General features: G+C 42.2%; 2 protein-coding genes across 5 annotated transcripts; one reads left to right on the forward strand and one right to left on the reverse strand.

Moving 5' to 3' along the window:
- Window positions 1–9,484: 9,484 nt before the first annotated feature.
- LOC133960374 (protein 4.1-like) lies at window positions 9,485–85,555 on the forward strand. Of its 4 annotated transcripts, none has more exons than XM_062394920.1 (24): window positions 9,485–9,666; window positions 52,547–52,690; window positions 53,828–53,995; window positions 57,434–57,538; window positions 63,027–63,069; window positions 63,266–63,341; window positions 63,686–63,904; window positions 64,298–64,385; window positions 64,510–64,662; window positions 66,677–66,774; window positions 67,596–67,771; window positions 68,387–68,610; window positions 69,010–69,045; window positions 70,762–70,911; window positions 72,064–72,150; window positions 72,320–73,729; window positions 75,528–75,578; window positions 76,607–76,966; window positions 77,445–77,573; window positions 80,304–80,363; window positions 81,303–81,398; window positions 81,803–81,883; window positions 82,000–82,116; window positions 82,413–85,555. In XM_062394920.1, exons 2-24 carry the CDS (start codon window positions 52,649–52,651, stop codon window positions 82,416–82,418), a joined length of 3,975 nt encoding a protein of 1,324 aa, XP_062250904.1. In that variant the 5' UTR covers window positions 9,485–9,666; window positions 52,547–52,648; the 3' UTR covers window positions 82,419–85,555. The 4 variants fall into 4 exon arrangements, with proteins under 4 accessions (XP_062250904.1, XP_062250913.1, XP_062250922.1 ...); XM_062394929.1 differs by having other exon boundaries at window positions 68,390–68,610; XM_062394938.1 differs by lacking the exon at window positions 69,010–69,045 and having other exon boundaries at window positions 9,486–9,666.
- Window positions 85,556–85,916: 361 nt separating this feature from the next.
- LOC133960395 (contactin-4-like) lies at window positions 85,917–94,350 on the reverse strand. The gene is made up of 10 exons (XM_062394959.1): window positions 94,238–94,350; window positions 93,612–93,770; window positions 92,651–92,794; window positions 91,722–91,792; window positions 90,400–90,634; window positions 90,017–90,132; window positions 88,944–89,130; window positions 88,744–88,856; window positions 88,478–88,646; window positions 85,917–88,067 (listed from the first exon to the last, which is right to left on the reverse strand). Exons 1-10 carry the CDS (start codon window positions 94,335–94,337, stop codon window positions 87,976–87,978), a joined length of 1,386 nt encoding a protein of 461 aa, XP_062250943.1. The 5' UTR covers window positions 94,338–94,350; the 3' UTR covers window positions 85,917–87,975.
- Window positions 94,351–118,623: the final 24,273 nt, after the last annotated feature.

Raw genomic sequence — 118,623 nt, forward strand, 5'->3', positions numbered from 1 at the left:
TACATTCCAGGTAAAATATTGTATTTTCATCCTACAACACAATAAAAGATAAGTTAAGTGAGTAGTGTTAATAATAAATAATTCAGTCTTAAATTTGCGACTATTTAGATGTAGATATTGTTGGCACCTTATCAGATCCAGCAGTGACCATATGTGGTATTCCACAGGGATAACCTTTTATGAACCTTACCTTTCCTACTACGTGAATGAAATCAAAATTGCAGTTTGTGTTGTTTTGTATGCTGACCATTCAACTGTGTTTGTGAGAACACAAAGTGCCAGAAAACCAGCTTAGTCAAGAAATATTGAAATTAGGCAGTGTGCAATACAGTCTGGCTACATCTGAGTAACTGGATCAAACAATTCAAAGACAAAAGAAAGAGTTAGGCCTTTCTTCCTTAGCCTGTAATTGGGAAACATGAGCACATTCCATTTGGTTGATTAACCTGAACAATCCTATATGTTCAAAAGTAAAAAATGCAGCACACCAAAAAGTAGCTGTAAAACGTTTTATTTTATTAATCATTAAGTTTTTTTCAGAGCATGACAGTTGTTAGCAATGTGGCACGCACCCAAGACAATCAAGGGAAGAAGTCTTCCAACCGAGGTATGTAGCAGATTAAGATCAAAATATCGTTATAAGAAAAGGTTATGAATAAAACCATCATTAAGGCCGGTGTGAATCATAGCATCGAGCCTATTATTCCAAGACATCTGGCTTTGGGAAATGCAAGTTGGAATATCACCTCCTCTGATGAGGTCTCCTGTTTCAAAGGGAGTGAAACGAAGGGCAGATGGTAAAATGTCTGCACCTCATGGTCCTAATGTCTTCTGATTGCTCTTCTGTGCTCAGAGACAGAAACAGGCCTTCGTGGCTCTTATTGGTTTGTGCCAAATGTAGACTCACTGCAAGGGCAGACCCCATGTTTATCTGTAGAGCTGCAATTTTTGAAATGGCCATTTGAAGTCTGTTGTTTAAATGGATGTGTAAAGCTCTTGCACTTGTAGGATTGATTTCATTGATTACATCGCTATGTCCACATGTGAAGTTATAGTTTGAAGAAATGACGCAACATGAAAGTTAAGGCTTCCGGAAATATTAAACCGATGGTCTCAGAGGGAGAGGGGTCTTCTGTAAGAGAACACACAAGGATATTTACAAATCTCTTGGAGCAAATTCTCCACAATGTGACAATTCTTCAGTAACCTCATTAGGAGGGAACTGCATAGTTATAATACTGTCCACACGTATAACGCCATAACTAAAACACTTGTTAATTGTGTAGTTATCTTTATAAATGGACAGATGTTTGATGATATAGAGACCAGGACCAGACCTAAACAATACTGACCTGTTTGAAAACCTTTAATATTTATATACTATTAACCTAATGCTTATACTATACACTATAACTTCTTGCAATGTAACTTAATTCAATTGACATATAGAAGACATATGGCTGATTGCATTAGGTATTGTAGTTCAAATATAATATGCTTATATATTGATTTTTTTGGTATCTACATTAAAAACAAATACATATACATAAATATATAAATATAAATATAAATAGAAATAGAAATATACATATACATAAACAGTATATATATAGGTGGGTATATATATATATATATATATATTTTACATGATGTTGATTATGGTCCCATGCTTTTTTTCATGCAATCTTCTGTCGGTGATGAATATGAAATATTTGTTTTCTTTTGATGCCCCTTGATAGTGAAGATGTTGTGTGAGTTCATGTCAGGGAGCTGTTTTTGTTATTGTTGTGATAACCAGATGTGGGCAGGGGATCTGAAGCTCTGGATGACACGGCTGGTTTCCTGTGCAGCTGTAAGGGAGCCGTGCTGCCGTCTGCAATCATTGAAGCTGTCTGGGCAGCACATGCATGGTGGAGCTTGACAGGTGGGTTCCCGTCTGACCCCTAGCATGTAGGATAGGGCTACAGATGGCAGAGGAATACAAATGCTGATAATTTGACTCTCCCAAATAAATAGATAATATCAGCACTTGGGCATCTCTAAGACGTCTGGTTGACAGTACAATATGAAAGATGCTCCAGTGGTTACAAACCTTGACAAGATTAATGTTAATCTTTTTAATATGACCATGAATTTAAAAACATTTGTGACCTGTAAAGAGTCAAGAGTGTAATTTTATATAAAACACACAGGAAGTACCGTGATCTTTATTCTTATCAGTCAAGGGCTTCCTTTGAAGGATTAAGATTTTATTTTTTTCATATTGTGTCATCAATCATTTTGATTGAGCCCCACCTTCTTTCTTTGTTTAAAACCCTTAAACCCTCAACAATTAAGTTCCATTTATAGCTTTTGGGGTTTTACTCCATTTTGATTCTGCAGGGGTTGCAGTTGAAATTTTAGACCTAGCACCTTCCACTGGCACAAAAAAGGTCATGTGGTGTTGGAACAAATGAAGAGAAGGAAATGGCCATGTCCTGGCCAATAGAAAAAAAAAAGGGGGGGGGGGGGATCAGACAGCGAAGAGACAGGATGCTGCAGCTCTCCTCTGAGTCTTTTCAAAAACAGTGTAAATCACTTGGACAGGCCCACTTTATCATTTTAAGGCAGACTTTGTCACAGAGGGAGGAAAAACTGGTTTGAATGGGACTGTTTTTCATAAACAGATGGACTAAGCGCTAAATGGTGGTAGCGAAAATAATAGAAAAAAATGGGATATTTTCCCAGGTGCTGCTGAACAACACAGCTCTTTTATGGGTTATTTTGCATGAATAAATACTCAAGGGGAGTTAATACACTGTCGAGATGAAGCTATTCAAGGGGGGCAAGGTGGCTCAGTGAAGCTGCAGCAGATTTAATTCCTGGCCTGCGCAGACACCTGATAAAAAGCAAAACAAATTTGCCTTCAGGGAGAAAAAACTGGCGGATATGGGAATTCAAACTCAAAACTTTATCGATTTTATTTAACTTTATTTCTATTAGGCATTCAACATATAGTCCAAACAACAGAGCAGAAAGACTGAAGAGAGAGAAATACTCAACAATCTTCCCAGCAGCCTTCACCATGTACTCCAGATGTGTATGGAAGCTCAAATAGTTTTTTACTAAATATATAATGAAATAAATATTTGCATGAGTATATTGTGTAAAATGTATGAATAAACCAGAAATTAGTTTTTTAAATATTAAGGAAATCTTCCTATTCTTCATCAGTTATTAAATCAGTTAAGGAAAAGTTCATTTCAATGTTTCATGCATCTTCCACAGGAACGCCTTTTTTCCCATCAGCTTTATTCATTGTTGACTTGCATAACATATGTAGTGACACAGGAACAAATAATGAACCGACAACCCAATGTTCCAACTGCAGCTAAGCCATATTCAAGTCTGTAGTTTGTAGCTTGTGAGTCTGCCGTGTTTATATGCAGTGCCCTGAATTGTTTTAATCATCATATGGTTTATTTATGTATTTACTGTCCATCAATGTTTAATGTTAATGAGATATCCTTGTAACCTACTCAGATGGGCTTTGTTTCAGCCTTCTGGCTGCTTTCAGACAGATTGTGTTGTCAGGAAAGTGAAGAATTAATTCACTGCGCGCTTAAAAAAAAATGTAATAATGAAATTGAAAATGTTTAGTCTCGGAGGATATCAAATAGTACCACCTGAAAACAGTTTGAACAGCTGGATAGGAAAACACCAATCAATAACAAATGGCTGTTAAATCTGGTTTCTGTGGCACGACGTAGCCGCATCTCCATCCACACGCGACATGAAGGGCTCACAAATTAAAAAGTGTCTCAGCAGATTGCAGGTGGTTGGGTTCATCCTTCATCAATATGCACCATGCATGGGCTACTACAGTTTGGAGATTTTCCCCGACTCTATTAGACTGGCAGTATAATGGCAAATCTCCTTTTTTTTAAGAAAGGGATGTGTGATTCACACATCTGCAGCTAATATTTTCTCTTTATACTTGTATAAATCATTTAATATTCTTCTCATGCAGCACGGTTGTCAATCCCAGCCCCTCCCTTATACTGGGTGTTGCTCGAGGACTTCAAATCACCTGTAAGCTAGAGATGCTGTTTTTACTTCACTGGTTGCTCAACCAATAATTCTTCTGCAGTGGAAAGAAAAAAAACATCTCATGAGTGCTGGCTGGAGGATGTAATGGCTCATCAGTTAAAGTAAACCATTCAAGGCTGAGCCAAAAACTTTTATAAGATCAATAAGAAATATTTTCTTTCCCAACAAAGTACCTGTTTCCATATTTTAGATAGAAATAAAAGTAAAATCATTGTCCAGTTTGCCAGTCAAATCTGGAATCATACTATATGGATGTAAGTTTCCTATTCCCTCAAAGTAAATATCATGTTCGGTTCAGAATTTCTCAAATAGGACTAAAGACTCTGCAGTGTCCTTCAGTATGACTGTGTGCATCTGTCTCTTTGTGTTTGCTGTGTGGCGCACCACCCACTTGTGCTTCCCTGCCTTCCACCCACTGCCTGCTGGGAAAGAAACCATGTGCAGGTGAGGAGGGAGATGAGGTGGATGAAATAATTATGATATTCGATCCTGTTTAAAAACATCACCGTAAGCAGCACATCACCGACAACATACAGTGGTCATGCTGTCCTTGATTAGCAGCCTGCAGGTAATAGCAAATGCCAGCAGAACGACAAAAAGTCCACAGCATCCCTCATAGATTATCCTTCAGCTCTGATATTTAGGAAACATTGAAACAAGCTGTCCTGAAGCTGAGTGAAAGATGGATTAAATGTGTAATAAAACAGTAGACGATGCGTGACTGGTATTGATGTGGTTTCAGCGGTTTCTATTGTCCGCAGTGCGTCCACTGTCCTGCCAAGGGAGTGTTTGCCTGGAGCCAAAGAAATCCTGCTTCATCCTGAGTCATAAACAGACAATTAGTTCCAAATACAGCATCATTGAAACGGATGCTATAGTTTTGTGGCATAACATTTTACCACAAATTAGTGTTGAACCTTATTGGAGAACATGACAGCTCTCCAAAAGTGAAGCCAAGACATCTTGATCGGCCCCTGGCTGGCTGCTATAGTGGATCAGACATGGATCCAAGTACACATTAATTAAATGTTTCTTTAAAGACAGTGACTGTTATTTTTGCAGTTTCCTATCCCACTGTTGTGTGTTCAGTAGTTCTTTTTTTCCAGTTAGTTTGGTTTCCATGGTTGACAGTTGAGACTGACTTGTGTTTGGTGGAGTGCAAGTATCAGTGGGACCTCGATTCCACGGCTCTACACCATGATTCCTAGTGTGCAGACTCCAGCTCCTAATTACTGCAAGATGGTGGAAGCCAGGATATTCTAGCTTCATTTGTGTTGGGGAAGTGAAGATGCGCCGTCCATCTTGATATACAATCTATGGGTTAAATGTTTCAAGCCTCTGGGTGTGGTGATGTATGGCCAGAGTTGTGCTTCACCCATAATCAGACCTAACGATTACAGTTTAAAACAAGTGAGTGGGTGAAATATGTTAATACTTATAAACTCAAGACTTTAAAGCCCCAATAATAATAGAATGTATGTTCCACCTTGACGCCACCTTTTGGTATAATCCCAAATGTTAACTGTGGCAGGCACAACTGACCTGACCTTAAGATGTTGTAATATGGGGAAATACTTCAAATATTTATATTTTGTTGGCTTAAATAGCATTGAGCATTTTGAATATTGTCCAGAGAAAACAAGAATAATTCTACTTCAATTCACGAAGTTAAAGTGCGATAAATGACCTCTGACAACCACAAAGCACAAACCTGCTGTATATTTTCAGTTCAATAAGCCCTTTAAAGTGATAAGAATAATGTGATGAAATTATACAAATTAAATATATTTCTTATTATAACTTGTCTGGGGGGGAAAGAATCACACATGGAAAGGTCAGTGCAGATTGCAGGTTAAAAAATCATAGAAAAACCCAGAATAAATGCGTGAACAGGGATGAGCAAAGTACATACACCATATGTATTTTGAAATAAACTACCATATGCTGAAATTATAAGTGTATCAAAAATATATATATAGTTTATATATATAGATAGATTATATATATATATATAAATATGTTTGTAATGTTTCAGAAGTGCAGCATACATACTTACACCAGCTCAACTCCCTAACCTCTTCTCATCTTCCTCTCTCTTACTCATGTCTCTCCACTTAGGCTACTGCCTATCGATGCTCCAATCTCGCTCTGACTAGCAAAAGAGGGAGAAGGACCTTGAAGCGTGCACCCACGCAGTCTTGTTCAACAGCAGGGAGTTATAAAACAGCCCCCACTAAGTTACACACTTAGAAGTTGTGAGCTACAACAAACACCAGTGCTGGATGGAATAACAACATGTTGTTTCATGGCTTTGCAGCACAACTTTATTATGCCAATAAGGCACAGAACATGTGTGTGTTTCCAAACCATCTCATGGCATAATAAAGAAATGTTGTACAACAATTCTGAAACAGTTAACAGTTCTTTTCCGTGCACAACGGACGAAAGCTTAACACAGGTTGAAATTAGCAAGCTAGCATTAACTGTGAGGTGTGCTAACGTAACTAGTTAGCTAGAACACTCCTATGATACTAAAACAAACACAAAAATCTAACAGGAACTGTTAAGAAATGTAGCAATTTATGCAAAAAATGTATGGAGAGCTGGGAAGCAACACATTTCTCACTTTGTGTTTCTTCTTCTTTGGGTCTCGTTTTGTTCTGGATCTTCAATTTTCAGAACCTCAATGTTCTGATCTCAATAAGCCTGGGAAAATTACTGAGGAGACACCAATTTATTTTTATGTACACATCTCAAAGAAAGTATTTTATAGCATTTTTAAATTACAAAAATACCAAACACTTTTGACCCAAAATATGTCATGAATACTTCCCATCCCTGTGCAATGCAGATGCTTCAGCACAGTGCAGCAGAGGTCACTGAATGGATGTGCAGTTGGGTTGACTGGGCCCCAGGATGTTAGTTTTCCCTTCATTTTGTCATCCATGTGTAGATTAGGTACGTTCCTTCCACCTCCTTTGGAGTGAGAACAGTTTTCCCTCACTTGGATATGACCTGACCCTGGTTTTACTGAGTTGTATTCAGTGTTGAGAAAGTTGATTTAACATTTTATCAATTTACGGATTACTTGTCGATGGAGCTTCCTCAAAGGTGCTTTAAAACACCTCCACAACCACATATCACATATTCATTATTTTATACAGGCAGAAACAGAAAAATCATAAACCTTAGATTTCAACAGGCTGCTGCTTGGAGTATTTATTGATCATTAACAGCAAGCTTTGCCACAGGCCCATAAACTGGTCCGCATTGACCTCTGAACAAAACTACCTGATTCCTGAATGTATCCTGTAGCTCAAGTTCCTAATAAATAAAAAAAATGATCAGGGGCCATATTTCTACTGGTTTGATAGAGGCTAACTGCCTGCACCTTCAGACAAACTTTGTGCAAACAGTTTAAACAAAGTATTATGGGGAGTTGTATTCCTTTACTCTACTCATGAATGGAAAAGTAATCACATTACAGTGACAATAGCCTTGTACATTGCCCAGCACTGGTGGTATGTTTGTTAAACTTGCAATTACTGACTTTCTAGACAATATATAGCTTATGAATACAACATTTGACCAAACATTAATGAAGGAAGGAGGGCTTTAGCCTCCTCAACAAGCTTTTTGTTTTACCATGAAGACCTGTAATGCTGGCTTAAATGAAACCTTAAAGATCCACTGTGTAAGATTTAGGTGAATGGAATCTATTCGCGGAAATTGAATATAAAATAATCCTAGAGATGTTCTAACCAAAGTTGTTTCATTTAAATTGCACTAATGTTGTTTTCTTTACCTAGAACAAGCACCATTACATTGAAATACCTTATATTTACTTCGGCCCACACTGGACAAACTAAACACCTTTTGAGTTTTTATGACAACTGAAGGGTACCACAAGTTCTCTCTCATGTTTGGAGGCAAGCAGAGGGTGAGATGAGTTTTTTTTTTTGCTGAAACATGCAACTTCCCTACTATGTCTTAAACGTTAAATATTTAAATCTATTGTGAATGTAAAAACAACACAGCCATTATTAACAAAGTATATGCTTGTGAGATCAATACAAATATTATTGATGACATATCAAATAACAACACAGTACAAGCAGAGCAGAGTAGTGAGGAGAAGGTCAATAGAGTTTTGTGTTAAGTACGGACTTCACACCCACATGTCTCTGGACCAAATATCAGCGTTAGTTAAATGCATGCAATTTGATGACAGTGGATGCTAACAGTTGCTAGCTATGTTCAGAGCACAAGCAGCTCAGGCTGTTACAGCAACAACCAAATCACCACGGTAATTATGGTCATTAAATGGTATAACTAACCATCAGGGAAAGCAGCATGGTACACTGTGAAACTAGTGACGTTTGATTCCATTTTAGCAAAAAACACAAATTGGCTGACTCACAATAAGCCTCTGAGGCCCCTGGAGTTCTGGTTATCCATTCATTGGACATATAGGACTGCCATACTATTGGAATGACATTGTCTTATCATGCAGTGCTAACAGTGTTGTGTGACCTTCTGTGTTTTGTATAGAGGCTTTGGGTAATTACTGTACAGCTTTATCACACATAAAGCCCCCGCTTTTGTGAGGCACTGACACGTTTTAACACAATCAACAACAGAAACCCCTGATCAGTGAATTAATTATATCAAACCCAGCGTGCCTTTCAAAATAATAGGCCACCTTGTCTATCTCACAGGCACAATGGGGAACTGATACCTCCCCATTATTGCTCTCCACGCAGGAGTTCCCGTCATTTGTGCTTGCAGCCGTGCTGCGGCACAGGCCGCGCTGGCCTTTGTGCCAGTAAATCCCATCAACTCTGTATGCTGAGGTGAGGGGGGCTAGGGCCGTGTGTTGTTAGAAGACCGGACTTGAAGTGATGAAATCAAAGGGATTGTGCCACCCTGACGACCCTGGAGGAAATAACAGGCTCTCTGATGTAGTTGCAGGGCTCTTTAAATATTGCATTAAAAAAGCAGGAGCGAGGGAAGCTGGCCTTCAAGATAGCGTGTGTTCACTCTGCTCACCAACAATGTGAAATGAATGGGGGTGACGGTGTTATCTCATGTTGTTGCCTTATTTCATGACAACAATCCCTGACACATGGGCCCAATGCAGCTGCTGTGGAAACACTGAAGGATTGTGTCACCTTGTCGGCATTTCCCCTGCATGTGTATTTATGTTGACAACTTGTTGACTGACAGGGACATTTTTGCAGGACTGACACCAGCTTTTGTGTTTTGTTGTCTGGCTTTACGCATTCATCCCTCCCGGAACACGCTGACTGTACGCGTGCATGTGCGTCTTCCTCCTCCTGCCTCCCTGCATCTGACAGCGTCCCTCCCTCTTTCTCTCTCTCTCTCTCCCTCTCTCTCTCTCTCTCTCTCTCACCTCCTCCCTCTGTCATTAGGCTTTTCGCCGGCTATACACACCGACACACTCCCTTCCCCTTAAACACGGAGAATAAACACGGAGCGGCGGCCGGAGCAGGACTAACCTCCCCCCTCGGTGCGCACCATCCATGGTCCTCCCCTGCGAGCCTGTCTGACAGGAGGGTATGTTGAAATATTCCTATTTTCTTCCTCCCCTGTCAGTTTGCTGCTGTCAGAACAAGCGCAGCATCGACTGTACAGCGATTTGTTGAATGTGGGGTTTTAATTGTCGAGGTATTTCTCTTTTGTACGCGTAATAATTCGTCCCTGATTGCGGCGCGTTGATATTATTCCCTCTGTGCGTTTGGCTGCTGCAGTGAGCGGAGCTTGTACGTGTGCAGCACACCATCATTTTATATTGCGCACGGACTTTGCCCACTTGCTTGCCGACCTCTACCGGGGGAGGACTCACATTGTGGGACTGGAGCAGGCGCGAGTTGTGGCGTGGTTGTGTGGCCCAGTCGCTCCAGTGGCTCCAGTCAGGGTTTGACAGCAGGGATCTGTAGACCTGCAGCCAGGCGGTCAGCGCTCCTCCTGCTCCCTCTCTGCCCCTGGCACTTACAAACAGGATCTCATCTCTACACAAGCAACACTTTCATCTGGGAATTCCCAGGTGCCTCAAAGTTGTGATTTTAGATATATCATCTGTTTGGTGTCTATGTGTGTGTGTGGGTATGTGTGTTTGGGTGTGGGTGTGGGTGTGTGTCAGACTGCTGTCAGGGCAAACTGGATGCCATTAGAATAGTCACTGTATTCACACACACCCATCACTGTAATTATAAAACGGCCCCACTGACTGATACACACCAACATGAGAACTTGCACAATGCTGCCATCGTCACACCCTCTCCCCAGCAACACCTCTGGCACAAAGTGGTCGAGCTTTGCTTTTGTCCCAAACACAAGTTGATTGTGGGTTATGTTTTTTTTGTAAACTCACCGTGACTCAGGCTGTCGGTGTAAAGGTTGTAAAAATGCAGACTTCAGCTGAGGACTGTGGAGTTATTTAGCTGCAGAGGTGAAGCAGCACTGTTGTCGTTTTTTCTCCTGCATGCTCAGACAGGTTCATGTATGGAAATGACTTCACCTATGCTCCCCTCCCTGCTTTCCACTAGTTTTGTGGAATTACATATGGTACTGAAGAGCAATGTATCAGTCAACTTCAGGATGCTTTGCTACGACTGTTCTCTGTGGCTTCGCATCAGGTTTGCCCCAATTTTATTTCAACCTTAAATGTCTCTATATCTTCTGTCAGCCATGCATTGAATTTCAAATATTCCCTGTCATTCTGTGGAGGGGCTGTATGTGAAAACGCAAAGCTTCAAGTCAGTTGTTAAGGAAATTCTCCGGAGTTTCTCCAGCAAGTCCCCTAATAATGTCCAAATGAACTCATGTGAGAATATATCCTATATTTTTTCGCCTGCATGCTCAGAAAGGTCCATCTATGGAAATGGTTTCACCTTTGCTCCCCTCCTGGCTCCAGCCAGGATACATCCTCTGGAGGCCGCAAGTGAGTGGGCGCGTTGATTACATTTCTAACACACGGCAGATGCAATACGGTCAAAACACAAAAAGGAGACAAATCTCAGGATGAAGAAGTGAAGCCATTCAAAGAGACAAAACAGACAAAGATGTCAATTTGGATAAACAACACGATTTAGTAGTGTTTTGGTTATAAATACAGACACCAATGCAATGTGTTGCTAACAAGAACCATCTCTGCAGCGGAATGTACACGTCAGTTATGTCCTGCTTCCTGCATGCTGCATCACAGTCCGGAAATTTCTCTCGTGTCTTCTCCTGAGGATATGAAAGGCAAACTTAGGAAAAAGTCCAGACGAAACATTCTCCGGAGTTTGTGCTGTTGAGTCCTACAAAGAGTTATCCTTAAAATGTCCTCTGACATGTCTGACTCTTAAAACAGCCGACCATGACACATTTGTATTTGTTTGTTAAGGTGCTAGCATCGGCTCAGCACCTCTGCAACGTACTGGCCTTCGATCTGTGGGCTCGCGATATTTGGTCACACTCTTCGTCCAGGGGACACACGTTGTCAGCCTCAGCTGCCAGACCTGCTGTCACGCTGCATCAGTGTCGTCAGCATAGGACACACTCCTGAGCCTGCTGTGTCAGCGAGCGTCCCCGCTGAGTATGACCTGATGCTTCTTCCCCCTCCTAACAGCCAGGAAGCCATTACATCATCACAGCACGAGCATCAGTTTTCCCCCCCACTGTTTGCTCATCAGTGCTTCGGCACAAATTTGCGATCCCCCAGAGTTCAGACAAACTGAAGTGAATCAGAGTTAAAGATTCTGTACGGCTTCATTCATTGTAGTCTAGCGTATGCTCTATGAACACCAAGTCTCGCTGCTGTAGAGTGTATATGTTAGTGTTTGTGCGTGAGTTCCGATGCCCCAGGGTGCTGCTGGGATTTCAGAGCCCAGCATGTTGCCTACCACCATTTGCAATTCAAATCAGCATGCATGAGGCTTCTATTGAAGCTGAGCAGCCCTCCTCTCCTCTGTGTCTCATTGGAGCCAATCACTCCCTGTACTTGCAAGTTGACTCACCGTTTTTTATTGACTTTTCCGCCGAAAAATCCGAGCAGTTGTTGCTTTCACCTCATGACACAGGACCAGAGGAGAAGCATATTTTCAAGTGGCCATCTTAGGCTAATTTTTATATATTGCTACAGTATCTTGTCATTGGCCTGGAATAATGCAAATATGTGTTGGGTGACCCTGATGTTGCAGAGGCATGCTACAGGCACTGTGTTTTTGTGTGTGTGTGTGTGTGTGTGTGTGAGGTGTATGTGTGTCTGCGTGCGCGTCTGCATACGCTGCTGTCAGAGCTGAATGTTCTTTGACCCGACATGTTTTCGTAGCTTGGTGACCGTGGTCACATCTCTTCCTGTCTGCTGAACTCCACTCGAGTCACCAAAAAATGACGCACACAAAGAAACACACGCACACACAAACACACGTACTTCTTTACTAATGTGGACTTTCACTGATACATTCCCTCCCTCCTTACCCCAGGCATTACGCTTTTTTAAACAAAATTATGTTTGCCTTTATTTCACAGTCAGTTGTTTTTTCCTCTTTTAAATCGTTCTTGGGATATTCTCCAGGTTGTGCTATGTCCTAGAATGGGAAAGTATGTAGTTAAAAGACGCGGATAGGTAATGATGTCTGATCTACTGAGCGGGCCACAAGGCTTTGATCGTACTGCCATACAAGCCAGTAGCCATTCAGATTTACCTTTAGCCTCAGGGTCGGCCTGTATCATTTATTACAAGGGGGAAACACATGATGATGCTATTGTGCAAAACTGAGGTTCAATCCTCTGATGCCATGAACCTGTTTTACTGTATAAGAACACAAATACTCTTACCACCAGCAACCACGGGTCTTGCTGGATGCAAGACTAGAATCTTTGAGGGCTTGATTTGCTGTTGCACCACAGAGAGCAAACTACAATGGCTAACATATCCTGACTGTTAACTGCTATTATAAGGACAGCTTCAGATATGCTGGATCTTACATTTACTATAATGAAACTGAGTTGTTCTTTTTTTGAGATCTTTCCTGGTGAATGCCTTCATCTCAATCCACGATTCCACCATGTGGTGACAGGGCTTTTTTAGGTGCCTCTCCTTCTCCACCATGGCTCGAGGGATGTTCTCCTCATTGCTGTCGTCCGGGCTGATTGCCTGGCTGTATCCAGGGGAGGTGGTGCTGTACGTGGAGCCTTTCGGACTGGCTCTGAAGTACATGGGAGATGTGGCTGGATGGAAGCTTGAATGAGGCTGGGGAGCAAGTTGGGAAAGGACATCTTAAACCCTTAAACCAGCACCAAGTACAAGTAGAGAAGGACATCCCGAGGGTTTGCCATGGACCACACATGTATCATTTTAAATATTCATTTTGACACAGACTAATTTTCTATTTTCAACTTTCCATAACCAAATGGATTGTTTACACACCATACCTCATACCTGAAAGCTGATCACTTGCGAGCAGCCCTGTGATATTGATTGTTGGCTGATACAGCTGTAATCGCCGCTCTCCAGTGGCCCAGTGCACTGCAGCTTTATGTTTGTTTACCCGATGAACAGAGACCTAAGCTTCTTCTGTTTTACACGCTCTCTTTTCATGAGCTTTGTTTAGAATGACCAAAAGAGGATCACACAACATTACAGCAGCTCAGTCCAGCGACAGTACTCATTGTCGCCGAATGTGCTTTTGTTTTGTGTGAATTGTGCTGAGCCTCATAGGGATGCTGCAGCCACTGCAGTCCTGTCAAAATCTTGTTACGGTGCGGGCTCAAACATCATATTGCTTCTCTGCTTCAATAATGAGTGGGGCCACTGCCAGCGGCAATGTCCACAGTTATCTGGTCCACCTCCCTCCTTCCATTGAGGATCTCTTCCCAAACCAGTTGCAATCCTGTTGCCGTCTGTCTGATCAGGGCTTTATTTTTAGCTTTGGTTTTTACTCACACAGCTTTGGGCGATTTGTTGCCTTCCTCACATTGCATCATTCAGTCTGCTCTCAGTTGTGAGAGGAGAGAAAGAGAAGCCATTTGTTTGCCACGAGACGGTTTTATTACACTGTTCTGTTTTCCACTTTCAGTCGTAAAGCTTTCACATGATGGGAAGCATCACTTTGTCCTCTCCGAAGGGGAGGCACAGAGCTTTTTCCACGGGTAGCGGCTCAGCTTGCCTCAGCCTCATGATAACAGTGAGTCAGCAGGTTCTCTCTTTCTTCCTCCCTCCTTTGCATACCTACACTGGTCTCCCTCGCTCCCGCTTGCTTTCTGCCTTCTTTGAACAAATCCCCTGACTCTCACGGATGAGACCCATCATGTTGTTGTCTGGCTTTGATCTGGTGCAGGGATACCCATAGTGCCACTCTTCTTTCTTTTCATTTTTTTTGCTCCCGACAGAAAAGCAGAATCTATATTTCAGGCAAAGTTGGTTCATGTGGGGAAAGAGAACACTTCTTTTCAGGCTGTTGTCGAAATACTTCACTCCAGCTATTCTGCTGCAGTCTTCCAAAAAACCAAGCCAGCAGCTATTGTTTTCTTTTGGCCACTTAGCATTGAGCAGCATTAATTAGAGCCTCTGCGATCAACAGTTGTGGAGGAGGCTAATTCCATTGTTGATCTGTGCCCATTTCCCCGTCGATTACAGTGCCCAATTGGCCGAGTCTCTCAAATTGGAACAAGCTGGTGGATTGAGGAAATATTCGTGTGTAAGGTTGATCTTAGTGCAGATTGTTAATAATTACAACAAATAAGACACAAAAATGGGATTTGGAGAGATTAGAAAAGCAAAAAAACAACAACAGTAATATGCCTCCTTCTGCAGGAGAAATTGAGTTGCTCAAAATGATTTTTACTGCATGTTGCAGGTAAAGTGAAACTGACTCTGGCCTTTCAGGGTGATGCTGCATTTTGAGCGATGACATTTGCTGCTGCTGCTGTGTGGTTAGTATGAAAATGTGTTTTTGGCAATGGTCTGATGAGAACATGCACAAAGTACTCCCAATCCCCTTGGGCCTGTCGTTTGGCTTCTAAACTGGTCAGACAGGTTGGAAGGCAGATCCACACACAGCCGCAGTCATTGGTCCACACTTTGTGCACTCACTCTAGGTGTGTGTGTGTTTGCTGTTCTCAGTTATGATCTGTGGAAGCACGTGACACACGTCTTGTTTGTTTACTGTGTGGCTCATGCTTATCAGTTGTTGCACCAACTCGTTTGTTGCTTTGTCTTGCCACACACACACACACACACACACACACACACAGTCTCCATGACATTACATTGACTTCAGCTGTGTTTCCACTGCAGGAACTTTCCCAAGGAACTAGGAACCTATGCAGGAACTCTCTTTTCCACCACATGGAACAGAGTCTGAATTAATTCCCCTCAAAAAGGGGCTCAGTCAACTCACAGTCAATCTCATCAATAGCCCCTAAAATCTGTTTCCTTACTCTATGTTTAGCATTTTGGGTGTTTTGAATTCCCTTTTGTCCCTAGTGGAAATAATAAATCTCTGAAGACTTTCTTTTAGCTCCTTGGAAAAAGTTCCTTTGTCTAAAAGTTGCTGGGACATTTGTTCGAAACACAGCTTTACATAAATTTCCTCCAACCTTAACCATAAAAAAAACATTGTTTACCTTTACCTACAAACATTTTCACCTTTAGATCTAAAATGTGCTCCTTTTTCATGAATAGTAAATAAAATCAGGTTATAAAGACTAAAACCTTGTTTCTATAGATAATCAGTTAGAGGGATGGTTCAGGTATGGTTTCATCATGATATTTGCTGGGATTAAGGGATCATGTAAGTGCATTAAATGCTGAAAGTGCTGTCGGGCGAATGGGAGACAAAGCAGCTACTTGAAGAGTTGAGTCAGAGAGGCTGGGGCACTGAAGAATAACAGTGCACATCCAGATCCACTGACAAGGGCCAAACCACAATGGCACGTGTCAAATCCCTAGAAGTGTATGGTTACACATAAAAAAACATAGGTGTGGGTGTTTTGATGGGTGCCCTATGCCACTGTGGTTGACTTGCCCTTTATCAAAATCTTCTATGGTGCATTCACTTCTTGTTCAGAGCACTAGATACTTTTCCGAAAGTGGTGCAAGCCACTTGTTTGTAAGGTTTGTGGTGCAATCCCTGAAACCTCCAGTCTGCATACCGAAGTGTTCTTGGGCAAAAGGTTTCAAACCATTTCAAACCAGCATCCCTAATGGTTGCATTGTCGGTGTTTGAGTGAGTGTGTGTGTATGGATGAGTGCCATGAAGTGTAAAGCGGAATTATCGATTAGACTAAAGGCCTAATAAAGATAGATAAGTGCAGTCCATTAACCATATAAAAATCTGTTGACGAGGCCCATACCTCAAAACAGCATTGCTTATTAGTTCAGTTCATTCAGCATTTGACTCTCAGTGCAGATATTGAGGTTTGTTAGTACGAATATACACTTTCATCTGCACTTTCATGCAATCATAACAGCGCCTAAAAAATCCTTTCATTCAAAAAAGTATAAAACTTGAGGGTACAGATATAAACATCATGCATTATCTACACTGCTTATCCAGTGAGGGTGGATGGGGAGCTGAAGCCGATCCAAGCTGACGTTGGGGTGAGAGGCGGGGCACACCCTGGACAGTCTAGCAGTGTATCACTGCACAGTCATACCTATAGGTCTTCAATTAGACTATCCTCTATCTACATATAGATACAAACTCCACACAGAAAGACCCCAGTCCTACGGGTTTTCAAACCGGGAACCTTCCTGTTGCATTTGTGTTGGTCTTAGCTGAATCAGCTGCTGCTCCTGTGTTCCTCTCACTGCCGTGTTTCTCAGTGAGCTAATCTGTGTCCTCACCTCATTAATAAGGCAGTTGATTTATAATCCGAGCAGGTGCTCTCCTCTGCAGCAGGTCTCTTTGAAGCCACACACTGGTGTTGTTACAGCAATGTAACAGTGTGCACCCTGCTCCAGTTTGTGTCAATAGTAAAACTTCTACAAATCCCAGTCCTGCTGTTCAGCACAGCAGCAGCGGTTTGTAACAGAAATGTATCGCTGTTGCATTATTTTTTTTTTTGGGGGGGGGGTGGTCCACTGGTGACTGATACCTTAGTGTGTTTGCGGTTGATCACTCATGCGTGTGTGTGTGTGTGTGTGTGTGTGCGGTGTCACGTCCCAGCACACTCTCACTTCTCTCCCTCACCTGCACTCAGAGAAGTTGGAAGGATGTATGGCAACTCTTCAGTAACGGACTCGTTCTCTTGCCGTCGGCAGGTCCCCCTGTGATTGTCAGATGTTTGTGCCGCTGGCTTTTTCTCTAATTGTTTCGCAGTTTATTAAGAGCTTTTCTCTCGGTTCGCTCGGCACGTTCTGATCATTCACGGCCTCTCTGTCACGCATTGATTACTTTTTCTCTCTTTTGTTTTGAGGCTGGCAGCGATAATGCGCAGCTCCTTTATAATTCATGCTGTGATTGAAGTCCCTCTGGTTGCAGTTTTCATGCTGAAATCTCAACAGACACTTTTACTCCAGCAGCACTCAGCGCTGCCAAACACCACAGTCCACAGATTAAGATGCTTGGTGTCGGCTTCCGGGCTGCCATTCAAAAAGCCACACACTGTTGTCCGCAGCAGTAGCGGCGGTGCCTGGCAAGTGACCGATTCCGCTTAGAAATGTTGAAAAGACAAGCTGCTGGGCGGCATTGAAAACCTTTACAGCCTCCTTCTTTCTCTGTGCCTGTCGCTGTCTATACCTAAACAAATACTCAGCTCCTTCTTTAGCATCTTTACAAATCCTCTGACACTGACACCAATAACACAGAGAGCTCCAATAGCTTCCTTTCAGCCCCAACACTGATCCTAATAAGGAGATGAATGGCTCTGTACAAACAGTGGAGTTGAGCTGGGGACTGGATGTATGCCCACGGCCTCCCTCTCTCTCTCTCTCTGCGTGATGTGTGTGAAATCCTGTTTCAGTCTCCTCCCGTCTGCCTTGGGTCCTCTGCTGAGTTCCGTCAGTGGCGAGTTCAGGTGTGGACGGACGCGACAGCTCCCACCCGTTCTGGATTGGCCAAAGTTAGGAGTTCACTACACATGAAAGCCTGAAAATAACACAAGCTTGCTTTGTTTAAGAATAGAGTGGACGTAGGGATGCACCGATTTGACAGGGATATCCGATATTGGTCCGTTACTGACTGAAATATCTGGATTGGGTATTGCTTTGTGTTGGTTACAGAAAGTAGTCCAATTTGCCTTAGCAATCGAAATCCTCTCTCCATTGCCAGCCGTCGTTTTGTGGTTTTTGAAAGGAGAAAAGTGTCAGTTCTGGCAACGGAATCGCTTTAAAAGTATCTATTTGGCACCTGTATCTGATAAATCCCAAACAATATCCAACCGAGTATTGTTGACAATAGGGCAGGTGATATATATGATTCAGTTCTATGTTATACTATGTTTCCATTCCATGTGCATGTGCTACATCATGCGTGGCTGTTCTGCTACTGCTATGTTCTGTATTCTTGAGAAATATCACAGGTTAGACTGTGAACAGGGAGATTTGTCTGTTCGGCATTCTACTCCCCAAACAGTGAAAACACTTCTCATTGGTCACGATCACTGAGACGTGTGCTCAGTGTGCGTACGCCTGACAGAGGTGTGAGATTTGGAAAACTGGCAACATACCTACATGCACAGTCTGCCAGACAAAGGGGGGGCTGAGGTGAGCTGCTGACAGCACTAATAACACACATACCTGAGGACCTACTCACCATCTGTGTGTGTTCTATTCATGTGTTGAGATCTGGATACTTGCCAACATAAAATATATGTTCCTCTCAAATTGATATAACAATATGAGAGGAAATTTGTGAATTCCAATTTGGAAAAAAAAGATCACATAGAAGTTTGTTCCATATGCTTGTGTATGTGGGTCTAAGATAAAGGTCTGCAACATTGTCACATGAATAATTTATGTGGAATAATTAGATGGAAAAAGTCACCTCTACTGTAAGTTATGTAAATGCAAAAAAGCTTTAATGCAAAAATAGATAACAGAACTTTTCATAACTCCTTTGCAAGTTTTTAAATTTTACAACAGCATTGTGGAGGTGAAACAAAAGTAGTGACATTCCTTAATGTGTCGATGTAGAACATGCTTTATTGTTTAATTTAAATGCATATAGGATTAGATCTTATTATGTCATTACCTTAGTATGATGGTGTATAATAAAAAAAGGGATTGATTTGATCCAATTGTCCAGATTAAATCAGCAGGGAGTGTGAAAAGCGAAAGAAAAAGCCTAATTGAATTCTCCAAAAGTCGGAGTGTAGTAATGATACAGATTTATTGACTGTATAGAAATCATGCCACATCCTCAGCTATTTGTTTTTCATACACAGAGAAAACCTAAACTCGAATCAAAGCACTGGATGCTGAAAAAGTTCTGTAAAGTTGAACTGTGCTGGAAAGGAGATTTTGTACAAACATACTTCAGGAGACGAGGCCATTGTTGGAACTAATTTCTGTGCACGAATTGGAAATTGGTGTGCAATAGAAAGCGTCAAAATTCTTTAAGCCTCTGTCTCAGCTCTTGTTTATTCCTCAGCAGCGAGTGGGAGGCTCTCACCATAAACATTTACCTTTTACATTTGCACATGTTGTGTAACAGATAGGAAAATGTGGGCGTGAAATGGAGCACCGTCCCAACATTTCTGAGATTATATGTATTTTTGTTGTTCCTTGCTAGCAGACAGAAGTGCATTTTATTTTTTTTAACCAGCTTATCTTCACACTCTACCCTTTAATTTGACACAAAGACTATAAATTAGCTGTGAAATGTAACCAAAGAAATACAAGAAGTCTCTGCCACAGGGCCGGGTTAACACAGAATGACTTCTTAGGGCTGTAAAACGTGTAACTGTTTCATTGAATTTGGCATTTTCCTATAATGTGTTTGTCTTTCACACATTACAAAGGCAGCCCAGGCAAATGTGTGTCTGCAGATAATTTACTGCAAGGATGGAGAAGGGCTTGTGGTCACTCACTGTTTAGCCTGAGACCAGAATGGAATTTTTCCTCTACACCTGAGTCATAACCGCTCACCATTACTCAGGAATTTGCTTATGAACCGTGTCATAACAGCAGCCTTATTTTAGTCTCTGGCTGTTTCACGGATTATTTTCATGGCCAGACTGGCCTGCAGCTAAACCGTCTTTTCACAACAACGCAGCCACAATTATTTCTCCCTGCTTTCGCTCAATTGCAGAGACAAGAAATTACAGCAGGCAATCCGAAGGATGCAGCCCCTGAATTGACACAGAGTTATAGCTGTGCTGTCTTTTGCAATGGTTAATGCCTAACTGTAGATAATTGTACCACCAACTGCTTATCTTGATGGGCTCTACTTGTTTTATCCACATAAATAGAACTGGATGGAAATGAACATTAATAAAAAACAATTTTGGCAAATTTGGCTGAAATTTTTGATACAACGACCTGTCCAGGCTGCTGTATAGATACTGGACGTATGGATGGATATGCATCAATGATAAGCAGATTTTGTTACCTTTGGACAGAACCAGGCTTTTTATGGCTACATTAATTGGCTGAACAGCATTGCAGCAATCTGCCTTAAATGTGAGGTTCAATATCTCATCTAATGACACTTGGACAACCTGCTCTATACTGGCCGAGCCCCAGCCCCCCCTTGTATGTGACTGACATGTTACTTGAATGTTCCTTGTCGTTAGTGATTCTGGTAAAAGGAGGATTTGTGTAGTTGCTCTTCCAAATGCCTCCACACAGTCTCGGCCAAGATGAGCTGCAACGCTGCCATCTGAATTCCCAAACAGGTAAACAACAAAGCAAATAAGATAACTCCAACACTGTCTCAATGACACATTGGACATTTCAGTGTGATTGATATGCCCTTGCTGTGACTACAGTCGCATGAGCTTATTAACCAATGTAGCCCTCGTTGATGGGTGGTGCAGGGCGGAACCAAAATCAGTCACTTCCCTGTGCTGCCTTGTCTCATCACTTCACACCTCAGACTCTACCTTAAATCCACATTTATTACATCCAGGTTTTTAAATATTTCATGTTCAGGGGACCATTTCTCACTTATTGTGACAATCCCTCTTAATTTGAAGTGTTGGCATTTGACTTCTCTGCTTTAAGAGAAATATTCTCATGATTCTGGGTGAAACACAGATGGATTTCATCAGGAAGACCCACTGTTTAGAGATCAGTGTTTGAATAACCCCAATTAATATTCACATTCAGTCGTCAGACTGGACTGTTGCCTGGAAATAGACACTACTCCAGAGAATGAGCATCAAGCTGACCATCAGTAGCACATTCAGGCTACTTCCACACTGCTATGTTTTCAAGGCTATTTCTTCTGTATCCGTTTTAATCCCCGTCCAACTGTAAAAACAGTTGTGTCATTGTAAAATGCAGAATTTAACTTTACAGCAGCTGTTAGCAATGACAGCATAGTCAGCAACACTTAAAATTGATTATACATTTTAGCGGTTCAAAAAGACTAGAGTAGTATGGACGCCAGGCGTATCCGCAGCACAGTTGCCTCAGTCCAGCCACAAACATCTTGAATTGGGTGCTTTACTTCCCCTCCCACCAACCCCATATCCTACTAGTGCTGCCTGCTGCCTGTGGCGATGGCGTAAGGATTAATAAAGCTACTCCCCTGTAAGTCTAGTCCAGCTATGAGCTCCCTTCCCTCCAGGAAACTGTTCCACCTGCTACTGACCAGTCTCCACACATGATCCCCTTTCACGGACCCTCACAACTGCAGTCAGCGTGAAGTGCTCCATTTTGTCATAGATTTAATACATCTCATTCAACAGTTCCACTTTAGGTCAGATAGACTAACGTAAAAGGACATGCAAATTTGCTGTACGCATTTCATTCAATTTACAACACTGCAACCTGTGTCCATTTAGCTCTTAATTTACTGAGGCAGCAGCTCATTACGCAGTCAAGGCCTGGGACTGTGCTCCGGGCCCGATCTCCGTATGAGGGAGAGAACAGTAGTTGGGAAATGGGATTTGTCCCAGATTACCAAACTCAGGGAAAAATAATTGATAACGTGAGGTAGAGATACTAATGAACTAGCAAAAGATCCAAGAAAGAGACGCTGGAGCTGAGAGCAGAGCAGGTGGAGGGTGGAGATGGTGTTGATACAGTTGATGTCTCACCAGATGACTCAGGGAGATATACAGCCACAGTTCACCGAACGTCACGCTCAAGTTCAAAATTGAAAAACAACGAAACAACTTGCAGCCCCGCTGTCCCTTGTTTGTGTTGGGCTATGACAATCTTAATCATTCTTTGTCTTTTTGATGCAGTTTTAGTTTGCTTCCTCTACTCTAGAGCCGTTTTTGCGAAAATTGGCCTCAAAATGTTTCTTTGAGCCTAAGTGCAAAATCCATTATTTCTAATCATTTGGAGTGATCATTCCTCCAATGCATCAGCAGCAGGAAGAGATGTGTGACTCACTGCTGACATACAGACACACAGTAGGCGGTGCCAGAGCTTTTTCCTCACTGGGACAACATTGGGGCTAAATCATTTATTGGCAACACCAGAGGATCTACTGCAGCATGCCATCGCTGGTCTCCTGTTGTCATACTTCTCTTCCTCCACTTTCTTGTAGTTTCTGGTCGATCTTGACAAGTTGGTGACAATGCATTTTCATCACTCTGCTGTAACACCAAAACAAGTGTGTTTGTATGTGTCTTACAGTTGTGTATCTTAGCTTATTTTCTGTTTCTAAACATGTGACAAATGGACGGTTTATGAGATATTTTTTTACTGAAACAGCAGCCCGCCTTCTCAGAGGGAAGCTGGAAAGCTCTGTAGAGCTGAAGGGGAAGTGGAGTCTGGTGATAATCGTCAGTTGGTTCTTCTACTATGGGCTACCCTTTCCACTCGACAAATAGTAGAGTGATCCATTAATGATATGAAAAATATTGATTGTAGGGACTTAAAGTAAACATGAGCAATGTGAGCTCGCCTTAAGTGACTCAAGTGCAAAGAACGGGGCGTTACTGGATTGAGTTAACCGGGGAATAAGAGGAGCAGCAGCAGAGTTAAAGTAATTGAGACTTTGTTTTGTTTGTCAAGCGTCTAATTTCCTTGTTTGGCTTCAATAGAGCTGTGTAATTCTTGGTAAAGCTACAGCCGCGCCCGCCCCGCCCCAGTGCTGCCTGTTCATGCAGATTGAGCCTCAAATATTCAATGGACTGAAATATTCTTCTGTTGCAAATCTGTTTTTTCCCCCAGTATCTGTGAGTTTTGTTTTTGCTTTCTGTGTCAGTGGAAATATTTGCAGCTCTGTTTCAAAGGCCTTACTGTAGCCTTTGGCTGGTTATCACAATTGCCACATAGTCCTGGTCTCAGCCAACAGGGCAACATCATTTCATTTGAATTCTTCAACTGGTAAACAAGTGGAATATGAAACATTGTGGTTGGGACACATCACTGGCCAGCACCGTGCACTGCAGGATCGTGGAAGACGAATGAGTTCCGCTGGGCATCCACCTCTCTGTGTAGACTTTATGTACATAATTTGTTCCCAACATTCATAATTCATGCTTACTACACTTTCGGCCTGTGCATATTTTATGGTTCAGGGTGATTATCCATTTTTCAACGACTCCTGTCCAGTGTGGGTTTGTTGCCTGTGTGAATATTTAATATGTGGGGATGGAGAGTACACGGGCAGCAGCACATTAAATGTTGTCATTCACATGATTAGTGATAAGAGGGGAAACAGCAGGATTTGTTCTGTTTTTGGCTTTGAGCGATGATCAGCACAGAATGAAGTACGAGCTATTTATCTAATTCATATTATCATATCCATGATATGATTCCGTCAGAAGTTCAGAAAGTTGCAGTGTGTGTGTGTGTCTGTATGTGTGCATGTGTGCATGCACTATCAAAGATTATTGTTCTCCAAATTTGTTAGATTTGTTGAAAGAACCTTTGCCTCCATTTTAGACTAATAACCATTGCATTACTGATTCTAAATACATTTCTGGTATAGTTAGTACAAGTGTGGAAATGTACAAGTTTAGTTATTTATATAATTTAAGTATTTCCCATACTGACTATAGAGTGAAGACATGCAGACTAATCTATGCATAAAGCAAAAGATTGGCCCGTTTTAAACTCTATAAAAGCTGACTTTTCTTATTAATCTGATACTTTTCAGTCTTTCAGGATGTAAAACCTCCAAAGTTCTTGTGAAATGTTATTGGTTCAACCTCTTCTATCCTGTGTGTGGTGATTCATAATCTCCGCCAGTTTTTTAGAGAAACTCGACTTTGATGAAGATTAAGATTAAGATTAAGATGCATTTATTTTAACCCTAACCCTAACCCTAACCCAAACACATGCACAGGCACACTCATGCAGGTAGGGATATTTAACCTCTGCTTTTGACCCATCTGGTGCAGGACACACAGAGCAGTGAGCAACCATGTACGGCGCCCGGGGAGCAGATGTTGGGGGAGTAAGGTGCCTTGCTCAGGGGCACTAGACAGGGTAGGGAGAATCCTCTTGGATTTTTGGACAGATCAATCCATGTTCGTCTTTTTGTTGTTTCTCCGTGGAGTCGAACCAGAGACGAACCAGAGACCTTTTCTGCCCATAGTTCAAGTTTCTGCCACTAGTCAGGTGTCCCTCAGTACAATTTGTACCTTTTGTCATCATACTCCATATAATGGGAGAGGCGGTGGTCTAGTGGCAGAAACTTGGACTATGGGCAGAGAAGGTCTCTGGTTCGTCTCTGGTTCAATTCCACGGAGAGACAACAAAAGATGAACCTGGATTGATCTGTCCAAAAATCCAAGAGTCTCCCTACCCTGTCTAGTGCCCCTGAGCAAGGCACCTTACTCCCCCAACATCTGCTCCCGAGTGCCGTATATGGTCGCTCACTGCTCTGTGTGTCCTGCACCATATGGGTCAAAAGAGGAGATTAAATTTCCCTACCTGCATGAATGTGCCTTTGCATGTCTGTGCATGTGTTTGGGACTTATAAATGCATATGCATATTATTATAAGTTTTTGACCCATTAGAGTGTAAACCATGAGAGCAGACGGACAGTGAGGCGATAGTGTCTGTGCACAAAGAAGTTCTGTTATCCTTGAATACTAAATAACAGAGGCTGGGTCAAATAGATGAGTCTCAGAAGAAAACTACGGAAATGTGAAATTTTAACAAACTAATACATGACACATCATAAATGTCACAGTGGATCAATTAATGTTTCATTGTTTGTGCTTTGACTGTTGCTCTTTCAGTTACACCATCTTATTGCACCTTCCTGTCCTGCAGTGGATTAATAGGATTGTGCCGGTTTTTCTTGATCCACCCAACTCCTAGCATGGAAAATGCAAGCAGATTAATAGATGTAAATCAGTCCTAAGTTGACAGACATGACCTTTACTTATGAAGAATGCAGTAGGACATTGTCCGGGTCAGACACATTCATAGCAACAGTAAGTGTGTTCACAGTAACCCACTTACCTGGAAATGAACAGAGTGAGGATGCAGGAGGCAGGACATGACATACACATTTAGCTCACTTTTTGTTTACAGCACATCACTACCAGCACTAGCTCTTATCACCAAGCGCTCTTGAATCTCCATTCACATGGCTTTCCATGTTGACGTCTTGTCTTAGTCTTCCATGGCTTCTCTTTTGCATCCAGAGACATTTGTAATCTTCTCGTTTTATTTTCATTTTGCCTCAGCCACGTATTAGAAACATCATCAACACGCCCACTTGCTCGCTGTGAATCTTTCTGGACATTTACATGATGCAGACTCACACATCCTGGCCAGACATGGAGGGTGCATTGATTAAACAGGGCAACAGGTTATTAGACATCTCTTCTGTTTACACGGCTGAACAGACACCTCAGCTCAAGTCGAGAGCAGGAAGCCGAGCGAAGATCAATGTCAGATGTCTAGCGAGGCCTTTTTATCACGCCGCATCATTCACAGGTGTCTGCCACTGAGTCATCCTTCATACTTATTTGATAGAAGCTCAATTTAGCCATCTTCTCAAGGTTATTACAATACATCCGCAAACAGCCAGCGGCTTGCAAGCTTCTAGTGAAAATGTTAAACTGCTTCCAATTGTCAGCGGCTCGTATGTGTCAGAGCTTGTTTATTTGGGTCAGAATTAGCTGAGGGCTGATTGCTGATCTTGTTTGCCAGTTGGAAAAGTTTACTTTTAGACACCAGTGTCTTCCCAGCAGCATAGGTCAAACATGCTGCCATTCAGCCAGGGGAGGAAATCCAATTCAAGGCCTGAGCCAATAGCAATGGTAGCATTATTATTAATTTCAAGCACGTAGGACTCATAGTGGGGGAGGAGACCAGGGCAACCAGATGAAGCACACACAGACTCAGACCAACTCCAGAATGACATGGCTGGGATCTGAACCTAGGCCTGAAAAAACAGCAACCCACACACCCAACATGCTGTCAAATAATACAATACAGCTTTATTTATATATACCTAAGGTACTGTGAAAAGGTTTAAGGCAATGAAGATGATTACATTCTTAATGATAATGATCAAGCAATACCATTGCTCAAGTGCTTGATCAGTTTCAAGTTCATTCAGCACGTCAGTGACCCCAAACATTCTGACAGTGTCAGAACAATCTTCACTGACAAGACACAAATAGTCCTGCAGCAGCGCCCTGGTCTCTGGAACGAAGAGATCAGGTCCAAGCTACCCACCCGGTTGTTAAATAAACCAACAAATGTTTTCTGAGTAGAACTTATGCTTTTTTAAAAGGGAGTGTCGTCACTCAACTTTGAGTGTCTTAATCCTCTGCACAGTTACTGTATGTCTACGTAGCTGTGTTAGAAAATGGTCTCAGACCTGTGGAACCAGCTGTGTATATCCTAAGAGTTGTTAGTCCAGGAGTTGTGGGACAGAGAGTGAAAATTACACATTGGACATTTATTAATTTGCCAGAAACACAATATAAAGTTAATGTAACAAATACTGGATGTTCAAATAAGTTCCAAAAAGGACAGTATTTAAACATTATATGCATAAACTTGTGTCACACACATTGTTTGGTCTTCTATTCTTAAAATATCAGCGACTGAGCTTTATTGTCTTTTTAATTGAAAGATGACTGATAACAAGTGCATTTGAATATGTTAATCCATTTCCATGGAGGACCTACATTCTTGAGTAAAATGCATGAGTTGTATTCCTACAGGGGATCTGTGGGGTTTTCAATTAATTTTGGTGCAAAGTATTTCAGTAACTAGCATCGTCTGTGTCTCGCCTGTTTAAGTGCCTGTGCACTGAATTCAATTTGAGCAGTTGTTGATGTTAATGTGTGAGTGAATAAATTAATATAGAATGAGGTGACTGTTACTTTTGACAAAATTTCAATTCAACATTTTCATTCCTCAGGTATTTTAGCTGACTTTGTGTCTTTTTTGTCTCTTGTTGAATTCTTATTTGTGTCTTAATTAGTTTCGAATCGATATTTTCGTTCAGAATTAGCTAAACAGCTATTGATTACATGTCTGGATTTTTTATTATTGTTGTCCTCTGTCAGATTTTGACTGATCTCTCCTTTAAGTGTTTCCGTCTGCACACGTTCACTCCGAGGCCTCTGAAAGCGACTTTGAATTAAAACTTACGCTTACAGAGCACTTTTTGTGCCATAGGAAATGAAAGTCAATATATCATTGAGTTTTTCCCACTTTGTTATCTGAGAAGTATCGGAATTCTGGTCACTACACAACAAGGTTTTATTGTTTTCTTCAGATTCTTGTTTAACTGGAAAACACAAGCAATCTGGAACCAGAATGTCAGAGCATCATGTGACACACAAACTAGCAGAGCTCACACTGTTCTCCAGTGGCCTGGACCTTCTTTGAGTTGAACTGAGGCAGTTTGACAGAATGACAAACAGCCTGCTGGTTAAATATTCCTTTATGCCACATCATAATAATTCCTCTGGTCGGCCATCTGCAATAAAAGCAATTGGAATAACAACATATCAGGGTGTAATTTTGTGTTAATTGTTCACAAGTGCTAGGATTAGGCTGGAGGTTGATTGATATTCGTCGAGCTGTGTGAGCAGAAAGTATAATTTAAATGCAAAGACCAGTTGAATTTGCAAACGGTTGTGTTGGTCTGTGCTTAATTTATACAACAGTCATGCACCTGCGCTTCTGTTTCATCAGTGGGGCAGACGGCGCCTGGAGGAAAGTCTGGCTAAAACATTGTTTGGGGAAAAACGTCCACTTAGGTGATTATGTTTGCATTTCTCTCTGCCAGGCCCAATGATCTACACGGCTAATACTCAAGGACCCACTATCGAACATCGCTTTGTCCGCATAGGAGTGTGTGCTATTGTGTACGTGTAGGAGACAGAGAGAGTGTGTACCAGCGGTCAATCCTCTCCACGGACGAGGCTGACAGGACAGATAACCATTTACATGCAGAGTGCTGGGTCAGCGGATTCAGCCTCTCCTATTTCAAATGGGCCGGCTGCCAGCCATCCAGTGGAAAGGAGGAAGGAGAGAATTGAAAGGCGTTTTTGTTTTGTTGTGCTGCTGCCTCTTCTCACCGTGCCAGACCCACTATGTCCAGGTGATTTACAGTCGGCTTTCGTCTGCTGGCGCCCTGGGCTGACGCAGATGACCACTGACCTAGTGCTGCAATATTAATGAAAACTGTTGATTTGAGCTCCAAACTAGCAAGGCCGCTTGTTAAATTTGAAGTCTGCTTGTTGTAGCCTTGCATTGTTTTTCCAGTTCATTTATGTGGAAAACATCCGGTGCAGATGGAGCCTGGAGAGAAGTGATGTCTAATTCGTGATCCCCACCTCTGACTGGTTAACTGCTGAGTCAGTCGTTGCAAATGAATCTCATCTGTTGCTGCTGACGATGCCCTGAAGCCCAGATCGGTTTTTCTAGCGAGCTCAGTGAAATTTGTGTTTGCTTTGAAAGGCTGCATGAATCAGATACAGTCTACACATTCAGATTATTCCTCTCTCGTGACACCTTTGTGAGCACCGAAAATCAGCATGGTGTGGGGTTGTGGCACATGTATATCCCCTAGTTATCTGAACACCAGCAGCTGTCACTTTTGGCATCCGTGGTGGAGAATCAGTTCCACAGCCACATGTCTCTTGTGAAACACTTGACGGCGTGAGTTCAAGTCAAGTAGTAGTATTTATCTTTAAGTTTCTAGTTCTTCTTCATTCTTGGCTTTCACAAAACATAAGCAGCAAAACACTTGTTTCTGAGATGACACCAACTATTAAAGGTTTATAAGTTAATTCATGGTTTTATTGATGGCTAGTAAATCAGTGAGTGATACTACATCAGTTCCAAGTCACTACTGAGAATAGGCTTTGGGATTCTTTGTCATTCTGTCTTTGCTTTGCTTCACTTGACCCCGTACAGTTGTGAAGACCCTGTATCAATGACATTTATAACATTTAACATTTGCTGTCCTTTTGAAATACACCTGCATATTTGTTTATTACTACTTATGAATGACTGACGAACAAGATGGTGACTTCTAAGAAGGGCCTGCATTGGAGGCTTTCTGTGTTGCTTCAAATATGAGAGGCCTCATTGCAAACATGCATTTGAGAGGTGGCTGCTACATTTAACACGGGTTGCATCCTCTAAAAATATCCTTGAACTCTGGCATTTTTTATATGGCTCTCGTTTGATGACAGACTCAGAGTTTTGATGGAGATGGGGGAAAAAATAACCTCTTTGACTGCCATTGGATTCATTGATTCCCACAGTGCGTTTTCAAAGTGTCACAGGATGACTCTCTGACTTCTGTGTCTTCCATAAGACACAGAAGTTTCTTTTAGTTGAAGGATGCATAATTCAGCAGGGTGCACGCGGGAATAGTGAGGGGAATCATAACCAGCCCAGGAGGCGGTGATCGGCGCATCCTCTGATAGCTCCTAATAAACAGGGACAGACATCAGCATGAGTGTGGAACATCAGTGCACGCATAAGGGACTTGAGCGTCAACAAGTCACATCACATGATAAGTAGCTCCTTCTGCCGCTGAGAATTCTTTCAGATAATTTATGGAATTATGGAAAGTGTGCTTGCGATGCTCCTTCCCTCCTCATGTATTCACCCACTCAGGTTCCAGGTCAGCCTTTTGTTTAGCACAAGCTGATAGATTTTATAACTGGCAGGTTTTTACTTACGGTTCCAATTATATCTGCTGCTCAGGACATGCATGTTAAACAGGAGATTATGTGTGAAGCTTTCTGCTATTGATCCATGAGGGTCTCTGAGGTTTCAAACCGTGTGTTGGCCCGTTCTTTCCATGCACTCTCTCACACACACACACACACACACACACACACACACACACACTGAGAAGATGTCGGGCTCAAATTTTTGCCGAAGGCATGGTTCATGGTGCATTAGAGATAACCACCCACCTTCAGGTCAACCTAATTGAACATCGTGGGATTTCTGGCTTCAGCAGACTGTGGCCCAGACCCTGTATGTTTTAGACATAGGCTCTTTAAGGTTGTACATTTATGCAAGAACAAGTTTTCATTGTTTTTCTTTCCCTCAAGCTACAAGTTAAAAAGCTTGTTCAGTTTTTTCAATGACTCATGGGAATTTTAAGAAGCTGGTTTGCAATTTCTTTGTATGTGTTGTTTACGTTCTCACAATTTAGCAGTTCCTATTATTGTACATCTGCAAACAACCACCTTGACAAACCAGAGTCAATATTTGAGTCTTCCTGAGAGAACCCATAAACTTGAAATTAATGAATTATTGGCATCAGCTCCCCCGGTGACCCTCGAAGAATAAGCGGTATAGATAGTGATTGGATAGATAATGGTATTCTTATTGTTATAATAGACCAAACAATAAACAACTGCATTAATACTAACACATTATGCCTTTATTTATTTAGCACCTTTCATACAAGAAGCTCACACTGCTTTAGAGTAAAGAAATGTCATGCATGTGCTTCACATGAAAACACACAAAGTGACCACTGACAAGCATATACAGTTCATGAACCAGTTTAAGTTGATGTGGCAAACTGGTTATTGAGCAGTTGTGTATATACATGCATTCAAGTACAGAGGAAAATAATAATTTGGAGTTGAGGTGAATTTTAAGCCCATATTCAGTCGCTGGAGGGTTTTTTTCACCAACTCCATTAAGATAAATATGAGGCTCCCCAGCTGCTAAATGCTCCTGTGTTCACCACCTTGTCGACAAGTGTGTCAGTTTGCTGTTTGGTGCTGAGCAGGTAGTGGACATTGGGCTTTTTAAATAAAGTGGTAATGTTGTGGGCTTCACAACATGAGATGATAAGCTGTAACTAACTCAAGCTGAGAGGAGCTGCAGGTTGAGATGATAATTCTCTGCAGGTTAATTGTTATGATCGACCCCTCTCGCATTGTTGTCAAATCCTCATTTGATGCCCTGTTATTATAAATATGGCTCAAAACGACTTTAAGCTGCTGCACTAAAGTCTCATAATAATTAGTACTAATTATAATATAATTTGAAACAAGAGCCGCAATTTAATTATATGTTACTACTACAAATGTATTACCAATGTGATATTTGAAATATTGAACTCATTAACACCTTAGATTGATTGTAAAACCTGTTTAAAACACAACCTCCTATAACCTGAGGGTTTTCGCACACACTTCACTAAGACCTTTATTTCTCTGCCTGCCTGCCTGCAAAAAGTCCCATTAAAAGTCCCATTAAAAGCTTAAAACCAAATTTTTTTGTTTAGGTTATTATGTGTGTTTCTTTCTTTAAATATAATTTACAATTCACTTTAAAAGCCAAAAGAAAACCCCAAACCAAATACATTTCTCCTTGTGCTTTTTTGCCCTCCCAAAGTTATTTTCAGTGAATCATTATGCATTTAATGGATCACATATCTTAAAAAGGGAGAAGCACTCCTCTCTTATTGAGAGCTGCACACTTATCTGGCCTTGACAGGATATTAACGATATATTAAATAATATTTCCAGCTACGATGGCGTCTGTGGATGGAAAATATAATAATCTGTATCTGAGTATAGCATGGATTCTGTTCGTTAGCTTCACAACAGAATCAAACTGCTAAATGGTTAGTATGCTCTGTGTTTGTGTGTTTTAGAGTCCGCTCTGGTGACTGGGTAAACAATGGGTTTGGCCAGAAAGAAAGGCCAGCTGTGCTGAGTTAGTGATTGTGAATGGGTCATAACAACATGTTTAACACTAGAACAGCAGATCACTAATACAAGTGAAGCCTGTTTAATGGAGTGGCATTTACATAATATGTATTAACCTAGTGTTTCACTCTGTCTACACAGAATGACAGGTTTATATGCTCTGTGCTTTTTTGTTATTGGCTCTGATGCTGAACTTGTCAATCATTGCACTGCCCATGGGCTGCTTGACATCAAGTACACACCTACACACACACACACACACTGATGCAGTAAGCTTCCTGTGCCGCAGTGGCTCTTGGCGTGCCCTTAGTGGGAGGATAGCAGAGATTGGATGAGCATTTGTGCCTTCATATAAACACAATGCAGGAAGCAGCTGACGTGTGAGTGTGTGTGTGTGATCTGCAGTAAAAAGGTTATGCCAGTCCAAGTGCGGTTGCCTACACTGATGGGTTTCTTTGTGTGTGTGTGTTTGGACAAAATTTGGATATTTAATTGTTTCAGCTTCAGACCAGGGTTGTGCTGTGTGTGTGTATTGTAGGTTTTGCTCTGGGTGTGTTTGTGAACACCTCCCTTGTGTCATTTCCCAGTGGACATGCACGCTCATGGCAACAGTGCAGAGTCTGTCCCAGTGTGAACCGAGTTACTGGAGTAACTTCACGTTGCATAACTGTGTCACGCCGTGGATTATTTCTCCTACTGGGTTTACACTCATACTGTTGCTTCTCTCCTCCTCAGTCTGTAAAGTGTGGGACAATAGAGTAATACTTCTTCAGATGACGTGGCGATGGGAAAGTGAAGCATGGACAGAATAGGACAAGATTGTTTGGAGAGAGTGTGGCTGGAGCTTTGGCAGAAGTAAGCGCAGGGCCAACATCGGTGGTGAATACAGGGAAGAGACTTAGAGGCTCGGAAATCCTGCATAAAAGGGATTGGGATGTGAGTGTGGGGGGAATTCTCCCCGTTCCGTCTTAACTTGTCAGCCTGTAGCATTTGCAGTGTGAACATCTAACGCTGCAGATAATAATAAGAGTCAGTGAAGGCAGCATCACATTGCTCAGTAAATGCCTCATAGCTTGTGTGAGGACGCCTCGCTCACTCAACAACATCTTTTTTTTTTATTGTACAGTATTTGATGGGGGTCAGGAACGCTGCTGGCTCAAAGCAGAACAAGATTAGAGTCATGTGACAGCCAAGTGTGAAGTTTCTGAATGTGAGTGTATTGTGATAGTGGTTAATTAGCTGGAGTTAAATTGATACATGGACCTTTTAGATAGCTTTCAATTACGTTATTAGATGTTATTGGTTGAAACTAGACAGAATATTCATCCACCAGAACAATATCAAATCAGAAGGTTGCCGCTCAGTGACGTGTTCGTTTCATCACAAAGAGACGCTTTGTTCTTTCAGCAACTTGTGTTCCCATCTCCCACATTTAAAACAAGGCTTCCTCCAGTGATGTTTAAAAACCTTACTGAAGAGACTTCACCCCTATAATAAGTATTAGCATTTATCCATGATCAAAGTAACGGTGACATCCTGACTCTGGGCTGGACTGTTTATCACATTTCATATGTGAAGTGCAAATGACAAAACACAACAGCAAATCATAAAACATAATGACATGGTACCTGCTATCAACAAGGCTTGTCCTCTATACGATGGATGATCTGTCCCAAATTTTTGTTATTTTATTTGCCGTTGTGCTTTGTTGTTGTTTTGGGAATTCCCATTGTGTTTTGTTGTTGTGTAGTCTTTTTGTGATTGTGTGTTGTGTGTACTTGTTTGCAGTTGCTTTGTTGTGTTTTCTTATTTGCTGTTGCGTTTTGTGATTTGTTGTTGTAAATCGGGCATTATTTTTACCTAAACAATGCAGACACTCTTTTCCATGAGCGTCATCCAGTTTTTCCAGTGTGAGATCATTGCAGTGCACAAGGCTGAACCTGCCTTGAGGTCTGCACGGTTGTAAATCTGAGGCTGAGCTGTGAAAATCGTAAATCCAGTAAGTGCAGGAGTGTGTGTTTCACAGAAAGGAGTAAAAGCACCTCTTCGCTGTCATAACAACACCACTGTCGTTGATCCTCTCATCTCTGGCGCTCTCCGTGAGCCACACGTCTCTTGCACTGCACACATTTCACTCATTCCGGATGAATACCACCTCAGTGTGCGAGCTGACAACTGTACAGGTTGGTTTCCCAAACATTCTGTGCACAATAGATAGAGGAATTTCTGTGATGGATAGTTTCGGTCAGATTGTTAAAGTAAGACTAAGATTTCATGCAGCATTTTAGACTTTGTGTCTCATTCTGGAAACTGTAGAGAGACTCCAGCTTTCTTTCTTCATCTTGATTCAAATAGACGAGGTCAGTAGTGCAGGGTTGACTTTGAATTTGAGCTGCCTTGGTCTTTGTCTCTGTTTTAACAAGGCTGCATACTTTCAGAAATAAATAAATTGTCAGGTTTGGGGTAGAGAGTAGTAGGACCCTGAACGCAGGAGCTAGGTGAAGGAGAAAAACAGTGTCCTTTAATATCGGCAAAAATATCACAACGCAAAATACAAAATAATGTACACTTCAAAACTCAGGAAAGAAGTATATTATAAGAGGAAAACAGAGAACACTAGGAATAAGATCACTAGGTGACACGGCAAACAGGAAAAGCAAGAACACGCAGCTAAAATAACAAGATTATCAGGGAAACCACATTGAACCAACGAAGCGTGACGAGACTAGCTGACCAGGACAAAGAGACTGATATACTCAAGGGAGGCAGGATGAACACAGATGAAACACATTGGGAACAGGTGTAGACCATCACTGGGGTGGGAAACGGGACAAAGACAGGAAGTTCAGCTACAGACACACAAGGAACATGATTTCAAAATAAAAGAGGAAGCGGAGAGCACAAACCTAAACACAAGGGAACCCAGGTAGAAGTCAATAAACCAGAAGAGTCCATAAAACAGAACCAAATAGTATTTCAGTCTTTTTTCAAAAGATAATGGGAGCCAGGCAAGAATCCATGACATAAATGGGTTATGTTAGCAGTATCATATCAATTTTTTTTTTCCCCAGGGTGAAGCAAAAAGAGATTCGATCAAACATCTAAATGAGACATTACATGTCACTTGGCTGATGCTATTATCCAAAGCGACTTACAATTAGTACACTCAACATTTATGAGGGGCTATTTAGAGGTTCAGTATCTTGCCAAGGCCACTTCAGCAAGGGGAGAGCGTGGCCTAGGGGATAGAGCGGGTGCTCTGCAACAAGAAGGTCGCCGTTTGAATCCCACTCTATCCCATCTGGATGCCTAAGTGTCCTTGGCAAGATACTGAACCCCTAGATGGCCCCTCCTTAAATGATGAGTGTTCTAAAAATGTAAGTCGCTTTGGATAAAAGCGTCAGCTAAATGATATGTAATGTAATGCATACAGATGGGTGAGAGTGGGATTTGAACTGGCAACCTTTTTGTTGGAGAGCCACCACTCTAACCACTAGGCCACACCGCCCATACATGCAAAAGTCTCATCTCTGCATTCTGTCCATAGCACCCATTGCTTTCCACCTCTGAGGTTCTTCTGAACAATGACAAAGATGTGCGGTTGAGTCAACCATGAAACATAACAGTGGCTCAGCTGCTCTTTCCCTGCACCAACAGAAAATTCACCTTTTTACAATTTTGCTAATTGATTAATATTTTGAGTCGTCTGTCAGCCAGTAATCCCATACATTTCCTTCTCGACTCCTTCTTAAAAATAAGGATTTTCAGTTCTTGTGTTTTGACACTTAAGTCAGTCAGTAAAAAGATTATGAATTGGCTTGGGAAATATTACTTGCAGACTTAAAGTAGGATTAGTGTTTGATAGCCACATAATTACCCAAACCATACTGCTTCTTTGAATTAATGTATTCAAATTGCATGTCTGCTGTAAGTTACTGATGTTACATTCTTCTTTACGGGCATTACGATTCCATAATGCTAAAAGACATCTTCATGTCAAATACACCCAAAGAGATCGTTTAACATTTTCCTTCAGAAAGACATGATTCCTCTCGACTGAGTTAGCCTGGCGTGGAACTGCTCTTGGTCCCGGATCAGTTTATAAGGCTCCTATCCTCTGACTTCAGTGTGTAACCTTGTGGAAAAAATGCTCAGCCCCTGCTGGCAGATTGTGCCACAGATGTTGTACGGGGCTTCGGGCTCCACAGATCCTCCTCTGTGTTGCTTTTTAAGGACAAGCAGCAGAGGACACGTTGAGGAGGACAGATCGATAGCAGCAAACAGTGTGCTGTGGCGGATCTCACACCACAGAGAGCAAACAAAGGCTCAGTCAAAGAGTAAAACACACACAGACACACACAGACACACACATGCTCTTTTTGATCTGTATTTGTAAAGCCATGGCTTTTTTTTATTTGGTTTGATTCAGCTTCTTGTTATGACTTCTTCTCTGTGACTTCTAATACACCATAATGCTTTAGATCAGTGGTTGTCAACCGGCATAATTTCCAGGGGACACAATGGTGGCTGTGGAGAAAAATGTCAAGTGGCTTTGCAGTGTTGGGCTGTGCTGAATAGAAAAGTTGGATGAAGTATCAACATGGTAAACTAAGGCTGTCCCCTGAGAGTTGAAGATTCAAACCTCCCTTAGAGACCCCTTAGTCAGTCAGTATAGCTGCAGACTCAGCGCTCCTCACTTTCATGCTCCAGGGTCAAATCATTCCAGTACTGTCAGATCGCCCTGTCTGCATGGTGAAGGTGTCGACAGGTGCAGTCCGTTGCAGACCTGGAGTCAGAGACTGGTGAGTCTGAGTGAGACTGAGGCAGCTGCCCGGTCAGGCTCAGAGTAAAGGAGTGACTAGTTGACCTGAGGAGTAGCTGCTTACTGCAACTCATTATAGTGTTACTCAATAGTTTATGCACGAAAACTGTGTGGAAAATAATTTTATAATTTTTGTGTCGAACCGCCAAATCTGATCTGATTTGAACACTTAAAATTCACAGAGGGATACCAGCCTAAAACATAACATTGACTGAAAGAAATTTTGAACTAAGGACAGAGATTGTTATCTGTTTGACTTCGTTCTTTAGAATTTTTTTAAATAAGAAGCATGGGTCAGTAGATCTGCTGATAATCCAAAGGGAGGAGAGAAAGCTGAAAAAAACCTCTATGGAGTAATAGTGTATCCCTATCTGCAATCTTATTTGGTATATCCTGATATCATTATCCATCCTTGTTGATTCAGCAACGCTTTCAGTTACGTGATAATAAGCAAAGGTGTTTAAATACTACAGCAAGCACCGGTTTAACAGCTTCAACCGAGGAGAGCTGAGGTGTTTAATTGTCATTGTACTTTAATGAAGAAGGCAGTCAACAATAGTTTTGCATTCAGGGTCCGATGTGTGTCAAACACCTTGTGTTAACTGGAACTGCTTCACACTAAAGCCCTGGTGTCCGGTTTAATGTAGAGCTGCAGCAGGAGGATGTCTCATTAACATTCACAGTGACTTAATACAGCTCTAACACAATTAAACTTCCTGTGAATCCCTTGTGCTTGGGTAGGGACTCAGGAATACTGGACTCCATAACTACCAATAGAAACTACTGTATCGAGAAATATGAACTCCTGCCAAGGAGGTTATGTTTTCTGTCTATTGGTTGATCGTTTTGTTTTTTGCAAGATTACAAAAACTACTTTAGGGATTATCATGAAACATGGTGGAAACATGGGGTATTGATCAGGTAAAAACCCTTCAAATGTTTGGATCTGGATCCAGATCAGGATTTTCTTTTCACTTTCTTTAACACCATGAGATTTGCAACATTTTCGTTGATTTCTCAGAGAATGATTCATGGATCTTGTGAGTGTTTAATGTTTTCTTATTCTAGTTTCTGTATACAAATAGAATGGATGCTGAAAAACGTGGAGCCATAAACAGTATCCCGGTTATCAATAAAAATGTATTGGAATAATGTAAAAGCTGACAGACAGATCTCAGAGCAGTGCAGGTGAAGGGCGGGGATCTGTTGACATGATTGATCCCACAGTAGAAGATAAACGTAGCCCAATGCAAACTGTAAATGTCTTATCCTCCGAGTGAAACCAGAGTCTGCAGTGATTTCACAGTTCACTGAACATCTCGTTCAAGTTGAATTTTAATGAAGATCAACCACGTCCCCCCCCCCGTCCCCCCGCTTGTTTGCTTCAATGAAATATGCAGATACTGTGTTGTCATTCACTCCAGTTGCTTTTTTTCATTTTAGTCGTTTTGTTTCAGTCATGTATTTTTGGATTGCACAGACGCAGTGCAGCTCCCTCAGTACGTCTGCAGCGTGCCCGCTCGTCGTCTGTTGTTGTTTAATGAGGTGTTCAGTGAAAAGTCAGAAAAGAATTTCTACATTGTGGCCCATCTGTACTGTCTGAAATGGAGAATAACTATTTTTGTAAATTGAAAAATGAAAGTCAATATAAGAGACCCTGAGCCAAAGAAAATTTCTAATCACCATCCAGGTTTGTTTAATTACACAATAAAAAAAACTAGAATTCCCTTTTCTCTCGTGCCTACCCATGGAGAAACCGAATGCTGACATCAAAGTCATGTATTTAATATCACTGTGGAAACCACTTATGTGGATCACATTTGTCCCAGTCTAAAATGACCACTATAAGCTATTGATTCTTGTAACCGCATTGGGTAGCTTTTGTCTGATAGTCCCGGAACTTGAGGGAAAGGTTATACACATACACACACTGTGACTACGCTGCTCCCTACTCTCTCTCTCTCTCTCTCTCTCTCTCTCTCTCTCTCTCTCTCTCTCTCTCTCTCTCTCTCTCTCTCTCTCTCTCTCTCTCTTTCTGTGTGTGCGTGTGAGGGAAACCAACATCCAAGTCCAGTCGATAACAGAGCCACCCGCCCCCTAATGAAGGCCTTATCCCTGCAACCTTAATATAAATGCAAAACACGCCAGAGCTAATTGTAGGACTTGACGTTCTGATCATTTTCTTAAAGCCACTCTCAGCCTCGGCACATGATAATTACGTGTCATTGTGGCGGCTTCCACTGTTATTACAGAGCGCCGCTGCTGGGTCACACCTGCTGCGATCTCTGCTGCTCTATCTGCATGCTGTAATGGAGCTGTTAGCAGATAACGCGCTAACTGCTTATTATTCCAGGCCTATCAGATCACAAAGGGCACTGGTGGAGAAACAGGAAGAAAGTGCAGGGAAGAAAAAGAGAGATAGCAAGTAACAGTCTGAAACAGGCTCTTTTTAGACCTCGCGTCTTCATCTGCAGTCAAGACCGGCAGCCATCTGTTAGGGCGGGATGCCGTCGTGCATATTTGAGACGGCTGGTAAAGGTGCAGTGTGGTGAAGGGTCTTTGTCGCACTAGAAGAAAACCACCCGGATCACAGAGGCATTAATTAGACTGATGGACAGTGTCCTTGCTTTCACAGCTCTGCCTTCCTCTGGTATGATGCAGCCCGACACATAGAATACCATATGGTGTGGCCTAGTGCCACCTTCTCCCATTGGCACTGAGGGGCCATGACAGGGACACTGAGTGTTGCTGCTGGGCGCTCTTGTTGTCATGTTTTTGGTGTGAAATTATATCTTGGTTGTGTGTGTGTCCGATTATTTCTCACAGCACACGTTGTCTCCGCTCCTTCTTGTCCCTGTGAGTCCTCTGCTCGCACCGCCGTTGCACTGCGGTATTTTGCATGCATGTGGAAGAGCCTCAGATAGCCACGCTACTGCTCCATTCTCTGCATCCTGGCAAGGAGACTGGGAGCCGGCCTGCAGCCAAAATATTTTGGAGTGTGCTCCGCTCTCCTTGGAATCTGGAGAAGCTTGGGCCCAGAGAGTGTATTTGTGCATAAGTGAGTGTGTGTGTATGTGTGTGTGTGTGTGTGTGTGAAGAAACGGTTGGAGGAAGCAGGCAAGCACATAAACGCTCACACACTGATTCTCTGGGTCCAGCCGCTGCCTCTCTGTGTGGCGACAGTCTGCACCTGCAGCACGCCAGCCATTGCACATGCCCGCACTGTCCCTCCGTCTCTTCTCACTTTAAGCAGTCCATTAGCCAACAGTGGCTGATTGCAGCTCTAGCTCGCTGGGCAGCAGCAGGATGTGTTCAGCCGGCAGACAGTGCTGCCACTGGGAGCCAGCAGGAGGCCCATTTGTGACGAAACAACTTGTGCTCAGCAGCACTCTTAACTTTCCTGAATTGTTCATAGCACACTGCAGTTGTACTGGTGAGTTTTTATTTCTCAAGGAAAGCCTGCACTCATTAAGAGATATACATAATTTATGTTCCAAAGATGCAACTAGCAGCTTTTATCTTTCCATTTAACTCATTAAGAGGAATAAGGTGCCTTCTGATACCTGAAGGTTTTCTGAAAAACAAGACATTCACTGCAACCTTTATTTCTCCGTTAAATGTTTCTATCGTTTGTAGATGGGTTTATAAAAAATATGAATCAATGTGCTGTGTTTAGGTTAAGGCATCGATTTCTAGGACACAATGATTAGCTCTCGGCTATACTCTAGCCCCCCCCCCCCCTACAGGTAAGATCTGGTCTGAGCCTGTCTTTGCATACAGCTGTACACATGGGCAGAATCGCATAGATTTTTTTGTCTTATTCTTGTCTTGTCCTGGACTGAGATACACATTCACGCATTCATGTACGTTTTTGAGGTGTGACAGTGAACATTTGCACATTCACTGCACTCAAGTTGGAGTAGAACATTAGGATACAAGCTAAGAAGCTAGCACAGCAAGCAAGTAGCCAATGCGGTTATTGATGACTGAGCTTGATGTGTATTATCACATGGAATTATTTGGTTAACTCGCTAAACCTCTATTGAAATGGGTTTACCTGGATTCTGATCATGAACTAGTGACTTGACAACATCACACAGCCCAATGTCAAGCAGGAGAACCCGAGATGTAGCAAACAAGCAAAAGTAATGGCTTCTTGTTGAATAAAAACAATGCCAGGGTTGGCGCCTGTCGTGCATCATTTGGTCTTTTTAGTTTAGCTCTAACCAACAAGTAAAATCTGCTTTGATATTCACTCTTGTTCAGATTCTTTTCGGTGGCTCTGCCATACAGACACTGTGAATGCCGAGCTAGTTGTGTCTTATAGCTAGTCACTAGTTTCAGGTTTGGCTGTTTGTGTCGTACAATAGGTCGTTATGCACCAGCCCTCTACACAAGAGCTACACACTGCACTTCCTGGCTTGTAGGGAGTGCTGTGGCTATGATGGACATACCAGTTGCCCGTTATGAGTTTGTGTACCATCAAAACTATTTTTAAGCTGTTGTTTAAAGGCGTTAACAAGACCTAGTGGTCATGCAGTAAAAGCCAAAGGTTTAAGCTCTCGAACGATTTTCATTTCATGTTCCTCTCTGCTTCGGAGGTGGAGAAATAAAGGGTTTATTGACTCTGTAAGGGTGCTGCATCTGGTCAATCTTCACCTCTGGCTTGCAGTGATAATGGCTCTTCCTCTCCTGCTACTCATCCTTCTCCTCCTCCTCCTCCTCCTCCTCCTCCTCCTCCTCCTCCTCCTCCTCCTCCTCCTCCTCAACCACCGCTGTCTCGCTCAGCCTCGGCGAGCAGCTCAGCAGGCACGTCAAAGTCTGTTTCTAAACCTTCTAAAGCCGTAAGTGACGTCATCATATAAAGTGTGCGTATGTGTCATCCGGCTCTAATGTGAGAAGCACACATTTGTTGAGCCAGGTCTTAAAGGGAGATACATGCACGTGTTACATCTGCTCCTAGTGCAGAGAACAATGAGAGATAATTTGCTCCCTGCATTATGAGTCATTGTCTCCTACAGTAATTCATTCACAGAAAGGTCAACAGAAGATGGAAACTTTTCTAATTATCTGTTTTGTAAAATACAGATAAATTCAATGAATTCAGCACTGATCTCACATGCTCCTGACTTGCTCATGGGAATTCCAACATACCTGCAGTGTACCTGTGTCCTGTCATGTGATCCACATCTATCCTCGGAGATAAAGACATAAAGCATGCACTGCAGCACCTTTTACAAATGCAATACTTTAATTTGGCGTGGCTTTTTTGTGAAAAAGGTATGAACGTGGAATGGCAACAGCGGAGATAGTCAAAGAGCCAAATCAACATCTGAGCAGAAAGGAGGGAAGCCGACGCTGATGTGTTACACGTCACGCTTGTGTTTCCAGATTGCAGTCATGCCATCTAAGGACACACACATGGGCGGCATCATGCCGGCAGTAAAGAAGTACAGGCAGCACAATGAGGGGGCCTTCTTAACGGCAATATAGCGAGATCTCCATGTGAAATTGGCTCATAATTCAAGTCCACCAGTGAAAAGATGAGTCCAGCTGTGAGGCCACCTGACATCCACCATCTTCCTGTTGATTTATGGCGCTCTCTACGACTTCTAAGGGCGAGAGGAAATTGGAAAAACCACCTTCGAGGGGACTGCTTTGTATAAATGGCAGCTCGGTGTTAGGAAGCCGTTAGTTGTGTCCTTCCTGCGAAAGATAACTGAGGCTCGTGGCTGTGTTGTTCTCTCTGGATTTATTCCCTCTCTAATGAACTCTGTTACAAGGGCATGAGCTTGCAGAAGGCAGTAGAGCGTGACCATTCGCATAATATTATGTACATGAAGGTTGACACAAGGTTCTTTTGTCACCTTCTCGTGGTGGAAAGAGAGGGCACTAATTACTGCACTGAATAAAAGCAGTAGAAGTTGAGTACAGCTTTGGACAAAGATTTGACCTTGAAGACACTAAACGTCACAACAGCATCATGAAAGATGACATAGGATTCTTTCCTTTATTGGAAAGGATATCATGCGTGTGCTATTTTCTACTGCAGAGGAAAACTAATCTGAGCATTGCACCAGCGTGGCTTGTAGGAAACAAAGCAGGGTTTGTGTCAGTGCTTACCACAGGGTCATGAGGCAACACTCGCAACTTCCCAGTTGGAAAGGGATGGATTTCCCAACAGACTTATGCAGCTGTTGTTATGGACCTGAGAGATGCAAATTCCAAACTGACGGTTTATGCTCCAAACAGAGTTATCGAAGAGCAGTTAAATGGTATCCATGGCTGTATGTGATCTGTGAATACTTACTCGCCTAAAATGTATGATTCTTACTAATGGATTGCCCCAACTCAGTTCATTTGCCAAAAATAACATAGCGTCCTTTTAGGACTTATACTATGTGTTTAATATTAGTGCTGGCTCTTTGTCAGGCAAATACACAGGGGCTGTCGCTTAGATCAATATTAGTTTTGGCCTCGTTCAGAGAGGACATTGTTCTTAGAAAGAGCCTTACTGTTCACATGATATTTGACACCACTGCTAAATGTTGTTGTAAAATAAAAATATCAGGGATGTAGAGAGTTCTCAGTTGTCTCACTGCACATTATACATTATGTTTGCATTCAAGATGCATTTATCAAAGTTTCGTTATGGAGAAAAGGTCATAGGGGTCACTCATAATGATGAACCCACAGATTATTTCACACCTCAGCATTTCACCTCAGATCTAAGAAGCTTTTTTAGTGCCTCACCACTTGTTGTTTTGGATTTGTGACCTTTAAACTCTAATTAACCCGCTGTATGCTAACTGCCTATCACCAAAACACTGATAAAGTTAGCAAACATGATGAATTTAGGAATATTTATCAGCTTAAGAGTGAGATATTTCTTGTTGTGGGTGCAGAGCAAACAAAGCAAAAAGAAGAGTGATTGTTGGATTTAGAAAGCGACACACGCCAAATTAATGCTAGTGTTGCTACATGTCGAAGGAGGGTTAAATATGTTTGTCATAGCTATATTTAGTGAAACTATGTCAATGCAGTTTTGTGTTTATAAAAGTATGTTTTAAAAGGGATTGAATTGTGGTTAATGTTGTCAGCAAATACTCCTGCATTCATTGTCTACTCTCCAAACTGATTGCAAGCCCATTTATTGACTTGCACCTAGAAAGACATATATTAGCGAAGGCATTTAAAATAAAATGTGTCGAAAAAACAATGTAATAAATACACGTTAAACATGAAAACAAAAAGAAAAATACAAAAAGTTAAATCAAAAGGAAAATGCAGTTCTTTAAAGGGAAAGGCTAAATGAGGCTGAGGCAAAACTTCAAGCAGTTTGGGTCATCTGACGCGTTGTGTTTGAATGATTGAAAGATGTGGATTTATTGACATCGTGTCTTGAGCTGCAGCACGGACGAGCCCGTCTTCAGCTAATGGAGAACAGACAGCCGCTTGTCTGAGACTCTGGGAAGTTGTAGGCTGCCAGAGCTTTGTGTGTTACAGGTCCGGACACATGAACTGGATACAGGTTATGTGAAGGAATTTTAAATTGATGTCTATATTCCTAAATAACACATTTTATGAGTCTCCCTGCTGACAGATGTTAGGCTCGCAAGTTATATTGTCAAGAGTGCAAATCTTTGTACATGATCAAATTACTCTGCTATGCTAAACAGTAAAACGGCTTGTGATAGCATTTTCTTCCCGGTTGTAAAACCACTGAAGACGACATAATCCAAACCTGTTTGTCGCCTTTATGTCATCAGCACTTCGACAGAGGGGAACAACAAAAGGAGGCTGTAATTGTGTTTCTCGGCTACAGGAAACAATTTCCCTGCACAGAGATTATAGTGGTGGAGAATCTGGTTTGGGAAGTGCAACCATTTGTGACAGCTTCTCATTATCTGTAGCACAGCGGAGGCTTCGCACCAAGACAATTACACACTGGACTTTGTGACAGCACTTTTTGACACCAACTGATACAACAGGAGGCCGAGATGCTTAAATCAGAAAGTGTGAAACTGAATTTGCATGCAACATACGAGGGCTTTCAAGCAGAGCAAAGTGCATATTTTCGCTATGAGAACAAACGTTTCTTCAATTATTTATTATTGTTGAAGACAATGAGCTTTTACTGTGAAATAATAACTGTGCAGACATGAAGAGGGGCTGTGAGACAAACACAAATGACTGGAAAATGTGCTTTGGAGGAAACTTCAACAATTGCAGCCTGAACCCTCCCGAGAGACACAAGTGGCTATCTCAAAGAGAAGCATTTGAAGTGGGATGCCTACAGGAAGCAGAGATCTGTGTCGTATTTATAATTCTTAGAATTAAGCCTAGTTTTGACTGCAAGCTTATAACCAAACAAGCCTTGTCTTGTCGCCATGTGTCTCCCTGCCCCCGAGGTTCGTGGTGATGCCTGTTCAAACCGCCCATGTGCTCCCACGCCCATGTCCTTGTTTCCCAGCTCTAAACTGCTGTTAGCATGCTCTCAAACTGCCGCTGCCTGTGCTCATTTATCACAGGATCAGCTCTGCGAGAGAGACTGATAAAGAGGGGGTGCTTTGCATTGGTCCCTGCAGTGTGCGGCGACTGGCAGCCTCAGGGACGGATCCGTCGGCAGCGTGGCGTCCCTCCTCCTGCACGCACCAGTGGTCTCCTGCGCAGCATGAGAAAGGTCAACTTCCATTAGATACTGTGTGACTGAATGATGCAGCAATTCATACTAAGCTTGCTGCTGCCTGCTGGTAATTTCTTCTCTACACAGTAACCGCAACTCTGTTTGTTAATATTCATCTCAGAGCGAGCACCTTTGATTTATAAAGTGCCAAACTTTGAGCTGCTTTGCATTCAGGTAACTGCTCTGCTGAGAGGATGGCAACCATTTGTTCTAAGGAAACCTGGTCCTCTTTTGTCTTTTCTTCTGTGGGGAAGATTCCAGGCGTATTGCTGGAATGTGAAGGCCTCACCTAGCTGCTAGGATTGTGAGATTACACTGGCTACAAGAGGTGTTTTCAGGTTGCATCATCATCTTAGAACAAGGATACCGCCAGAGCGGAAAAACACCCTCTTCACTCGCCTTCCTCTGTGAGTGGCTCCCATCAATGTCACGCTTGTCGGCAGTGCTTATGATCGGTCCTGTGTTTATGTTGGATGTCGTTGAATGAGCAGTGTCCTTGAGCCTCCCATCTTTCCCAGTGATCGCTGAGACTCTCATTCTGACATGTTGCAGGGTGCTTTGGATCAGTGAAGCCCGGACATGCCTGGCAGAAGCTCTGCTGTGTGTTTGGGAGGAAGATCCAGAGTTGTTTACAACACAATGAGGTGTTTACCTTTTACTACCCAGTGCTGTTTGCTGATGCCCAGCTAACATTGTGGAAGAAAGCACGGGTATCACATTTTAGATTTTAATCTAAAAATCTACCTGGGCCAACACCATGGATTGGTGTGTGCAAAGTTGCTGGTCTAATATTTTTCCACAGACAGATCTCCATTTGGGATCCCTTGTTCTGTCTGTTTTGAGTTTTTGAGTGATACATTTCAACAGCTGTCGGATGGATAACTATGAATTGGTTCAGATATTAATGGCATCTTCAATAGAGGGCAAAAGTGATCCACCTCACTTTAATCTATCACCATAGTTTTATTAAATTCAATCTGTCTACCACTAGTACAAATAACATATTCCCATGCTTACATGCTAAACTAAACAGTGAACATGGTTAACATACCTGTTAAACATCAACATGTCATATGAGCATGTAAGCATGCTCATTTATTGTGTATTAGGGCTCTACATTCTTAAGATGCTGTCATACAGGGACGGTTTTAGGTTTGTCTTCAGGCTATACCCGGCTCTTTACTGCTTCATTCACAGGTTTTGATGGTAAAACCTGTTGTTACAACTAGAATTTACTCTTAGTTTACACTGACAGCCACAGAAAACATACAGTAATAGATATGGCTTTTTCTGAGTTCACTGACTGAATACAAATAAAGTTATTATAATTATTATATTAAGCAGAGAACAGACAGATCAATGAGTTGCTCTGTGAACAACATCCTCTGCAGTCGCAACAGTTTCATGTTGCGATCCTTCTTCCCCCATGTTAAGTTACATGCAACTGTGTTTAGCACTTAGCTAATCTGTAGCTGTAATGTGTTAGTCAGTGGTAAACAGTTTGGTGAGGTCGTGAGTGAGGGCAGCAGCAGCATTGATGTTGCCAGGCAGCAGCAGTGGCAGCGTCTTAACCTACTTTCATCATTTACAAGCAATCCTCCAAGTGTTTGCTCCACCTCACTCCACCAACATGATGCTGACCTTTGAACGGAAGGTCAGCACCTGAATAGTCCAGTAGTAAAAGCTCAAATCAACTACTCTTGTGACTCTTTTTCAAAAGTGAAATGTATTTTAACACGATGAAGAATTTGAACAGTTGGGTGCGGACTTAAACACCTGATATCTGTTTTTATAAAGAAGTTGCAATGATTTTAATTGAATTCAGGCTTTATTGGCTGTGATGGTCGATTCCTCCACTGTAAAGCCTCATCTGCTTATTAATCACTATGTAATAGTAATGATATGTTGTAATAGTTCGCAAGCGTAGGTGATGCATTTTAGCTACTGTATTGTGTCCTTTTCTTTTACCAGTGCACTGCCCCTTGGGATTACTCAACTGCATTGTGCGCTCGGTGCATGCTAATGCATGGAGCCCTGGGTTGTACAATGGGATTAGAGTTGTGTATTGGCCAAACAGTGATGACTGTGCACTTTGAGGGCTCAGGATGTGGAACAGGCCATGCTTTTCAGAAAACAGGTGAGGGAGGTTAGAAGCAGCAGCCTGCATCTCTGCTTTCGGTGCCTGTGTGCAGCTCCTCCACTGCTGACCAGAGGGGAGGCTGCCTGACATTTCCTTTGAGTAGCGGTGACACATCAGCTTATTTCCTCCCGCTTGTCGTTCTTATCTTTCCCGCTTATCCTTGATCCCTGTGTCTTCCTGGCTGCCTTATATTTCGCCCTCTCATCTTCCCTCCTGCATCGGCTCCTCTTTCTGTTTCTCTGTCACTCCTGCGAGGAGAGAGAGAGACGATCGGGTGTGGAAAAAAAAAGAAAGAAGAATACTCTATGCTGTTACCATGGCAACTGCATCCCGGAGTCGAGCCAGTCCTCCTCCACAGACATGCGTCCTCCCTCTCTCACTCTCGCCTCTGCTTGCCTGACTTAGATTAAAGCGTAGCTCTGATGAGAATGAAGAGAAAGAGAAAGAGGCAGGAGGAACAAGGGACAAGGCTGCACTTGTTAGGGACGAGTAGCGTTTCATAAACCTCCAAGGAAACAAGATGCTTTTCTCTTTGATGAATTATTATTACTGATGGCAGATGTCAAAGACACACACTGTCAGTGAACCACGCAGAGAGCATAACAAAGGAAACACACACAGTGCATGCAGCACTTATAGGTGCTTTCTTCTTCTCTGCACAGGTCTCAGGCGCTGGCTTAATGGAGGCGATTGTGTGTAATGGTCTGTAACAGGAGATAAATGCATTTGCAGGGCTCTACTGCTTCACTCTATGACATCAATTTGTGTGGATTTGGCAATCAATCTGATTGCATGAGACGATGTCTCAATAATGGATCACATTTACCGTTAACTAACTTTGGATAATGTCATTTGTATTCTCAATTTTAAGTATGAGCCCTCACTGGTGCGCATGTTGTCCTCTGAGGGCTTTTCCCTTATTGTTGGAGGCGTGTGGCACAAATCTTTTAGGGCCACTTCAAAGCAACAGTAACTATTGATCAGGGCATGGTTAGAAAATATGTCATGGTGGGCTGTTTGCTCGTTAATGTCCTCAGAAAAGAAGAATGGGCACAGTGGGGGACCAGAAATGGTTCGACTGGAGCTGGACGAGGCAGTTGGTTGCTGGGAACACACCACACTGGAGATGGTTGACGAATGTGTCATGTCAGGTAGCCAAGATGGATGTTACGTAAGGTTGGACGTCAGCGTGTGTTGATTTCGACAGAATGAGAGAGTGTGCACCTGTAACACACACGGGGGAGACCTTCCTTATTTTCAGCTTTACTGATTCGGACTAGGAGGCGGACACGTGATAACAGATAGACATGGCGACGCTGAATGTCCTCTTCCCCCGCCATCAGAACACGACAGCCAAATGAGCTTTTCCTCCCCAATCAGGGATTTACACAGCTGGCATATCCACGATTCAACCAGTGAGAAGAAATTGATTAAGCCACTTACAGTAGAGCACGGTGCCCTGCTGGATCAGGGGGGGAGGGGGGGGGGGAAATTAGGCCCTGGGCGGACATATCACTCCACGCTCTATGTCTGTGCCCATAAAGGGGAATTCATTTCTGTCAGAACGCTGTGATTGTAAGTAATGGGACAATTGTTATGGCACAGCAGAGGAAGAACAGCAGTGAGGAGGGAGGGGTTTCACTCCCCTTTAACACGCGCAATATGTCAGGGCCTTCCGGGCTGGGAGTTGGAGGAGGGTTGTCTCTCCTCTGAACCAGTGTGAACCGGTTGTGTTCTTGCCTTAGGGTGACAGCCATGATCACCCACAGGTGCATTATGCTGATGTGATTTGCTGCAGCGACTTCCAGGGTCACACAGAGACTGAGTTATATACAAGGTCCCGAGTGAATCCTATAATACACACACATTATTCTTACACGCGGCGCTGAGCAGATCCCAGTGAGGAGATGTTCAAACATTATGTGCTTTGCCTTCCTTTTATACAAGGTCAATGAAGAATGTGTTCCAGGGTCATGAGCATCTTCTTGTCAGGACTGTGAGGGGGCTTTAACAAAATCTGCCTCGCATCACAAAAACATTTGTCGGCAAAATGAGAAGGAAGCTTCTTTTTCAGCAAAAATGGACAGTGTTATCGTAGCGGCAGGGAATTTTCCGCTCTCAGTATCACTCAAAGTGGATGTCAGGTGTTTGTCTTCACACTCACAGTGCAAAGGCTTGTTTTCCTCAATTCAACACTTTACTCTGACAATCAACAATCGTACAGGGGAAAACCCAATGTGGTGCGAGGCAGAGCTGTTGGTAAGATGACAGTGTAGTGCACACACGGTGTGTTTCACTTCTAAATCTGACATCAAACGGTTAATTTCCCAAAAGATATGAGATCTTGCAACAGCGTTAATGTGTTTATGTGTAATTATTTAAGTTGTACACTGTATAGAAAACTGTTTGACATTTGAGGAAAACCACTCACTTGTTTTTTGTGAGATCACGAAGCAGAACTGAAATAATACTTGATACATGATTCTTTGCCATTAGATGTACTGCAGGTAAGAGCCTCTTGCAACATGTGAGTCTGGAGTTGTTTTGAGCACTCAACTGTACTTCTTTGGCTCTCATCCGTAGACTGTCTCTGGACTCTTTGACATGAATCTTGTGTAAGAGGGGAAAGAGGTCAGTGGTGTTTGAGTCTGTTGTGGGGACAGATCTGCGGCAAGCACAGTTTTCTGGTGTCACACTTTTCAATTCTTAACCAGGTCTATAACTAGCCCCTCTTTAAGGTACAAGCTCGTCATTTGGTCTCAGTGTTATTTTGTTCATGCTCCTCTATGTGTTTTCTTCTCCCTCTGCCAAGGTAATGTTTTCACCGCTGTTGGTTTGTTGGTTATTCGCTTGCAAAATTACACAAAAAACAAAAGAACAGGGAATAATTCATGGAAGAGAAAAATCTAACACATTTAGGGTTTTGACATCTATGAGTGTTCGAAATTTGACTGTTGGGCCATCTTCAAATGCTGAAACATATTGTAAAGAGCAATATGTGACATCACAATATAATTTTTTTGACCAGCCTTAATATGTACAAGTAGATTTAAATCCTATTATTACTCTTATTACAACATACAGTTTTGGGAATATATCCCTATCCAAAACTTCTCACTAATCCAAGGATTTATATGACAAAAGTCCTGATTAAGTTCTTCAGATCGCTTTAATATCTTTCATGTGAGCCTCTGTTTAGACGTGTGATTGTTTTGTCCATTCAGGCCGGCATCATAAACTGTGATTGAAATATTAACTGATTCCCATGAAAATTGGCAAAGTGAAGTAGAAGCAGATGAATTGTGCTGTGAGGAAATGATCAAGACAGTGATAACACCTCAAGCACCTGCACTACTCTGTGCACATCTTTGTGTGATGGCGTTTTTTCATTAGCATGTAACCTTCTTTTAATTTGTTAAATGAGGTCCATACACGAACATGTATCATGGTACAAGATAGGCATTCTTGGCAATTAAATAGTCCATTCCACCATAAAGCGATACAAACTGGAGCATTATACAAATTCATACCTGCTCATGGAAGAGTGATAAGACTCGTCTTATCGTTTTTTTTGGGTTGAATACCTTTGTGATGATAGAAATGCTCTATTATATCTGTGAGTTCAAGGCATAATTCACTAATTAATTGTTTTGGGGGTAATTGTCATCTTATTGCCAGAGCGTGTCTTGCTTAAAGGATAATCCTTATCTGGTTCAGTGAGGAATTTGATAATTAAAGTAAATGTCCTTGACGGGAAGGTGAGTTATCTTTGTGAAAACGGTAACATGAAGAAAATACTGCTTTCAGAATATTTAGTTAAGGCGACCAAGGTGCCAGTGCTGTGCTGCTATCTTATAGTGTGGATGCATTCGTGTTTTGAATTTTTCACGATCCACAGGTTTCAGCCCCTGCTGTAATCTTAGCTCTATTGATTCTTAGAGAAAGCATGTTTAAAAGCAGGGTTGTCAAGTGCTTTCTGAAGCACCTTCTATCTTATTTTTTTAAATCCTTTGTGTGTCCTGATGGCCATCAGTAAATAGAGTAATATGAAAAGTTGTCTGTTGCCTTACTAATCATTTCCTTCTTAATTAGCCAAAGAAGTGAATATGAGTAACCCAATGTCAAATGGGATTTGCTCCTGCCCCACCTGTGCCTCTAAAGGACAGTTCAGATAATGGATGGATGGACATTGGCAGAAATGGGATATCATATTAATGATTAGATTTTCATTAGTGTGTGTTTTTTTTTACATTAGAAAAATACCTTTGTATCTACACTGGTATTGAATCCTCTGCCATGTTGAATAGCCACATTTACACAGCAGCCCAGGAAAGACAAGCCAAACATTTGCTCCAGACATGTTGTTTTGTATTTTCATGTTTCCTGAATTCTCTGAACTGAATATTTTCCTACATACTAGGAAGAGGAGGGTGAAACGAAGGACTTTCACTCAACTATACTGTTAGATGCCACACACACATAACCTTTATGGTTTTGACATGATGGAGATGAATCTTAAAACGTTTCTTTGTGCATGTCTTTTCTCAGGTTGGCGTTACTTTGCTGAAGCGACCGAGGCAGGCCCTAAGTCAGAGGTGAAGAAAGCAAGACAGGAGTCCTCCCAGACAGCAGGGGGCAGCAGCAGCAGGCATGCAGGACTCAACCTCAGACAGCATGCTGGAGACCAAACAGGTCAGCATTGCACAAACTGATAAAGCCACAGAACTCCAAGTGGCTGTGTTAAGTCTTTATTTAGGCCTTTGTAATTTGCTTGTTACTACTCATTAAACCATGTTTTCCTCAACCAGATTTCCTCAACCAGGTCCACCATTAAAACTTCCAAAATGTGCTGTAACTACCAGCTAGAGTGTCCCTGATGTTCATCTTATTATACAAAGTAATACTAGAGAAAATAAGGACAGATTGGATAAAGGAATTGTATAACAAGCAAGTCATCTGGCCACTAGTTTCTCTCTGCTCTCTACCATTATTTTATTTGAAATCTCGAATGCACAGCATGTCGTGATAATGCATTAGTCTTGCTTGGACTGAAGTAAAGCTGTCAAGTCTGGAGAGGGTGTAATACGCAGTGATGGCATCAGTAATGGTTGGTGTGACAGTATAATGAATGTCGGAAACATTGACTGTATATAAAAGACAGATGACATGACGGCTCCCAAAAGTGAGGAAAAGTCATCTTGACCACCACCTCGTGGCTGGATGCAGCAAAATAAATATACACATATAACATGCCTCGTCCATGTTAGTAATGGGACATGTAAGGGCCTAATAAAAAAAAAAATCTAGGTGCAAAGTAAATTCATTTTTCTCAATGATGGTCTCTTTCAATTAAGGTTGTTTGATGTATGTTTAATAGGTGTTTATTTTAACAATACATTTTGTAATATTTGTTTATTATTAATAAAAAGTGGTTGAAACTACGGGATTGAGAGCTGAAACTGAGACTCTGGCTTCAAATTCGTCTAAAGTGTGAGATGATGGCACCTGTGTCTGTGGTGTTTTGTGTTCATTTCTGTACTATTTGAGAAGTAGAGACGTGTCATCTTCTCTATCTACAGTCTATGGTAGTATCAGAGTTTCACAGATTTCTCACTATGACCAAGATCTACTAAAGCAACTTGTTAACTACACTGCTGACTTGGACTGAGGCCAAATCAACCAAACAATGTGATGTTTGTATTGTAGTTAAAACTTAATATTGGTAAAAAAAGTTAACTAATCTCAAGGTGCTGTCCTTATTCTGGCACGTGAAAGTACTTTGACACATCAGATCCTTTACGTTTCACTGTCTTTTTTATGTTTGTAAAGGAACAGAACTCCAAGCATCTGGACGAACACAGAGAAACAGACGAAATGTCTGAGAAGACGTCGCCAAACAAGAACCTCAAATCCCCCCAGAAAGGCTTCAAGCGACTGAAAACGGCCCCCTTCAAAATGACCCTGCTGGACACTTCTGACTTTGAAGGAGAAATCGAGGTATGCTGAACGTTAAAGGGTTTGTTGAAATACATTTTGTAGGATAAGCCTTAAAATGCTGAACAAACTGGAAAGCAGCACTCTGCCCCTTGTTATTATTTTTCCTGTGTGGGTAGATGTGTGTGTTGTACAGTGCTGCACAGAATGCAAAAACAGGCGGAGAGAACAAAAGAATAAAAGACCGAGTGCCATGCTGTGAGCTCTGCAGGAGGGTGAAACAAAGGGAATGTCGCACATTTCTGTATAATGTAATGTAATAATTCATAACCAATTACCTGACCCAATATTTTAGGCTATTTCTTGAAAAGGCAAAAATGTCTATTCCTCTCACTAAGAATTTACATACATGCATGAACCATGAGGTGTCTGCCTGGCACCATCCCCTCCGCCCCTGATTGGATCTGTCTGGGCACATTGGTGTTGTCCAGTCCAGTTCATCACCACTGTATTTCTTAAACCAGACGTCTGTGTGATCTAGCAGATTTACTGTATTGTACATGCTCATGAATATGACTATGGATGTTGAAGCTTCAGGACTTAGTGAGCACCAACGGAAATGTTTTTCTAGAGCACTGTGTATCAAAAAGTATCAAAAGAGGAAATAGGTTTGTCTGTGTCGTCCAAAACCAAGTTATGAGTGATTGTTACAATAAGGATGCACATCAAAGTGTTTTAGAGTTTTACTTGAGGCTCATAAAACCTTTCTCCAACAGAAAGATACCACCCAGCATAATGTTTACAAGGTGTGGATACGAAGGGATTTATTTATTTATACATTGTCTGGATGTGCTTCTTTTGAAGATTTTATCTTTTTGAGATATTTTGGGACATTTCGCCTTCATTTATGCGACAGTGAGCGTGAAATGGGCAAAAGGAATTGGGGAAGAAGGGCCCGGGATGGAAGTGAACCTGCAGCTGCTACGTGGCAATTCAAGCCTCTGTATATTTGCTGTTTAAGAGAACAACATCTGTTCTCTATTACTGTGGGGAATATTACAACTCCAGCTAACTGTGATAGAACCATATGATCTGCTCTCTCAAGTTCGCTGGGTATTGTGGGTAGATGTGTCATCTCCTGATGACTGTTCTATTTCATAGACACATTATCAGGATCATCTTGTCAGATATTTGGAAAATTCCCGAAAGCCACAGAATACAATTGATCAATCTAGATCAAGTAGTGACCTTGTGAGAAGCTTGTGGCTCTTCACACCAAAATCTAAATCATGTCATAGTTTGGCATGCTGTGTTTTGTTTAGTGAAATGTTTTTTACATTTCATTGACTAAAGACACAAAAAGTATTGTTTTTTGCAAAACTACTCCAACTTAGATTTCGTTTTTGGCATTCATACAAACAACCTTGAAGTTAATTTTGTCCAGTAAAAGCCCCGAGCACAAGCTGCTAACTGGGTGTAGCCAAGGAGAAAATAGAAGCGCAATGTTATTATGGGCCACCTGCAGGATACCTGTGCACAAGGGCATGAAACTTTGTGTGTGATGTGCTGGGGTTGGGGCTGAGAGGGCTTATATCTTTGAGTGTGTGTGTGAGGTGAGAGGATCAGGAATGCTACGCTTGTCGACCACTCTCTCAGCACTGAAAAAATATCCTGAAATACCTCTGGGCCTTTTCCACATCACAAGATTAGATTGCATTATTGTGATAAAGCTTGTGTCTTAAGTGCTTCCTCTACATTCATCGGCTCTCTGGAGTCATTGCCAGAGATGCATGTACAACGCAGCCTCTTCTCAGCCTATGTGTTGTTTTTTTATTCTCGTACAGTATGTTGAGCGCGTCAGACCTGCGGGTCATGGATGAGCTTGCTCCTGCTTTGTGACTGTAATTGCAGGGGAGGAACTTTGTCCCTGCTTCCAGGAGCTGGTAATAACAGTGTTGCAAGGAGGCAGGCCACACTTAGGGGATGGCTCTCCCCAGAGGGGGCGCTGCATGCACGGGTTAATGAAGTCTCATGTCATGGACGCATGGCTTCACATCCCTGTGGTCCTTGGGCAGGAGAAGAGACACCCTGACCTTACCCACTCGTACCCCTGCAATTTGAATATGAAGCCTGGCTGAGCTGATGTCTACAACACAGCTATTTATTGTAGAATTGATTGTGGTCTTTATACGCTGCCAAGATTCTATCCTTGGATTTCCCATGTCAGGTGGAAGAAATACTGAGATCCTAATTGTGCAGGCAAATAATGAATTGTTCCAGAGTAGAGAGCAAGTAGGCTGCTTCACCTAAGTCACGGCCTATTAAAATTCCACATACCTATTTGTTTATTTAATATTACTGGCTGCAGCGGATGTCATTAACATGTTCGTCAAAGTGTTCCTCCACCATCCTTTCTCCTATAACGAGGCAAAGGTGAAACACTCTTTAAAGTCCTGTAGCCTTGAGTTATGAGGCACAACACAGCAGAGGAATAAACCTGCATCTGTTGCCCTGGCAACTGCTTGCTTCATTCTCGCCTTACCTGGCATTGTTTGTATGTATGTGTGTGTCCATAATGCCCTCTAAGCTAGGTTCAGTGTTAGGTCTAAACACTAATATACTTCTTTGTTCAATATTTGACAGTGGCAGATGAGCGCTTGTGTGAATTTATGTTGCATTATAAATATTTCAAACACTACAAAAAATGCCTGAAATTGAAGTGAAACATTTTAGGTGTGATTATTTGCGGCTTGAAATAAACGGGTTTAGCTGCGGGTGCATTGCGAGATTTTCAAGATCTCGTCAAATAGTCCATACTAATCTTTATAATGTAATCTTCTGGATATCATTTTCATCAGACCACTGTGAAATCCAAACTAGTCGATTTCATATCTAAATAGAAGAAGATCTCACTTACTTATAAATAAAGTAGTATGACACAGTACTTACTGTGTCATACTTTTCTCTCCGATGTCACGATTCCTCAGGTTGGAACTGTTTCTTTCTCCAGTTCTCTGCATAGGTACATTACTTTCACTCAGGCTATTCACCAAAAATACACCGGTCTCCACAAATCCTGGTTTAAGCACAGTCAGCCAAAATGTTAAGTCGTACATCCTGATGTTTACAAGTCAAAGATATCGAACAAACTGCACTTGAATGTGAAAAAAAAACCTGTCTCTTGAATGTCAAAATAACCATGATGTGATGCTCACGCTGTCAATAGCAGAGGAAATCCTGCATGCAGTGCAAAGAGCAGCAATCCACAATCCATTTTGACTGTCAAGTGTTTGATGCACTCTGGTTGTGACTTAACACCACATGACTGAGCTGTTGTCTCTGAACCAGAGAACAGGAAAGAAGTCTTGAGAAAAACTGTTTGCCCTGAAAAGCTTTAACGGCAACTTATGCATAATACTTCAGAAACATCGTGGAAAATCTCTCTTCTGATTTCTTTAGTCTTTCTTACCACTGCTGTGTCCTTCATCTTTGTCTTGACAGAAACACTCAAGAGGACAGACCCTGATTGACATGGTGTGTGAGCACCTCAACCTACTGGAGAAAGACTACTTTGGCCTGACCTTTGCTGACACAGACACCCAGAAGGTCAGTGAATTGTGTACTGCAATAACCTTGTAGGATGTTTCACTGCATAAACACGCTGCTCACGTAACAATCTGTATTCCTTTCACTTGTTGGCTGGGTCAGCTCTCTGAGGGGTGCACTATCCATCATTCAAAGAATGAATGAAAAATGGAAATTTCCATTCTAACGCTGCATCTGGACAAAAGGCAATTGAAAAACTTGTGCAGTAGGGGAGAAGATTAAAAAAAAATCTACTCTGCAACATGCATATAAGAAAAATGCAGTTAGGGCAATATTTCTCAAAGGCAGAGCTGTTCTGGAAGCAGAAATATAAATCTGCCCCCAGAGGGTGAGTTAAACCCCTGTAGACAGAAGCCAAGAGCCAGTTTATCAGAGACCTTTGAATAGATAAGAAGTAAAATTGGTCAGAAGAGTTTGCTAACTTCTTTTTGTCGTCCTTATGTTACCATAGTAACTTGAAGCCTGTCACTTTAGATGAGACTTAACTTTACGATCAGACAGAGTAAATCGCTCAATGCCTCAATATGGCTAAAATGCATTCTTTAGTTTGTTGTGAAAGTGTTGAGTTACCCAATAAACAGCCCTTAGTGCTGGTGGTTTTGAGACATGCATGGACTCACATTTGAGGCCGTCTTCAGACCTGCTATTAATATCTGTCCTAAGAGATCCGATCACAAATGGTCAGCGTTAAGTACGTGTGTTCACATCTAGCATTCAAATTTCTCATGTTGCATCTCTTGTGATCATTTTTGATCAAAGCTCACTTCCCAGCTCTGTATGCAAATACACGTTTTGTCATTTCTGTTCTCTAAGACCCAATAGTTTAAACCCAGTCTGAGTTTATAGATGAGTCTGTGTGGTGTGTGTGTCAACGCGAGTGAGCGAGAGAAAGGCATAGAGAGAGAGAGTTGTAAGGCAGGGTTTAATGAATCTCGAGCAGCTGCACTGTGAAAAAAGATTTTACAGATTTAGCAAAAGTAATCATTATGTATTGATCAGTGTTGATATTGTGGTGGTGGCCACAAAATAATCAACGTATTGGCACTGAGAAATGCTAAACAAAGGTTAACAAAGCTAAAAGTACTTCATTATGAAACTGCAGCAGGGCAGAGGTCATCAGCTGAGTAAGAGGTTCTTTATATGAATGTGGTCACACGTGTCACATGTGTCACGGAACATCTCGGAATGGGATCTGACTGATCTAATCTCTGAAGACTATTCAGGACGCGTTTTGGTCTGAACTAGCTGACCACTTGGGATTACCACAACGGTCTTAACAGAGTTAACAGCTTCATCGCAGTAAATAGCAGCTAAATAGCTGATTGCTATGACAAGCAATTAGATTAAAATACAACATTACAGCAAACAATGAGCTGGAAATTGTTGTATTGCAGATTTTGGTGAGACTACATGTTGTAATTTGTACTATTCGTTAACTGCAACACTGTAACAAGAAAGCATGTCTTGATTAGTATTGAAAATAATCCACCACCCTGACTTTTTATTAAAGAAACAGTCCTTCATGAAGATTGCAGACAGTTCTGCACCAAGTCTGTTTCAGAAAACAGATCACAGCCTCCAATCTGGGCACGTCATCTCCAATAAGCTGATTTCAAATAGAAAGTCCAGGTCTGTTTCCCTCTGATCTGTGTTTAATTGCTGTAAGGTGCACAGAGCAGGTTTATGATCGTATAATCATGTGAGGGGAACAGAGCTGGGTTCACATGACAGCTCTTTGTTGGGTGTGGGTTTATGTGTCACTCCCCAAGGGCAGGTAGGCTGCACAACAAGCTACAGAGGAACCTCCTGCTGTTTGAAGATAGGGAAGATGACAAGACTAAGTCTCTTTTAACATTTGGAGCATTAACTCACCATCATCAGCTTTTGCATGCTTTGCCAGCTCACATGTTGTGACTTGACATGTGCCTGATGACTTCAGCTTTAGATTGAGCATTATCTCGGCCGAAGTGGACAGGTTAACTGGTGCATTTAAGAGGTAAACAGGCTTCAAATGTTTTCCTCCCTCTGAGGTTTAGGTGAGGCTGCAGCTCAGAAGCCTGGCTTATCACAGTTGCAGCTTGAAGCTGCCGTCTGGGGTCATTGCTGCTTAGTGGACCAAAAAAGCCAGAGAATTGAAATCTAATTTCTGATGCCCTTTTTCTGTCTCAGATGGGGGGGAGGGAGGATTTTATCTTTTGCTCTTCAGTAGAACATTTATTCTGTGTGATTGCTGTATGAAGTGATGCTACAAATGCAGAAGTAAAGCCTTGATCAGTTATTGATTGAAAGTTCCTTCTGCTTTTCTACAGAGAAAAGCAAAGCGACAGAGGAAGTGCCTTACTAATTGAGTGCTCTTTGGCCCTGGCTGATATGGGGGGGGGGGGGGGGGGGCTCATTAAAGTCTTTAGTGCTGTGCTCTGGTTTGAATATGGTATGAGCATTGCACAACCAAAGCTTCTTCCCATCTGGGAGGCTCAGTTTGGAGACTTCTTCAAAGGAGCACAGATCATCATTGACACGAAAGTGTGCACAGCTCTCTTTGTTGACCTTTCTAAGGCCTTTGACACAGTGGATCATTCCATTCTGAAGCAACGCCTGCTTGATATAGGTTTATCTGAGCAGGCTGTTGGCTGGTTTAATAATTATCTGTCTAATAGAAAACAATGTGTTTGTTTTGAAGGCAGCTCATCCACACTGCTAAATGTCTCTACTGGTGTGCCACAGGGCTCAGTTCTTGGCCCGATTCTGTTTGTTATTTATGTAAATACATTGGGCAGTAACGTCCCAAATGCCAAATTTCATTTTTATGCTGATGACACAGTTATATACTGTTGTGGCACCACTCTTGCCGAAGCCCTTGGCAACTTACAAATTGCTTTTAACCTTGTGGAAAATCAGCTCATTGAACTTAGACTTGTATTGAATGCCGCCAAAACCAAACTGATGATATTTTCCAATGGCAGAAAAGTGCCTGTGTCTCCACCCAGCATTTTGTCATTGCAAGGGTATGAAATTGAACTTGTGAACTGTTACAAGTATCTCGGCATTTTAATTGATGATCGACTTTCTTTTAAACCACATGTAGAAAATCTGGTAAAAATATTAAGAGTGAAACTGGGATTCTTCTTCCGTCACAAATCTTGTTTTTCTTTTTTTACCAGAAAAAAGTTGATTGCTACCACTTTCCTCCCTGTACTTGATTACAGTGATCTCTTATATATGAATGCCCCAGCAAACTGTCTGCGTTCTCTAGACACTGTATATCATGGTGCCTTAAGGTTTGTCACTGGTTGTAAAGCCCTCACTCACCGCTGCATCTTATATGCTCGAGTTGAGTGGCCATCTCTGGCAGCACGCCGCCTTATACATTGGCATATTTTTATTTATAAAGCTATCTTGGGTCTGCTCCCCCACTACTTATGTAAGTACATCTTTAAATCCCAGAGCAATTACTGCTTACGTTCAAATGAGCTTTATTTATTAATTATGCCCAAAGTACACACTGAATTTGGTAAGCACTGTTTTAAGTTCGCTGCACCTGCTGCTTGGAATGTACTGCAAAAAAACCCTAAAGTTAAAGGAGCTCATAAACCTTGACACTTTGAAGACTCGTGTGAGAGAAATTGGAGCGGCTTCATACCACACTTGTTCTTGTTTTGGTGGGAATCCGGAGCTTTAGTCCTGTTGCCTTATCTTAAGGGAACAGGGAACTTATCTTGTTTGATCTGTGTTATGTGATTTGTGTGTGTCTTGTGACTGTTTGACATTTTGTATGCTGCTGTCTTGGCCAGGCTTCCCTTGCAAAAGAGGTCATTGTATCTCAACGGGACCGACCTGGTTAAATAAAGGCAAATAAATAAAAAATAAAAATTTAGCAGCATGATTAAACACTGAAGGTGTATGTGTGTTTGTGTACGTCAGTGTGTGTGTGTGTACGTACAGCTCAATCTTGCCAGAGAGGCTTGTAGTTTACCCAACGCGACCAAAGGAGTGCACTGTGCTGTGTCAACCTTTCATAGTCCTGATTCCACTCTGACTGATGTGATACCAGCTGGCAAAAATACTGTCAGCATTAATAAGCAGCTGCTGTGTGGTATTCAGGCTTGTGAGGATCACTGTCAGCTCATTGCACCACAGGCAGCACACAACTACGTTGCCTCCTGCAAACACCTGTTTATGTATATGTGCAGGGAATAAAGTAGCAAATGGTATCGGCCCCCACCACTGTGTGTGTAAGCCTATATGTTGGCCTGTGTTTCTTTGCTTGTGTGTTTTGATTGGATTAAAATGTCTTAGACGACCTGTCAGGGTGGCTCTGGGGATGGTAGAGCCTGTTGGCTGCTCCATCACCTTGCTCTTTACTGTAATATCTAGACAATTGCTGGTTCACACAATGAGCCCGGACAACAGAGATGCTGACATTGGTGATCCTCTGCTTTTTCATCCAGCTCAAAGTTGTAGTAGTGGATGAATTGCCACATCTATTCTTCTACAGACATACATGGTTACACCCATGTCTAGGTGACAGCCTGAACTTTACTTTTCCACCACCATGAAGTTGACATTTGTTTCCAAATTGGATGGTTTCAAAAGAAATGATTTGCAATAAGTTTTTTTTCCTAGCGCCATCATCGGTTAAAAATATTTAAATAATCCAGTTCTTTGGTTTATTATCAAACATACTAGCACTGTCACTGCGAGCATGGCAGCATGTTGAGCATTTAGCTTAAGTCACCCCTGTACGGCTGCTGGCATTTAGACATTTCATCATGGAGTACAGTTTTGATGAAGTATTATTAACTTATAATAGGATTGATCTACAACTAATGTGACGTTTTATCTGACTACACTATGTCGCTACTTTTTAATAATTGCGAGGGTTACACATGGACATATCAGAGCTAATCAATAGTTTATTAAGAGGATAAAAATGAAACAACAGATTCCATGGAGATTAACATAAACCTTCGGAGGGTCAAAAAGAGGTTTTATGGAGCTAGTAAGGTAGAAGGTGGATAATTAATGTTCTTGTGTATATCAAGAGATTTTTCATGGAATATTGTGCTATATCTTGTAAGCAGATACAAATGATTATTGAATATTTTCTCTCTTCATCGCTGAACTTCCAATAAACACGATCCACAGTTGCTGGTTCAAGAGAGACAGTATCCACTGAACCACTGATGAGATGCTCTCATAGCTAAATCAGAGATTGGCTCCCTATAGGTGAAGCGGTTCACTGCATGATTGGATGTGATGAGATCAGAGAGATAACTGGCAGCCAATGATTTTGCGACACAATGAACACAACAGATGCTTGATTTAAATCTGGAACGCTTCAGCTGGAGAGGGCTCACTTGCTTTATTCAACCATATGGAGCGGCTTTCATTAGGAACACTGTCAGCAATTAGACTGGAGTGCGACACCGGGGTGTGCATTAACCATGTTTCCAGCTGCCCTCTGTGAATTCTGCCTTCTGTCTTTCAGAACTGGTTGGACCCCTCCAAGGAGATCAAGAAGCAGATGCGCAGTGAGTGTTTTTTCAAAGTCGCTCACATATTCCATTTTTGTAATTTAATTGGTAAAGTCGTATTTGTAGGCAAATTAAGTGATACACATTTTTTATGTCATCCTATTAAATAACATTCTGTTATTGACTTTTAATTATAATTTTGTGCAATACGTCTCAAGACAAACATATTATTGAATATCCATGTACTCCTCAGACTCTCCCTGGAACTTTACCTTCTCAGTCAAGTTCTACCCTCCAGACCCTTCCCAGCTCACTGAGGATATCACCAGGTAGAACACACACACACACACACACACACACACACATATTGACAACAGTTGTAACTCTCCTGTCTGTGCGGCCAGATGCTCTTCACAGTTCAATGAAAGCAGACATTGTTGTCATCTGTCAGCTTCACCTTCTTAAATGTTCCTAAAGATAAGTGTTTACATGCAAGCATTGTAACAATTTACGTGGCATATTTGCCCTTCTGTCAAAGCAGCCCAAATCCCTCTCTCCATTTGAGGGATTTGACCTGGAATGCCACTAACTGCCGTGGATTAGCTATGCTGAATACTTGTTGGAGCTTGCCTTGACTGCCAACACCCTCCTCCCCTTTTGTTTCATCTGACAGATACTACCTATGTCTGCAGCTGAGGGACGACATGCTGTCAGGTCGACTGCCTTGCTCGTTCGTCACTCACGCCCTTCTGGGCTCCTACTCCGTTCAAGCCGAGTTGGGAGACTATGACCAGGATGACCACGGATCTGACTATGTCAGCGATTTCCGCTTTGCCCCCAATCAGACTCGCGAGCTGGAGGAGAGGGTGATGGAGCTCCATCGGAACTACAAGTACTGGACTTACTGTTGTTTTGAATCAGATTTTAATCAGTGAACAAATCTCCTGGGTTTATGGGTTGATGAGTTTTCCGTTGTTTTAAAACATTCCCTCAAGCACATGGCAGATAGATGGCGCCACATTACTGCACATCTGTCACTGAGACGTTAACAGTGCAAGTCTTGAAAGTGTGAGAACACCTTCACTCAGTTAGAGGGTTTCCACGATGCTCTTCTTTAGCTTCGCTTTTGGCATGCAACCAAACATAATGCTTAGGGGAACGGATACAACAAATTAAGAAGTGAATATATCCAGCATATTACCAAGATAATTCTGCTCCCGCTGTGCAAGATTATGGGCTTATTATTTGATGTTGGTTACAGATATTATCCTTATTCTGCTCGCAGGGGGATGACTCCAGCAGAGGCTGAAATTAACTTCTTGGAGAATGCGAAGAAACTGTCCATGTACGGTGTGGACCTCCACCATGCTAAGGTCGACTCTACCTCAAGTTGTTTCATATCATTTTATTTTTATGAAATTACAATAGTTTTTTAGGATGCATAGAGTGTTCCTCATGAATAATTTCTGTCTGTGTGCTGCCCCGTGTTTGCTGCAGGATTCCGAAGGGATTGAAATAATGCTGGGGGTCTGTGCCAACGGTCTGCTGATTTACAGAGATAGGCTGAGAATCAACCGCTTTGCCTGGCCAAAGATCCTAAAGATCTCTTATAAGAGGAGCAACTTCTACATCAAGATACGACCTGGAGAGGTATGCAGTGTGGGGAAGGATGATAAAAGGGACACTATGTATCGATTTCACACATTAATTTATTATTCGTAAGTGCTGTTCATGGAACAAGTACATTTTAGATTTACATTTTTCATTTAGCCGCAATTTTATCCAAAGCGACTTACAATAAGTGCATTCAACCCCGAGGATACAAACCAAGAACAACAAGAATCAAGAAAGTACAATTTCTTCAAAAATAAAGCAAAACTACAAAGTACTATAAGTAGTTGTATAATGCAAACCAAAGTACCAAAGAGGCTTTCTCATCGTCTCAGTTTGCAAAATATCCTGCACAATCATCATAATGATGGCCCTATAGTGATGTTGTCTTGGTTATCTGGCCTGAAAACTAATAATTTGTATCAGAACGCCTGTGGTGCCAACTATGCCTATGGTACCTGGAAGAAGTGAGTATTAACTAAAAGTTATGATTTCTACCATTCTCAATTCTATATTCAATTCTATAAGAAGCATTGCTTAATTTATCTTGAAGACATGATAAGGTGTGATTTTTCTGGCCTCCTGTCGCCACTGGTTACCTGGCCACCTTAAAGCGATGACTCGAAGTAGTCCCTGCAAAAGGGCAAGACAAATGTATATGTTGCCATAGAAAATCCTTGATAGAACTACTACTAATTGTTTTTTTTTCACTGGTTTTAATAATGATTAAATAAATGTTCATGAAGGGAGCTTTAGAGCTGCTTGGAGGCAGATTTTGTTTCCTTTGGACTGACACAGGCTAGCTGTTTCCTATCCTTTATCTAATCGTTTTTGAACATATCAAACTATTCCTTTTCCTTCAGCCTTATAATTCCAAACAGCACTCTTACTTACACTTAAAAGCTACTACAGAAATGAAAGTGCAGTCAGTTATGCAAAGCAGAAGACTGTAAATCCTCTTTCTTACACTTCTAGTATTCTGCAGGGGCCGTATCCTTGATAGAGTCAGAGCTGGATGTTTTTTCCTCTAGTTTGCAGGGAATCAATAAATGACAAATGACATGTTACATTGTGAGTTTTTTAGCTGCTTATAGGCAGATCTGGTTAACCTTGAACTGAACCAGGTTTCTTGTCTTTATTAGGAGCTAAACTCCTGGCTCCAGCTACAAATTTAACAGTAGACTGGGAATGAGAATAAGTACATTTCCCAAAATCTTGAACCATTCCTTTACCAGTGCAGCATTATCTCCCACAACAATAGCTAATGTTAATCTGTTATGTCTGAAAGGCACAGTGGAAATGAATTTGTGGTCAGTTTTCAAGGCAGCAGACTGTAAATCCTCCTTCTTATACCTCCAGCGTTGCTCCTCTGCATGGTCAGGCTCCGTACTCTCGTCCTCCTCATTGTCCTGTGCAGCGCTGAAGCTTATCCTCCATGCTGAGCCTCAGTGTGACAGGCTGTCTGGGCCAGACCCAGTCAAGTGACAGAGCCGCACAGTGAGCCTGTGATGGAGCCAAATAAAGAGCCCCTTTACCAGAGCTGCTGCAGCTGCAGTCAGAATAGTGGGATGGAGAGTGTAAATATAGAGCCATGAAACACTTTTCCTCTCAAATGCTCCCAGTTTCAGAACATTGGATGCTTAATTGACTTTATACTATTTTTGACGAGTCAACAAAATCCATGTTGTAATGTTCTAAATGTGTTTGCTCATATATTGACATGCCTATTATGCCAGTAGTCTGCTTCACTGACTGAGGTCAGTGTTCATGCTGGTATGAGATATAGAGTAACATGTCCTGGATTTTCATGAATGTAATCGATTGGCCTAAACTTAGGTCCAGCTTGAGGTAGTTTTGGCTTTCAGAAAACTGCTTTCGAATACACACACACACACACACACACACACACACACACTCACACACACACACACACACACACACACACACACACACACACACACACACACACACACACACACACACACACATACACTCACGCACACACACTTTCTCACTTTTCTCTCTGTCTCCCTGTTCTCTCTCTCCCCTCAAGTACGAGCAGTTTGAAAGTACAATCGGTTTTAAGCTTCCCCACCACAGAGCTGCCAAGAGGCTGTGGAAGGTCTGCATTGAGCATCACACTTTCTTCCGGTAAGTATCGATCTGCCCTCATGGTTGGAGTGTATCCAGTTCAATGACTATCAAGGCAAGAAAAACATTTCCATTCAAACGGCTTTCACCAGGTGCACGCACAGTCAGCTCCATTGTTCAGTGGTCTGTGAAACATGCGGTGGTCTTTCTGCAGCACATGTTTCTTTCATTGCACCCTTGACTTTGCTAAGTGATCCTGATTCAGTTTCACAAGAAGCTCAGGAGGTACAAGATGACATGTCTCAGAGGGACTGAATACTGATCTCATTATGTAGCATGCATGCAAGAGGCTCTCACCTGCAGCCTAAAGGTGGTGAGATTTAAATTAATGATGAATAGTACTGTTTGCTGGATAAGGCTGCAGAGTTTGAAATAAAAGGGAGCCTGCATCACTGGCATAGATGAAGTGCTTGAAGAGATTGTTCAGCACAAAACACTTTATGAGTATCAGGGGTAAACAGCGTTTCAGCAAAATCCAATTTTTTGTAATGTAATTTAATATTTCTGTAGTTCAGGTTGTTTTTTATTTCCCCACTCAATGTCAACTTCATTGACCGGTGACCAAAGATTTGTGAATATTTTGGTAATTGCAAAAATATAATGAATTTACAATCTTAAAAAAAAAGATTGATGAACATATCTCCTCTAAACCACACAATCGATCCTGTAGCGAGTAACAGCTTGTCAAAAATGCGCTGTCAATAAAGCACAACAGAAAATCCCTGTTGCCTTTGCCCAGCTGCTTTTTGCTATATGATATACATAGTATGATAGAGAATATGGTCAAGAATGTTCAACCATTGCCATTGTTGTTTCTACAGGCTGGTATCTCCAGAGCCTCCACCTAAGGGCTTCTTGGTGATGGGTTCAAAGTTCAGATACAGCGGACGGACACAGGCTCAATCCAGACAGGCCAGCGCACTCATCGACCGGCCTGCCCCACACTTTGAACGCTCCACCAGCAAGAGGTACCTGCTGTCCAGGAGCTTGGATGGAGGTGAGAGCCGCAGTGGTGCATCCAATCCATGTGCACATGGATGGTCTAAAGATTGGATTGGATTTTTAAACTTGTTTTCAAGCTTAGTGCAGCGACATTTAAGCACAGAAACATGAACATTGAGGGAAATACAATTTTTTGCTTCCCTGCTTTCTTGCAGTGTTGGTTAGCTTAGCTTAGCTTAAATACTAGAGATGGGAAACAGCTGGTTTAAGTCTGGTAAAAACAGCCACCTACGAGCAAAGCTCACAAGTTTTTGTTATACGTCCTTTGTTTAAGACATTCAAAAACTAATGTGGAAAGAAACAGATTGTGGTCTTTGTGGTGCAGGAAGTCAAAGCCGAGAGTCCTGGTCAAGAAAAAGTCCTGCACATACAGTTTGGTTTGTAGTTTTGGATAAAGTCAGGTCTATCAACTTTTTTACCATCTCCACTGACTCCATCATCTGTACTAAGCTAAAGCTAACTGTCTGAAGCTTCTTAATGAAGAGACAGATATGAGAGTAATGTCAATCTTCCCACCTTTTTTCCACATGCCAGACACTGAGTACTTCCCAAAATGTCCAACTTTGACTCTAAAAGCCTAAAATCAAATGAACTCACCTCTCCTTCCTAGCAGAGTTCTCACGGCCAGTCTCAGCCATGTGTGAGAACCACGACGGCCTGTCCCACCGCAGCGCCGGCGAACAGCGTCGCCTCCGCAGCCCCTCGATGGACGAGCAGGAGACCGAGCTGGAGCCCAGCTTGGAGCAGGACGAGGACCCAGACCAGGGCACGGAGTCGGAGCAGGAAAAAGACTATGATGGCAACGTCAGTCCAAGCCGAAAGAAAGAGATCATGGTAGGAAAGATTTCCTGACAGACTTTGACTTCTTATGGATTTCCATTGTGCTAAACTTGATGAAAAATATAAAGAGCTTCATTCAACTTGAAGACAACTCCAAACTTGGTTCAGGGAAATCCGGGCCTGCGGGGGTGCTGATGTAAACAGATGCAGTGCTAGCTTCTATAGGCCAAGCTTCCCCTTCCCTTTGGTGGATTTAGCGTTTACTAACTCTTCTCCTTTCACTCCTATTCACTCAGGCTTATATGCTTAAACTGCACTGCTCATAAATCCTGCTAACAGCTTTACGGTCTTTAACCCTTTCTCGTTATGCTGAGAGATGCACACTCCAGCCTAGCTCTCGTTTGCTAACATTCTATTTCTTATTGTATTTTTTCAACTCTTGCTGGCGATAAGGAGGAAGCTGGCTCACCAGCTGACAGTAAACAGGAGGTATTTAGTGTCTGGTGATTTGGTCTCTGTCTGTCTGTCTGTCTGTTTTTCTCTCTCTGTCTGTCTTAATTGTTTCCCACTCTCTCCACTGGGTCTGTCTCGTTTACTCATGGCTGTCGTCTCAGTTATCATCAAAAAAGCTGTGCTGCACCGCACCACATAAACAAGTGATACTTCGATGGTTGTGCCTGAACTCATTTGTCATGGTTGAGCATCCCAGCAAATATTTGACAGACAGCGTGATTAGCACAGGGGGGACAGGTTTGAAGTGATGCACTGATAAATAAGGGGGAAATCTTTACAAAGCCTTAGAAATGGATTCAGTTAACAAATAGACGCCTCAACTTTCATTTTGACAGGATGTTTGAAATTCCTTATCAAGTCCAAAATGTCTACTGGGATGTATTTTCAGACCATTTCGAAAGATGTCTTGGCATGGTGTGAAACGAGCAAATGTAGCCTTGTAGTCTGTCTGTCTGTCTGTCTGCCTGTCTGCCTGCCTGCCTCCCTTACTGACTCATCTTCTACCATCCTTTCTCTGCACCTGACCTCCTTCCTGCACTCTCTAAACCCTGCACTCGTCACCTTTGACCCCTCTCGTGCTCGCCCGCACACCTGCCCCAACTCAGCTCTCTCAGTTGGACCGGGAGGCCACTCCTCGGCACAAACAGGAGGTACAGGTTCCTGCCTTGGGCCTTTGTGCTTTTCTTCATGTGTGACGCTGTCCCTGTGCACCTCTACTCCACAGAGGCTTCTTCAGATGGACATTTGCCTTCCTCGGATCAAGGGACTTTCCCTATAGGCTTATTCTTCTGTGAAAGGTCACAGATTAACTTTTCATGTGGCAGCAACAGGCGCAGTACACTTTGAAGCTTTAAAAGTCTCCAGTGCAATTCATGTCTGTGTAGAGCCCTTTTTCCCTAAATGCCTATGAAGCATGCATGTTCCTACATTCTGCTTTAGCCAGTGGTGGAAGAAGTACTCAAATCATTTAGTAACTATAAATAAGAATATTGAAGCAAATTAGAACAACATTCAACTATACAATTTCAATATCAAAGCAATATTCATAATATCTGCTGCATACAAATTGAGTTTGTAGCCAACCAGAGTCATTGAGAACATTTGGCACTTTCATTTCAATTTAAAAGTATGGTTTGACCTGATGCGGAAAGGGAGGCTGTAGCAGAGTTGTAACCACATGAGAGCTGTAGCTGGTCGAGACAGAGCTAGCTGTACTTTAAGTAGACCAGTGTTTCCTACCCTTCAAATTGTCACGAGATAAGTCTTACATAATAACTAAAGTGGCTTCATGATTTTCTTTTTTCTTGCAAACATTTTTTAGGACTAATTAGGTCTTGAAGATATTATATCAACTATAGCTCCCATAATTGACTAATACAAGGAAATAAGTACTGTACGTGAGTAAATTATGTATTCACTTTCCACCACTGACTGTCATCATTTCAAAAAGGAACAAATGCAGATTTTGTGCAAATTTTGGGTTCATATGTGTCTTGACAACTACTGCAATTACAGTTGTTCTTTAGCAGTTCCCATTACGTGTCCTCTCCTGTGTTTGTGTAATATTATTGTACATCACATTTTGTTAGTTAATGTATATGAGATGAAAAGGTGAAACGTGCTTCGGAAAAGGATGTTGATGCCCTGCTAATAGCCACATTTTCTCTTTCCCTCATGTTTTTCCTCCTCCAGTTCCTGGACAAGTCTCAGGACGTCTTGCTGAAGCACCAGGCCAGCATCAATGAGCTGAAGAGAGCCCTGAGGGAACCCAACAGCAAGCTGATGACCCGTGAGCAGCGTCTGTCTGGAAGCTCCCCGACCAGCACACCAGAGAAGAAGGCTGTGAGTGTGGAGGGCTGTGGGTTGATGTGGGGTTGGGGGTCTGTGGGCTTCAAGGTTCACTATTATCTAAAATCTAGAAACCTCTGATGCTTGACATTCCATTAAAGGTCATTGATTTTCCCGTCTGGTCGCTGACATTTGGAGATCCTCTTTTTTCTGTTTGACTTGAGGAAAGCGGAAAGTTTTTTGTCACAGAACGATCTTTTATTTTGTAAAATATTTTGTATCCTCTAATTATTGTCTTTAAAAATGTCAATCTTAAAGACACATTGTAATGCTGAAAAAAAAAAGTTTCAGTGTTTTCTTATAAACAGCTCAAACAGATAATCTCCTGTGCAAACATAACGCTGGAACAGGAACAAACATAAACACCTGCAGTTTATTTTAAGATGCGTTTGTAATGATGTGCGTCCTCCGTCTCTCTGGAGCGCAATAACAAGTCTGACAATATCTCAGAGGAACGTGAGGATGACTGACAAGTAGCGCAGAAGAAAACATCTCAATGAGATCACTTTCAAGATTTCTTTTTTAAAGACAGCGGCACAGTCTTCTTTTTTCCAGATCATGAAAGGTCTCAGCTTTTGATCAGATTTTGGTAGCTATGATATTAAAAATACAGCACATTCTAGAGTTTAATGACTTTGTTTGTGCTCACGTTGTCTCTTGTTGATCTCTTATCCTCTGTTGGTGATGATAGATTATTAGATTATCTCCGTAGTTTGTCAAACTTTGTTTGCATCAGAAAAGAGAGTGTTTGGGGGGGGGGGGGGGGTATTCTGTTTGACTAACAATCACAGTCTTGGAGAGTCTTGGTGTTTGTGACCTAGGCATTTACACAAACCAGGTTCTTTGATGTAGTTACAGAAAAAATAGTATATTTGCATTGCAAATGCATGCTGATTTGGTTCTGTGGATCTGGTGGCTGTCAGGTACACGGGCCTGCATGTTCTCAGTTTGAAGTTCATTAAAACGTTTTTTACTGAATAACTCTGTAAAGTCCCGTCGGTGCTGATTCTTACTGCTGTTCTTCTTTTTCCTCCTCTTTGCATGAAGTTGTTCATCTCACTAATTCACTCATTCAGATTGAGTCTGAGTTCTAACACCTGTACTTCCTTCTCTCTTAAACCCTCTCCTCTGCGTCGTGTCGGCCAGTTGGTGGGTCGATCAGCTGGGCAGGACCCTGTCAACAGCCTGTCTGTTGAGGGTTTCGTCCAGAAGACTGTGGTGACTTCACCTGAGGTTGCAAATCTCTCACTCTTCCTTTTTCATGATGCAGTTACCTTCTAAATGCAAATGCATGTTTACCAGAATTCCCCTTTTCTGTGATTCAAATGATTCTGTAGATTTCATTATCTGCCGCAGCATTGCCTGGCATATCTAACTGTGTTTAATCTATACCAACATGTAGGGCTCTGAGGAGTGGGTATTGATTGAAAAACAAGAAACTTATCAACCAGACCCTGACTGGAACACAGAAGAAAAGTACAAAACTCTCACATTGGATTCCTCGTGGGAGAAAAAGGAGCTGGAAAAAGAGATAGACATTGCCAAGATGATAAATAAAGAGGTGACAGGGTATGACAGAAAAGGAATGAAAAGCCATATCGATGAAGCAAAGTTGTCGAGTGAGACAGATGGATGCTCGGAATCTTGGACGACCAACAAAGGTCGTTTCGTGATTCAATTATCTGAGAATGCAGACTCGTTTCAAGACAAATCTCAAAGTAAACCATCTCACGCCTCGGACCCTGAGGCAAGCAGCGATGTGGCCCCGGGCTCGCGCAAGATAAAGGAACGCACAGCTTCTAAACAAAGGAAAAAGAGGAGACCCCAGAGCTTAAACCTGGGAATGCCTGTGGAGCTCATCTACGGGAAAGGAAGCAGTGATTCTAGTGAGGAAGAAAATGAAGGCGCCAACTCGGACATTAGTCCAGACAAAATTGTTCAATCAGGAAACCATTGTGAATCATCCCCGGTGGTGGTGAAGAAAGAGGATCAGGGATCAGGAAAAAATCACTCAGTCAGGGTCTATAAAGATGCTAAACTGGAGGAAATCTTGATGGAAGAAAGCATAGAGGTCTCTACCGAAGAGGAAGAGCAGGTTATTAGAAAAAAAGTGAATCAGGTCGGAGCAACGGAAATTGAGGCAGGGTCGGTGAACGGACCCGGAAAGATAGAACATGATAGTTCATTAGCAGGTGTTAAAGGAGAATGTGTGATGAAGGTGCGAGGGAAGGGCCTTATTGACAATAAAGAGCTAGCAGAGGTAAAGCTGCGACAGGTCAGGACACACGAGCGGAAGATCAGTTCTGGGGCAGAGGATATTGAAGGGTTCCTTGGAGAGAAAAGTCAGAGGACATCTCTCCACCGACTGTCAGGCAGCAGCTACCAGTCGGAAATCACCAGGATTGTTCCTCTTAAGCCAGAGCGGTCAAAGAGCATAGCATGTAAGGATGAAAGGGACAGGACAGGACAGGATGAACTAACCCGGGTCGCCAGAAGAGAATACCGCTGGTCGGTCGGCTCTCCGGAGGGATCCACAGACCTCAACTGGGCTGATCTCTCCACACACCATTCAGCATTTGCAGCAGATCTGGAGGGTACTACTAAAACAGATCAACACGACGATAGCTATCAGTTTGCTAGAGGGCCCACTGAGAGTCAGTCGTTCGGCTCTAAGATTTCTGCTCTTCCCAAAATGGCTCCCCCAGCCCCACCAGTGAAAACACAGAAGGCCAGGGAGTCCGGACTGATACTGCGGAACAGTCGGAATGCTGGCAGGGAGCCGGGCCTGGATGCAGCCAAGAAGAGACACTCGGTAACGCTGCTCGGCATCTGCTATTCAGTCATTGGAAGTAAAGCATCGCATGAGCTTTAGACAGACTCGCACGTCATTATTCTTTTTTTTCTACGTTTTCAGTGACTATAAAAACTCATCCATCTTAACTGTTCGTGCCTGTGTGAAGAGCAGGCGGAGCAGTACTTTAGCTCCGTTCTGTGGCAAAAATCTATCAAAGAGTTTTGACATTTCTCTCAATGGCAACCTCAATGTCTCCCCTCCTATTGCCCTTAACGTGCATCTCAGTGTCTCGCAAATCTGTAGAGCTCACCGCTGGCTGAGAAAGATACAAAAAAAAAAAACAACATATCATGTTTTGGTCGTTGGTTTGTCTTCACTTTCTCTAACGTGTGAGCTGTAAATTTCCTTCCAGCTCACGTTTCTCTCTGTCGGAGTGTGGCAAGGAAAGAGGGCTCACATATCATCATCGCTCTGATGATATTTGCCAGTCTCCTTGTCATTTTCAAACTGAAAATATGAGACAGATTTATTGCATGCTAATGCTACAAATCAAATCACTCATCTGAGGAAGAAAGGTGGACGTATCTTGCAATCCATTACTGTCTTACATACAGCTATAATCGTTATTATAATAATTATAATCAATCATAATAGAGAGTAGAATTGGATTGCGCTCGAATTATTGAGAAACTCATTCAATCTGATCTACTGTCATCAACAGAATTTACAAAGTGTCACTTGATTCTTCAGATTGGTGATGATAAATTATAAATCAGTTGCATTATTCTCCCCCAATCCCACCTGGATAGAAAGCTAAGCGGTGTTGGAAACGCCTTACTGTGAAACCCCCATCAGGCAATGAGCAGCCACACACCACAGCTCAGAGCCTGACAGACAGATTTGCTTCTTTCATTTCACTGTTGGTATCATTAGCACACCTGCACGCGTTGGGCACTGGAATGAAAGGAATTTCAACTGAATAGATGCGACAGCTTTCATTATTTTCCCACCTTTTCATCTGAGTCAAGCTCTCGCTTATATTGGATTAAACAGGCATGAGAGGGGGTGTTGCATAGCCTCTCACACACTCAGTGTGTGAATGTACCTCACTGGCGAGTAACAATCATATCAAGATCTGATTGAACTTTGTGAGTGTGGGAAAAAATATATGGCGGCTCCAAACATGTGGAACCCCCTGGGCAGGCTCTGAAACATATCTTTTATTGGAAATTTAACAACATTATTCCACAACAATTAAATACATTCTTATTGAAAGTCAAGGTGTTTAGAGTTGCAACGCACTCTCAGTTGGTCAATGGATGGCTGCTGCTATGCTGAAAACCTGCTCATCATACAAATTGCATGATTCTCTTGTCCTGCCACCGCTAATTCTAACAAATGAACCTGGCTCTGTATGTTGTTTTTGTCAGCTCACCTCTTTGCTGTCCCGTTGTTGTATGCTACTTGGCTGTAGAGTGGTGCTTGAAATCTGGGCCTGACTCCATTGGGACCTGACAGGATCTCAACATCCATTGACTTGGGTGGCAGTTATTACAACATTGAAAATCCTGATTAAGAGCAACTTTGAGCAAATTGTTAGCACATTTGGGCTGTATTCATATTTGGACTCTCACCGAGCAGTACACCAGGATCCCAGTTTGTGCTCTGAACAAACTAAGCTCATGTTTTCCAGGCCTGTTTCAAGCTCTGCTGCCTTGATTTCTGTCTGTGTGATGGCCTGTTAGTCCACTGTCCCCATCAGCTTGTTTTAACCCTCAGATGCTCTTTCTGCCCTCTCCTCTGCTTCCCTCTGCAGGAGCCTGTCTCCACTCCTGCCATTTATGAAGAGCCATTTGCTGATTTCAAGGTTATTCATTTGTATTAAAACCCCGCCTTCCTCCTCTCCACACCATCAACTCCTTACCCATGTGCATCCCTCACGGTTAGGGTCGGGCGTTAGGGTTAGGGTTATGCCATTTGCTCAGGTCCAGGTTTTACATTTGAATTTAAACTCACCTCCTCTCTACTACTCACCTCCTCTCTACTATCAACTCTTTAGCCCTGTGCACTTCTCACAGTAAGGGTTTGAAGCATTTGCTGAATCTAAGCTTATTGTTTTGCATATAAACCACCTCCTCTTCTCCACTCCATCATCTCTTTTCCTCACTGCATGCCTCCTCACCGCCTGCACCAGCTTCTCCTGACAAGGTATACAAGAAGTAGCCAAAAGCCATAAAGGATGGAGTGCTACTTTTTACTGGCTGCTCAGTGGCCCTCATCCATCACCATGATGAATTTGAAGTGAATGTGTGGGTTGAAAAACCAAATCCTTTGTGCTTGGCTGTAGCTGGCATGGTCCAGTTTTTACTGTGATCTTATTAGCAAGTGCACTTGTAATTAATGTAAGTGGTTTTGCTGTCGACTGGATGGCTCAGTGGCATTTCTTTTTGGCTCATGCCCCTTTAAAACAGTGTTGGATATTTCAAACTTGCTTTTTTACCGTGTTTCATTTAAATGCTTCTAGACTAGAGTCACGTTGCCAACAGAGGCAGAACTGACTAAAGCATAGAAGTTGACCTGAATGGATTTAAGTTTTCAGGCTGGCTTGTGACAACCTAACATATAGCAAAGGTTTTGATATAATGAATTTTATGCTTTTTAAGTTGGTTTTCCCTCTACTCATCATCCCAGTCCCTCATGACTGCATGCCATTTCTATTGTTTTGGATACATTTCATGTATAACGCAACGTCTTTCTTTTTGGATCCGCCAAGAAACCCAACGAACACCCTTCCTGTATACATAAGGATGATGCTTTCATCCTGGTCAATGTACCATCTTCATCATCCATCCATCTACAGTCATGTTAGATTTGTAATCCTGTGTCTGTACCCAGAGGGAATATGGGGACAGGAGGCCCCAGCCGGGCATAGTCCCCGATGAAGAGCTGGAGCGTGACACTGTGGCCTGCATGAGGGAAAGCCACCTGGGCATCGAGCGGAAGTGCTCGAGCATGACGGTCAGCTCCACCTCCAGCTTTGAGGCAGAGGTTGACTTCACCATCATCACAGATCTCCACTCTGGCGTCGAGGACTTCTCTAAAGGCATGTCGGAGCTGGGGGAGAGGGAGCGACAAGCCGAGGTGGGACGGGAGGACTTTGAGGAGACCTCCAGGTTCTACTCTGCCCGTCTGATGGGCTCCTGTGACAAGTCTCCCATAGAGGAGAAGCTTCCTGAGGCGGCAACACATCATGAGGTAGACAGATGAACGTGCTCCTTCATCATCACCATCACCCCCTGGATTCACCCTGCTTGGTTGGACTCGATGCCATACCTCCCTCATCTTTATTTTTTATTTATTTTATTTTTCCTTGGACCATTTCCCATTATTTGAGTTCACTTGTATTTCGTTCATGTTTACTTTTGTTGACATTTATTTTAGTCTCTGTTGATGCATATGTTTTAATTGTTCACCCATTTTCATATTTGTGCAGCAGCTCAATTGTTTCAAAGAAACAATTGAGCTGCTGCACTATTTGCATGTTGTCATAAACTGGAACAATCCAATAAAAAAATGATGTCAGCATTTGTTTCTTTCAAGTCAGCAGGATTCAAATGCTTTTATTTTGAAGAATATGCTCATACAGAACATGTCGAGTTCTTCCGAGGTCTTGCTGTGATAAACAATAGTTTGATGCTGTTTGACGTCACTGTACTGTCTGTGTCTCTCACAGCCTCCTGTGGCGAAGAAAGACGCCAGTGCTGTGAGTGCAGCCCATATCCTGAAGAGGACCGACTCCAAGAATGAGACACAAACTAATGGATCTGAGGTCCATCCCAACACCGTCAACATCTCCTCACAGGTACACAAAATCAATATCCATGAAATTAGAAATATTTTCTAGAAAAGATTGTCTTAAACATCTAATATAGATCACAAACATTAAGTACCCAATCATCAAACAACACATGGCCACCTTAGAAAGGACCCCCTCCCGATGTAGAAATAAAAGGGTCCCTTGTTGCTCAAAGAAAACAACAATCTTTTATTCAATAAAAATCTTGCACATTGAACCTTTAATTGGTGTTGGTAAGTTTAGCTTTCTTTGGACAGCAAAATGTCAAACTTATTTATTATGTATTTCGATAATTTTAAAATCTTTTATCTACTGTTGGATTTATTATATACCTAACCCCTCTATGTTTATGATTCCCCTGTTTCCTTGAGTCTCAGTCCGAGTCTTATAAATCAATCATTTTTTATTTTGACTGAAAGTATTTGTAGAAAAGTCAAGTGAGGACACCACTCATCACAGGATCAGTCCCATCAGCCACTCATCAAATGGACGAACAGTGAAGAAGTTAATATCCCTACAGAGCGCTGGACTTAGTCTTGATTAGAGGAGAAAGCTTTTTCTTTTGGCTTCAGTGATACCACGGCCATTTCCCCCAGACACAGATGACATAATTGCATCATAATGGAGTGATTTAAGTATTGACAGTGAATTAATGAGGATGATGAAAGCAGGTGTGAACTCCATTCATCTTCGGAGGCAAAGATTTGAGTGCTTCCGGGCTGTCCCACAGGTGCCTTATTAAAATGTAATCACGGCTGGGATCTTTAGCCGCTCAGCTAATGGTGTGAATGAACTCAATCAATGATGTAGGGAGGAGGCCTTTGAAGTGCCAGAGCAGTGTTGAGTCGAATTTTCACAGACGTCAGTGCGAGAGCCGCAGTGGGGAGTGTGCGTGAGTGTGAGTGTGAGTGTGAGTTTGTGCATGTGTGTGTGTGTGTGTGTGTGAGTGTGGGTTAGGGTTAGTCTAGTCTACATGACCACTCCAAGAGCTTTACTGTGCAGTTTTTCCATTCACCCATTCCACACACATACAGTGCATCCATGTGCAGCACTTTTTCTAGCACACATCACTCACACACTGAGAGATGTGTGCTAGAAAAGGACACACGTGAAATTTTAGAGACTGGGAACAAACTCCCATCCTTCTGGTGAGTGGACCACCCACTCAACCTCCTGAGTTGTACATGTGGATCCCTCTCAGGTCAACCAATCCCAGGATTCATACAGGTACTTTTTCGTTGGGTCAAACTGCAGCTCTGTTGCTAGGCGACAGCAGTAAGGGCGGGGCAAACTGGTGACGCAAAACAAAAAGTCCCCTGTAGACCAGATCGTCTCATTTTCGTTCGGCCTTCATGGTCAATGCAGCCCACTGCTCCTGAACCGGGACACAACTAATGTAGTGTCCTCTGAAGTCTTGCAGACACAGTGTGTATGTGTGTCTGTGTGTGTGTAAGTGTGGATGTGTTTGTGTGTGTGTGTGTGTGTGTGTGTGTGTGTGTGTGGGTGGGGGTCCTGTACTTATATATTTGTGAGGACTTTTTCAAGCATAGATCCTGCAGCGTGAGGGCGTTTTGACCGGTCCTCACTTTTTCAATGGGCTGTTCTAGGGTTTAGACTTTGTTTTAGGGTTATGTTTAGAAATAGGTTTAGATTTAGATTAGGGTTGGTGTGTGTGTGGTCTTGATATAATTAGTATTACTGTTGTGGGGACCTGAATCGGTTTACACTGTCACATATGGTCTAACTCGGATCATAATAATGTCAATCATTAAATTTCAAGTTGAAGACAGTGGGTCAGTGTAGGACTAAGTCAAATGGTGTGTGTTTCTGTGTGTGTGTACAGTAAATGGAGGATTACGTCATCTTTAGGCAGACAAAGATTTCAGCACTGTCCTCGTTTGTCCAGCAGAGGGCGACACATTACATCTGTTGAGTGACTGTAATTTCCTAACCCAACCCCTAATTCCCCATGATCATGAAGGTTTTTAACAGAAATAATTTACTTCCCTTCCCTATCCCTAAATCATGTAAATTCTGAATGACTTTTAAATTCTATTTAAATAGAGGTAATATCATGATCCAATAATAATTCGGAAAAAAACAAAACAATAATAAATATGATAATTGATCCAAGCTCTTAAATATGTTTGATTGAATGTCAGGGCAGTGTGACCAAGTCTGACTAAAGTAAGAGTTCATACATCAAATATATGTAAAATAATCCTTCTATATAGCCTACTGCTGTTTCTTTAAAGCAGCATTGCTTTAGTGGTTTTGTATCAAGCTGTCAACACAACACTGACATACTGCCAACTCATAAACTTCCTTCATCTGGTGAAGTGACACTTCATAATTGTAATGCTAAATGCACAACTATATTCAACGGCATTTATTATATTTCCTTGATGAAAATAAATAAGCTGATCTTTCTTTTATTCATATTTTATTAAATTCCTTCAAAGTCCTCACTACATATATCATATGACTCTGGACAGAAATGGAGATTAACTGCAGCTTGTCCGGTTGGCTGAGGCATTTAACCATTTCTATCCGGAGTTAGACTGTAATGCAATATATCTTGGCCTTTCCTTTGATTATTCGTAAACTTATTTGTATATCTTTCTTTTGTGAGTCCCCCAAAGAAGTCTTTCTTCAAATACACATACTTACTTCATTTTTAAAAATGTTTAAAGACTATGAGCATCAATCTCAAAACTGTTTCTCTTTGTCCTTCAGAACCTTGGAGCCGTCAGCCCACTGGAGGCTCCTGTTGGCCTTAAAGAAAATGGCTCCCCTGTAAGTGTCTATATTGAGGGAATACATCAGTCTGACAGTGCGGGTGGCGGTGGTGGCAGAATAAGAAACTCCAGTTATTGTGCTGGCTTCGCTCTTCTTTTCCAGCATTGACCTTTACTTGATATCCCTCAGGAAAAGCATGAAAATGAATATTGTTAGAGAGGACTGTATATGCAGGCTGATCCATCTGTGTGGGCCAAATGCTGAAATGGTTTAATCGCACCAATACTGAAATTCAGTGATAATGACTCACTTTTATAAAACAAAGAATGTATGAACAAGTTAATGAATACAGACACCTTTATTTCCTGTCAGCAGGTGAAATTAAATGTTTAAAGAATAAAAATCCACATGATAGACTGCAAAAGTGTCTTCAAGAAAAAGGCCTATTAAAAACCAAAGTGCATTATGGAAAAAAATGGAGTTGGAGTTTGACCTATACCCTATGGAGTGACTTTTCTTCTTGTTGTATAAAGAGTGAGGAAGTGTCCGACACACATCATGTTAGTGAATTATTGTGTTCAAGGCTTTCTACCACATTGTGGCTCAGGAGGTGGCGCTCACCAGAAAGTCAGTGTTTCAATACCTGTCCGAATGCCGGAGTGTCCTTGGGCAAGACATTGCTCCTGACAGCTGTGCCCACAGTGTGTGAATGGTGTGCAATAGAATAAGTTTAATACAACGTTTTAGGTGGATAAGATGAGAAAAGCATTACCAATACAAATCTAAACATTTCTTAAAGGGCCAGTCCCCCATCACTCCCTCGCTATAGCTGTGTGTTTGTGAACCTTCATCATGTTGACAGAGAGAAATGAGCTGATTGTCCAGAGCGATGCTAACAACTGTGTTTACGCACACCTTCCCATTTGCACGCCTCAGACTAAACCACATGCTGTGCCTGTTCATGTGTGGGATTCCGCTCTAATAATATTTCTGCAGGTCAAAGCCAGCGCCCGGGGGAGGGAGTCCGTCGTGTCCCCGGTGACCATCACCGCTGAGACCGTCACCTCGGCAACCACAACTCAAGTTACCAAGGTAACAGTTTAACTGTTCCCATGCTTACAGTTTCATACCAGGGTCTTGGAGTCACCATATCTGTTAGATGATATTTATTTAATGTGAGTAGATAAACGCAAATAAAAGGGACTTATAAATAAAACATTAGAATACATTTTACATTTATTTGCCGCACAGTGTAATGTGGTAATCGTAGCAAACCCAGCAGGTACCAATACAATTTTGTTAATAAAACTTCACTGAGAAATTATCTAATGCACACAAAATGAATTTGCTTCTGAAAGAGGCACCACAGTCAAAAGGTCCTTGCAACTAAGATAGAAATAAGCAGATAATTAAAATGATTATAAAACAGAATGGTTAATGATAGAGAATAATCGTATGAGTCCCTCAGTTGATTTGTTTCTCTGTGTGTTCTGCAGACTGTGAAAGGAGGCTACTCAGAGACCAGAATCGAGAAAAGGATTATCATCACAGGAGACGATGACGTGGACCAACATCAGGTGAGAGGAGCAGCACAGACACACTGCAGCACACCCTCTGTATGTGCAGTAATATTAAACACCAGAAGCTGAGGTGTAAGGTTAAAGAGCCGTGTGCCGATGCTTCGTGTCCCAAGGCCCTCGCCATGGCGATCCAGGAGGCCAAGCAGCAGCACCCCGACATGCTGGTGACGAAAGCAGTGGTCATCAGGGAAACTGAGTCGCCCACTGAGGACGTGCAGCAGAACGCAGAGGTGTGTCTGTCTGCTCATGGGATCAGTGCTGGTTACAAGATTACTCTGCTTGTGCTTTATTTATAGGGATATTAAAAAAACAACTAAGATTTAAAACGCCTGCAAAAGGATACAAGACTACAGACGATGGATTTTGCATCATAGAGAAGAAAATCCGTGCATGTTTTTTTGTGATTGAGGGGAAAGGGCAGAGGATATTGCACATTCTTAAGCCCTATGAGGGAAACGGTTGTTTGTGAATGTGGGCTATAATATTTGACTGATTGATGACTCTTCTATGTGATGTGTCATTGCAGTCCTGATCGGTAAAGATGGCCCCTGACACGGGGAGACACGAGAGGGATCCTCCAGCTGTGTGTGTCTCCTGCCCCACCTTGCAGTACGCCACCAAGAGGACTATCTACTAAGAACAGACTGCGTTCCACGAGGCAGTCAGCTTCACTCCTGTCCCTTTAGACAAACCAACTGTGACCTGGCCTCCTGGCCTCCTGGCCCCCGTCTCCTCCCTCCGCCTCCCTACAGCACAGGAAACGTCTTCTACTGGATAGTTTACGACTCGGAGTGATGGAGGACTGAAAGAGAAACACCATTCACAGCTGTAACCATTAGATTTAACCTCTATTTAGAGTCATTGTATGAAACTTTACTTGCATATTATTTAATCTAACACGTTTTTTTGACTCATGTGATACCTCAGGATCATTTAAATAATTTGACTTCTTACCCCCAAACTCCATGGCCCCTTTTCCCTTCCCTTAAAAAAAAGGTCTTTCTATTTTAAAGTCAAATTTCGTCTCTGTGCTACTGTCACATATGAAATGTATATACGAGCAGTGAGTGATTGGGTGAAAGTATGGGGGGGGGGGGGGGCAGTGCTGGTGATGGGGGGTGGGCTGCTGAGGAGGGTGCCGAGTGGCAAGTGGCAGCCTTTTAGCTCGACGTCGCCACCTCTTGGCTTGCGACACCTTCAATATAATCAACAGCTGTCTTATTGGCTTTTTACATTTTTATCTATAGAGAATCTAATTTATGTCCAGTGTTTGCTTGTTTATGAAATATGTATAATACCAGATGATTATAATCTGCATGATTCAATACAGAAAATAGCTGAGGGAATGAAAAAAAAGACACGGACACGAGCATCTGGGGAGACCCTGTCCTCACATTAAAGGCTGGTGGACACAGGACTCATGTTGACGGACTTCACTGAGGAGCATGAGGACGGATCGGTTGGCAGCTTGAACTCCTCTTCAGGCTCAGACTCCGACACACAAACATCGATGTCCTCACTCCGTTTTTTCCCGCCACCTCCCCGTTCCAGTTTTCATCACTGTGCCAACTCGCCATCAACATAGAGAAACGCTGGGCGCACGTTTTGGGCACAGGCATAAAGATTTGTAGAGACATTTTAATATGAATAATGTGTCATTTGATAAGTTTCCGAAATGGGATGATGTGTTTTCCTACTTGATTTCACTGACTTCCACCATGAAACAGAGTTTTAAAATCTTTGTGATTTTGGACGTTTCAGTCGTCACGTGTGAACCTGAAGGACAACATCACACTACTGATAACTCAAGTCCCCTCAAGTGTCGGGTCCTACAACTTTGCAAGAACTCAATTGAAACACAATTCAAGTCATTCAAGTTTTTTTAGGTTTTTAGATTGTGATGCATTTAAGAGAAATCCAGTGAATTAGGGGACTAACTTCTGGTCACGTTGCTGTGCCTGAAGTATGTGGAATCTGTGGATTGATTCCAAATCTTACTGATGTCCTTATCAATAATCAATATATGGATCATTACCATCTCTGGAATCTGTTATAATTAGTTGTTTGCCCACTTGTAGGCACTGCAACAATCTGTTAGCTCAGCATTGACGGCATCAGCATTTGTTTAGCAAACCGTAAATAAAAAAAGATATTCTCCACTTTTCAATCTGCATGTTCACAAACACTGAAACGTTCAATACCACGAGATTCACATGGGTTATTGTTTTGTTGTTGTTGTTCTGTTGGATGAACCTTTTTTAAGTTATGCTGTATGAGTTTGTAATTGTATTTAATAGGAGTGGTGAGTGTGAGGCCTGTGGTTTTCCTTCCTCGTTTCCCTCGCAGACAAAGCGCAGACTCAGACCGACACACACGATTGAAATCCACAGGACCCGCCGTCGGTCACATATATCCTGGATGACCTTTAATACTCTACTATGCATCACTTGTTGTCATACATGGGAATCCCTGTGATGGAGCCTGTTAGCCGTGTTGCTGTCATTGTTAACTTTGTGCTACTGTTAACCCCCGGAGCAGCGAAGCGCACTGCTTGTGAGAATTGCAATAAGCAGCCATTACTCTTATCCCGAGTCCTCTTAAGGGAGAAAACTGTGAACTTGTCATGCGAACCGAAGGCGTAACCAAAACCTAGAACAGACTTAGTGATATTCAAAGGAGCTTCTCCAACACTTGGCTTTCCATGGCTTTGTCGCCCTCCTCGACCTAAATACCCCCCACCCCCCCATCCCCTGACTTGAAACTGTCGACCTGCTGTGGAAGTGTCCGCGGAAACAAGAGATTCCCACACTGATGTATATTCAATTTTTTCCTCTGTTTTATTTCATCTGGTCTTATGACACTGGACTGTTGTGAGGGCACTAGCTTGCCATGATAGCAGCACATATACTGTAAACTGTTTTTTTTGGGGGGGCTAAAAATAAAACGGCCTAGCTTCCCTGCAGTACTGGACATACATTGGAAGAGAATCACCTGTAGCCAGCAGGAGAGACGTGGTGCACTGTGGGTGAGGTGGTGAGTTGAAGGATGGAGAACCTGTACTTATATACATTTCTATATAAATATCCATACTTGTGTATGTTATTCTGTAAAGTATGTAGAAACCGTTAGGGAGTAGGGATGTGTTGGGAGGTTCAAGGGACGAGGCAGTGAAAGTAGAAAAGCGAAGGACAGCAGAGCAATAGAAATGTCACATGAGCGGGTGCCTTATGTTGGGAGTGGTGGTCATGGGAGTCGCAGTTGTCAGTGCTCGGCTGAAAGTGCTGTTAAGCACGGCGAGGCAGATGTGGAGACGACCTCTGCTGTCAGTCCGAGGTGAGGAGACGATTTAGAATCTGGTGAAGAAAGTCCACTCTCTGAATCTGGACTGCTCCTCCACCGTGAGATGAAAACATTTATCGGCCCCATTAACGTAGAGAACCAGCACAGTGCCCATAGAGCTTCATTTATTTCTTTTCTAAGTTTTTATTTGAGTTTTTCATTTTTCTGTGAAGGGCATCAAACTGCTCCGCTGTTTAACCTCCACCTTCAACTCTCCACTGCCTTTTGCTCTACATTCCCCTAGTGCTTGGTGGTGTGCATTTGCTGTATTTGCATTCAGCCTAAATGGAAAACATACATGCATAAATAAATGTCTCAGTACGATTCAAACACTGTCTTGGATTCTGTGGGATTTCATGCTGAACGCCAAAAAACAATGAGGAGTGAAACTTTGGGAAATGTTTTTATAATCCGTTTTATTTTGAATGGAACATTTTCATACACTAATAATTCATAACAGGAAATAATATGTTTCCTCTGATGGAGTAATGAGAGGTGTTGCTGCACTGCCATCTCGTGTTAGAATTCAGTATGTGTCACTGAGGTACAGACTCGTGGTATTTGTGTGCTGTTAGCGCCACCTAGTGTGTTTCCTAACTGTTTCACCCAACATATCAAAGTGATTTTACACTGATATTATTATTTCACCCCCAATGAGATGTGGGGGCTTTCCAAGCATAAAGATCTGTCAAATTGAATAATGGGAAATGTAAGCTTGGGGGATATTGGAGCTTGAACCAGAAGTGGCCAGAAATCTGGACAACTCTTCCAGTGATGCTTTGAAGTGATGTTGAAATCCAAATTTTGGAAATATTGCCTGTACCTAATAAAGTGGCCAATGAGTGTATTTGGAATGCTACACAAGACGTACATGTGCTGAGAAGGACCAGCAGAGCTCTGCGTCGTTTGTATAAATCAATAATCTTTATTAACACAGTATAAACAACAAACAGCAACAGAGGAGACCCTCATGAAGAGCATATATGGACAGTAGGCCTAGTGCATCTGAGAGGGGCTGACTGAGACAGAAGCAAAGACACGGGGCTGACTATGGGTCCGTTTCATGGTGCACACACAGTATACACAGATCGGATTTATGGACCTGGCATGTTCCCGAAGCCATTCAGTTGGTTTGCATGATGGACAGAGGAGAGAGGGAAAGTACAGTCATGCTGAGCAACAGTTACAGCTACTGTATGAAACAAGAGTTGTTACATAAAAACCAAGTAAATCATCTCTTTAGAAAGGTTCTTTTATATAAATGATTTGAAGTGTACAAAACAGTATATTACACGCTTCTTGATGCATGATTCCAAGCAAGACCCAGTAGCCTACAGTACACTTCCCTTCAAAGTACTACAAACTACTACAGCAGTCCCACATGGCATCAGGACATTATGGATAAAGGAAAAAAGATCAGCAGCATTGTCTTTTTATTAAGAACACACACCTATAAAAATGCTCCAGGCCTCATATATCATCAACTTCCCATGCGAAACAGCAGAGCGCCATTAAGACCAATTTAAGGATGCCCCCCCCCACACACCCCCTCCCACCCAAGCCTGACCACGGACAGATTCTATCGACACAGCAGCATGTAAACATCACAGTGGCTGCTTCATAAGTCTATGCTTCAAATGTTTTTTGATTTACATATGATAAGTTAAGGCTCTTGAAGGACCTGAGGATTTTGAACATATGATGAGGCACACAGAAGGCAAAGAATAGCTCTAGACGCAGGGCTAACCGAAGAGAATGAGGAGCATGATGCGGCCATGAGGGTCCGTGCGGCCACTAGTGCACTTCCACGGCTAAGGTAGAGGAACCAAGGGGGAGACGCTCTCCATCGACATGGTGCTATTTCTGGTTAAAAGGTTGGTGGCCAACGCATTAGTGGCTTTCAGGACTTCTTCAACTTTTTGGGGATGACTTCCTCAACTTACCCCAGAGTACTGGCGCCAAATATATGTCATCCTAACGCATAGACATTATCAAAACAGACAAATATTGTTTTTTTGCTGCATTTTCTGTAGATCCACGACACATAAAAGGGAAAACAAACCTTCCCGGACACTTAGGCTGTCTGACTAACATTAGCATGGTCTGTCTGGAGACATGAATTTAGATGCTTATCCTCTTTTCACATGAGACAAGCGATGATGACAAACCCTCGACATGTCAGTGCAGTCCTTTGAGTGAGATATTGCAGGAACAGAAATGCAGACGTGTAACCTGAAAAACAAAAAACAGAGAAAACTACTCTGGTCTTTTACAACCAAAGGTACAAGTCTAAACTCACTGTGGTAGACAAAAGATTCACTGTCAAATCACATTCTTAAGCTCCCGATTGGAAAAGTGCGCCTAACGCCTAACTGTCCTCGTCCCGTGGGCCCAGACTGACTTATAATGTATAAAGAAAAACAAAATCTATAAAAGCTCAACATGTCATACAAAAAGATGCATATAAGACATTTTTTCTTTTTACCTTTTTCCTTATGAAAGCTGCTTTGGTAACAACATAGTCACAACATGGGCCGATTATCTTTACTTAGCCTGGCTGCTGAAGGGGACTCCTTCCCTGACATCTCAACGGCAACTTTTTTTTTCTCATATTTTTTCTTTTACTTTTTTTTATCATCAGCATCTAAAATCTAAATGAATGGATCCAGTCACACCAGAGTGGGGCCGTGTGTGCATTCCGCTGAGGAGCTGTCTCCGCATCAGAAGCAACGCCTGCTGGCAGCCGTTTGTCATAAAGATGTCCGAGCTGTGAAAGACAGTGCTATTGTGCTGAGCGCTGACAAAGTGGAGACCTTGGACGCTGAGCCGACTGCGTTGGGGCCTGAAAAGTTATTGAAAAGAACAAGGCTGTTAGTCTGATTGCTGTGAAAAGAAACCGGGGGAAAATAAAGCGTCACACGGCATTTCATTTCGTTAATCAACTGCCTCTCCAGCCTTCTTTAGTGATCACGAGCTGCACAACATGCAATTCTAAAAATGTTTCACTACGCGAGTTTGGGAATGAGATTTTCATAGCATTTAAAATAAATTGCTCCACCCTTTATCCAATTTCTACATTGCAGTGTCACATAGAGGCCATAATTGCACTAATGCTTCAGGTAGCACATTATTTTCCTTCTCTCCCTGTTCCTTTGGTGATGATGATAGCTAATGGGTTCAGGCAAGACAGCAGCAGGGGAGAGGATTATTCCGCTCAGCCACAGGGGAGGCACTAACTAGCTCTCCACTGACCTGGTATCCTTGGGATGGTGATCTGCCTGCTACTGCTGCCTTCCCCTCCCTCTCCAAATGGTTTTATCTGGACGATATAATCCTCATCAGTGGGCAGGGCGAGCTCCACGGACGTGGTATTGGTTTCCATGACACTGGGGCGGCTGTGCCGGTTCTTCTTGTAGAGCACCTGAGGAAGGATGTTGCGGGTTGAGTCAGCATTCAGACAAAGGAGGCGCCTGCTACAAACACAATTTTCTGATAAAGCCATGCGACTCGGTGCTTACTTTGTAACCAGTGACCTCTGACTCATTCTCCAGGGCTCTGACCTGCTCCCAGTTCAATATAATCTTGGAGTTTAATGTGCTCCACATGACTTTACCTGGTGGCTGACTGGGTGCTGAGAGGAGAAAAGACATTATTCACCTCAGACAAAAGCTGAACACTGGCAGACACTGCTACACTTATAATTACATCTGATACTTACGTGGTTTTTTAGTGGTAACATTGACAGAAGCGCTGGGAGGCCCTGTTCCAGCCGTGTTATACGCCCTCACTGAGATGTAATAAGTGGTGCTGCCTTTCACCCCGTGGATAATAGTAGAGGTTTGATTTCCCACTGTCCTTTGCACGCCGGCTGTGTCTTCCCTTTCACTTCTATTCCAGTACCTCAGCTGAAGGAGAGAGGGCAGAACCAGAGACGTGAGAGTGGGAAACACGACGGACACCTTAAAAGCTTTACACCCCTGTCAATGAAGTGCAAACTGGAAACGGGGAGATGTGAACTCAACTGGATGGAAGATGTGAACTGGTCTGAAAACAAGCTTTAGCATCAGCATGTGACCTCATGTACCTTTCGCTCACAGAGAGATACACTACAGTTTAATTATGGTAAAGAAGGAGGTCAAATAAGAAGCGGAGGAAACAAAGGAAAACAAAGAAAGGGAAGAAGAGAATCCTCAAAAATCCCCTGCCATCAACTTCCACTGATAACAGATTCTCTCTGTCACCCTGCTTGTCAGGGCTGAAATAGCTGGCACGCTTGACAACACAAATATAATTTGTCTTTCCTCCCAGGGTTGGTTTGCTCAGGCCAAGGAGGGCCTCTGTTGACTTTCAGTGGTCAACTAGTTATAATTCTGGCACTTTGTGCAATGCAAGGATGAAAACTGTGCTTTTGTTCACATCTTGGATTTCAGTAATGAGCGGAAATAAAACTACAAGAACAAACTGAGTGCAAAGCCATTGTCTCAACCTGCCTTCCTGTGTGGATTAGCAGCTAAATGCTCTATCCCTTGGAGTATTGCATCAGTAATCAGGGTGGTTACAGTACTTAGGTAAGCAACAAGAGAAACACAACTAAACCCACAGGCAAGGGACTGGGCTGGACCATTATTCATGCAGTAAGCTATTATCTCCTATGCCCAAGGTGCACAAGCCTGAAAAACCCATCAATAATAAAGGAGAACAAGATTCAACCGCATTAGTTGCCATGTGCTCACACAAACAGATTGCATCCAATGGAGTCGCACACAAACAAGACCTTTCAGCACAGCTCACCTCGTAGCCCAGCACTCTCTTCTTGCTGGCATTCCAGGGCAGAGCTTTCCACGTAACTTCAATTTCGGACGCGGAGAGGCTCTTGGCACGAACTCTGGTGGGCGCGCGGCCAGGCTCTGGAGTAAATGTATTAAGACTCAGAATGATTTTTTCAGAAGTAACACAGAGCTTTTGATGACCTCCTCAAAGCGGGAACATCAAAACCCCTTCAAAGTAATGTCTCTTATCTTAACAACACAGAGAGGTAAGTGTGAGGGAAGACATCTGCAAGTTCTGATAGAAGAGCGCGGGCCTCAGGATGACTCGTAGCTCATCGGTTAATACAATCTCTGTGTGGAGAGCTACTTCACAACATGGTGTGTAAGACGTGACACCACACCCACCTTCTTCAGCAGAGTAGATAGTGGTAACGGGTCCAAAGGGACCTTCCCCCTCGTTGTTGTAAACCCCGACCTTAACATGGAAAGGCGAGAAGGGCTGGATGCTCTCGTTTTTAAAGACGTATCTGGACGCCTCGGCCGACGGTACGGCCGCCTGCATCCATCCCGTTGCACCGTGGGGTCGGAAAGCAACTACATAGCCGAACCCTGGGCCGTTCTGCAGCTCCTCCGGAACAGGCTGCGGGACGACACGAGGTTAAGACGTCAGTTAGTTACTCTCTGCACAGGACAGCTTGTTACTCGTCATGCATGTGAATAAAGACACAAGCCTTTTAGTAAGCTGAAAATGAACATGCCCAAATGTTACAGAGTATATATTTCTGCACCACAGGGTCTATATAAATAATCTTGGTATCCATGTAAAGGTAACACTTCTGTTACTAGGTTAAAGTGAATTAAAATGGAACAAAACATAAATGAAAGATATCATGACCAACGAAAACTATATAGAATATCCCAAATGAATTAAAGCGGATGAAGCCCAAAGCCTCTAGCAACCCACAGCACAACATCTGAGCACTGTTGGTGACAAATTTAATTTCAATAAAGTGAAGCAGATAGAAAGTGAGAGAGGTTCAAGCAGAGATATTAATAAACATAATTTCCAAATTCACTTTGCTCTTTGTTGCTGCTGATGAGTTTTCATCATAGAAAGATTAGTCATATACCAGAGGAATCTGGAAGGAAGCTGTGAGTTACCCCTGTCTTGCCAGTAGAAATGGGTCTACATACAATTTGGCTTTTCTTTAAGCCAAAGCTGCCAATATAACATTCTATTCATGCTTTTATTTCAAAAGGAAAATGCCTGAGGACTTGTCAGGGCTTTGTTAGAAACAAGTTAGACTTTAATTGAACTTGTGCATATTGTCACAGCAGGGGCTGATGATTTAGAGCCGCCTGAATAAATACAAACGTTTCTTGATGGATAGGCGGTGAAAGAAAGAAAGAAAGAAAGAAAGAAAGAAAGAAAGAAAGAAAGAAAGAAAGAATGAAAGAAAGAAAGAAAGAAGGAAAGAAAGAAAGAAAGCAATCTGAAAAAAAGTTGGGACTTGGAAGGAGCCATTGAGTTTAATTATCTTATTGAAACCTCAAAAGCATTTTTCTCTCCCCCAGGGTGACAGCAGCAGTTATTGCCTCTCTGTTCTTAAAAATGAAATGCCATACATTAAGCTGTTCAGCTGTTATTAATGAAACAGGGGCCCACATTCACAGAGAATAATGACGTCTGGCTCCGTCCTCCATGGGTCCGGAGCGAGCTTGCTTACCTCCCATGTGATGACTAATTCGGAGCGACTGCCACCGCCTCCGCTCACATTAGCCGATGTGACCTTCGGAGCTGGAGGAAGAAGACAGATCTGCTTAGCTCTGTTGACTTGAACACAACGCTGAGGAGGCACATGTAATCACCTTCCATGTGGCGACTCCCAAATGGCGCAGAGGCAACTTCTTTTTGACATGTTTGAACTTCAGCATCCAGGACTCATGTGAGATATCAGCTAAGCCCTCACAGATGTGACCAAAAGAAACACAAAGGATCTAACCTCGGTGAAACCCGCTGTCTCTGGGTAGACTTGGGGCTGCTGTTGTTTTAGACATGGTTTGTATTTTTCTGTTTAGGTCCAAATTGATGGGAACTGTATAGAGAACCCAACACCACAATACGTGGTACCTACAATCAAGTCCTTGTTCGACATTTTGGGACCACTGCCTCTGGGTTAACCCTTTTTGTCCAGAGTTAGATTAAACGATTTACCATCTCTCAAAAACAAACATGAAGTAACAGTAAGGATACATTTTCAGTTTTATCAAACAACCCCAAAGTGTAAAACAAGTTGAGGATTTAGGTGCTAGAAGTAGTTTTGAAAAATTCAAACAATGTATATTTAACTTGCATCTTAGGGGGGGTTTTGTCACCTTAGCACTGAGCTAGCGGTTTGCCCCTCTTTCCAGTCTTTATGCTTAGATAATGTCTCCAAGATCTAGAATAACATTTTACAGAGGAACATGAGGGCTTTAAATCGTGTCATTTGACTCAGTTTGAGCTCCAAGAAAATACTTAGGTAATGTTTGCCTTGAAAAGAACAAACAGGTCTGCTCCTCAAAAATACTCAAACATCACAGTTATTTTATTAGGAAAGAACAAGAGTAACGTGTTTTGCATAAGGAAGCATCTTTCTGCTCATGCAATACATACAGGTCCCCTTCGTCCTGGCTTGTTTGGATGGCTTGCTGGGCTCGCCTGTCCCGATGGTGTTGCTTGCCAGAACTCGAAACTCATACTCCACCCAAGGGCTCAGGTCTATTACTGTAGCTGTCAGCCGGTTGCCCCCCACCACCTCTGAAATTGGCATAAAACACATAGGGCCCCCCTTTCAGTGTAAAGACAAAACTTTGTGTGTGTGTCTGTGTGTATCAGACTGTCCTCCAGGATGACAGGCCTGGTAGGACTCCACCACAGGTACATGGTACATGTGTAATCCCCCACAAGCACACACAATCTCATAAAACAAAACACAATCCTGTGAAAAGAAGTGCACTGACAACTTATTTCTTCTTTTGGCAATATCGGTTGAATTCCTTAATAAGACATTCACAGTAACACACATTGCCATTACCACTTTTTGGACCATGCTCAAAATATAGGGAACAAAGGTAGCTGGTCCATCTAAAAAATAAAAATAAAAGACAATTTCCTCTTTGGAAGAAGGTCGTTGTGTAGGTCTGTTTAAAGTGTATGATCTTGACAAAGTAAATCAATAAAAGCAGTAAAACTATCTCACATCAGACTTCCCTTAATTCACAGAAATATCAATGGAACAGGGTATACAGTGCAGGATAAAAGCACATTATACCAATCATGCATGAAGGCTAAGGGCCCCATTAAGGAGGATGTGGGGAAAAATTACACCGATGCTATCACTTAACAGCGCTATCAAATTACAGCCCTGGCAACTAGCTTTATCATAAGGACCGGATCCATGTTTCAGGATTCCCAGGAGTCTGATAACATGGCGGTCAATGGTCACGCTGCAATTGCATACCATTTGCTGCTGGGGTAAAAATGACATCTCGAATATTCTCACAGGCGAGGCAGAGTGGAGAGTGGCCCCCTCCGTGTGATTGGAGGAGACCACGCCTGGTTGGAGAGAGCTTACCTGTGGTGACAGCCTGCCACCCGAGGGAAAATGGTGTCCTGGCCTGGATTGTATATGCCGTAATTGGACTGTGATTATCAGGACCAAGCCTCCAGGACAGAGAGGCTGTGGTATCGCTGATTTCTTCTACTTGGATGCTGGTGGGAGGCCCCGGGGGACCTGATAGATGGCATTGCCAGGCAGGAGGAGGAGAGAAAAGAGATGGAGAGACAGACGGAGGAGGCAAGAAGAAGAGGGAGAAGGAGGGGGAGGGTATGCAAATCAGGAGGAGATGGAAATATGGTGGAGAGAGTGGCGGAGGTTTTAGCACCTGCGGCTAATGTAGTGAGTTCAGTGTGTGTGAAACCTTTGGGAGCTATTCGGTCTAATTAGACACTGAATCTCCCTTCAACTTTCAGGAGAGGAAATTCTATTTGCTTCCATTTCCATTCTATTCCTTTATTTCTTCATCACCGAGGCTTAACCAATTCAATTCAATTTGTAAAGCATCAAATCATAATATACATTCCACTCACTGTAAACATGAATTACCAACAAACTCTCAGCACAGTCAATAAATCATTTTTTATGAAACTATGTATTTTGAAAGGATGCACGTCCATGAGATTTTCACTGTTGGAGCTTACCTCTGACGACCAAGTCAACGGCGATGGAAATACTGTCCACCTTCGTTTGCACGGCGCACGTGTACTTCCCAGCATGCCTCAGCTGGATGTTCCGAATCATAATGTCTCCTGCTGAATGCTGCTGTTGTTTAACACACACACATACAAACACACACACAAACACACACACACACACAAACACACACACACACAAGGTGAGCCTTCAGCTATTGCAATTCAAGAACAATACTGACTTTCCAGCCACATGGGAACAAAACCAGCTGAACAGAAAGCTCATTTTCTTGTATGTGTATTTGTTGAAAAGTAAATCCATATTTTCCCCAAGCAGCCTTTTCTTCCATATTCTAAAAAAGAGAAGCATGACTCTGTGTCTTGGACACACTCCATGCTTGTATGTTGTTCCTGTAAATACAGAAGTGTGCTTGCTGAAATAGCTTGATTCTGATCAGGTGCGGCTTTTTATATCATCTATAATTGCAATTTCCGACTCCTGCATTATCATTCCATTAGAGTAGAGCACAGCAGGCTCTGTAATAAATTGAACTTGGCAAAAAAGCTGGGGCACAATGGCGGTAAAAAATCTGTGGAGTGGCTGAAGATGAGACTGAAAATTATGGCACAAGAAGCACCTAACTCATAAAAGAAACAGGAAGGACTCCTGTTTTTTTTTTTTCTCTTCATGTCGGCACTTCTTGAAGAAGCCTTGAATATCTCCTGGGTGAAAACTAAGCCTGCGTAACACGTGCTGAGTTGTAAGCTGGGAACCTTTTAAAAGTGTATACAGCGGCTGACTGAGACTGGTTGCAGGGTGTGTATGTAAATTTCGTTTTAAAATAAACCACAGGCAGCAATTTTCTGGCAATAAATAATACACTTGATACAAACATTCCCCCTGCACTGCGGCTGAATGTATTATGACCCTGCGCAAGGAAGAAGTACAACACTGACGTATCAATGAATCTTCAGAGTCACCTCTTGACCTTTATTCAATAAAATCTCTGAAGGGGGCGGCAAAATAAATCAATGTCTAAAGAGCACAGAGGCGCTAATAAAAATGAGCCTTCGACAACACACTGCAACAAGGCCAGTCGCATTATGACTTATCATGTAATACAGGCCATCGGAAAAATGGTGATGTAAACGCACCTTAGAGGTTTCTGAATGACAACATTGGGAGATGAGCACATGTGCTGGAAGGCAATCTGTACTGAGTGAGAACTCCAGCCGAGATCAATTGAAGGTGTTGTGGGAATCGCAAAAGTAATGTGTGAAAACTGCACATTATTCAGAGAAGGAAATCCCATTAGCTCAGACAGCAGAGTGATTCTTAGCATATGAGTTTAATAAGGTGCTGCACAATTATGTAGTGAAACTGGGAAGGGGGAGAAACACCAGATGTAAGATATAAGGCAGCTCAGAATTGATGCACATATTGTATATTAAAAATAATTATGTGTACACTCACACAACCTGCATCCTTGTCATTATGTTGCATATCAGAAAAAGCCTCATGTATAATTCACTTAATTTCAGAAGGTCAAGACCTTAATATTATAGAGAAACCCATCAGGTTCCACAATGAAGCGCACTTTGGGGACTGTGGAGAGAACAAATTCTGTCATTAACTGGAAGAATCTTTCTCGACCGGTATACATAGTATCTCCATTTTATTGTAAAAAGTATTTCTATTGTTAATACATTTTTCCTTTTATGCTAATGTCTATTATCTTATCATGTCAAATAATGATATTAAGAGTTCGTATTTACAGTTTCTTATCAGGGAATCTTTGCCTGTATCCACCAGAGATGTCTTATGAGGATGTCTGTGCTTTTTTTATAAATATATATATATATTTACATCATCTTCATATTAAGTTGTGATAATGATGATTTTATTTTCATGTGAATGTTTCTTCTCCCCATTTGCTAGAATTTCTACCTGCGAATGTGCGAGTCATTTCGTTTTAGACTGAGTTGCTTAAAAATACAATAAATAACTTCAGCCACTAGGGGTCTCTCAACCAAAACCATTACAAAAACCTTGGTTGTGAAGCAGCCTGGGATCATGGGAGTTGTTCTCTTTGTACAATTGCAGATGAAAATGTACCCGAATCCCATGGGTTGATATCAGGAGGATATGACACAATTAAAAGGCCACAAAAATGAAAATGTTGTTACCTTGAATAAAATTGGGTATTTCTCTAGGTTTGAACATTGTTGGAAACACTTTCAGATGGTTTTGGACATTTTAGTCGTAAATCATGACAGAGAGACAATGTGTCGGGCTGTGTGCACATCTCTGACTCTCAGTGATAAATCTTTACTTCTCTCACAACACGACAGCCGCAGGGTTTACAAATCAGAGGATCTGATTCACTCCTACAATTCTTAGAAATCCTGCGGAATTGTTATTATCATTATTATGTACTTACACCTCCCACTTTTTCAAAAAATCCGCCATGGTTCCCAAAGTGGATGAGCTGCTCGTTGAAGAACCAGGTGAACTTGAGCTCCAGAGACGGGTCGTGATTCACTTGACAGGGCAGGACCACGCTCTCCCCCACGGTGATGTCCAGCGTGGACGGCTGGGTGGTGATGATGGTCGGCTCTGAAACACACGTTCACATCCATCCACATTTGATCAAACACACTGTTCTGCTCCCCTTTGCCAGGCATTATAATTCAGTACAGGAAATGGCTTTGCAAAAAGCCAAGCCCTTCCATCATCCTTATGGATATGTCAGACTCAGTTAATAGAAGGATATACGGGACAGAGCACACGGCAAACTAGGGCGCACAGCTACAATAACTGGTATTAGTTTCGGCCTGAGCTCGTCTCTGCGGGGACTCTGAGACGTTTCTCTCCTGCATCCTGAGAAGCCTCCATGTGTCACTGTCAGCTCTGCCTTCAGCCTGGAACTCGCCCCAATAGGCCGAATATTCCCGAAACGCACCAGCAGGAAAACAGTAAACAGCAGTGAGCACTTCTTCCAGTCACTACTCTCTTTTCAAGCCTGCAGCGCATTACAATGGCATCACATGGGAATCAGGCAAGCGCCCCTTATCTGCACTTGTGTGTGAGCAGCGGACGAGAGGAGGGTGGAAGGACACGAGACAGGCGAGATGAGAGGCTTTGTTCTCAGAGTGTGCAGCACCTATCTCCCTCTTGGGGGTGCTGTGATTACTTGGTTGAAATTGCCTCTCTGTGCACACAGACTAAATTAACCATGGCAAATGATTCCTGGACAGACATAGATTCATGTAGAAAGTGCCGGCAGTGCAGTCTTCATCCAGAGTGAATTCGATACCTTCATTGTATTGGCCCCTCTCCTCCCTGAAACACACACACTGATCCACTACCACCAAAAAAACGCTCCCAATGGGATTTATCTCGTCATTTTTCAGACATCAAGCCGGAATGCTATCTGCTGCTGGGTTTTATCATGTACACAATGACAGTGTGTCTGAAAGGCCCGTTCCTCTGTTGCTGGGGTTAAATGGTTAGCGATCACAGCGCAGTAAAAACATCTTAATCCCACACAGGAGGTCTTCAAGGGTCTGTGTTTCCTCTCACTGCTCTATTTCTAAAGGTGGGCTCCACCTTGTAGAACAAGTGCAGGAGGAAATAGGAATCATGAACAATTTTAAGGATAACAACAAAAAAAACCACTCTTTGCAAAAAAATATGTCAGGGCTGTTTTGCAGTGGTTTTCACGGTGAGAGAGTCGCGTAGTGAGGAGAAGGAAGTCTGAGAAAACAAAAGGGAGAAGAAGGATCTACAGGGGAAAATTCTTACATGGACCCGCAGTCAAAAAAGATTAGCTTCTGCATCTCTGCAAGATGGAGACCCACCATAAACATGTATTTCCTTTTTTATTTCTCCAGCATGGTGTGTGTATTTTCGAACATGAACTCCTCCTCCTGCCGATACTGTCCAGGCTCGTGTTGCCTCCAGGGATTCACTCAGACAATGAGTGTGGAAACAAGCTCCCTTATTACCCTCCTCTGTCATCATTTGTGACAGATTATACGGACAAGCAAGGATGGTTACACAACCACACACTGGGCTCTTGACCATAATTTCATTGCTCTCCATCTTGTATAAAGGCCTTGTTACCTACTGCCACTGTAAACAAGAGGATAGGAACCTTCTCACTTAGCGGGTCAATCAGACACATGACGGAGCGCGTGTTAACGTGCTGACCGGATGGCATCTCGGGGAGTGCTGCTGAGGTGGGTACAATTTTTCCTTTTGTACTTATGAGGCAGAAAAATTTCAAAAGCACTCTCTCCACAGACACTCGCATTTCAGCGTTGAATCTCAATAACTGACCAACAATGAATCATGAACTGAATAATCATGCAATTTTGCTTTTTACATATAATAATGATTTGCTCCCTCACAGAGGCTGTAGCGGCCATGTTTAGATCTGTAATCTCTAAAATCGATTTATGTTAATTTTCATGAAAAATGAACTGTCTACAGAAATGAAGTGATTTTTAGCAATACTTACCTCAGAGGAAAAATGTTTTCAAAAGCAGATTATATTTTGAGTGGTTGTGTTACATGGTATATCCCATATCAGTGCCTTAGTCCATCTATTACTACTTTCTGACATCCCTCCAAAGTCTTTGGCCCTCAGCCACTCCTCCCAAAGTACTTTGTGACACTGATCCCACAAAATGTTAAGGTCCATACGTCTCAGCGATGGCAACAATTAAAAACAAATTCAAGTTTAGGGCAGCTGCTGTGTGGTCAGTTCAATTAGACATTTGGTGTTCCTAGGAAAGTCCGACCTTGCACTTGAAGGACAATAATGGAAACTCTTCTAAAGAAGTGACTTAGCTTTGTCCAAATGTTACTTAATTTTTCATTAGCTCATTTTTCTAAAAAGAAACACATGAAGCTGGTCTTAAAGATGCTATATTGGTAACATTCCCTATTAATGTCGCACCGATTAGTAAAGTTTCCACCAATTCATTTTGAGAGAGCAAGAACCAATGAGGAAAATCCCTCACTCTGGTGGCCGACCACTTATCATTCAGTCAAGCGGCACTCAGCTGACGACTGGTAACTTAATCTCTCCGTCAATCTGTCAGACATTCAGTCAGTGACATTTGAGTTTATTGGGCGGCAGTCGAGCCAGAACAACACAAATAGTGCATTTGCTGAGGACTATTTTTTGTGGCTGCAGATTTGAGCACAGACATGAGCACAGTGGTGTATGCAGGAATTAATCAAAAATATATAATACATAATTAAAAATGTTCATTATTGATGTGTTTTGGACAACAAAAGTCTTTAGCATAGAGAGTAAACTATACCATGCTGTGAATATCAACACAGAAATGTTTAGCATTTATAAATCAGAGCAGTTAGTAAGATCAGTTATATTCATTACATGGGTTGAACAAGATGAAAAAATACATATAGGTAACTATAAGGCCTTGATTCAGGTCAGAGGCAGCTGGTCGTCACGGGTAAGGTTGGAAGAAGGATTGCTCCTGTGTTTTAGAGTCACATGATTTGTTGAGCCTCCTCTCTAATAAATCTTGCAATCACATATAACTATACCTAGGTATTACCTACGCTTTTCTTATGTGTACATGACTCATACAGCAGTGAGATGTCATTAGCCAGGAACATGTACATATAGATGTTCAAACTAACAACTGATTTAGATTTTTGTGGTGCATGAGAACAATGAAAAAACAATATATGGTCTGCTGGATGTTTGTTGCAGATCATGGATGAATCTTTTATTGTTTATACAACAATCTAGTCGGACCACTGCTGTTAAACAGCAACAGCAATCACAGCACTACACACCCTATTAGAGCAAAGGCACTGAGGGAAGAGTGGGGCCACAGACCTGTAATGAAGCCAATCGGGTGACTTACCGACACAGGTTCACAGTGGGAACACTCAGAGACGCTGTGCAACAGGAACATATGGCTGACCAGAGAGGAGAGCAGGCTAACGGTTACCAAATGACTCCCACCTCCTCTCCGGGGCGTACTGTCATGCCTCACATTGCCAGTTTCACCAGTCTTCCCACAAACATCATACATCATGAATAATGCTTACCCCCGTCCTCCCCCCAAATCCCGGAGGACAATCCCTTCCAGCTTTAATGGTCTAAAGCTGTAATGTGTAAGTGTGTATTCTCCTTGAGTGTATATACACTATAGATTTTCACACAAGGTGAGTGATGGCTGCTTGAATAATGCATAGAGGAGGGCATGGAACAACCACAGGCCACGTGATCCAGGAATTTTTAAAAAACTATTTACCAGAGAAAAGTCTCACCATTGAAATCCTTCAAACTGAGACTCATGTAGGTTCAAGACAAATGCAAACTTCTAAAGGAAATGTTTGTTTCCTCTGGCAGGTCAAAAGCCTTTTCTTAAAAGGATTCCACGGAATCTGATGGGGCACATTGGGCTAAGGTTCATGCCAAATATCTGTAGGTAACCTCATGCATGTTATTCCACGTTGCTGAAAGAGCTCTTATATTCTCGGTGCAATCTCTCAGGTCATTTCGTAAGAGAAATGTGGAGACCGTTATGAAAAGAAATCATTCCACTACCAATTTACCTTCCCTTGCTTTCAAATCAACAAACCAGGAAGAATGATTTCATCAGCACATCACAAGGTCCTCTGACACCTCTTTTAAAATATTACCTATTTCCTGAAAGAAAAATATCAGAGGCCTCTCAAGGACAGATTTCAATAGCAGGAAAAACCTTGTTTACATCGGTCAACAGATACACGCTCTCAATACTGTATTTGTACACTGTGCAGTGGCACATCTGTAGCTACTGGTTATCACAGGCAGATGGAGGCTCATTATTTTTCTATATGGCTTTCAGGAGTTGCACATTGCATTTATTTCACATATAGTCCATTCGACATGGACAAAATGGCCTGCTTGGGAAAATACCTCCATGAGCTTGGTATAAAAGATTTCCATGACCATACCTTTGTTCTGCAGTGGATAGTGAACACCTCCAAAAGACAAACACTGTCCAAAGGATTGATCGGTGCCGCCTTCTTTAGACTGACTCCAAATCTCCTGTGATCACAGGGATTCCTGCCCATTTAACAAATCTAACACCCGGGCCACACCAGCTAAAGTTGCTACGAGGAATGGCTTCATGTCGCAGATATATTTCCTTGTATAAAGTCCTAGGTACTCAAATACATACCAGTACTATACAGAAGGAATCCGTGCAACTACCGTTCCTGCAAATATTTCACAATAAAAGCCTTTTAAAACACATAAAATATTCATGCGGATCCAAATCAGGCGACAGATACAGGGTTTTCTTTTTTTCACTTTCCTTAAGGCTGCGATACAGGGTGTTAACTATACAAGTTTGCAACTGTTGGGCCTTGGCAGAGGTATGCGCTCTACTGAGAATAAATATCATCTGTTGATCATGTTAACATCTTAAGGTATGTACAACAACAGCGATAGTGTCAGTTCAATGCATGTCAATTGCATGAGTTGATTTGAGTCCTAATATCTATCTGATCCTCAGTTTGTGTTCAGAATATCAGATCCTGTGACTAATTCTTGGTGAAACGCAGCTCAAGAATGTTAAAAGAAAAATGTCTGAAAGTACATTGATACTTGACATCAGCCCTGATCATCCATCATTACAGTTCCACTCTATGCTATGTAAATCTTTCTACTTTGAGTCCAACAAACTTCCTTTTCCTTTCTCCTCCTAAAAGTGTGCCTGTGGGTTATTTTACCCTAAACCTTTGAAATTGTCATTTATAAAATGTATTTTCATGCTATATCCTACTTGCTTTGTTTTTCTTAACAGTAGTGACACGGGTCACGAGACATATTGACTGTTTTCTGTGTCCAAAGTACAATCTAGGATGAGAACGAAAAAAGATTTTGCCATATTTCACAGTTGCCAAAATACACCCAAACTCCCACAGTGTATAGTGACCTTAGCATAGTTTCATTTGCTAATTAGCTCTAAACCATAAGTACGTCTGAGGCAATATGTGGTCATAAACCAAATTTAAATTTTGACCTAATGATGACACTAAAAAAGTAAAGGGAGGATCCAAGTTGTTACAATTCATCCTCTGTGGATCATTAATGTCGAAACAAAATGTCAGGGCAGTCAGTCCAGTAGTTGCTCACATATTTCAGACGGGACTAAAATGGAGGACAAAGACATTGTCATCTCCAGAGTCCCGCTGCTATTGTGTCATGGGTAAGCGTCAAATATCTTAAATGCCCGATGATACAAAAGCCTCTTCGACAAAATGCTCCTTTGTTGTGTTCCACACAGAACTCAGAGCTGTGAAGATGAATCACCCTCAGGGTTTTCTGGAGCAAATCAGAAGTTGACGTAGTATGATGTCGGAAGTTCTGAGCCCGCTGACCCTCTCTAATGGTCGGAGGCAAGTAAGCTACCCTAATTGCAACGGCTCATCTCCAGTTTAATCAAAATTCAGGGAGCTCGTCTATAATCAAGTGCAATTAAACTGCTAATATCCCCCCAGTGTTGTAATAATGGAGACATTACCAGGGCTCATCTGCGGTGACTGCGCCTCGGCTGTTTGCTAGGTGGCATTTTCTACAGCGGGAGGTGCTGAATGCTTTTTGACAGGTATTTTTCAGCATTCATATCACCAAAGTCGATTTATATAAACTACTATCATCTCCCATAAGAGCAGCTCGTGCAAAACAAATTTCTCAATGCTAAACAGGCTTCCAATCCTCAATGAGATAGTGCATGTAAATTACCCCGTCCTATTTTCCAAACAGTATTGACTGTGACAAAAAGGCACAAGATCATACACGGCAACATTTGTACATCAGCTGCAGAAAAAGCAGCTTTAACTTATGATGATGGAAAGGATGCGAGCGAGAGAGGGTGTCGTATTCCCTTTCACCAGAATAATAAGTAGATAACGGCGTCGTCTATTTATGCTGAGAGGGCATATGAGGGTGTGTTTCCTTGCAGCTTGATTGGAAAATCACATACAGGCCATCGACCTGAACATACAGTGAGAGCTGCAGGTTTCCCCAGACCCCCCACTCACTCTGATTGGCTGGGGGGAGGGAGGGGGGCTCTGTACCATTTTCATTTCACAGTTTGTGATAAATGGGCAAAAGGAGGGGCTCCAGAGTCCAACTGGCAGCGAGTAGCGAGATGTGCTATTCGTTACACCTTGAAGTCGAGCTCTGTGCTTAAAATTAACACAAACACGAGCAAAAATACAAAATGCAAAGGTTACTGGTTATCTTTGTAGAAAGCCAGAGTTTTCAATGGGAGGCAGAGTGAGGATTCAGCACAAATCAGCACCGAGGTGCACTTTGAGCCCTGCCCACATTCCTGACTGCTGCTGACTATCAAGCATTCATAATAGATGAAATCTGTCTTTTATAATTTAACAGAAATAGGAAACATGCCTTGATAGTGATTTACAGAAGACAGAGCAGGTCCAATTTATTCCAATATGTGATGGGTTTACTGGTGGAAAAGGAATTACTGCGCAGATACACGCCAGGACATTTCTCTTAGTGCTATTCACATTGACATTCATCGATGTTTTGCAAAGTATTCAATCAAAAACTCGCCTGCAGGGCTAAATAAACGTCAATTAATCCAGGTTTCTACAGCAACCTCTCGAAAAAGAAAAAAAAAATGTCTAACTTGTATTTTTGCAGACCGCTGTTCTGTTGACACAGTATTTCAAGGGATTTTACAGATTGCTTCTTTGTAGAAGAAAGACAATTAAATGGATTGAACTTTTGAGAAAAAATCATACACTGGAGAAGAAGAAGGAGAAGCTCCATCTTCCAGAAAAAATGATTTCACTTCAGAGAGTTGTGGAGAACATATAGCATTTCCCATCATGTAGTCTGGGGTACTGGAAGGATTTTGGTACTATTTTATTAGATTATTTTTTGAACTGTGTAGTGCATTCCCTACAAGGTGAGGGCTTCACACCAGCACAGGCAAATGAAGACAGTGTGCTGCACTGTCACATGTGGCTACACTGAACCATATTCTCTCTGAGGCAGGTGAAAACAAGTTCTGAGTGAATTAGCGCAGCACGACCCTTCCCACAGGGTGTGCCTTACCATCTCAGAATGTGCTGCTTGAAGTGACACTGAAGGAATCCACTGGCAGCCGATTTTCTTTGTCTAAAAAGGTCGGATGTGACGGCCCTAAAAAATCGATTGGAATATACAGTGCATGTAAATCTATACTAAAACGTTTGAAATATGAGGCATGAACTTCGCCTCCTTAAGACCAATATGGAGGGGATCAATGATCCCATAAATCTGCACAAGCGAGCCCACAAGGAAGATCAAGGCAGAATAAATAACAATAACACAAATGAACCATGTAATCTTTTTGAAAGGAGGGGGGGGTCGTCACACCGGGGGTATAGTTCGCTGGATATGTCAGCAAATACACCAGGAAGGTGGTGAGAACACTATCCCCTGTGGATTCAGGACAGAAAAACAGCAGTGTGCACAGAATAAAGTCACTCAATGCACAGCAATTTATACCCAGCACACATTCATTTTTAATGAAGTATAATAAGTCACAGCGCCCGGGCAGAAATGCAATCCCCAGCCCAGATGATCTAACAACACTAGACCCTTCTCACGGAGCAGATCCTCTGACAGTGCGGGAGTGTTTTCAACACCTCTGAAAAAAACAGACATATATCCAAGGTGTCTGTGTCTGTCTGGTAATAACAGGACAGAGAAAAAAATATGAAAAACCGTGCTGCTCATAACTTACCAAACCACGCAGAAATGTGGCCGGATGCTTCAAAATCTGTGTCCTTCTTCTCAATGTTGGTCATTTTTATATTTATTAAAGTGAGCATCACAGGTCATGGTTTGGTTTTTGATAGAGCAAGTCTACATGCTGCCGGAGTGAAAAACCTGCATTTGAAAAAGGTGTCCAGCACTTTGCTGGTCAGGGTCCCTGCTGACTGAGCTATAAAGGAGACAGTGATGAAATGTAAAGAGGGAACAGGAAATACCTTTAACTGTGACGCTCCCTGTGCTGCTCGCCACGCCAAACTGGTTTCTCGCCACACAAGTGTAGAGGCCTGCGTCGGATTTGGTTGCATTCCATACTCGAAGGTTCCCGTTTTCCAGAATGGAGACCCTGTAGTTAAAATAAAATAAAATAAATACTTCTAACAGAAAGATTCAGGTGTGCATACAATGTAAAAGTTTACCTAGGTGGCATGGGACTTATTTAGCAGCAAAATTACTAATACAGAGCAGAGAACATTTCTCAGTTTCTCTAATTAAGTCAAGGGTCTTTGCAGATGAGAACAATGTGGAATGTGATTGTATATTTTCAGGGATGATAAATTCAGGACATGCCTTCCAAGATATCCGGGACAACAGTGGAAACGTGCCCTTTATACAATGACCATAAGTGCCTCAAAAAAGGTCAAAAGGCCTTAAAAAACCTTGGCATTTTCTAAATAACAAGCAAAATGGAAATTGTGCCCTTGAAACCAAGGTACTGTGGGAAATCAAGGGTGGACTGCGCATCAAAGTAAGCTGAATTTTAATTATCTGAGATGCTGTGCTGAATCCGCAGACTGTACATATGAAACAGCGTCAGCCTGATTGCGAGTGGAGAAAATGATGTGTGGCCGGTAAATTGCTCCGTTCATCTATGGATGAGTTCACCACTGAGTCAAAGGAGTCAAAGTGACCACCCACCGCTAGATGGTACGGATCCTTTTAGAGATTTAAGCAACCAAAGAATTAACTAAAGGGAAGATGTTTTCTCTTGAATTACAGTTCTTTATTCAACCACAAAAACAAAGGCACATATTGCACACGTATGGAAGCACATGCACAAACACTTTACAGCTGCTCTGGTTGACATTGTTAGAACCATAACCCTAACCCGCTCAAGGTGATACAACCTAAAATACTAATAACAAAACTTATTAGATATTCATGTATCATTCAGCTAATCATGCTGGTTTGGTCATTGTTTTGGAAGCCCACAACTTGATGGTTTAGTCCAACTCTTTTTCTGAAACAGTAAGGTTCAGGCAAAAGCTCTGATTAGTCCACTATTCGCTCCCTGTTCGGACAAAGTTAGTGATGACCTCATCGATATATGGAGCATTTAGCAGCTAAAGAGCCTTATATTCTCCTTATGGGTTGGTTGAGACCAAAAGAGAGCCACAAGGAGATTTAATTGTTTACATTCATGATGTGACCGGAAATGCAACTACAAAGAAGCGCTATTGTTGCTCCATGTTTGCAGCATGATTAAAAATGCTATAGGTAACTGCTTGAGTATGAGATTTACAGCCATCCAGCTGACAGATCATTGGTTACTCCTTTAACCCCTGTTCTCAATTTAAAACCTTCTGGAGCTACCTTTTTTCAGATTTTTTCCGACAGGGGCAAAAATTTTACTCCCTCATATCACTTGAAGCTTCCTCTACTGCTTCAAGTTGATTGAGCTGCTAGTGGACAGTGAATGGATGATGCAGTCTGAGCTCAAACAGAGGAGATCAAAAGTCCTGGTGGAAGTCTCAATGTCAGATGGTGCAGAAAACAGTTCATCAGTTTTCGCTGTTATGTTATGTGAGCAAAGCATTTTCCTGTTCCTGCACCAGTAATGCGTTTAACTGGGTCTACTTGAGGAGTGCGGCTGACTCAGTCTGACACAGTGTTATATTCTCCCAGTGGTTCCCTGTCTTCATGAAGCCTTTTTCAAGTGGTGGAAGTGATAAGAAAGTGCAGAGACAGTACAAGGAAATCTGCTTTTAAAACCACATGGTGCTGCTGAGTGGAGACTTCTTGGTTTAAATGAGGCTTAGATTTAAAAAAAAAAAAGTGCTGAATGCAAAGTTGCCAACAACGACCATCAGTTACATGGGGGGCATATCGCTGTGTGGGATGGCACACAGTTAAGGACATAAAACCTGGAGGCAGATAAATTTCAGGAAAATGGCCCATTTAATGGCACCACAGTCCTACAACAGACCATAACCCTGAGCAGAGTAAGCACAATTAATACAACCACTATACGTTAATTACATTGCATCGCTGGTGCTCTGTGTATACAGCCGGGGTTGTCTGATGAATCACATTGGCTACAGGAGAATGTGGATGTAATAGTTTTTCCATACAGTAAACTTTTGTCTTTTTTTGAATTATAATTTTTACCACATACGCAGTTCTTATTCTAGTAGAATTACAATAAGTTGAGGGCACACCTCTGTCCAGGTCAAGCGGTCCTGTGCATGTAAATATTATCTGGATCTGCACCAAATTGTACAAATGCATTGATGGTACAGCATAAATATATATATTTGCAAATCATTTCCTGAGAGACTGTCAAAAAATGACTAACAATTGAATGGATGGATTCTTCCCTGGCCAATGCTACCAAGTTTGGTGCAAAAGCGTTGGTCTTTTTGGCGTGATCCTGCCAACAAATTAACAAAAACAAACACGTCGACATGGGTGGAGGTAGCTGACTGGTATTATCAAAGTGAAAATAAATGGGAAGACCTATTTCAACAAGAACATTCCCTGACCCAGTTCAGGTCAGACAGCACAAGCATTGCAGCAATAACTCAACATAACTAAATACCTGCATTTGTGCACAGAGTTTCGTACATCCACAATCCCCTTTTCCCCAGGGACAAAATAGCTGTCATGTGACTCGCGGGCCATGCATCTTGAAGGAGGAAGCTCTGCAGAGAGCGAACAAGTGGTGTTGCACATGAGCACAATAGCTCTTAGAGAGAGTTAAATCCTCTGCAGCCCTCCTGTGAGGCCAAGAAAGTTATCTGCAGTTCACTGCACTGTCCACCTTCTTTGAATCTTCATGTGAAGACTGCGGAGGCACTTCCATTTCACCTACACCACAGAAAGAGGAGCAGGCCGGGCGTCAGCATGAGTTTTCATCATTTTAGTCTGAAGCTAATGGAAGCGCAGATGAGGTCGAACACAGCAGAAGTCAACTGAGGCATGGCTGTGGTGAATAAGAGATGGAGGCGTACCATTAACAAATTTCAGTTTTGCTCCTGTCTTCCCCGCCACAGCCCAGACAACATGTCTGCGCGGTGTGCCCATTATGTGAGGAGACATTTCCCACCTCCATCCCGGGAAGCAGGCACAGGGGCAGGTATCAATAATTCACAGGTGAGATGAACACAAGTGCCACTCCTTTCATCCGAGCCTCACACGGCTTTAATGGACATGGCAATAATTCCCCTAAAAGGGGGCAATTATTTTGAACACAGAGAGATGGCCAAAAGCACTTGTGTAATCCTAAAAAACACAGGTGTGTATTTTGGGTGAGATCAAGCCTCTGAGGATGGGGGGGGGGGGCTGCGCAGCGTTGATCCTCTCGCTCTGTGACAAGATGAAAGAGACAAATAACATCAGTCACAGAGCAGCTATCACGGGCACTGTGAAGTGGAAATCGCAGGAACGAGCCTAGTCCAAAGTAAAAGCCTGTTTTTTGTTATTTCCTTACATTCTCTTTGAGACACTGTTAACAGATGCAGACATTGCCTTTTTGTAAGCTTCCTCACTATCAAAAAGCCACTTGAAAGCCTGTTTTGATGTTTCATTCAGACATATTTTGTCTTTGATCTGTTTGATAAATTCAACATTGTGAGAGGAAACTGTCACAATCCAAATAATGAGTCACGGGGAAAAAAAAGGCAAGAAAATTGTGCGTTGAGAGCAGCGGCTTTGAACTACGTGTGGGACCAGGATGTGGAGCGACTTTCTAATGGCAGCAGCGGGAGCCTCACGCTCAAATAGTGAAATGTTAGCTCTCTTTCAACATAAACACGTGAACCGGCTGATGCCGTCGAAGAAAAGGGGGGCACTCGTAACAATTCAACACGCAAAGAATATGCGTAATCATAGATCAGGTTCTGATTTGAGGGTTCTAAACAGGGCCGATCATGAATACTCAGTGACTGTCAGCTGGCTGATTGGTAGCATGACTGCAGGGTGGAAGCGTGTATGCGTCTCTACTTAATTAATAGGGTAAATAAAACGGCTTGTGAAAGCAGGGGTTAAGATTCTATCAGTGGAATTACTCAGCCATGCGACCACAGGAAGAGAGATCGTGACAAGCTCGTGGTGATTCCGCCAAATAATTAGTCTCAGCTAAGGCTTTCTATACACAAAGATTATTGCCTCAGTGCACAGACAGCTCAACTCACCGCTGCAGCAGACACTCACTTCCAAATACCAGTTCACTTAATGGGAGAGGCAAGTGTGAAAAAAGCACTGCTGGGGATGTGTTTGATATTGTGTATGCCCGCCTCTGTAAGCTCACAGATAAGGTGAGCTGTGTGGGTATGTGCATGTTACTATTTTCTGATCTGCGCTGACCATCATCGACCTACCTGCAGGGGATGTTTCTAATCATAATTGTATCAAAACCTCAGTGCTGCTGCTAACAGCGCTGGAGGCGAGGGGCTGTAATGTGGCGAGCTCGCGGAGAAAGAGGCGAGGTCACCACATCCTCTGATTCAGGACAAGGGGGTGGGACTCGACTTCAGGTGTAGATCTATGCCTCTTGACTGCTTTAAAAAAAAACGAAGTGCTGCGGTGGGGGCTGGGGGCTGGGGGGTTGGGGCTGCCTGAGATAAATTGAAAGGCTGTCCCTCCCGAAGGTTCCCCACAGTGCGCTGCGCTGGAGAGAAACGGCCTTGTCAGCGGCATAAATCAAGCCCAGCTGTGCGGCGTGGACCCGTGACGCTGAAACCTGCCGAGCGCAATGCAACCGCAGTCCAACTTCTCGGATGACGTTATGCAGCATTATGACTAAACAAATGCGCCTGCAATTTCCTTGTGCAGGTGTCAATACGAAGGGTAACGGGCAATTAGAGACAACAAAGCATAAGGTCTTTTGTTGTTTTTCTTTCGTAAAACAAAGTGATTGGCTGACGCTGGTGAAATACGGACACCTGGGCTTTTACTTTTTGACAATTCTCCAATACAGGTGTAATTGATATTGATTTTTGCTGTACGCAGACCTGTACCATTAACTCTCACCTTGTCACATGGATCATTAGCTGCAGCAGATGATCAGAGCTATACCGCATGGCCCTATGATCGGCTATGATTAGCCGATTAGAAATTTGAACGCTGTAACAGAGATAACTAACTCAAAACGTTCATTAAAACTGAATTACATGATTCCTTTTTATCCTTTTAATGTCTATTTTATAGTCAATTAGTCCAACAATTACAAAAAAAGATTGTTATCTATGTCAATATTAGTATGCTGACATTAGCAACTAGCTAAAACCACCATAGGTTCTTAGCACAACAGATGAGGTGCTAGCTCTGGCTGGAGACTTAGCATGTACCAAAGGTGATTAAAGTTGCTTAACTATATGTCTGCTGTTTATCCATCCAAACTAAATACCTAACTCTAACCCTAAACCTAATTCCAACCCCCGAACAGTCAAACATTAAAGGGGGTTCACAAAGTAAGGACCAGCCAAAAGGTTCTCACTTTCCCAAAATGTCCTTACTCCTTTGGTGGAAGGCTGGTCCTCACAAAGAATCTGTACAAGAGCAAACCACGGACAGACAGACGCACGCACACACACACACACACTGTTTGTTCAGTGTGATCACACTGAAGATTCCTAGCAGCCAAAATAAGAAATCGACATCACTCACTCAGTGTGAGAAGTTATTAGGGAGGTCACTTACAGTTTACTCTACCAGTCTTTGAGTGGGGAGAAACTACAGTATCTTGTAGACATTACCATAAACCATGTAGAAAAGGCCCGTCTGACAGGGATCTTTGGATGGCATCAATCAAGGCTCAACAACATAACAAGTGCCTTTTGAAACGAATGTTGAGCTCTTGCTTTAAGATGGCACAAATGATTAGAAATGATTGACAGAATATATACGCTCATTCTCCCAGTATCAACAAAGGCCATCTCTGCAGCACGGATCAGGTTCATGTGCCGTTTCCATCTATTTGGCTCCAGTACCAGTGGAGTAAGTTGCAGGCGATACTTGAAATGACTTTCCTTTGGGTTCATTGTGTATTGACACTTGTCTCCAAGGCACCAGCCAGCACTAAAGCCTCCTTGGCAATATGGTTGTTTTATAAAAACACGGCCAGGGGACAGGGGTGCTGGGCCGCGACGCACGTATTAATCTCTTACTCTATGAAATGCACACTACCGCGACTGCTTCAGTGTGTCTCCAGTGTGTATTTCCATAATGTAAGCAGGGAAATGACAAGTTCTTCCCGGTAGCCCTAAAAGCTAGGATGTATTACTTTTTTTGTAATATTATTCGTATTTTTTAATAGGTACAGCCAGCATTATACACTCTGTTACTGCATTAGTCCATGGTACAATTTGAATATTGGATTTTCCATTCCAGGAATTGGGCGCCAGACTTATTTTGTAAATAAAAAGAAAGGTTTAACCTCAATATTCATAATGCTGAGATAAATTAAATTAAATGAACAACACATTTTGTTATCTGGTCTCACTTCAACAATAAAGTGAAAAAGTGCTCAGGATGACATAATGTCCCGAGGCATGAAGATATTGTTATACCTATAATGAGAAAATAAGCATAAAAAAAATGTTTTTCTCCCTCTCCCTCCCTCACACTCTCTCCAATAGACACAGATACAGACACACACCCACCCACACAGACACACACACACACCCAGACATGCACGCATGCACAATGATACACACACACAGTCTGCTGTCTAAGGACCTTGGTGCAAATGAACCCTCTCAGAATGAATGTTATGTAAATGTGCATTTTTTATAGGAAGGTGTCTTAATGAAGCAGGCTGATTGAGAACATCTTAACTCCCGTCTGTGGAACAAGATGTGATTGTGTTGGTAATTGCATCGGCTGAGAGGGAATTTATCGGCCTGGACCACACAGGGGCTTGTGTATGTACTTCCAGAAGGATTCCTTTAATCACAAATTGCTCCCCTGGTTTATTCCCCTTACAGAGATATTCATCTCTTCCCATGTGCTGAGGTATCCCTTCAGGAATAAAGAGCACACACATGTTCCACAGGAAATTGTCTGAGGAACCAAGATGGATTACTCATGCTGCGCTGGCGGATTCTCACTTTGAAAAATGATATCTGCTACGGTCTTGCAGATAAAAATAATCCTGGCAAGCATTACATGGGTTTGGACGAGTAAAGAGGGTTCTGACCTAATCTCAGCAAACATCTCGGAATTCACTTTATCTCTGGTCTGAGATCTATTTGAGTTGAGTCAGTCAGCACTAGATTCTTTCAGAAACAGGTTTTACAACCCGCTCCTGGTAATCAAGCAAACGTAGAATCTGACTGATTTATAGCAGCACGTGACGTGAAGTCTTAATGGATTGAAGGATATAGCCTGTCAGTGAGTGATGCAGTGGGAGGGGTACAGCCAAAATAGCTGGAAGGTGAATTGATCTGCTAATCATTTTGATGGTCTCTAAATACAACAACAAAATCAATTAATCCCTCTGATCGTGACCTGTCAAGGAAAGGTCAATGTACTGTAAAGTCAGTCCATCAGCAGTCAGTCCTTGAACATGGGGCACTTTAGGACCGGAAGGAAAGAGGCATCAGACACATTGTCAAATACAAAATTTAGAATTTAATCGAATTACATTTTTCAACTTTTTAAACCAAATGGTCACTGGTCTATCGAAAAATCAAGAGAATGCATTCAAAACCTTCAGGCCATTTGAGTATAGAACGCATCATGGATAATCAAGTAAATACAATCGCTGCTCTTACTGATGCCATTGTTCTTTCTTTCTGTAAAGTGTAAAACGCCATGTGCATACCCAGTGTATGTGTATGTGTTAGAGGGGGCAGGGATTCAAATCTGTCGAGGAGCAAACATTATCATGTGGATGAAAATCATTATATTTTGAAAAGACCTTTCAAAATTTGATGGACGTGGATTAAGAATTCAAGTAAAAGACAAACATAAATTAGCACTGTTCTTGTACTGTAGTAGAGAGCTTGTTGATCTCAGTATTATAAGTATGACGAGGACAACTGTAATATCAGATAGATAATCCATCCTAAAGAAAAAAATGTTTAGCTTGGTAAAATGTTTGGTAAAGTGAGAAGAAACGTGACCAGCTGTCCAAGACCACCTCCAAATCTGGTGTGAGTGTCGAGATACCTCAAATGCGTTGTGTTGTGTCTTTGTTGTGTTGGACTCAAAACTACATTAAGAACGATCCACATTTGATCGCATCATGTAAGACGGATGTTATTGCCATGTCTGAGCATTGCTTTAAACGACGTTGTTACTCATAACATCTTCTAGTTCTAAAACATCTTTCACAAATCGTTGAACTAATCCATACTTAAAAAATCTACCAGAATTTATTGCATACAATAAAACAAAAAATCTAATTTTGGAAGGTGAAATAAATGCCAATCTCCTATTGCCCAATACAGGCACATTTCTCTAATGCATCCCTGGCACTCCACAGAAAGCAATGTGAATCATGGATGGGCTTGTTGTTCATCTAGAGCAACACATATCACAATAGTGATTCATATTCATCTGAAGGGAAGTGACATCTGGGCACAATAAGCCAAGGCTAGGATACATCATGAAAAAGGACAAGGAAGGAGAAAAGCTACTGTTATGAATCTTTTGAATATTGCTAGGATATAATCAAATCATTTTAGGTCATCTGAGTAAGCCAGTTAGTTGTATCTGCTCTGGGCTGTTTAAATGAGTCCTTCTTTGCATTAGTCGGCATATCTGAATGCCATAGTCATGGATGAACAATACAAATTTTTCCTCAATACAACACTGTATTACTTTGATTTCCAAACAAGCTGTTACCTAAAGTTCCCTCCAAAAGAAATTTAGGACTTGGTCCCTGCCCTCTGAGGTTTTACCCAACCAATAAACCAATGAGATTTATCCCCCCCCCCACTGAGCAGCTCTAACTCTAAGACATGTTTGTATAAACACAACGTTTAATCTGCGATGTGCATGTGTGTGCTCATAGGCACCTCTGAACAGTGTGTTGTCTGCCGCTGTCAGGATCAGCAAAGCCTTAATCCTCAGTTTGCTCCCATTCCTGGCGAGGGGGGGACTCCTTCATGTGGCTTTTCTTAAAGCAAAAGCCTGGGTGGAGAGGTGCAGGCAAAGACAAAATGAAAAGCGCCAGACAGCTGTCCACAGCAGCCTTGTCAGGTCATAAACCTTTCCTCAAGGCAAAGTAATGAAATAAGCCCTTCTGGGCACATTAGCTCTCGGTATCCGGGCCTGGCACGGCACACTCACTAACCTGCGCAAAGAGTCAGGGCTCCACTTCACAAGCAGATGTTCAATTAGAGGGAAATGAGGTAAGCAGAGATCTGATGGGAAAGTGTGAAGTGACATTTACATCTGATAAACAATGTTTTTAATAAGCATAACAGCATGCAGCCAAAGAATGAGGCGACTGAAATAGCAACACAGGGCCATCCGCTCGCTCAGATCATTTAATCAGCATCTTTATTAATACACCTGTTTCCTTACAGAGCTTATTAATTCCAAGTCCTCACAAAATTAAGCCCAGAGACATTTGACGAGATTCTTATTAAAATCCCCTTGAAACAGAACAAAGGCATCGTGGAAACATGGGGAGATAGGCGTTAAGTAAATTAATGCAAAGTTGGCCGCTGTGCCTCCGCTGCAGTTTTTGGCGCTCTCCTGACACTGGTTCTTTCTGGAGTGTGTCTGGCAGAGCAGATGGGCCTATAAATGGAGATCACTCTGCGAGACATCTCTTCATTTACGTGACATCCATGCTTATTTGCTCTGCCAGCATAGGTGGGACATATATATATAGTATGCAAGAGGGACAGTTGTACCAGTGGGTCGTGATTACACACAGAATCTGGCCAATCCAGCGGCGGCTCCGTCTCCAAAGACTAATGGACTAATCAACATACACGACACATGCTGCAAGCCTCCTGCGTCTTGTTGTGAGCCACTCAAACATCTGTCGTGTTAAGCTCACACCTACACCTCCGATATTAACAGACACCACTTAAGGCTGCAAACACACCTAGCAGATTATTTGAAAAGTGCTCCAGGCAACTGAGTCATGGCCATATCCCGCGATGGTAATTTCTCACGCTGACTGATTCAGTCTCTGTCAATAGTTTGGCAAAAGTAAAAAGCCGAACTAAAGAGCTCAATTCATGACGAGCGATAAAATAAGAAATACGGAAAGAGGCGGGGAGGTGACGTTCGAGCCAATTCCTCACCGGCTTTTGATTTCAAGTAAATTGTGCTCATTTTGAAACCATTGGCCAATTAGTGTGTCAAGCTGCACGGATGTGACCATTTTGAGGTTTGATAGTGCTTTCTTTATGACATGGGTAGGTTTCATTTTGACATATTAAAACGTGAAATCATTCCGCAATGAGAGATGCAGCTCAAAGAATGACGGCTGTTGTTATTTCATAGACTTTTAAAGATTTAAAGATTTAAAACGAATCTTGTCTCTGCTTCAATTGTGTTTCAGGTAGATTTACAAATGCCATAAGAAGATGAGGACACAATCTATTTTATGTTAATCTGAAAATCACATATCCAACATGAACCTGGATATTAAGTTGCAGATGTCTTTCACTTATTCTTAAAAAATGTCCCACTGGATAGAATACCACTTTAACAATGTGGTTCATACCTACATAGAATAGCATTATGCATTCTTTGTAGTGTATAAAATCTTTTTTACTTTCAAGTTAAGTTTCTTTATAGAGCGACTTCCAGACTTGCACAGCCCTCAAAGTGTTGAGTTAGCCAACTGTGAGCAGCAGCAGTTTCTGAAAGATCCGACTACCTGCTCTTTTTGCGGAAGAAATTAATTCCTGATGAGTGGAAATCACCGGATGACATCTTTACTACAGGAACAGGCCAAGGACAAATTCATCACTCAACCAGCCAAGAATCACCAGTGTCACAGATGACACAGAGAAACTGAACAACCCCCCCCCTCCCACAACAATTGAAAACAAGGTGTAAAAGAAAAAAGCTAAACTATAACTCCAAGAAAAATGTACTCCGACCACGTCCAAGAGCCAGGACGTAGGAGACTGATAAATCCACTGATTCATACTCTGCTAAAATATTTCATGTTTCTCTTTTTTATGAGAGAACATTTTTCAAGGATAAGGACTGTCTGCTCTTTGGACTAATGCTATTTCTACAGGAGCCGGAAATGTTTTGTTTTTCGAAAAACAAGTTCTGGATAATGGGAGTTCATCTTAGAGTCAGGGTCATCTTATGTAAGGGCCCATGTCATTGGCCTACTTGGGCCTCCTAAGGTACAAAAGACACAGTCCACATTGTTTGGACACTTACAGGCCACAAGTATAGATAGAATAGCTACTAATGACAATTACTGTTAAGTATCGAAGGAAACTCAACAGTCTTACAAGTGAAAAACATCCAAAACCTTTAGTTGTATTGCAGCCTCATGGGTCCAAATCAGTAAACAAATAAAATAATAAATGACACTTTATAAGTAAAATTGTTTCAACAAGTAACTTTTGAAATAATAATTTTTGTGATATGTTTCCAAACTGCAGCCGCCCCTCTGACCACCGATACCAAAAGACAATCCGGCCATCTTGTCAGGAGATGGTGGTGTAAGCTCTTCTAGTCCTGACTCTTCAAACTGCCGCAGTAGATGGTGATTATAATTTATTTTATTTCATATGACAGGTGACATTGGTGGAAGAGATACTATTGCGTGGCCCCAAGATATGAATCTGTTCTTTACTTACAAAACCAGGAGAACTGAACTTTGTTTCCGTCACAGTGTTGCCTTGCTCAGAGTCAGTGCACACAGTGTAATACTTAAGCTCTTAATAGAGGCAACATTGTCTGATCAATTGAAACTTGTCACCTCTCATCCAAGGCTTTGTTGTGTTCTCAGTAAGGAACAGATTTGTATATTGTGGCAACATAACACCTAAATGTGGCCACGAGTTATTAATCTCATTCACACGACTTGATAATGCTTCATAAAAGTGTAATTGTTCAAATCTAACAATGAAAGAACCACACAATAAAACATGAACACGACGTTGGAAAACCACACAGTAGAGGACTAGAATTTTTTTCCAGTTTGAAAGTCTAACTTTTTAAAGGTGTCCTGCGAGACGGCAGATCTTATGTCCCTGTGAGGAGCGCTCCATAGTGTCAGAGCCACGGCTTCAACTGACCTATCACATCTTGTTGTGAATTAAATTTGAGGGACAACAACTTGTGGACCTATAGTGACCTGCTGGTACCAGTAGCATCAGGTCAGAGCTGTGCACATGAAGCTGACCAGGGAGTGCTCTATAGGTTGGAATGGACTTTAAAAAGGAATCTTCAATATAATTGGAATCGAATGGAAGGTTAAAGGATGTGGGTTATCTTGCAGGATCCTTGCAAAAGTGTTCTGTCCATTTTAGATGCTCCAGAGACGACCTGGTGAGGCAGGTGAATAGGAAGTGGAGTGGTGGAGTCTGGGTCATACATCTAAGTATATATGATCATCTTCAGTTCAGGTTGTAATGCAACTGGCTTCAGTCTTAAACTATTATTTATTGGAAAGATAAGAACGGGTTAAGTATCTGATGTGTTGCTTGAAATGCATCGCTCCATCAAAACGACAACGAGATTTATAAGAGTCAATTTATCAGCTAGAGAAAGGAATACAACACACTGAGATTTGATGCTATCTGCCATGTCAGATGAATTTGAGTTTAAAAACCACTGAAGAATGAGGTGTTCTCCCACAAGATAAAGATTTCTGTCGTTTCACAACCAACCCAACCAATAAAGGCTATTTCGGATCAGAGGCCAAGCAGGACACTGAGACCAGGGTTGCTGTAAGGACTCTTGGCAGCAATGAGCATTTCAAAAAAAGGAAAGAAGTAGATGTGATTCGTCAGGACCTACCTTATGCTTAATGAAAAAGGTGATCAAATGTGTGACTCTAAACTTATTGACCTCAAATTGATCATTTCAACCTTCCTCTCTCTCTTTTTCATATAATCAGAATTATAGAAGAATCACACACCAATCACTACATATAGCTGTAGTTGTTTTCTAATTTTAAATCAAGGAGGAGCAAACTGTATTAATTTACGATGTCTGCATTTCAACAGTTTTACACTACTCTTCCTCTATGTTTCTCCTCCATGTGCTGTGGGGCTGCACGACTGTAGTTGTTTTGAAACCGCTAATCTGGGGTAAGAAAAACTTTGAACAGTTGTTACCTTGGCAACCAGCCTCCTGTACTCAGCTTGTTCAAAGATGTCACTCAAACAGTTCCACTCCCAA

Source organism: Platichthys flesus, chromosome 2 (genome assembly GCF_949316205.1).
Source record: "Platichthys flesus chromosome 2, fPlaFle2.1, whole genome shotgun sequence".
NCBI lineage: Eukaryota > Metazoa > Chordata > Actinopteri > Pleuronectiformes > Pleuronectidae > Platichthys > Platichthys flesus.

Coding starts and splice junctions, on each gene's coding strand:
- LOC133960374 (XM_062394920.1), top strand. CDS start 52,649: ATGCAGGACTCAACCTCAGACAGCATGCTGGAGACCAAACAG. Junction 72,151..72,319: donor CTGTGGTGACTTCACCTGAG/GTTGCAAATCTC, acceptor ACCAACATGTAG/GGCTCTGAGGAGTGGGTATT. Junction 77,574..80,303: donor CCGTCAACATCTCCTCACAG/GTACACAAAATC, acceptor TTTGTCCTTCAG/AACCTTGGAGCCGTCAGCCC.
- LOC133960395 (XM_062394959.1), bottom strand. CDS start 94,337: ATGATTCGGAACATCCAGCTGAGGCATGCTGGGAAGTACACGTGCGCC. Junction 93,771..94,237: donor CGTTGACTTGGTCGTCAGAG/GTAAGCTCCAAC, acceptor GCCATCTATCAG/GTCCCCCGGGGCCTCCCACC. Junction 92,795..93,611: donor GTGGCAGGCTGTCACCACAG/GTAAGCTCTCTC, acceptor TGCCAATTTCAG/AGGTGGTGGGGGGCAACCGG.